Source organism: Adiantum capillus-veneris, chromosome 8 (assembly GCF_014529385.1).
Source record: "Adiantum capillus-veneris isolate H3 chromosome 8, ASM1452938v2, whole genome shotgun sequence".
In the NCBI taxonomy this organism is placed as follows: Eukaryota; Viridiplantae; Streptophyta; class Polypodiopsida; order Polypodiales; family Pteridaceae; genus Adiantum; species Adiantum capillus-veneris.
The window spans coordinates 51,299,053-51,443,231 of record NC_140938.1 but is presented as its reverse complement, the minus strand read 5'-3'; the positions used below and the strand labels follow the sequence as shown (position 1 = coordinate 51,443,231).

Here is a 144,179-nt window from a genome sequence, read left to right as displayed (position 1 = left end):
TAGAAATCTTTAGCTTAAAATAGTTGCAAGATGGATCTCAAGCTATATTGAGTCAACCCATGCACGACGGTAGGAGGCTCAAGCTCAAGTTTGATCCTAGATGTACATCTAAGTTCTATAAATACATAGATAAAAAGAGTTTCACAAAGCCAAAGTTTCATAGAGGCAAGCATGGAATTTTGTAGGTGGCTCGATCTCAAGTTTGAGCCTAAATGTACATCCAAGTGTTAGAAATCTATCCTTGTCACACGGGTTGCAAGATGTAGCCCAAGTTACATGGAGGCACACATGGAATTTGGTAGAAGGCGCAAACTCAAGTTTGAGCATAGATGCACATTCAAGTGTTAGAAATCTACGAGCAACAAGAGGTGTGAGAAAAAACCCAAGCTATGTTGAAGTGACCTTGAATTTGGAAGGAGACTCAAATTGAAGTTTGAGCTACATTATACATTTAAAGAGTTGTAAGGTGGAGCCAACGTAATGATGAGCTTTACATCAAACCTAAGTTTCCTTGAATGACCTATCAAAAGAGTCGGAGCTTACAAGAAGGTGAGGCTTCACAGTAGTTGCATGAGTGGCTCAAACTTAAGTTCGAGCCTAGTTAGTCATATAGTTTTCTTTTAGGATAGGACATTAGTTCGAGTATAAGTGGCCCTGGAGATTATGCTATGACAATTGAGCCTTGATGGACATTCAAAATACAATGAGGTTTTCTTCTCAGTTGTTTATGTGTAAATCGATTCTTGGTGATTATAGTCCTAGTGTTTTACGTGTTGTAGCAGGACAATTTTACATGCAAAAAGGTGACATGAAATTAGTTAAGCAATAGGGTTGGTGGAGGCAGGTCCCTCACTCATTGATCCTAAGAGGTTTTAGCCAAGGGAAGTCAAAACTATGTCCAACTTGTGAGTATTATTTTCCCAAAACTCTCAAAAAACTAGTTCTAGACACCCCTAACTTCGTCGAATTTTTTGACCCCTTAAACGAAAATTTTTCATAAAACCTGTTGTGTAGTTTTTTGAACAAGGTTTGTTCACAAAAGCGTAGAGCCGCTCTCAAGCTATAGGCTCGTGAAAAAAGTTTTGCAATCGGACTCCGTATGTGAAAGTTATGCTGATTTTCGTGAAAAAAAATTTTTCCACTTCTTTTAACCATCATGAAAACCATTAGTTTTGGTCCACGCATGTGAGTTTGCTAATCTAACCTTGGTAGGGTTGGTGGGAAAAGCTATTAAAGACTTTTTAATGCTTTTGAAACCTTCTATATTATAATAGGTTTGGATTTTTCTACAGACTGTGACGAATTCGACGATGGCGTGACAGGTGAGATTCTTTACTCCCGCATCTCCTTGCCCTCTGCGAATCTGCTCACGGCCCCACAAGGCTCTTTTTCACAACTCTATATTAATTCTCTATCTCTCTCTCTACCTCTCTCTCTGTCTCTCTCTTCTACATTAAAACAGGGTTTGGATTTTTGTGCAGACTGTGAAAAAACCGACGACGACCTGACAGGTATGGCTCTTTACTTTCCCATCTCCCTCTCCTCTATGAATCTATTTGCAGTCCCAAAACGCTCTACATTAACTCTCTCTCTCTCTCTCTCTCTCTCTCTCTCTCTCTCTCTCCCCCTCAGTGCATGTCTTTGTCTTTTTGATTGCAGGTGAAATTCTGATATAGCAGTGGAGTCTAGATTTGAAAATTTTCAAATTCGAAAGGCTTATCTAGGTGCACTTCTTTGTCTCTCTCTCGTGTGTGTGTGTGTGTGTGTGTGTGTGGTATCTTCTTCTAATCTTTCTTTGTAATTACTCTTAGCTCCTCTTAATCACTCCATAATCTCTCTGTGTAATCTCCCTTGCCTCCTCTTAATCACTCCCTCCCTTTCTCTTAATCTCTTATAAACCTGCATCTCAAAATTCAGTCTTCAATCTCATTCTATTAGTTTCTAGTGTCTATTTAATCTACTTCTAATGACTACATATACTCATTATTGTTTGCTACCGTCTCCTTGATACACCTTTTAAACTCTATCATTAAGTTAATCAAACTACAACTACGTCTAAAATCACGCTCTATAAATTGAAAGTAAGTGGCTATTCTCTAATTAGAGTACTTAATCAATAAGTACTTTAATTAATTTTTTTAAATTGTAATTAAGTAATTAATCTACTTTAAAAAAAAGATAGATAACAACACTTACTTGTTTGGGTACTGAGTGTGACATTTCCACTTGACGTATATTCTTTGCTTTTGATATTTAGCTCGTTTTTGGTGCCTTGTTTCCTTGTTGAGAAACTAGAACAATGAACTGATGTAGCTTAAACCTCACCTTCTAATGCTCTCAAAGCACTAGCATATTCCACTCTAGTGTGGTCTCATGAGCTTATTGTGGATATTTTAGCATGATAGCATTGCCTCATGCAAGTGCTTGAGACTTAACTAGGGCCAGAGCATAATAGCTCTAGGGAAAGCGGATCAAATTTAAGTTCGAACCTCGTCTACATATGCTATTGTAGCAAGTCTGGCTTAATGGCATCCCTGTGGCTACTTAGGGAAAGAGGCTCAAGCTTAAGTTCGAACCTTGCCTACATATGCTAATATAGCAAGTCTGCCTTGAACTTAAGTTTGAGCCTCAACTATATATGTTACTTTAGCACTAGGGTGTACGGTTAGACTCATGACATCTGTGTGGCTACCAATGCCAGTAGGCTCAAACTTAAGTTCGATCCTCACTTGCATATAGTAGAGTAGCACCATTATGTAGGGCTTGTTTCTACCAAGGGAATAGAAGAACACCTTTAGGCTCGATCTTAAGGTCAAGCCTCAAGTGCATATTCTTTAGAACTAGGATGCAACGCTTTCCTCCTAACATCCTTGTAGCTACCAATGGAAAGAGCCTTGCTTGCTGTGTAGCCCTACTATGCAAGGGCACAACCTTATGACATCCTTGTGGCTATCAAGGACATGGAAAAATATCTTTAGACTCAAGCTAAAGTTTGAGTATTTCATACTATAGCACTAGGGGAAAAGGTTAGCCTTGTGAAATCCTTATAGCTACTAAGGTCATAGAATAGCATCCTTGTGGAAAACAATGGGAAAAAGCTTTCACGTAAGTGTAGACCTTGCCTACAAATGTCAATATAGCACTACGATGCATGTATAGCTTGATGAAATCCATGTGGATACCAAAGGAAAAGAAAAACACTTTGAGGCTTGAGCTTAAGTTCGAGCCTCAACTGTATAAGCTATTGTAGCACTAGGGAGTATGTCTAGACTCATCCTTTAGAGATACTAATTCCGAGAGGCTCGAACTTAAGTTTGATCCTCACTTGCATAGGCTAGTGTAGCACTAGAATGCAAGCCTAATGCCATCCTTGTGGCTACCATGGGTATAGAATAGCACCTTTAGTTCAAGCCTCATTTTCATATGATAGTGTAGCACTAGGATGCAAGGCTTTCCTCATGAAATCCTTGTGTCTACTAAGGGCAAGAGGCTCGAACTTAAGTTTGAGCCTTGCCTACATATGCTAGTATAGCACTAGCATGAAAGTCTAGCTTCATGACATCCTTGTGGATACCAAGGGAACAAAACAACACCTTTAGGTTCAAAGTTAAGTTTAATCCTCAACTGCATATGATTTTGTAGCACCAATGTGTAAAGCTAGCCGAGGGATATCCTTGTGGCTACTTAGGGAAAGAGGATCGAACTTAAGTTCGAACCTCGCCTACATATGCTACTATAGCAAGTCTAACCTAATGACATCCTTGTGGATACTTAGGGAAAGCGGCTCAAATTTAAGTTCGAACCTTGCCTACATATGCTCTTGTAGGCTACCTTAATGACATCCTTGTGGCTACTTAGGGAAAGAGACTCAAACTTAAGTTTGAACCTTGCCTACTTATGCTAGTATAGCAAGTCTAATTAAATGACATCCTTGTGTCTACTTAGAGAAAGTGGCTCAAATTTAAGCTCAAACCTTGCCTACATATGCTATTGTAGCAAGTCTGGCTTAATGACATCCTTGTGGCTACTTAGGGAAAGAGGCTCGAGCTTAAGTTCGAACCTTGCCTACATATGCTAATATAGCAAGTCTGCCTTGAACTTAAGTTTGAGCATCAACTGTATATGTTACTTTAGCACTAGGATGTAAGGTTAGCCTCATGACATCTGTGTGGCTACCAATGCCAGTAGGCTCAAACTTAATTTCGATCCTCACTTGCATATACTAGATTAGCACCAGCATGTAGGGCTTGTTGCTACCAAGGGCATAGAAGAACACCTTTAGGCTCGATTTTAAGTTCGAGCCTCAAGTGCATATTCTTTAGCACTAGGATGCAAGGCTTGCCTCATGAAATCCTTGTGGCTAGCCTTATTTGCATATGCTATTGTAGCACTAGGGTGTAAGGCTAGCCTTGCATCCTAGTGCTAAAGGGACATCCTTGTGGCTACCAAAGACAAGAGGCTCGAGCTTAAGCTCGAGCCTCACCTAGATATGTTAGTATAGCACTATCATGAAAATCTAGATTCACTAAGTCCTTTTAGGATTCATGCAAGAATGGAAAAACACTTAGGATTGAACTTAAGTCTAGCCTCATGGCATCCTTCTAGTTACCAATGACAAGAGGCTCAAACTTAAGTTTGATCCCCACTTGCATATTTGAGTGTAGCACTAGCATAAAAGGCTAGCTTGATGACATATTTGTGGCTATCATTGGCATAGAATAGCACCTTTAGGCTCCATCTTAAGTTCGAGCCTCAAGTGCATCAGGGAATAAAAATTCACTTTTAGGCTCAAACTTAAGTTTTAGCTTCCTCTCCATATACTAATGTAGCACTAGGGTGCATGCCTAGCCTGATGACATCCTTCTAGCTAGAAAATCATAGAGCTTCACTTTTAGGATCAAATTTAATGTAGCACTAACTTGCAAGACTACTCTCATGACATCCCTGTGGCTAGCAAGGGTACAAAACAACATCTTTTGGCTCAAACTTAAGTTCGAGCCTTGCCAACACATGCTAGTTTTTTTTTTTAAATGTACTATTTAACTTAAACATATGCTCCTTGTTTAGGTTCTAATATTGTTCTTTTTGGTTGTTTTAGGAATGGAGGCTTCCAATGTACCAAATATACTAGAGAAGGGTGCACAAGTCTTCACACTCGATGTTCTTGGAATTCCACTCACGCCAAAACTACTGCTCCAAGAATAAAGGTTGACAAGAACTTTGAGTTAACAAAAGAAGAAGGAGTGAAGCGATTTGTGGATACCTACGATAGAGATGCAAACTACAAAGGTGACATCCATCTATATTTGTCACAAGGTGATATGAAATATGGAGACATGGGGATTGTTGTGGGTGTCAAAGATGATGTGGATGCAACAGCAATGCCATGCTTTGCATGTAATGTGCTACCTATTGGAGAGACCACAAAGGCAAACAAGTTTTACTTATCATTGGGCACTTTTCATGTAGCAGACATGAATGGTAGCAAACTAGGAAAAGAAAACTCTATTGTAAAATTAGGATTGAAGATCTTTAGCTTCACTAATCAAGAAGACTCAGGTGTGGACTGTGACCTAGTGAAGGCAGTGAAACATGCAAAGCGAGTCTTGAGCTTACCAAAGAAGATTGTACCTGCAAAGAAACCAATAGGGGCACTACCTAAGAAAGTTGTGGAGAAGACAGGGAAAGCCATAGTTAGGAGTGCACTTGCAGCATCAAGAGGTCCTCGTGCAAGAGCTTCAACACATGTAGAGAAGATCATTGCCACCATTAATTTAGAGGAGCAAGAAGGTTCACAAGGGCAAGATGCACAAGGACTCAGAAGAAAAAGAAAGGCAAAGGATGATTCTACTCTTGAGGAAGATCGACAAAAACTAGCAAAGAGGAAGATGAAAAAGTGTGCAGAAGAAAAAGAGGTTTGTGAAGAGGAGTTGATGGACATGGAAACTCCATCCGAAGATAACAAGGCATTGACCTCTTTAGAAATCAAGAAGGGATTCTATCCTTTTGGGATTAATGCATTCTTTAGCATTGACGTGACAAGGTTTTTTCCTACTCCATCAAACTATGTGTACAGAAGATTAAATCTAGATTGGGTCAGGATTTTGAATTTAGACTTCATTCAAGAACCAAAGCAGGAGGAGATACTAGCAATTTTGAAGCTGATCCTTCCAAAAAACATCCTCTTGACAAACTTGCCAAAGAGGATATTCACAATGTTGATTACTGGATCATCTCTGGACAACACTCCACTAGTGCTGCAAAACATTTGCAGGGTGCAAACGTTTACCCCTCAATTGCGTCAACAATTCAAATATAGACGATCAAAGATTATTCTCAATTGCCCACCAAAGATCTCTCGTGAAATCTCCAAAGATGCGAATCTATCTGATGCAATGTCAATGCAAAAGGAACCATTTCTTGACCAACTTATGCAAGCACGAGCACAATGGCATGCAAATGGTTGTCCTTCTAAGACACCACCTGGTGTCAACCAAACCAAGAAGGACTTTGAGGGTTGGAAGGTACTTTTTTGATTCTTTGAAAACATGGATGTCAACCTTTTTAATCAATATCTATTTGTAAACTAGAGTCTATCATAGGCTCAAGCAAGACCTCCATGTGCTCATTTAGAACTTAAATTGAGGTTTTAACTTAAGATTTAGTGTCACTTGCATATGAGGCTACAGCGCACAAAAAAGTGAGGCTCGAACTTAACTTTGAGCCCCACTTACATATACCCATGTATTTTGGACTTTGCATAGATGTATGTGAGCATATAAAGAAACAATTCAATCTAGCTAGGCTTGAACTTATTAAGTATGCGTCTAAATCCCACAAGTTAGAGCCTTGTCAATATTGATGTTGGAAGTTTCAATTTTGCAGACCTTTGTTGAGACAACAGAGCACACACTTCAAAAGGGATTTGTCAAGAACGACTTGCATTTGCTTCTATGCAATGAGAAGATATGGAAGAATTGGGTCAAGATCATGAGACAATATGCTCGAGGCTTGCTACCAAATACAAAGGGAGAAACAATTGACGAAGGTTCCAACGAAAATCCTAAATTTCTAACTATTGAGTGGCATAAAATGGTAACCATCTTTTTGCAACATTTTTCAGCCTACTCAACGTCCTCTTCCTCATATGTGTATATATTTTTCTACGCTATTAAGTTATCTAGAGTAAATTCCCCCTCTTCGTTTAACCTTTGTGGCGACACATACATTGTACTCTTCCCAAAAATGTCATCTTACTCATATATTTATATTACCACCCTTTTCTTTTTTGCTTTGTAAATAAAAGTAAGCATACAATAACCAACTATCTACCCCCAAACTTTCTTACCTCTTGTGAATTAGTAGTAGAAAAATAATATATCCATATTCCATCCCATATAGATAAATTACCATGGAAAATCAACTCTCCACTTGTCTTTACCAAAGATTATGGTCCATCTCTACAAGTCTTCTATGCCCCCTACATAGGTGGCCCAATATCTCTTAAGAATATACATATAGTTTTTCTCCTTTCAAAAAGACTCAAATTGTATATTCTTTTCATAAGCAAATAATATTGGGCCCTCCTCTATTTTTTTAAGCATCATACCCTTTTGAAAAAGCATGATTCCCCTTGGATGCATACAAGCAAAGGGCCCATACAAAAAGACTTGGAAGCAAAAGGTTCCCTAGCCTAGTGTGGACCTTCCAAACCGAATTCCTTGGTGCATGGGCATGAAGAATAGTCTAAATTCATATCAAACATATTGAGAAGGTCAAATTTTCCTTTTGAAGCATGTCATTCCGAGCTACAGGTAAAAAGTTATGGTCAAAATAGTGTAAATCTGTCAGATTCGCAGCAAAAGGGAACTGTAAATCAAGTAAATCAAGAGGGTGAGATCTTATTTTTCCCCTACTCATCGTCTAGAAGAGCAATGAGTGTTCAAGGTCACTTGCATGTGATGGGACCAACCTAAAGATGCTTTCTAAATGCCAAGACAGACAAGTTGAGATACCCCGCAAGAGCCACCCGTAGGGCCTCATGGTGGGGCCCACCTACATTGGAGTTCCCATCTATCCATTTCATTTTGCACAACACATTAGAGTAAATGTTCACATAGATAGAAAAGTCTTTTTTCAGCAACGCATTGTTTTTATATTTGGTGCAGAAAGACTTAAAGAAATACTGGCATCACCCAATCCAATTATACTTCCAATCATCAATTATGAAACTTCTTTTGATGTTCACATTTTCATTTTGTTTTAAAGGCAAGAACAAGGAGTGGTGAAGGGGTTATCAAGGGCCATATGAAGAAACGAGGTCTTCAAACCAACAACGAGGAGTAGCACATGAATCACGATAAAAACAATGAACCTTTTAGGCCTATTGCTCGGCAATCCATTCATATAATCATTGCAACTAAGTTTAGGTTTCAATCTATCATAAGGAGGATATTTGGATCCACTCGCCTCAATGAAATAAATGCTTCAATTAATCCATTTATTCTACCTATGATAAAATACGAATTAACAATGGATGTGTACATCTTCATTTTAATGTAATCAGATTTATAGTGTCAAAAATCTTGTGCGGCCCGTAAGAGAAAAGTTTCTTTAAAAAAAGTAAATTTCAAAAAGTCTAAACAAAATGTCAAGTTCTTTTCCCATGTTCTATGCAAGAAGTGGGAAAGATGCGCAAGAGAAAATGACAACTTGGAGATGGCACATCTCATATCCGGGAGAGATGAAGAGGAAGTAAAGCTACGAGCCTTCCCGTTGGTTCTAAAAGCAGAAGCTAAAGCATGGTATGAGGCCTTGCAACCCCAAATCAAGTCCAACTAGGAGAGACTGCGAGCAAGCTTCCTCTCCAAGTTCGGGCAAGGTGATACTTCTGAAGGACTATGGAAATGTCTTATTGGACATAAGCAGGTATCACTTGAAGACTATCCCTCTTATGAAGCAACCTTTGTCAATCTATGGGGTAGGTGGGAGGCTACATTAGAAAATCATGGTGATGCACCTAACTTAAAAAAAGAGAGATTCATGGTTGGCTTGTATCCACTTTTAAAGGCTAAAGTAGAGCTAAAATTCCCATCCACCTTTGAAGAAGCACGTGAGGTAGCCATCATCAAGTTTAGAAAACTACACTTCCAAGCACATAGAGCAAGGGGTTTGAATGAAGTGAGTGAGAGGGAATCTTCACAAACCATGGAAGCACCAATTAGGGCCCCTCTTGCACAATCTTCACAAATAGGAGATAAATCTCAACAAGAGGTTTTACAAAGGCTAACTCAACAGCTTGAGAACCTCACTCTGAATCTAGTACAGGGTCTACCTCAACAACGACAACCAAGATAAGGGAATCGCAATCAATGAAGACAAGCTCAAGAGTTGCGATGTTGGAATTTCAATGAAATGGGCCATGGCATGTACAATTGTCCACATCCAAGGCGACTTCCGGGAGACATATATCCCCCTAGACTGCCTCCTCTCACTGTGCAGCAAGAACTAGCTCAAGGCCCACAAATCTTTCGTCGACCACTATCACCAGCAAATATACCTCCCGTCCCACATGAGGAGGAAGAAAGAGGAGTCAACATAATCAAGCTAGAAGAGGTAATAGATGAACATACTCTAAACTTTGATGTTATGTCGGCAGAAAAACGCACAAGAGCACATGATAAGGATGAAGATATGAGAAGTGAAGGAACAAATTCAGCCAGAAGGGACAAGAAGAAGAAGTCAAAGATGGAAGAAGCTGAAAGTAGCAGGAAAAAAAGATCAAGGCGAAGGGAAATTGGTATCAACGACTTACCATTGGGAAAGGAGCTAGAGCCCTACAACATCTTGGAGGATTTACAAACCCAAAAGCCAAACATTTCATGGCCTCAACTTCTACACCTATCAGCCAAAGTAAGAAGGCAATGGCCAAAGTTGGTAAGTACAAGAATTCCAAAAAAGAAAGCAAATCTTTCCATTAAGGTTGTGGCCTCAAAGCTACAAAAAGATGTGGAACCCATTGTGGATGCTTACATAAGGGGTAAAAAGGTGTCTAATGTATATGTTGATGGTGGAGCTCAAATGTGTGTGATCACGGAAAAATCAATGAGCAGGTTAGGGCTTGAAATTACAAAGTCCTCTAATTGTCAAGCTAGGCTAGCCAACAACTCAAGTGTGAAGTGTTTGGGGATCATTGAAAATGTAAAAGTCTCTGTATGTAACATAGATGCACGAGTGGATATGTATGTCATGTCAGCTAAGGGGGAGGGCTATCCCATCATCCTAGGGAGGCCTTGGCTCATTGCTGTGAATGCAGATCAAAAAAGGGAAAGTGGTCGTTTGATTCTTAAGAAGGGTCAACCGGTGGTGTATGATTGGCGAGAAGGAAAGCAACTAGATATCAACTATGAAACCACGGCAGATGAAGAGAGCGAGGAGGAGAGTCCTTACTCAAGTAATGAGGAAGCATCAACCAATGCATCAACCAGTGAAGAGGATTCTTCTTTGGAGGTAATGGGAATTCTATTCAACGCCAACACCCAAGATGTTTCTGTAGAAGAAAAGCCAACATACAATCACACACGAGGGGATGAAAGATGCCACCACCTTGAAGAAGGATTTGAGAAGATGCTTGCAAAAGATCTTAGTTGTGAGGAGAAGAGGTCCTACATCAATATGTTAAGGAGGTATCCCAATTTGCTTATCACTGACTACTCACAAATAAGAGGTGTATATGTAATAGAGCATCGAATTGAATTGAAACCAGGGACCAAACCCGTGGCTCAAAATTTAAGGCAACTAGGATCTCTGCAACAAAAGGCTCTCCTACAAGAAGTGAATCGACTCTTGAAGGCTAGCTTCATCTATCGAGTATCCAACTCCGAATGGGTATCACCTATTGTAGTCACTCCCAAGAAGAATGGTAAGTGGAGGGTCTGCGTGGATTACAAACCCCTAAACGCTGCGACAAAGAGGGACCACTTCCCTCTCCCTTTCCAAGATGAAATTTTGAATGAAGTAGCAGGTCACAAATGCTACACTGTGTGTGATGGGTATTCAGGATATTTTCAAATTAGAATAGCAGAAGAGGACCAACCAAAAACCACCTTCATCACACCTTGGGGATGTTTTGCATTCAGAGTAATGCCTTTTGGGCTCACCAATGCTCCTAGCACCTTCATGAGATTCACAATATTTGTATTTCAGCCATTCTTTGGAAAATCTATAAGAGTCTTTATGGATGATTTCTGTATTTATAGTTGTAGATCACTTCACTTACAAAAGGTTGAAGAGGGGCTTAAGAGGCTCCATCAATTTGGGGGACAACCCAGAGAAGTGTCATATCAGTGAATCTCAGGTGGTTTTGCTAGGCCATGTGGTTTCTTCACAAGGAATTCAAGTGGATCCCTCTAAAGTAGAGGCCCTTTTGTCATTATCTCCACCAACAACAACTAGGGAGCTAATGACCTTCAACCACAAAGTGAGGTACATGTCTCGCTTCATCCATCTCCTAGCAGAATCCATCGCCCCTTTGCATAGGTTGGCAAGCCAATCTACATTTGAATGGGGGAGGGAACATGCAAAATGTTTTGAGGAAGTGAAGGGCATTCTTAGCTCTCTCCCAATCCTAATGCCACCAGATCCAAAGGAGACCTACTATGTCACTCCAAGTATAGGTTTCGAAGCAATTGGTTTTGTTTTGATGCAAAAAGATCCTAAAACATCATACATGAGGCTGATCTATTTTGCAAGCAAGCTGATGACTCCGGCCGAGAAGGGATACACTGAAATGGAGAAAGTGGTCTTTGCAATCTTGTTTGCGGTAAGGAAGTTTCGATCGTATCTTCTCCCTGTGCCATTTTTTTTTCTCACCTTAGAGCACAATCTACCATATGTAGTACAACACATGAGCCTCTCATCTAGAATAGCAAAGTGGGTGCTTGAACGCCAAGAATTTGAATACACTTTCCTTGTGGAAGATAGCACAAGAGCAGGACTTGCAGACATTCTCACCTACAAAGTGAGAGAAAGGGAAGGATCACGACTACAAAGAGAGGAAGGCTCAAAACAGTTCAAAGTGAAGGAGATTGATAATGCCCATACTTTATGCTTTGACGGAGCTTATCAACGCCAACAATACAAAGCAGCAGGGGGGATCATCATTTTGAACCCACAAAAGGAGGTAATGGTTAGAAAAGGTATCACTCTACCCAACGTTCGCTCTAACAATGAGGCTGAGTATGCTGATCTAACCCTTGGGTTAGAAGAATGCAAAGAATTAGGCATACAAAGACTTATTATAAAAGGTGATTCTTTTCTAGTGGTCAGGCAAATCGAAGGGACTTGGAGGTGCAAGAATCGTACATTGTTTGAGTGGATTAGTAGTGTAAGAGCTTTGATGAAGGGTTTTAAAGCAACACAGGTACAACACATTGTGAGAACTCATAACAAGGAAGCAGACTTACTCGCAAATGAAAAGCTTCAAATGGCGGTAGGAGGTGTGAAACCATATGAACCCAAATATCAAGGTCAAGAGGAGTTAAAAGACATTATCTTCTTTCTACAAGCAGGTGAGTGTCCCAAACACTTAGACAAGGTGCAAAGACATAGACTAGTTAAGAAGGCCACACCTTACCAGTTGATCGGGGATGATTTATATCACAAAGGGAAAGATTTGGTCTTGAGGAGAGTACCAGGTGTGCAAGAGATAGAGAAAATTCTTCTTTCATGTCATGATGATGTCTGTGGTGGTCACTTTTCTCAAGATATTACAAGTAGGAATATTTTACAAGCAGGGTTTATTTGGCCGAGCTTACATCGTGATGTCCAATATTGGTGTAAGGCATGTAAGCCATGCCAAATTGTTGGGGATAAACGATTAACATATGAGCCTCAAGTACCAATAATATCTTATGGCCCTTTTGAAAAGTGGGGTGTGGATGGAATACGTCCCCTACCTCGTACTTCTACAGGGAAGGTTTTCATCATCATGGATGTTGACTACATGACACGATGGGCAGAAGCAACAAGCACAATCCGAATCACAGCTGAAGAGGTATCAAAGTTTATTTTTGACCATATTTGTAGTAGGTTTGGAACATCCCTAGAAATCTTATCAGATTGAGGCCCGGGTTTTAGGGCTGACCTTCTGAATGATCTCTTGAGGAGGTTAAAAGTGAAACACCTGCATTCCACACCCTACTATCCTCAATGCAATGGATTGGTGGAAAAAGTGAATGGAATGATATGTAAGATCATTTCTAAGCAGGTTGTGGACCGGCCTAATGATTGGGATCGCCATTTGACGGCTGCTCTTTGGCCGTATAGGACATCTTTCAAGGTATCTACCCAATTCACCCCTTTTCATCTAGTTTATGGACAGGAGGCACTTCTCCCCATTGAGGTAGATCTCTCAAGCTTGCGCGTTCTTGCAAGAGTGGCAAAAAAACCAAAAGAGGTTCTACATGAAAGGATCTTAGATCTCCACGACTTGAGCTAGATAGAGAAGAGTCCATTGATCACTACATCACCAAAGCGACAAGCCAAAGGGACAAAATCAAGAAGAAGCTCAAGGGGAAAGGATTGAGGAAGGTATGTTGGTTCTTCGCTATGATAACCGACTTGATACTCGACTTGACAAAAAGTTTTTGCAAAGATGGGAGGGACCTTTCATGATAAAAAAAAGTTTGGGAATGGTAGTTACAGATTAGCAGATTTATCAAGAAAACTCCACAAGACCAGAGTCAATGGATGGAGTTTAAAGCCCTACTTTCAACGTATCAATCCGTTGATAGGAAGTCATCTACCTACATCGTCTAAGCTCCAAATTGGCATGGCTCCCTTCGGCTTGGCAAATGCTCCACCTATTTTTAAAGCTTTGATGTGCAAAGAAGAACCAGCTTTGGAATCTGAACATACCCAAGGCAACCCTCCCATCTTCGATTTATGGGATTGAGGTAATGAAAAGCAGGTCTAATAGAGTAAAAGAGTGCATGACACTCCTCCTATTGAAAAAAAAGAAAAAAAAAAGTGGAAAAGGAAAAATGGCAAAAAAAAGAGAAACAAAAAGAAGAAGAAAAAGAAGCAACACCGTCCTCCTAAAGATATGAATATCTCTAGGCTTGGGGGAGGGCTAATATAAGTGGCATAAAATGGTAACCATCTTTTTGCAACATTTTTCAGCCTACTCAACGTCCTCTTCCTCATATGTGTATATATTTTTCTACACTATTAAGTTATCTAAAGTAAATCCCCCCTCTTCGTTTAACCTTTGTGGCAACACATACATTCTACTCTTCCCAAAAATGTCACCTTAGTCATATATTTATATTACCACCCTTTTCTTTTTTGCTTTGTAAATAAAAGTAAGCATACAATAACCAACTATCTACCCCCAAACTTTCTTACCTCTTGTGAATTAGTAGTAGAAAAATAATATCTCCATCTTCCATCCCATATAGATAAATTACCATGGAAAATCAACTCTCCACTTGTCTTTACCAAAGATTATGGTCCATCTCTACAAGTCTTCTATGCCCCCTACATAGGTGGCCCAATATCTCTTAAGAATATACATGTAGTTTTTCTCCTTTCAAAAAGACTCAAATTGTATATTCTTTTCACAAGCAAATAATATTGGGCCCTCCTCTATTTGTTTAAGCATCATATCCTTTTGAAAAAGCATGATTCCCCTTGGATGCATACAAGCAAAGGGCCCATACAAAAAGACTTGGAAGCAAAAGGTTCCCTAGCCTAGTGTGGACCTTACAAAACGAATTCCTTGGTGCATGGGCATGAATAATAGTCCAAATTCATATCAAACATGTTGAGAAGGTCAAATTTGCCTTTTGAAGCATGTCATTCCGAGCTACAGGTAAAAAGTTATGGTCAAAATAGTGTAAATCTGTCAGATTCGCAGCAAAAGGGAACTGTAAATCAAGTAAATCAAGAGGGTTGGATCTTATTTTTCCCCTACTCATCTTATAGAAGAGCAATGAGTGTTCAAGGTCACTTGCATGTGATGGGACCAACCTAAAGATGCTTTCTAAATGCCAAGACAGACAAGTTGAGATACCCCGCAGGAGCCACCCGTAGGGCCTCATGGTGGGGCCTACCTACATTACGCACCCCTATGGAGCCTTCACGGTCTAAAATGATATTTTTGGTGAATAAATAGTCCCTTTTATGTCCAATATTCAATGAGTGGTCAAAGGACACTTAATTAGGGCTAATCACTCACCCTAATTAAGTGTAGCATAATCCCACTCCTACACAACTATAAATAGCCCCCCTTGGAGAGACTCAAGGACACACACCTATATTTTCAACTTCATGTTGTTTCTTGATCAATAGTAGAGAAAACCCCAACTCTCCCTCTTTCACATCCTCCCTCCTAACCCTCCTCTTTGGAGGAAGTGCAACTCTATCCTCCACTCTTTCTATTCTACAATCTCTTACTCCATCAACCCAATAAATCATTTGTAGCACCTTAATAACTTGTAAATACATCATGATCTCTCTCATGGTTATGTTAATGATCATTAAATCATGTTCAAAACTTTCAAGTGTCGCAATTTGTGATGGTTAGCCAGCGTCTGTCCTCCCCTTAAAAGGTGTGCGAGAAATCAAGTAAGTGTTCTATTCTCAATTTACCATTGGTTTGTTTTCTCCACACTTATTCAATTGGTCTAAAGAAATTTCTCACTCCAACTCTCTTTTGCTTCATTACATATGCATGTGGCTACCTCTCATGGTGATTTTATTTGTGTCACGGCATTGCATAGATGGATATGAGCTCTCTATGCAAAGTGTGTTAGTTTGATGTAAGTGATTCTCTTGTGTGTTTGAGAGGCAAGTCTTGCGCGCATGATTTTTTTTATGAGTGCTTGAGAGAGGAGGAGTTTGGATGTATTATGGGTATTCTTATGGGGAGAAGGTGAATGCTATTCCACAAATTGCATATTTCATTTGATGCACGGCATTGGGTTGCATAATCGTTGATGGTGTTCAAGTGTCCAAAGTGCATATAGAGTAAGGGGGTTTTCAAAGTGTGTTGCTTGAGTGGGTGAGTGCAAGTGTTATTTTGATTGGTTTCCTTCTCCACTCCCAAAAGAAGGTGGTGCCCCAAGTAGTGTGCGTACCTCTTTACGAATATTTTTTGAGGGTAGGACCATTGGTTTAGGTTTAGAGGCCCCATTTCAAAAAGCTCGCCCTCACTATGAAGGGTGGTCAGATTCGACAAGCACCTGGCACAACAACACTAGCACCTACCTTGTTCAGGTGCATTTTAGGCCTCGAGAATAAAGAAGTTCTTGAACTACAAAATACAATCCTCGACAAAACCATCTTGCTAAAGAAGAGCAAGCATACCCCTCATACAATGGACATGGATGAGATGGCTTGGAAGCTAAAAACAAATCGAGTGTTGAAAGAAGCAATAATATCATTCTTCTTTGATTTGACAAGGGAAAATTTATCTTGGGAGCAAGTTTGTGAGAAGTACAAGCTAGGAGAGCATGAGTACAATCAAATGAGGAGCTATAGCCAGTACTATGTCAAGGACTCCCTCAACAGAGCAAAGAAGACTCCACCGTCACTTCCAAAAAGTGTAATAACTCTCCTCAATCATCTTTATAGAGCTAATATGGGCATAATATCTCAAGATGAGTCTATTCCATGGAGAATGAAGGGGGTGGGCTTTGACTATATGGGGAAGATCAAAGACTTTTGCAATACAGAGCACGTACCATTTCAATTGGTCGTCTTGGATCTTCATGGTACTAAAGAAAATCTCTCTATAGATTTTTTTTCAAATTTGGCACTCAATCTTAACACATTGAATGCACAATACGAATATGTGCTAGTGTGTTTCATTGATTTCATCAATATCGGAATGCTTGTTGAAGGGGTTTCTAGCTAGTCAACTAAGGTCCATATTGAATATGGAAATATCCAAGCAACAAGAGATGACTCATGGATAGATGGAACTGTGGCCTCTGCAATGGTTGCTCTTTTTGTTAGCAAGGTTGATAGATTTGAGGCTATTGGCAAAGCTCATACAAAAAGAGTCTTTTTCTCAAGCTCTTGTGGCAAGGATCATGAATTTATTGATAAAAACTTCATTGATGGCCTTATCACAGGGTTTTGTCCTGAGCAAAGCTATGTTTTGTGTCATAAAATCTAATATCTAACTAACCCAAATGATTTTCTCATATTAAATTGATCACTTAATGTGGGAGAATAAACGGGAACAAGTGTTAAGATATAGGTATGTGCTTATAGATCTATCTCAACACGGGGCCAATGGTAAAGGGGCCCAAAAGGGATATGGTCTATCAAAGAGCAAGGCTAACCAATGGAGCATAAGACCTTAGGGTTAGCTTCATTGAAGACCTCCAATAAATGTGTGTAAAAGTCCTTTGACCTTAAGTAAGCTAGGGCTGAAGCTAGGGCTGAGCTTGAGGTGTTTTTCATGCTTGAGGGCTCGATTAAGGCAAACGACGGGCAAAAATCCTATGGGCCATCAAAAGTATTATGCTAAACTAGCAAAAAGATACTATGGTCCTTTCCAAATCTTGAAGCCTATCAATGAGACGGCTTATCAACTCAAGTTGCCCAACCATTGGCTTATACACAATGCCTTTCATGTAAGCTTACTTAAGCCCTACAAAGGAGAGCCACCAATTGAACCAATTATTGAAGACCCTCCCGAAGTTGAAGACCAAGAAGAGGTGCTACAACCCGAAGCTATCCTTCGGCATGAAGACAAGGTACTACGACATGGTAAGATTATCCGACGGTATCTTATTAAGTTCAAAAATTATCCTTTTGAAGATGCTAAATGGATGCAAGGAGTACAACTTAAGGATAGTATGAACCTTGTCAATGCTTACAATGCTACATTAGAGTAAGCAAATGTACAAATTTCTTCTAAATAACTCATGTTTTTGTCTTATATGACTAGTCCTCTTTTTAATTGTGCACAGAATTTAACTAGTATGCATGCTTAGAATCATGTTTGTGATGACGACGTCTCTCAAACACCAAGTAGAATTTGTCACTCTACTTTGGGAGAATAAAATGGACTAAAGAGCAGACATGCTTGCGGCAGCTATGTCTCCCAAGCACCAAATGGATTAGTCATCCATCTTGGAAAGATGTCATAGGGTAAAAAGGGATCCTTTACCCGCTAAGTACGATTGACTAATGACTAAGACTTTATCTTTTCTACCTCATAGTCGAGGACGACTATGATTTCAAGAGAGAGGTAATGTCATAAAATCTAATATCTAACTAACCCAAATGATTTTCTCATATTAAATTGATCACTTAATGTGGGAGAATAAACGGGAACAAGTGTTAAGATATAGGTATGTGCTTATAGATCTATCTCAACACGGGGCCAATGGTAAAGGGGCCCAAAAGGGAGATGGTCTATCAAAGAGCAAGGCTAACCAATGGAGCATAAGACCTTAGGGTTAGCTTCATTGAAGACCTCCAATAAATGTGTGTAAAAGTCCTTTGACCTTAAGTAAGCTAGGGCTGAGCTTGAGGTGTTTTTCATGCTTGAGGTGCTTGATTAAGATGCTTGAGGTGCTTGACTGGCTCCATGCTTGAGGTGCTTGACTTGCTGCATGATTAAAGTACTTGAGGTGCCTTGAGAAGCTTGCCTGAGATGCTTGTGGGAACACCCCCTAGTTCAAGTGCTTTGTCATGCTTGGTGAGTAAGGTGCTTGATCACCTAAAAGTCAAAAGAATTCCTACAAGAGGGGGGGCGAGCCCTTTTCCTAGGGGCTAGAGAGAGAACACCCACTCACACACACAAGGGAAGCCCAACTTGAAGAGGCAGCAAGGACACATGTCAGGCCCCTACCCATGTTACCTTCATGTGTTGCTTGAAGCCTATTGGCTAGGCTTCAAAGGGGTCCAATGATAAATTACATTTTGGAATTTTTTTTGCGGTGGAGTTGTGTTTGAGCAAAGCTTGTCGAAGAAGAGAAGGGAAATTGCTCTATGTAAATATGATTTTGAAGCAATGGAGTTAGAATCTCAATGCTCTAGTCTTTTGGAGAGCGATCCGTCCTTGCGGGAGTGGTGTGGTGCAAGTCAAGCATCACTTGCGAGACAAACAATGGAGCTGGATGATAAAGAAAAAGAAGACCTTAACAATCTTGACATTGATGAGCAACAAAGTAGTGGAGAGGATGTTGATGGAAATGAAGACAATGATAACGTAGACAACATGGATGATAGTGAAGTTCAAGAAGCTACGAATTTTGATCATCAAGGGGGGGGAGACAATGTTGGAGAAATGAGTCCAGTTGTGGATGTTGAGTGTGCAAAAGAAAATGATGAAGATAATGAGGATGATGATGTAGGCAATGAGGATGCACAAGAGGATGATAGAGCCCCTCAAGACATTGTAGTAGCTGATGAAAAAGGTGTGAATGCTTCTTAGAGTATTTTTTATACTAGGTTTAATGATGCATGTCATTATCATGTACCAATAGACTCCTAAAGTGTAAAAAGGTAGGATAGTGTATTGAATTGATCAATTGTGATACTTTAGGTCCTTCAAACACTATTTTCTTAATACTATCTTGTGTCTTTATCTAAAAGTATGTCATTTTAATTGGATTTAATTGTTGTTGTTTTAAAAAATGAAAGCACATATTTAAAGTGTCAATTCACAAAGCATAGCTAACATACAAATGTGTATTAAGAGTAAGAAATTTTGGTTTTGGAGAGACAATAATGAAGCATTACCAAACACTAATGAGGCTCAAACTTAAGTTCATGCCTAACAAGGAGAGATAGTGAAGCACTTGTGTATGAACTTCAATCACAAAAGTCCTAGCTGATTTGTTCTAAGTGAGACTTGAAATTCCATATCGTAGTGTAGCACTTGCATATGTTACGTGAAACTCATAATGTCTTTGTACCTAACAAGGCATTGAAATTTAGTTTGTAGGCTCGAACTTAAGTTTGAACCTTGCCTCCACATGTTAGTGTAGCACTCCCATGTGAGGCCGAGCTCATGAGCACTACCATGTTAGGCCAATCTCAAGAGCATTGTAGTAATATAATCTTCCAAATAGCAATACTTACGGATCATAAAGTAAAAAGGATCGCACCTTGAAAAATTCATAGTTAAGAGGTTTTTTGAATAGGCCCTAGATATGCACAATATAATAATTTTATACATAGTGAATGCGTTGAGACTAGACATGGCTTGAGATTTAAGCCTTACACTTGAAACATGAGCTTAAGGTTAAGACTTAAGCCTTAGGCATGAACTTAAGTTTGAGCCTCATCTCCAAATGTGAAATAGGTAGCATGTTAGGTGAGCATCATGTGGTCATGTGTATGAGTTTCAACGACAAAAGTCCTTGTCATAGAATCCTACCTCAGTACTTCCAAGTGAAGCTCACAATTTCATATCCTATTGTAGCGATTACATATGTTAAGAAAGAGTCATAATCTATAACAAGAAACTGAAATTTATTTTGTAGGATCGAACTTAAGTTCGAGCCTTGCCTTTGTATGTTAGTGTAGCACTACCATATGAGTCCAATCTCATGAGCATTGTAGCAAAAAAATGTTACAAATAACAAAATATTTATAGATTATGAAGAAAATTGGATGATACTTTGAAAAATTCATAGATAAGGGGTTTTATAAATAGGTCTTCAGTGCACATAGTACAAAAAGTTTTCACATAGTGAATGATGAAGACTAAAAAGGGCTTAGGACTTACATTTTAAACTTCAAACATAAGCATAAATTTTGAGACTTAAGTTTTAGGCTTGAAACAAAAGCCTAAACTTTGAGACTTAAGCCTTAGGCTCGAGCTTAAGATTAAGCCTCACTTTCAAATGTGCTTTACATATCATTCTAGGTTAGCATTTTTGTGTTAATGTGCTAAATGGAGCCTTTCTAGCATAAAACGTCTGGGTTAGATGATGGAAATGAAATGGATTCTATGGTTATTGAAAATCCACTAGACTATTTTCTAAATAGGTAAAAATTTGGCTTTTTTTATCTTTCAGATGAAGACAACAAAATAGAAGACGAAGATAACATATCTCAAGCAGCACAAAGTGCTACCCACCATTGTTGGAGAGACCCGGTTTCATAAAGGTGATCTTGTAGAGCACAAAAGTGATCTTGTAGAACAAATCTCTCAAAAAACTTCAAATGACATGACTAAAGAGAGCGAGAACATGCTACCTACAATTGGAGAGACCCAAATTCATGAAAATGACATTAGGAATAGTGAAGAGGATATGGTGGTGGTAGAGCATCAAAGTAAGCACGACACTAACAACATGCCTCAAAGAGATGAGGATGCAGAGGGTAGTAAGAAGAAGGGTGAAGCCAATGAAGAGCTCCAAGCGACTCTTGCAACCAAGGACATACAAGAAAAAATTGACAGAGGGACAAGAAAAGCGACACCAAATACAAACAAAGTCCAAATCATTCAAGAAAGGGAGCAAGGGATTGAAGTTGGTGAGAAAAACAAAGGTACTTATTTGTCCAATGTGATTAGTATAGATATGGCCCTTTTTGGAAGATAATATAAAATTCTATTATGTTGTCTTTGCAGGTGAAATTGAGATTCCAAATCAAGGATCCAGTGTGCCACAAGTAGACATCAACGTTGAGGAGCTACGTCCTGATGCACGAAAACGTAGGCCACTTGGAAGCTTATATTCTTTTGAGAGATATGGAGATAAACTAGTCTTTCAATCTTCCCACATCAATAGAGAAATGCAATCACTTTTAGGAGACATCATTATAGATGAGTATGGGAGTATGAGACATAAATAAATGTGTGCAATTTACAATTGTGTGCTTCAAATATATGGTCCCTTGTTTTGAGATTTATAAGTGCAAAAACTTAAATAATTATCATTCTTTTGTATCGTATGTAGAAAATATTGCTCATGCAATCAGTATGAAGAAACATGCACTCATTCTTGATCTTAATGGAGTTTTACTCAGCAAAGAAGACAAGAGGCTTCTACCATACCTTTTAAATCTAAATAATACAGATGACATTCGATCTGTTATTTCACTCAATCAGCTAGGACAATCTCCAATCACAGAGGTTCATGACCTATTTACAAAGTTTCAAGACATTATGGAAGAATGGGGCATGTTCAATGTCCAAGTTCTAAGGGAAGAACTTGACAACAATTCAGTTGAAGTGGAAAGCTCATCTTGTGCATCTTCACAGCTACCATTGTGCAATAACAAGTTAAGTTATGTTCAAGAAAGTAGGGGCAAGAAAGTAGTAAACTCCTTAAGCAAGGATCTAGCTATGTTGGCATCCAAGTTTGGTGTGCCACTAATCTTTAAACCAGCTGAACTTGTTAAAATTGTCTCACAAAACAAAAAATTTGAGTGATCAACATGCTATTGCTTATGCTACTAGCTTGGGGTATGGTCGTGGTCATTTCATCAGCGGAGTCGTAGCAAAAGCATACATATCAAAGCTACAAAAGGCCTACTTAACATTATGGGTAGGACTCACTTTAGATTTATAAAAAAATATATATAAAAAAACAATTTTTTATCTAATCTAGCATATTTGTTATTGTAGGTGGAAAAAAACAACCAGTAAGGGCTTGGCGTGCACGTTGACTCAATCACCTAGAATGTTCCCATACATCTAGAGTGGTGAAAATGTGTTAAGAAGATTTTGACCAAAACAATGTCTTGGGCTCTAGTATTCCGGCCAAAACAATGTGTTGGGTTTGATTATTTGAACATAAACCAAATTTGTACACTTTTATATTTCATCAACTAGATGTTATTCAACCTTGGAAAAGAAGTCTCTCTTTTATCTTTGTGGTTGGAGCTCTTTGTACAAGATTTCTTCTGTGTATTGAAGAAAAATATTTTCTTTTGTTGTCTTCTCAAGGTTTAAGTCTATATATATCATGGATAAAATAAATAATGTTGGGCACAGAGTGTTAATTAAATATCATATCTCTTCCATTGACCATCATGCCTTTTTTTTGGAACAGGAGATTCTGAAGCATATAAATTTGATTTCAAATGTACAAAGCATTTACTATTGAGGTGGCACATGTCATTGAGGACTCATAGGCCTAGGAGGAAATTGATTCTACCACCCTCAGATACTATACGGAAACAAAGAAGAGTATTGATCCTTGAACTCAATGGTGTTTTACTTAAGACCATTGAAATGCAACATGGTGAAAACATATGCATCTTGTTGAAGAGAGTACAAATGTGTGGCATTTTATTCGCAAAGATGCATTCAATTTCCTTGATTTTTTCATGCAATGGTTTGAGGTGTGGATTTGGAGCACTAATAGATTGCAAAGGAATTGTAGTATTCTTGAGTTATGCTTTCCACAACACCATCAAAAATTTAATGTCATAGCAGGACAGGGAGCATGCCAAAAGACAGATCTTCTAATTGGATATCGATTTGTATACCACAAGAACTTGGATGTAGCATGGAGAATTTTTCATAATTCGGATGGAAATAATACCTTAATTTTTTATGAGGCCCTTTACAGTGTAATGTGGAATATGCCCGGAACCTACTTGATTTTTTCAAAAATGTGGAATCAATCAAAAGAAGAGCTTGAAAGTTGTTTGAAGAGAAAAATCATTGCATGGTTCCTTGGTTGGATCTATGCAAGGAACAAACGAGAGTATACTTGCAATATGTTGGTAAATGAAGTAGCTTGTGATAGAGAAACCTTGTACGTATTGGAGCAATACATGAGAAAACACAAAGTTTAATGATGCAGTTATAGTCATTGAGCCTCTTGACATAGTATCATTTCCTCGGATGAGTCGTACAATACTTGGATTCATGTAAATATGTGAATTGGATTTTATTTTTTATCTTGGTGTTTCTAAACACCATACTATTTTGAGGTCCATTCAATTCTAAAATTTGTTTTTTATTATTGTAGATTCTTTTTATGAGTGTTGATATAGCCAATTCTTTAACGTTAATGTCTCAAATATGAGCTACTGATTCGAAGAACTTTTTCTACATGAATAATGTTGTATAATACAAATTGAGTTTACTGCCATGCTTCCCTCATTATTTTGATGTCATTGTAGTTGATTCATATAAGTATGTATATAAATATACATATCCCTATAGATATGTGTTAAGGGGTATATGAAACATAGAGTGTAACCATGAATAGATGATAGCTCAAACTACACAAAAATACTAAGTTTTTTAATAGCGTTATAAGAAATGGGACTCAAGAATAATTCCCAAAATTCCTAAATAGTTCTTTTTAGGATTATGTTCACACTAGTCTTTAGGTAGTGATAGCCGTTTTTCGGCTCTCTGTGATTGCCATAGTGAGTTATTCCCCCCTATCAAATCACTCAAACACTGTGGTTACCCTCACCCTTTCACTGTATATAGGTGCGTGTGAGTTAGGGGACTTTTCCCATATCTCCTTACTGAAATAAAAAACCCTCAATTAGCTAGTCATTGGGCTAGTTGAGCCAAAAAAATAAAAAATATAAAAAATATAAGTATATTATGGCCCATGCGTATGTAAATATTTCTTTGTATATAGGGCCTAAATAAAAGATTTTTTCATAATTATTTTGGTATTTATTAAAATATTTCTACCTAGGTGTGTGTTATTTATGCTCTGTACATTGCCTCACCATTACCACAATTTTTCTTACCATTTTTCATACTCTTTACTCCATATAGAAATATTTTCATGTAAGCTTCTCTTATATTTGGTGTAACTCCACCCCAACAAAAATCCAAAAAAACTAGTTTTATTTATGTGTATATTTTTTCACTATTGTGATTTTTCCCTTCCTACATCTATTTTGTTTTTTTTCTAAAAAAATTAGAACACCAAAAATATTTATCTTTTTATGGTAGTCTCATAATGAGAGAGATTTCTTTTGACCCTTTTATATTTTTTCCACTTATATTATTTATATTTGACATGTACATATTTTTTAGACCCCTCAATATTTGATTTTCTTAGTTGTACTATTCACTTATATCATGATCTCAACAATATCTTCAATTATAGACCTACCAAATAAGGTCAAGGGTAGGTGGCATGCATACATGCACTATGGAGGGCTCACTCTTGGAGGTATTCAAAAGAATCATCCAAAGAAGGATCCCACAAGGACCTTGTGCAGTGGAAACAAACGGTCGGTTTTGCTGAATTTTTAAAGTTCACTTACTCTCCGAATTTGAAAAGGTGATACAAACAAAAGTTGTAGCTCGTGGGCTGAACTTTTGCCTCAAATTTTTTCATATTTTTTTGAGCTATGAGCTGTGAGCTATGATTTTATTAGTGGACCCCAATTTTCCCATGTTATGCAGCCACACTCTCTCTTCCACGTTATCATTTTCCTCTTTCACACACACTTCTCCACTCATCATCCCCACCTCTCTCACCCCTCCTCTCTGCACCCTACTCACCTTCTCCTCAACCTTGAAGAATAAGAGAAACCATGGTGAACTCATACCTCCCACACACAATTCCATTCCAAAATTGACCACCTAGTCTCATTTTTCCTCCTCCAATTTACCCATATCTATCAAAAAAATCACAAAATTCAGCCTCTTCTCTTAAAAGACAGCATCATGGTGGTTGATTACTCAGCTTCAATTACCTTGTCTCTCAAAGAAGGTCAAGAGTGGAGAAAAAATGTACCGTCAAAGCTAGTGGACCGTCAACAAGTGTCAAAATTGGCCCTACTCAAGACACTTGGAGCATCAACCTTGTAAGAAATCCACCTTTTCTTACCTCTTAAGATTTTTTTCTTCCTTATTTGTATCCTACATGGATACTCCCATTGTAAATATCCAATTCCATTTGTAAATTAATACTAACTCTACTAACACTAACCCACTATGAAAAGTCCTATCACCTCCATTTCTCTCCTCTCTCTTTCCCCACCAACTTCTTGATAATTCCAAGCAAAAGAAATTAGATAAATTGCTGAAAATCTAACCCAACCATGGTTAGAGGAGTAACCCTAGCCTTCAAAATTGCTATAAAAGGAGGGTGTAGCTAGCACAAAAAGGGGGGAGCCATAAGCAAGAGCACTATGCTATAGCTTGAGAAGCCAAGCTCAACCTCGCTAGAAGGAGATCTTGAGTGGAAGCTCATTGTCTTATGCATGTGCATGTGTTGTAATAGGGGATTAGCAAGGGAACTCTATGCAATTTGTAAGAGAGAGAGTGTTCATTCAATTGAGAGTAGGAAATCTATCATTTCTCCTACTAGTGTAAGCCCAACATTCGCTGAATCAAGGAGGGTGGATTTGGACTAAGCTTGGATACTTTGTCTCCCTTCCAACGTGAAGTAATGGACAACAATGATGCGTAAGTGTCTTGGTGTTTTTTGTTAAGTTCTTGATAGCTTGTCTCTGGTGTTGTCATCAATCTAGCCATAAATCCCACATACTGTAAGAGGGCGACAGGGTGGAGAGGACTCCCCTGGTCTTAAGACAGTGATTGGGGTGGCTTTTCTTGTGATGTGTTGTGGTGAAATTTACGCAAGCTATGTTGAACAAATACTAATCTCACTTTGATTTGTCATGACAGATTTGTAAGAAGGTATTAATGCAACAAGCGCCCCCTCCCCCTTTCTCTCTCTTTCTTAAATATATAGTTGTGTTTGCTTGATCATTGCCGATACGTTTCAAAGCATCTTGAGCACTATCTCTCTCTCTCTCTCTCTCTCTCTCTCTCTCTCTCTCTCTCTCTCTCTCTTTACGCGTCCTAGTTCGCATCCAAAACTAGGTGGTGCCCCAAATTTGTGTAGGGTTAGGTTGCGGGTTTGTGTGTGTGTTTGTTGTTTTTTTCCAACCCCAACCCAATTGAGCAGCACGGGAGCCTTGAAGGGTGTCTAGAGGTTGCTCTTCTTGTTGCCCGCCCCGGACCGCTTCAGTAGACACGGGTTTAGGGTCGTCTTTATGTTAGGATTTAGTCTAGGGTTCATGTAGAGATGGAGAGAAAGATGTATAGATAGAAAGAGTGAGAGAAAGAGAGGGAAATAGGGAGAGATACAAAGAGGGAGATAGAGGTGGATAGAAAGAGGAAAGAGGGAGAGGACAAAGGTAGAGGGAGATAGAGAAGAAGAGAAAGAGAGATAGAGGGAAAAAGGGAGAGATTTTAGGGTAGGCTTTAGGTAGAGAGAGAGAGAGAAAGAGAGATAGAGGAAAAGAGGAAGAGAAAGAAAGGGAAATAGGGAGAGGGTTTAGGGTTAGGCTATATGTTTAGCTTTAGTATAGGCTTTAGGTAGAAGTTTTAGGGTAGGGTTTAGGTAGAGAGGGAGAGAAAGAGAGATAGAGGGAAAGAGATGGAAATAGAGAGAGATATAAAGAGGGAGATAGAGGTAGAGATAAAGAGGAAATAGGGAGAGGGAGAGAGTAGAGAGAGCGAGAGAGAGAGAGAGAGAGAGAGAGAGAGAGAGAGAGAGAGAGAGAGAGGGAAAGAAAGAAAAAAGAGGGAGAGATAAAAAGAGGAAAAGAGATAGAGAGAAAAAGAGGGAGAGGGAAAGAGTGAGAAAGAGTTAGAGAGAGGAAAAGGGGTAGAGAAAGAGAGGGAGCGAGAAAGAGTTAGAGAGAGGAAAAGGGGTAGAGAAAGAGAGGGAGAGGGAAAGGGGGAGATATGGAGAGAGAAAAAGAGGGAAAGAGATAGAGAGTATAGAGATAGATAAAAAAGGAAAGAGAGAGGGAGGGAAAAGAGAGAGAGAGAGAGAGAGAGAGAGAGAGAGAGAGAGAGAGAGAGAGGGAGGGAAGAGAGAGAGAGAGAGAGAGAGAGAGAGAGAGAGAGAGGGAAAGATGTATAGAGGAAGAGGGTGAGAGATAGGTAGAGAGCGAATAGAGAGAGAGAAAGGGAGGTAGAGAAAGACAAGGAAAGAGGGAGAGAGGTAAAGGTAGAGATGTAGAGGTAGAGAGAGGGGAAGAGACAGAGAGGGGAAGAGGGAGAGAAAGAAAGTGTAATGATAGATAGTTATTGATTAGAGCTTAGGTTTCATTTGTCTCTACCTAAGAAGAGATGCACTCCTTTAATCTAAGAAAGGTTGGAGTTGTTCATTGCAATAAAGTAAATGGGATTGGGACTTATTATATCGATTGGCATGCCTGTTTACAGGGTTCGTGGGACACCATCAAGAAATATGGTCTTAATAATGGAGTCTTTTTACGCTTGCCTACTACTTAACCATTATTGAGCTATTAGCAAGCTTGATAGGAACCGGTGCCAACTTAGCACTGCTACACGAAATCCACTACTCTTTGCAATAAACAGTATTCGGCCATGGATGTAGTTACTTGAGTGCATTTTTTCAAAGGCTGAGAGAAGTAGTAACCGAAACTTTAGTCTCTCTCTATCTCTACCCTCTCTATATGTATGTTTAGGTGTAAAGAGAGGACTGGATGCTTGCATATAGCAGTACGCAGATTAGATATAGTGTTAGGTTCTGATAATTATCAACCTATAATGTAGATGTCACGCAAGAGATTACCTGGTGGGAATCAACCATCGCCTATGAAATTTCTTAGAAATCCATTCCATGGGGGAGCCAGGGGGAACTCCCTATGACCAAAGCCTCACACCAATAGTACCTCCTTCTACGGTCTTGTCTTACCGACCTACTCATCTTCCATTACAAATTCCCACTCCCCTTCCATCATAGGTTCCCCACCCCACTCCATTCCACTCCTGCTTTATCCAAACATTATCGACGCACTTATTCTGGCAATACACGTTGAATTTTTGTCTCAGGGGAGTAAGCGCCGATAGAGGCAAAGCTACGGGGGATCCTGTGGCTTCACTTGTTTTTGGGAGGGGAGGGGGGGATACAGAGTCCCCTATTTAGAGCCTATGGCCCTAGACATAGAGGATGAGGATATTGACACACCCGTGCCAAACACGCATGGGTGTTACTATAGAGTAAAATATGGTGGGGAAGTGGAATTTGGGATAGCACAGGGGAGGGCATTTTGACGCCATCTTCAGATTCTTATACACTCGACGTATAAGAATTGTTTTCTAAAGTTCAAAGATTAGCAACCCGATCATGCGTGCTACATCAAGAATGTGTTTCATGCTCAATTCCCAAATGCCACCCATGAGAATACATTAAAACATTTTTGAAAAACAAGTAGTAAAGTGTACGACGCTCAATGGTCAACCAATTAGAGATCCAAACAGGATCTATCAAGGAGGAAACATGGCAGATGCGGAGTGGGAGTGGGCCTTGCACAAAATGGGTGAACACGCTGCAATGTACTCATCCTATAGACAACAACGCGAAGATTGGGTGAGACAAACTCCCACACACTATGGATTGGGAGGCAAAGCATCATCGAAGGACAAATATGTAAGATTCATTAAATTATGTAGACCAATTCAAAAAATGGTTTTAGTTAATGAATTTACTTTTATATTGCTAACTTAGGACTCTTACGTCAACCAAAGAGAGAGATGGTCAAGTCTTGGGAGAGGGACACATAATATAAAACTTGGTGATGGTCATCACATCTCGAGAGAGAAATTTGACTCAGTGGTCGGATCTCTATAGGTTGTAAGTCTTAGCAAATCATATTAGTCTAATTGTTTTTTGTTGTTTATTTGCTTAATCCGGTTTTCAATCATTTAGAGTCAAGGTGATCAAATGTACATACCTGCAAACAAGGAGGAGGAGGATTGAGGGCTTGGACGAATAGAAACTTATTTGTAGTCCTCTTAAAAAGTGCCAATGTGGCACAAGAAAAACTTTATGATGAGCATACGTATATATACAACTGAATTAAAATACCATCTTATTTGTAACTCTTTTAAATAGTTGGTCTTTTGGACTATACATTGTCAAGGTAAGCTCTATTCAAATTAATTCTCTAGTATATTTTTTTCTTTACACTTTTCCAAAAAACAATTGACATTTCATATGTTTTATGCAGATCAAAGATAAAGGTGCCCATTTGGGCCACCCAAAATTGAGTGGCCCAAATGAGCACCTTTATTTTGGACCTGGGGGATTCACTCTATATACAAAATGGGACACCACCTCCGAGCGAACAACTTTGATAAAACCCCTATATCTGACTCATATTATGTAATATGACCCCCCTTTCTATACTTATATGATAATAAATGAAGAAAACTATCATACCCCTATCTTATATATAAAATTTAGCATAGTGACTCACAACGTACTAAAAGGAACAACTTCTGTTGATAACTAGATGTACGCTCAATATGTCTTAGTTTGACTTTCAAACTATGTGCCCGATCAGCTTGCACTCTGGCTTACTTGTCTAATTCTGAACCATCTAAATTACTCAAAAAACATGGTTATAAAGTTGTGTTAGGTTCTCCATGTAAATTTGCACCTATACAAACTCTTTGATAACTTTTATCCCTCAACAAATGAGCAATAATCACAAAACAAGCAATGGATATAAAGCAGTGTTAGTTCTTGCATGTATCTTTGTAGCTATTGACTCAAGTTCAAGGGCAAACTCAGACATGATTTTGAAACACAAAAACTTCCTCTCATTTTCCCCTTTTCTCACTTCTCCTCCCTCCCCCCCCCCCCCCCCCCCCCCCCCCACCATAAATATGATACCCCCTCCCTTATTTTTAAGCTTGGGAGATTAATTATTGGGGGACTACCCCTAACTTATACGCTTATGTAACTTGTAAAAAAACCCCCTCCCCCGTACTTATGTGGTGCGGTAAGTTTTTTCATGGTGAATCCCCCGGGATTTTTGAATCGCCATCTAGTGATAATAGGTGCGGCAATAGATGTGGTTATGTACATGATAATAGTCACAGATATATTTCCACATCTATTACCGCTAAAACTATGTACAAAACATTGCCACAAACATTAACGTCACTCTTTTTTTTCTCTCTCCTTTTCTGTTTGTTATTCCAGGATAATAGCAAAGGTTCATGTATTTTCCTCTCATAGTGTACCCCCATGTGCATGTCATAAACTTGGCTAGAGGAGTTGGAGAGGGTATCATGAACAATTGTACCAACATTCCCGCATGCTCATGGAAGCTAACCATCACTACCTCATGTGCACAATAGAAATGCATGGATAGATTTTAGTAGTAGAGTTGGGTGGACTCATGCATTTGACACAATGCCACCTAGAGTAGAAAGGCTACAAACACCCGATAATCACTAGTATCCATTTGATGGCATCTACGACTGTCCTATAGTGGAAGCAGACCCTCAACAAGGATTCCACTAACAATGACCAAGCTTGACATTAATGAAGTCAAATTACTTGTAATTTTTAACACTTCCAAATCTTTTGAAAGATATTTATGCATACTGAAAACTGGTAGGATGAGTCTCACTCCTATGTATTCCAAGAGAGTACTACATTGTTTACATACCTTTTATAGCTATGCATGAGTTTGCAAGGACTCCTAACCAATAAGTATTTTTTTAAATTATTTCTATTTACATAATTTTACTATCTCTTTGGTATTTTGAAAAGATATTTTCATGAACATTAACCAAACCATTAAATTATGCATAAAGTATCACTTTATAGAAAAAATTGGACACAATCTAATAAGTGTCAATGCAGCAATTTGGTGTTATATAATTTGTAACCTAGTGTCATTGACGAAGGAAATTTGGAATGGCGGCCTCTACACCAAAACAAACTCCATTGCGCCACAAGGGAAATGAGATGAGGGCACCACCTAGTCTTGGAAGCGTGGACTAGGACCGCTACACAAAGAGAGAGAGAGAGAGAGAGAGAGAGAGAGAGAGAGAGAGAGAGAGAGAGAGAGAGAACTATCACTATGAATGAAGCATTAACCTTAGTGTGTGTACAAGAAATGGACAACTTCAAGCACTCCCAACACAAATAGCATGTAGATTACTAAACAACAACTAAAGAATTAGCCAAAATCACATCAAGCACTCTCACACACACATAAAAGATCTCTCTTAATTAACATAAGTAAGAGGAGGGGAGGTTACTAGCATAAAACAATTTGCACTCTAGAATGTGCAAGAATAGAGTGAATGAATGAGCTTTATGGGCTCATGATGAGTGATAAAAAGACTCAATGGGCTTTATGGGCTCCTTATTTTAAAATGTAAAGAATCTACATAAAATCAATGCATATCTAGTAATAATAGAAAGGGGTTGAATGAGAAATTATGAATTACAACAAGATTAAGCATGATTTGAGAGGTGATTAGAAGAGGAATTTGTGATGGTTTTTTGAGCTTGAGAGAGAGGAGGAAGGAGAGGAGGGTGAGACGACTAATGGCTGATTTTTAGAGAAGGACTCAATGTGGAAAAGGAAGGGTGTGTGTGTAAAGGTAGAGGAGGTGGTCTCCACCACAGTTGAAAAAATTGGCATCCACCATTTTGGCCATATCTCCTAGATCGTAGATGCAAAAATTATAAAAAAAATATGGTCAGAATCTCCAGCTCATCAGCTACAACTTTTATGAAGACAACTTTTCTTGGATCGGAGTGGAAGTATTTTTTTTAAAATCCAGCAAAATCATGTGTCTGTTTCCTTCCTTTACCAAGTCTTCCACTTGGGTCCCATCTGTTTGAATCATCATATGGCTCCAAAGCCATGATAATATGAACCACTCATGACCCTTGAATCATGGGTGCATGGCTCCACAACCACATCATATCTTTTCTTTTCACATTTACATATTTTCCCTTCCCTTTACCACTAGGTTCTCCCTCTATCTTTCACCTCCGGTGAACTAGTCAAGGAAAAATTCCCATCAAATCATTTTTTGAATTTTTCCAAGAGGTTGTTCTCACTCTTTCTTTTATTGTAAACCTCTAGAAGCAAGGAAAACCAACAAAATATAGTAAACAAAAATTTGTGATAGGCTCGGATCATAGCCCCCCCAAACCTGGCTAGGGGTATTTATGCCTCTAGCCTACTTTCTTTGATCTTGGGTTGACCTTATCCTGATGTGATAAGGCTTTAGACGCCATCCATTTGTCCTGGTCTTGTGCACTTTACCATCAATGTCTTGAAGTCTATAAGAGCCATTTTTGAACTTTTTGGTGACCAAGAAGGGGCCTTCGCATCGAAAAAGAAACTTTCCATCCGTACGAGTGTCGAAGCGATTGTCATATCGAAGCACCAGAGATCCCTTTTTGATGTCTTTGGATGCTAGCTTTTTGGTGAACTTTTCTCTACGCTTCTCTACTTCTTGAGAATAGTGGTTGATGGCTTCTTCACGATCCAATTGCAGCCTCTCTAGATTTATGATCCTTTGATGTACTTTCTCCTTTTGAGAGCCTACCTGGCTACCCAATATTTGAAGACTTGTTAACTTCACTTCAATGGGCAAAAGCGCCTCCTTTCCATAAACCGAATGAAAGGGTGTGTACCCTAATGTGGTTTTGAAGGAGGTTCTATAGGCCCATAGAGCTCCATTCAGGTGTTTGTCCCAATCTTGGCGCCTGGCATGTACTTGTTTGGTGAGAATTTTGCAAATGATTCCATTTACCTTTTCTACCAAGCCATTGCGCTGAGGGTAGTAAGGAGTAGAGTGTTGATGCTGAATATTTAGCTTCTGCATGAGTTCTCCTACCAAGTCTGCTCTAAACCCTGGTCCTCTATCAGATAGTATTTCAAGAGGGGTGCCAAACCGGCAACAAATGTGGTCAAAGATGAACTGACTCACATCCTTATAAGTAATTCTACTGGTCAGCATAGCCTCAACCCATCTAGTCATGTAGTCTACTCCCATAATGATGTACTCTTTACCTGACTGAGTGCGTGGTAGAGGCCCTATGGCATCAATTCCCCACTTCTCAAAGGGCCCATATACCTTTATTGGGTTTTGAGGTTCAGCTATGAGCCGTCGTGGTCCTGCTTTCTGACATTCATCACATGTTTGACACCAGTATTTGACATCACGATGAAGACTTGGCCAAGTAAACCAAGCTTGTAGAACGTTTCTACTAGTGATGTCGTGTGCAAAGTGTCCTCCGCATATATCATCGTGACAAGCTTCTAAAATATCTTCAATTTCACTCTTCAAAGGCACTCTCCTAAGCACACCATCCTTACCAAGACAATACAAGTTATCATTTACTATGTGATACCTGGTAGCCTTCCTAGCTAACCATCGCCTTTCCCCTGCATTCAAGTGTTTAGGAGACTCTCCTTGCTCCAGAATGTGCATAATATCTTCTAAGTCCTCCTTGCCTTGCTGAAGTGGAAGTTTGATGGACACTACTCCCACTATTGACTCATTTAACTTCGATGATGCTAGGTGTTCTGCAGCCTTGTTCTGGTCTCTTGGCACATGATGTACTTGTGCCTCCCTAAAACTTCTCATAAGAGCTTTGGCTTCTCTCATTTTAGTAGAGAGACTGGCATTTTTGCAAGCCCATGTACCTTGCATTTGCCTTACCAAAAGCATGGAATCACCAAAAGCATTTAACCTCTCAATTGACTTATCCAGGCACCAACAAAGGCCATGAATTAGAGCTTGATATTCTGCTTCATTGTTGGAGTGGACATCTTCTAGAGTGATCCCTTCACCATGGATCCTCTCTCCCAATGGAGATAAGACCACGATGCCTGCAGCTGCCTTATGCTTGGCTCTCTTGTATGCTCCATCAAAGTAGAGGCTATAAGCATTGACGAGAGCCTCTAGAGCTGGAGGTGGTGGAAGTTCCTTTCTCTTCAAATGGAAAAGTTTTTCATAGCACTTGTTTGTTAAAATGTCGGCTAAGCATGCTCGAGTTGTTCTTTCAACCTGTATTGTATAATCAAACTCTTGAAGTCAGACCACCCACTTTGCTATTTTGTCAGAGATTTCCATATGTTGTAGTGCATAGGGAAACATATCCTCCACAGTGATAATTACAAACCTCTTTGGCAGCAAGTATGGCCGAAATTTGGTTACTGCAAACATGAGAGCTAACACTAGTTGTTCCATCAGGGTGTAGGCCTTCTCTGTGTTTTCCATGAGGCGGCTAGCAAAATACACAGGCCTCATAAAGGATGTTTTTGGATCTTTTTGTAGGAGGGCAGCACCAATGGCCTCTTCTCCCACACTAGGGTTTACAAAGAATGTTTCTTCCCAACAAGGTTTGAGGATTACAGGGAGTGACCCTAACATTTTTTTTATCTCTCTAAAATGCCCATCACTTTCTTCACTCCAAACAAGCGTCTCTTGACGAGTCAGCTGTTGTAGAGGAAATATCACTAATTGGGAGAGTAAGTGTATGAATCTACTCAAATATCTTAGCTTTTGCAAGAAAGAGATTAATTGTTTGATGGAAGTTGGGGAAGGTAGATTTAGAAATGTTTCTATCTTTTCAGGATCTACCTCGATTCCATCAATGGACACTACATGCCCCAATAGTGTAACCTTGCTTTCCCCAATGTGACATTTGTCCTTGTTTAGTTGTCCACCCAGCTTAGCTAAACGAGTAAGTCCTTCATCAATCTTGCCGAGATGCATACTTTTGGAGCTGTAAATACAAAAGTCATCTATGAAAACTCTTATGGACTTACCAAAGTAAGGTTGGAAGACCATGTTCATGAATCGTTGAAAGGTGGCTGGAGCATTGGTGAGACCAAAAGGCATGACTCGAAATGCAAAACAGCCCCATGGTGTGATGAAAGTAGTCTTTTTCTGGTCCTCCTCTGCAATGCGTATTTGAAAGTAGCCGGATTAGCCATCACACACTATGTATCGCTCATGGCCTACTACTTCATTTAGAATCTCATCTTGAAATGGAAGAGGGAAGTGGTCCCCCTTTGTTGCAGCATTTAGTGGCTTGTAATCCACGCACACTCGCCATTTACCATTCTTCTTTGGCCTCACCACTACTGGGGAGACCCATTCTGAATCTTATACTGGGTATATGAATCCTGATTCTAAGAGTCTCTTCACCTCGGACAACAGTGCATTTTGTTGCACAACTCCTAATCTTCTTAGTTTTTGTACTACTGGCTTGCTCCCTTCTTTTAGATGGATATGATGCTTCACTGCAGTGACACCTGTAATGTGAGTGTAATAAAAAATAAACAATGATGCATGCTTCTTGAGAACATTTATATAACCCTCCCTTTCTTCTTCCTTTATATCCTTGGATAACATCTTCTCTAGGCTGGCATCCCACACATTCTCCATTTGGATCCTTGGGTTGTCTTCTGATGAGGTAGTTTCCTTTATGATGACGCCCATGACTTCGAGAGTGCTATCACTCTCTTCACTTGAACTCTCTTCCTCGTCCATGGATAAGGAGCATCCACTTGAGCTCCACTCATCAGCTGACATCTCTAGTTCAAGGTTCTCTTGTCGCCCATTCTTCAAGTTATAAACCACCTTCCGACTATGGCCACCCACTCGAGGCCTCAACTCCAAGTCTCCTCTTGCCCAATCTTGCCTAGCTCCTATACCCATGAGCCAAGGTTGTCCTAAAATAAGGGGGTATCCTTCTCCCTTTACTGGCATCACATAAGCATCAACCTCTGTAGTGATTCCAAAAATAGAAACTCTCAAAGCTTTCACTACACCCACACAAGTGACAGAGACATTATTGGCCATTTTTGCCCTAAAGTTTGATGATTCCATTACCTCTAAACCCAATTGATGCATTAGCTTTTCTGTCATGACACAAACCTCTGCTCCACTGTCAATGTAAGTTTTTGGAATCCGTTGTCCCTTGATTTGAGCCTCCACCAAAGGCACTATATCTTTGAGACCATATTCTTTGATTACACTTACTAGCTTAATTCACTTTGCCCTCGTGCTCACCATTTTTGACCATTGTCGTCGCAGCTTTGGGGAGATATGAAGTATTTGTGGCCAAGTAATCTTTGGTCCTTGAGAACTCACATCAGCTGTCAAGTCATAAGGTTGTGTCCGAGATCCCATAGGGAAATCAGAGATGTCAATTTGAGACCTAGTACGGGTCTTTCTCTTCTTGGCTTCATCTTCAGTTGCCCGAGATGTACTTGCTTCATTGCTTGCATCCTTGCTTGTTTCTTTACTTACTTCATCTTGGACACGCACATGCTTGATAGGCATTGTAGCCACTTCATCTATCTTCATCTTCCCTTTAGCTATTTCTTCCTAGTTGCTTCTGCCCTTGATGACCTCCTCCATCCTTATGATGTTCACATTTGGTTGAGTAGCAGGGGCTTGAGCTTGAGCACGAGGTGGCTGCAAAATTTGAGGTTGCGGTTGCTCTTGTGCTTGAGCTCTAGCACGGGGAGGACTTACTTGTTGTCGAGGACCTCTGACAGGGTAGTCATATCTTTTGGGATGAGGGCAATTATACATGCCGTGGCCATTTTCCCCACAATTGTAACACAACATTTCCCTTGCTTGACGTCGCATTGGTGGACGATTCCCACCATTCCCCTCAATAGGCCTTCTTGCACCCTGCACAAGATTTACTCTCAAACCCTCTAGCTGGTTTGTGAGATTGTTTATTTGTTGTAGCATATCTTCTTGTTGACCTCTATTGAGGTCTGGTGCATTAGGCACATTTGGAGGTACGTGAGAAGCTTCCATAGTTGTGATATTGCCTCCCAAAGCTAGCTGGCCAGCTTGGGCTTGATAGAGAATCTTTCGATTCTTTTCCCTAGCAATTCTTAAGGCATCTTCAAAAGTATTTGGAAATTTTCTCTTTACCTTCTCCCTTAGCAAGGGGTACAAACCTGAGATAAATCGATCCTTTTGGAGGCAATTGGGAGCTCGCTCACCAGGGTTTAGTGAGTCTGACCATTGCCCCCAAAGTTTCAGAAAACCTTCCTCATAGGTTGCATAACCATGAGGGTCAACTTGATGAAGGGACAGAAGCCGTTGCCATAGTTCTTCTGCCGAATTGGCTTGTTGAAATATTCGTAGGAAAGCCGCCTTCAATCCCTCCCAATCAACTCTTTGGGTTGGATCTAGAGCCTGGAACCATACCCTAACTTCTTCTTTGAGCACCAAAGGAAAAGCTCTCAATTTCAATGCTTCGTCATCCCTCCCAGAGACAAGGAAAGCCATCTCCAAGTTATCCAAAAAATCCCCAGCATTTTCCCCACTACGCCCAAAAAAATTAGGGAAAGCCATCATAAAATGGGTTGCCTTCCTCTCAATACAGCACAAAGATGAAAACGTCTAGGCCCAAATCATATCTTATTAAGGGTAGAATAAATGGATTGATAGATGCATTAATCTCAACTAGACGACGAGGGCCTAGTAAGTTCCTTATAATGTTTTGGAACCTAAGCTTTGTGCTAGCTATTATATGCACAGTTTGTCTAGCAAGAGGTTGGAAAGGTCCATATAAATCCCTATGATTCATGGAGTATGCTTAAAGCAAGATGAAGATGTGAACATCAAAAGATACATTATACTCCAAAATAGGAAATATTATAGGGTCAAGGGACAACAATATCTCTCTCAACCTCTCAGCTCCAAAATAGAAGACCAATCTTTGTTGGAAAAAAATCTTTCTATCAATGCGCACATTCACCCTAATATTCTGAACTGATTGAAAGTGGTAGAAAATGGGATTATTCATTGGTGCATTAAATACAAACTTCCATGAAGCACTTCATTGAAGTTCAGCTCTCTTGGATCCCACCATTTGAGAGATGCAAAGAATTTTCTCACTAGTGATTAGCCTAGCTTTGGTGTGACCATCTTCAGCTTTGTAGAGTTCATAGGGTTCAATGGCTACCCTCTCAACCACCTTGAGCCTTCTTGCTAGTAGAAGTTGGAGTGCATCACCATATGTAGCCTCTTGCCAATACCGCACACCATTGATGTGTAGCTCCCCCTCCCAAAACTTGTTAATACTCGAGTTTGAGAGTGCTTTCACCACCTGAAGTCGAGGCTTCAAAGGAAGTGTCTTCATACTAGCCACGAAGCACTCAACACAATGCTTTGACCTAGGGACTTGATGACTACAAGATTTTCCTTGAAGCAAAGAAGGGTGTATGTAGTTAACTCTCTTTACCCGCATACGTGCCGTTTGTCGATAAAGACGCTTCTTTTCTCGAGCTTCTTGGGAAGACCATAGTGGAAGTCTTGGAGAATTTGATGGACCTTCCTTTATAGGATTGGCAGAGTGCTGCTTGAGAACTCCTCAGTGGGGGCACCAATTTATGACGAAGGAAATTTGGAATGGCGGCCTCTACACCAAAACAAACTCCATTGCGCCACAAGGTAAATGAGATGAGGGCACCACCTAGTCTTGGAAGCGTGGACTAGGACCGCTACACACACACACACACACACACACACACACAGAGAGAGAGAGAGAGAGAGAGAGACAGAGAGACAGAACTATCACTATGAATGAAGCATTAACCTTAGTGTGTGTACAAGGAATGGACAACTTCAAGCACTCCCAACACAAATAGCATGTAGATTACTAAACAAAAACTCAAGAATTAGCCAAAATCACATCAAGCACTCACACACACAGATAAAAGATCTCTCTTAATTAACATAAGTAAGAGGAGGGGAGGTTACTAGCATAAAACAATTTGCACTTTAGAATGTGCAAGAATAGAGTGAATGAATGAGCTTTATGGGCTCATGATAAGTGATACAAAGACTCAATGGGGCTGAGGGAGACTTGAAATTACAAGGGGGCCTCTTTATATTTCTATATGGAATAAAGAATATGAAAAATGGTAAGAAAAATTGTGGTAATGGTGAGGCAATGTACAGAGCATAAATAACACACACCTAGGTAGAAATATTTAAATAAATACCAAAATAATTACGAAAAAATATTTTCTTTAGGCCCTATATACAAAGAAATATTTACATATGCATGGGCCATAATATTATACTTATATTTTTTAATTTTTTAATTTTTTTGGCTCAACTAGCCCAATGACTAGCTAATTGAGGGTTTTTTAAGAAGATATGGGAAAAGTCCCGTGACTCACGCACGCTTATGTACAGTGAAATGGTAGGGATAGCCACAGTGTTTGGGTGATTTTGGTAGGGTGAGGTAACTCACTGTGGCAATTACAAAGAGCCGAAAAACGGCTATCATTAGCCCTCCCCTTGGATGATGGTATATTCATGTACCATCATAGAGCATCTTTTCCAAAGAGAGTGCTTCAGAGTCCTTGACGAGATTTTCATTGTTTGGCCCCTCAGAATTTTGGCTGGAGTTACACTTATGCTTCATGTAACAATACTTACATGAGACAGCGGCCTTTGGACAGATCTTTGGTAGATCCTTTGGTAGAAGGCGACTCAAATAGGGCTTCAAGCGATACCCGTTTACCTTCCTGGAGTGCTCTTTACCATTCAAGTCCATAAGCTGATAGTAACTAGAATTGAAAGCCTTCTTGACTATGTATGGCCCTTGCCATCTAGTTTCAAACTTGGCATCAAAACAATTATCGAGTCGATTGTCATACCTTAGCACAAGATCTCCTTCATTGATGCCTTTGTCCTTCAGTTTCTTGTCGTGCGTTTCTTTCGCTTGTGTGGCTTTCCTCTTGTAGCACTCATATGATGCTTCTCTTTTCCACTCAAGCTCCACTAACGTAAGAAGTCGATCCATTCATACCTCTTGATCATCTTGTGCTCCTTTGCCATGAAGTCGCATTGTTGGAATGTTGAGCTCGATAGGCTGCAAAGCCTCTTGACCATAGACCAAGTGAAATGGTGTGAACTCCGTGGCTTCCCTATATGTGGTTCGATACGCCCACAAGGCACCATCCAAGAAGTCATCCCACAACTTTGTCTTGTTTTTCACCATCTTTCTAATGATGCCTGCAATGACACCATTAGCTTTTTCTACCAAACCATTTGATTGGGGATAGTAGGGTGTACTGTGACGATGTAGAATGCGAAGTTCTTCACAGACTTCTGTGAGCAATCCTTTTCTAAACCCTGGACCATTATCAGAAACAATCTCCAAAGGTGTGCCAAATCTACAACAAATGTGAGTGTAGACGAATTTGCTCACTATCCTCTCATTTACCTTTGCCACACTTTGTGCTTCCACCCACCTAGTCATGTAGTCTACAGCCACTAGAATGTAGAGTTTACCATTCTTTGTCCTAGGCAGAGGACCCATAGCATCAATGCCCCACTTTTCAAAGGGTCCATTTGCAAGCACTATTTGCCTCGGGCCATGCACCAACCTTCTATTTCCATTCATCTGACAATTGTGACAACTTTTACACCAATGTTGGACATCCACATGTAGACTTGGCCAAACATACCCCGCAAGCAAAATCTTCTTCACAGTTAATTCTTGGGAAAAATGACCACCACATGCCTCTTCATGCAAACCTTTTAGAATGGCTGAAATCTCCGCGATAGTTGGTACTCTTCTGCACACTTGATCCTTCCCTCTTTGATAGAGGGAGCCTTCTAGGAAGAGATATGCGCTTGCCTTCTTCATGAGTCTCCTCTTCTGAGCCTTTGTGAAATCTTGTGGAAACTCGCCCTCCAAAATGTAGCTAATAATGGGAGTCAATGACTCCAATCCCTGGTATCTCGGTTTCTTGACAGTTGCTGCCACCATGATGACCTGCACTTCTTTCTCAACGCATGTAACTACTTGCTGTGCAAGTAAATCGGCATCTTCATTTTGTTTCCTAGGAATATGATATAGTTGCACTTCTTCAAATTCATTAAACAATCTACGAATGGCATGAACTTTTGTCCGTAAGCTTTCATTCTTGCATGCCCAAATGCCTAAAATCTGTTTAACAATGAGAAGTGCATTTCCCTTTACCATGAGGCGTTGTATCCCTTGGCCAATGCACATCTTCAAACCATGAATTAGTGTGTCGTATTCTGCTTCATTGTTGCTAGCTGAACTTGGTAGATTGAACTTCTCTTTCATGACCACCTCTCCACTTGGGTTGAGCAACACTAGCCCTCCCCCTGCTTTTCCTATGGCTCGACGAAAAGCTCCATCAAAGAACAAGGTAAAAGCATTGGGAATACTTTTTGGTGGTGGCAATGGTAGGGTCTTTACTTGAGGCACCTTAATTTCCTTCTCATGTACCCTATAAGTGAGAATCCCTGCCAATTGTGCACGCACACTATCTTCTACCTTGAAAGAATATTGGAACTCTTGCAACTCCATAATCCACTTTGAGATCCTAGTACTAAGATTCATTTGAGATGACACCCAAGGGAACAAATTTTCTGCAGTGAGAATTACAAAAGGTTTTGGTAGCAGGTAGGATCTAAACTTTCTCACTGCAAACATGAGAGAAAGCATCATAAGTTCTGCTTCTGTGTAGTCTCTCTCCAAAGAATTCATGACCCTACTAGCAAAGTAGATAGGTCGCATCCTTGTACTGCGGGGATCTTGTTGTAGCAACATAGCACCAATTGTTTCCCTTCCAACACTAGAGCTAACAAAGAATGTGTACTCCCAACAAGGAGGCATGAGTGTTGGTAGCTCTGACAAAATGACTTTAATGTTACAAAAATACTCTTCAAGCTCATCAGACCATGCAAATTCTACTTGTTGTGTCAACTTTTGCAAAGGATGAAGCAACTCCGAGGCTAAGTGAATGAAGTGTGACATATACTTCACCTTCTGAATGAAAGATATGACCTCCTTAAGACTCTTCGGTGATGGGAGCTCAATAAGAGCCTTTGCCTTTGAAGGATCCACCTCAATGCCTTTATAGGAAACCTTGTGACCAAGCAAGATCACTTCATCCTCAGCTATGTGACACTTGTCGGGGTTGAGTTGACCTCCCATGTCATAGAGCTTCTTTAAACCTTCTTCTACCCTTTGTAGATGCAATGATTTTGAGCTATAAATGCAAAAATCATCAATAAAAACCCTAATGGACTTTCCAAAGAATGCTTGAAACACCATGTTCATGAAGCGTTGGAAAGTTGCAGGAGCATTTGTCAGGCCAAATGGCATGACTCTAAAAGCATAACAACCCCAAGGAGTGATAAAGGTTGTTTTCAATTGATCCTCCAATGCGATACCTATTTGAAAGTAACCCGAGTAGCCATCACACACAGTGTAATTCTCATGACCAGCTACTTCATTTAGTATCTCATCTTGAAATGGGAGGGGAAAGTGATCTCTTTTTGTTGCCTCATTAAGTGGACGATAATCCACATACACCCTCCACTTGCCGTTTTTCTTAGGAGTGACAACAACGGGAGAGACCCACTCTGAATTCTCCACTGGATAAATGAAACCTGCTGCTAGAAGCTTTCTTACCTTCTTGAGTAGAGCCTGCTCCTTAATGACTCCTAGCCTTCGTAGCTTTTGAGCCTTAGGTGTGGCCTCTGGCTTCAACTCAATCTTGTGTTGAACAACATCTACTCCATGCACATTGGTGTAGTCTTTAGCAAAAAGCTTCGAAAATTTCCTTAGCACACATTTGAACTCCTCTTTTTCATTCTTTGTAAGTGTTGTAGACAACATACCTTCTAACATTCCTTCATCTTCCACCTTTTGGTTCTCTTGGGAACCTACCTCTTCCAAACCTCGAGAAGAGGTCTCCTGGTTGTTTGGCTTAAACCTTACCCCCATGACTTCAATGGAGGACTCCTCTTCAGTAATGCTGCCGCTACTTTCTTCTTTTGAAGTGTTTTCAGTCCAATCTTCTTCCGTCTCACTTCGAGATGATTCTTCATGGAGATCCTCTTGGCGTTGCTCCTTCATGTCAAAGACAACCTTCTTGTGATTGTCATTCCTGCAAATTAGCTTTCCACTCTCCCAATCCTGCAAATCTCGCATTTTCATTAGCCATGGTCTTCCTAGGATAAATGGATAACCACTTCCCTTGGTCGACATAACATAAAAATCCACCGCTTTCTTAATGCCAAAGGCCTCTACAAAGACATTTTTACAAATGCCTACACACCTAGCCTTGCTATTGTTTGCCATCTTGACCTTAATTTCAGGTGTCTCATGGATGTGCATGCCTAGTTTTTGCATGAGCCCTTCTGTCATGATGCAAATTTGTGCACCCCCATCCACTAGACCTTTCCTAACCAATCTTCCTTTTATGTAACAATCTAGCACAGGTGTAATATCCTCGTTCATTTCAGCATGTGCAATTTTTACAACAGGAAAACTCTCTTTCACCTTTCTCCTAGTGCTAACTGCCTTTGTTAAATCCCTCCTAACTTGTGGGCATAATGCAAGAAACTGAGGCCATGAGATATCAGGACCCTTACCTCGCATGTCTTCCAACAGGTTGTATGGAGCCATACCATGTCCAAGAGGGAAGTCTTGGAGATTGATACGACGTCGAGTCCTCTTAGCTTCCTTGGTCTCCTTTGCCTTCTTGCCTTGTCCATGGTCACTCTGTGATGGGACACCCTCTTTCTCTTTACCTTTTCCTCGGCCACGCTTAATGCCATTTGCTTCCATGTCAACCTCATTTGAGTTTGTCACCTCTACCACATGCACATTTGGATCTGGCAAAGGTGGAACTCCTTCTACCCCTTGTGGAGGTGGTCTTGGTCCATTTGGCCTTTGTAGAAGACTTGGTTGTTGACTAGCTCCTTCTCCTGCATTCATCACTGGGTAATTCAAGTTAGGTCTCCCTGGCTCCCCACGGGGCCAAGGAAAATTATACATCCCATGTCCAGACTCTCCGCAATTCCAACATTGCAAGACTCTCCTAGGTCGTGGATCTCGCTCTTCGGACTTCTTTGCTTGTCCCTTTGGACCTACAGCTTGTGCAAGGTGAATTGACAGGCTGCTTAAAGATTCGTTTAACTTCTCAATTACTTCCGCCTTTACCTCAGGAAGCTCCCGCGATGTTGATGCTTGTGACTTACCTTTGGGTCTAAGACCTTCTATTGGAACCTCTCCCCTTAAGCACTTAAGTTTCCTATATTTCTCAGCAGCCCAATATGTGTGAAGTTGAATTGAGATCAAGAGATAGCCACCCCTTTGAACAAAAGAACACACGGAACACATATTGGGATAGCACTACAAAAGAACACACGGAACTTCTCTATATCTCCGTGTGTTCTTTTGTAGTGCTATCCCAATATGTGTGAAGTTGAATTGAGATCAAGAGATAGCCACCCCTTTGGACAAGGTTCATGTAGGGTAGACACACTATTTGTTTTTATCAAAAATGTTTTTCAAAATTTGTCTTCAATACCTAAAACTAGGTTTCTTTTACAATCTTCTACTCACTTAAATCCACAACTCAAACAAAAAACTACAAGAAGAACGTCAGAAAACATGCCTTCTCATCAATCTTGATAGAAGCAACCAAAATTTACAAAAAGAAATAAAGAGTATCTTTACGTGGTACAAAAGCCTAGGGTCATGATGGATCTAAAGTGCAATGATGAATTTAAACGGCACAAATTCCTACTCTTCAAGGCATTTAATTAGCCTCTACCTCGGTTAAGAGTAATCCCACCCACAACTTTTCAAAGCTACGTCCAAACTTTGAATTAGAAGATGAGAAAACTTACAATGTATAGAAAAATTAAGTACAAAGTTGACCCTAAACCTTCGGCTTTAGTTAGCTCACTCTCGCGGAAGGCCGAGTGGTAGCTGAAGCGGCAACGCTGTACTGTAACAGGCGGAGCAGCTTCAATACCCTCCACACCAGTGCCAGTCAGGACGTCGAGCAGCTTTAGATCACCAGAAGTGGCATCGAGAAGTAGAGCGTAGCAACAGAAAGACGTGCAGTAGGTCGACGTTGATCCAAGAGCTAGTAGTTTTGTCTGCAGGAAATGATGCAAGGCGGGGGAATAAATTGGAGAGCTGTGCGATATTCAGCAAGTGTTAGCGACTTCAAAGAGTAGGCTAGAGGGCGAGGGCGTCATGGCTGAGTTTAGCAAGATGTTTCCCGCCTTGATTACAATTGGAGATAGGATAGAGACAGAAATGAAATAAAATTTTATATTAAACGACCTATGACATTCAATCCTTGTGGAATGAATCCAATGTTTGGGTACAAAAATAAAATGAAGGATAGTGAAAGACTAAAATTATCACACTAAAATCATCATCATCCTCGTCAATGTTCGAGGATGCCCCACATCGGGCGTCGTCCAAGGAAGAAGTATTGCATCGGTCATCGAAGAGCTTCGTGAATCTCAGCCTCTGTACATAGTCATACTAGGTGTCTCCCATATTGTGCTATAATAGTATTGATCCTCTAATGGAGCCTCCATGAGGCATGCTCATATGGCTATTGAGTCCTTGCTCTAAAGAAGTGAGTGATCTCCTTCTGTGAATGTCTCCCTCTGTCTGGTCTCCTCAAGCGACTCTCCCAAAGTCTACGCAAGTCTAGCAAAAACAACCCGAGGCATCTTTGATCCTGATATCTCATAACTCTAGCCAGCGCTCCAATTCCCTCTTTGAGTAGACAGTGAAAGCAGCCTCGTATCTCATAGTATATCGGACAATGACAAATGTTATGTAACTATATATACATCTAGGAAGCCTCCCTAGAACTTTGCTCCCAATCAAAGAGCACAAAATTCAGCATACAAAATTCAGCAATGCTCAAGAAACAAACCTTCCCCTCGAATCTCAAATCATGGATTTCTTCTCTTGCTCACAATTGGCTCTAATTGGATGTAGTGATGTATGTCAATTGCCTCACATTGGAGCTTCTCACACTATGTCCAAATTTATCACGTTCAATTGGCCCAAAATTATCATATTGAGTGCCATTGGACCCAACCTCCTTGGATATTAAAATCATTTGTATATATATATAAGCTTTTTGCTATCAGCCCATCACCACCCACCAATTGCACTATAGCCTCCCATCCATGTTCACATATGAGGAGATGAGGACTCTATCAAAATCATAGGATTTGCTCACAAGTTTTCTATCTAGAATGTCATCTTTTGGACAAGATGCATTGTAGGATATCCTCTAAAGGGGCTAGAAGGAAGGTGCACAATGTCTCTCATTTATGTAAATAAAATGATTTGTAGCAAGGCAATGGAATAAATCTAATCTTAAGAAGCAATCTCAGATGTGGTCTCTTCGAATGTCAGATGTGGTCTCTCTGAATATTTGATTACAAGATTTGACCAAAAGGGAAAATCATGTTGTTACATGGTCACATGCTAATTACCATATGCTGATTGGAATGCTAGCTAAACTAGAGATGGTACATACCAATGTGTTGTGACATAGGCCAAAGGCCACATATCCACCACATGTGACACCATACGTTAAACCTTTTCTTAATACCTTGGACTCAAAAAACACTAGCAAGATTTTGGCCCACAATTGATATTTGCTAGACAAGTCAAACATGGAGGAGAATAGAATGATGAGGTCTTGAAAGTCTATTCTAGTCCATTGCTAAAAGCCTCTGCTAAGAAGAAGGATTTGTACAAAGTTAGTAGGATACACTCATAAAATTAGTGGGTTACTAAAGCACGACCCGGGAGCACGACACATATTGAGCATCCTCGGGGTCAATATGTATGCAAAGTGACAGTTTCTTGCCAGAGTAGGACACGTATTTGACCATCATTGGTGAATTTGTACCCAATTAGATGATGTTGACTTATCAAAGCACAGAAGTTGTTGATTAGATTTTAGTCTCATTTTCCATGTTGTGTACTACATCTTGATTCGAGATGTCATCTCTTGGCAGCATTTTGAATGCATATGCACTATGTAAGAGGTTGACATAGCTAAAATATACATGGTGAGATGAATAATCAGCACACCAAGTGTTTGATGTGTGGTATGCCTTAAAGGGCATCTCTTGGATTGTCCATATACTTGAAAGTGTCTCAATTGCTGTCTCTTGGACTATGGTTACCTTTGAGAGCACAACAAGTTGTTGATGAAATTCTAATCCCAAATGTCATCTCTTGACATGTATGCAAGTGTGGTTTACTTTTGAGATTCCAAAAATTTGTTAATTGGTTGAGAAAGATGTATATTTCAAGCACTTATTGGTCAATATGTATGCCTAGTGCGGTTCCATTCTAAGAAGGACATGTCCAACATAGACAAAGAAGCTTTTGGTTGTTTTTGTTAGATACAAATCAGATTCAAGCATCTTGGCTTGCATATTCAAGGCTAGTGGCATTATGCAAAAAGATAATATGGTGAATATATACAATGTGAACTTATTAGTCGAGGATGATTAAAAAAAAATGATACGCTTGGCAATCTTCCTATTCAAACTTGACTACATAGTATGTCCAAGTGGCAAAGGACAAAGAAGGTCTAGGTTGTTTTTCTCGGATGCAAAGAGAGGACCTCTTAGTAGATTCAACATCTTGACTTGCATCTTCAAATTAGGGAAGTGGCATTATGTGAAAAGTTGATATGGTGGACATATGCAGGGTGAGATTATTAGTCGAGGATGAATCACGATCCAAAAAAGATAGAATGCTTGCCAATGTTCAATTGAAACATAAAGATTCGAGGAGAATCTTCATCAAAAATTAGTTGAGTTTTGTGGTTTCGACCTTAGTGCTACTCGGTATGAAAGGGATTTCAATATGGTTCGTAAATGGGTATGACATATATCCCTTGGACGTACAAAACATTATTGCTTTTGCACTTGTATTTTGTGCATGTTTATGGTTGATGCAGATTTCCACCATGGTAATAGTTATGTTACATGGGTTGGCCATGCAATATGTTTGTAAAATCATGATCAAAAGGGTGGAAAAATATTTTGCTAAAACATTTGGCCATACTATTGGTATGGGACAAGAATATGACCAAATCAGGTGATTCTTTGGTCCCCAAAAATTGTATTGGCCTAATGGCAGAAAGTGGACTTGTATTATGATTATTAACATAGGTCGTGTCGGCTTTCACACCTAGATGTTGTGTGGACAAAATCCCAGTACTTGAAATGGGCTCGGCAACAACAGCTTCCCCCAAAGCTTGTCGAGGATACCCGCAAGGTTGAGATGGACGCCTTGGTGGATGAGTTGTCCAGTTTGCTTGGCAAGAAATCTGGAAGAGATTATGCCAACCATGAGGTACCCTTCATACGGGAAGGGTGCTCTGGTAGGGGTCTAGAGTACATGAAGATCCTATTCGCCTAGAATTGGAAGAGATGGGTGTCCATGGGTTTGGACAAGAGGTGAAAGACTACAAGAAGTATTCTCTCCATTTTGGTGTCATTTCAACCTAAAATTCCTCAAGTTTTAAATATATAACATGTTCTAATTAAACGTTCATTGTCATGACAGGGGGTAACACCGCCACCATTACGCAAGGAACAATAGAGCAAAGATGCCTGGCACATTCCCCCCACTGTTGCAGTACATACGCGCACACACATACAAATATATATATATATATATATATATATATATATATATATATACACACACACACACACACACATATATGTATATGTATATATATATATACATACATACATATATATTACATATATGTATGTATGTGTATTTTTACACACATGCATACATATACATGTGTGTATAAATACACATACATACATATATGTAATATATATGTATGGTATGTATATATACACACACATATATATACATGTACATACATACACACACTATATACATATATGTGTGCGTGTATATATATATATATATATATATATATATATAGCAAAACTATGGCTCTCATACGATATGTAGCATCCCCAAACCTATAATTTGGGAAACATTTGATAGTCAGCCAAGGCTTAAGCTTTTGTACAAACACCTTCCCGACCCTTGTGGATGTAGTCAGGCTAATGCAAAGAAAATTCCTTGGCTCTATCTTGCAATGGAAGTGCAATAACGTAATAGCCTTCTCTTTGCCAATGAGATAATTATACAGATGGATGCAGGTTATTCTTTCCCAAAGTATATCAAGCCATACCAACGAAAAAAGAAATCACGCACAAGTTTTCAACCTTGTTTGTATATGAGAGATGCCCAGTTGCCATGCCAAGTTTAAATAGGTCAGCAAAAGGTTGCATGGGCTATTTTTGGTGAACAGGTCTTAGTTCACTATAGGGCAAGATGGACAAAAAGCTCAAGAATTGGAATGACTGCAATGAGAATGGTCAGCATGTGCCTCGGACCACACAATCCACTCCAAAGGCTCTCATTTACCATGGGGGAATAACTTCTATTTCTTGTAGTTTGGGCCCTCACTCATTTTTTAATTGCAACTCTGTTAATATCCAAATCGTGGCGGATGTGGAGCAGATGTTGGCTACAAGAAAGAGTACACTAGAGAGTGTGAAAAGCACACTAAATGCAGCCCAAGTGCAACTACAAGGGAAAAGTGAGAGCAAGTGGAAGATAGAGGGAACATCTTCAGCTCCATCATTGCTTCAAGAAAAACTGAGTGAGCTTCAAACACTGAAAGGCAAAATGGACGGAGGAGCATGTGGGGCATTTGATTCTAAGCTGATGGTAATTGATGCAAAGATCATTGATCTCTCAAGTGCATTGATAGCTCTAGGGGCTGATGCAAGCAACTCAAAGATTAGAGACGATGTTGATTGTATAGAGGTATGCAATGTAAAACTAAACCTTGCATTTAGGCTTTTAAGTGCAATGCAAGTACCGTGTGAACTTTGTAAGTGGTTCATAGAGTTTTGGGATATTACTTCACAAGTACAACTCTCAAGATTCAACACTTGACTCTGATTATGTTTTGCATGGTACTTTTCACAAGTCCCAATGGAGCCTTTTTTGTACTTAACAAGGCACAAGTAGATAGAACTACACAAACTCCACCATTTAACAAGGATTAAATATGTCATGGTACTTTATATAAGTACCAATGGATCCGTATGGATACTTCACAAAGCCTAGGGATGGTAGAGACGAGGTAAAACTCTCAGATTCCACCATGTGATTTTGATTATATACACCATGGTACTTTTTGTAGTTACCACAATGAGGCATTGTTGGTGCTTCGTAGAGCTTATAAATGGTAGCAAATAGGAAGAAATCTCAAAATACAATGTTTGACTGTGATTGAGTAGATCCTGGTACTTTTTGTAAGGACCAATGCAAGTTTATTGACCATTGGTTCACAAATCTTAGTGATGGTGGTGGAAATCACAAAGCCCTCCATTAGACTAGGATTAAAGGTACTTTGTGAAGATAAGTAATATGGTAGATTTTTATATGGTAGTTCAAATTCAAGGTACAACCAAGAGTATCCACATAGGCACTTTGTACATATTGTTGTATTACTTGGTAGAGTTTATAGTACCTATCGTAGGTACATTGACAAAATATCTACCTTTATCTTTCAAAGTACCTTTCATAGGTGGATACTTTGAAAGTACATATGCCCTATTTCCAAAGTAACATGCATGTGCTTGTACATTGTGAAAGTACATGTCTTTTTTCCCTAAGTACCATGCATGTGTTTGTACCATGGGAAAGTATATATGCCTTTGTTGAAAAGTGCCTTTCATATGTGCTTGATAAGTTCTTATGGTTGGTACTATGAGCTTGTCCATGGTACTCTCATAGGTACTTAAAGTATATCCTTGGTACTTTTTTGACATGGACTAATATTTACTTGTCAAGTGTGGTGCAGAAAGAACTACTTGACTGGCAGCATCAGAAGCTACATGTGCTGCTCAAGTCACATTTTGTGAGATCTTGCTGGATCAAGTGAAGAGAGGTGACTTAATGTTGCTACATCCGACAACTGGCAAGCATGGGAGTCAGCGCCGACAGGCCAAAGTGATTGTTCAAGGGGCATGTGTTGCATATAGTTTAGGTTTTGTGGCTTCCAAAATAGTGTGTGTATACACTTTCATGTGATGATGCATACCATGCGTTGTGTTTTGCTAGATGGGTTGGGTCAGAGAAAGAATGTGCCAACCCTTCCTGACAGCATAGTATTCCAGAATCGGTAAAGTCGATGCATGTGCATAATGGTTGGTTTTCTATTCTACATGTCTATCAATATTTATAGAGTTTGTTAAGAATGTAAGAAAATTTTTCTAATTATACAAGCTACAACTTTTGTGGTGTAGTTGTAGGTTCCAGTCATATGACATATGTGGCAACATTACCAGCTAAGGTGCCAAACTTGATTGTTGATCCAACTCTGGATGCCCACACCATAGACACAGACATGCAATTTGATGATTAATCAACTCCACGTGGCAGGGAAGGCTCATCCTTGGCAAGTGACAAAACTCTAGCTTACGAGGAAGGTTCGCATGTGGCAACTGACAAAACCCCAGCTGCTGAGGTGGAGACCAATCAACAGAGAGCAGGTGAACCAGAACTAGAGGAAACTGAACCAATGGAAGATGTTGATGTTAAGATGATAGATTTTGTAGCGTAAGAGGGGGTGGAAGTGGTGAAATGCATGGTTCACGGTGATGTAGATCTAGATCTCTTGTCCTCCTTAGTGATATGGTGAAGAAGTCAAGGAAGCAAAAGAAACATGCTCATGATAAGTTGTTTTGGCTATCCAGGACTTAGCTCCCTATAAGCATTGAATGATTTTTATTGATGTGTCTCTTTATGGTGCAGGTGGAAGGGCCAAAAATATGGGAGCATTAGAGACAAACCGCTCAAAGCAGCAAAGTAACAAGACTGAGGAAGAGAATGATGGTGAGACATGTTTTACTCACGGCTTGTTCTGAAAAAGCATCTCAGCACGTAGAGGAAGTTTGTAGGATCAACCTCATTGATAGTTTTATCTCTATAGCTCATGGTCATGCTCATTAGCATGTAAGTCGCTTGGGTTTTGGTTTTAGGCGGAGATGGAAAATTGATGAGCGAGGAAGTTTCGAAGTTACCACCTCCTTCAAAGAAGTCCCCCCAAAAAAGCACTCCCCTCCAACATCCCAGCATATTTTCCCACTCCCCAAAGCCTCGTGTTTGCAAGAAACTATGACATTGAAGACACTTCGTGTCTACACTCTCTTGTAATGATAGAATCTCTGATTCTTGCTTCTTGAATAGAAATGAGAATTTTATGTTGGCCTCCATTTCTCTATCTCTCAATTTATTGAAATTGTCACTCTTATTTTGGTTAAAAAGTGTTTAGTCTATCCCTTGAAGTATGTTAAACCCATGTCTTTAATAGAGAGACCAAAAGAAAAGCGGACTCTCAAATTTCCCATTGAAAAAATAATAATTATCATTCCAAAAACCATCACACATGGTTGCCATTTGATCTTGATGTGTGAATATTTCATTTGGAATCTCCTATAAAATTCAACATGTCCAATGAAAAGAAAATCTCATCAAAACTTTGAGGCTGTGAAGAGAAGGTTAAATTCATTGCAATTTGAACATTCTACCTAACATGGGACTTTTTAAACCTTTTGTTAGGTACTAAAGTACCTAAGCCACTATAAATGGTACTTTATGAAGTAGCACTTTTTGCAAAGTACCTAAGTCCTTGAAATTGGTAATCTAATAAGTACCACAGAGAGTACATTTAAAGTACCTATATACCTAGAGTTTGTTTTTTAAAAGTACATACTAGTGGTCGCATGCTAGCTTCTGCCTAATCTCAAGGTACTTTTGAAGCTTCCAAGTAGCCCAAGAGATCTATTAGTATGTATTGTCATAGTTGTAAAGGACCTATGAGTTTACAAAGGTGGTTTTAAACTACCATTAAATGTACATTCGTTGTCCAGGAGGACCCTAATAAAACTTATGAGTTTGCATTGGTGCTTTTGAGCACCAACCCCTTTGACATGGTAGTATTACTAGCATCTACATGTAGGTACTCTAGGTAATCTTCAATGTAATATATTTCTACAAGGTACATGTAGCAAAATTGGTAGTGTTGAAGTACCTAGTCTATGCACTTTGGCCCGATGCACTTTTCTTTTCCTTTATGTATACTTGAAGTACTTGTTTGACCTCATACTAGCTTCAACCCAGTGTGAAGGTATTCTTCATGGTTTTAAGTATTTCAGGGTATCCATGAGTATATATTGGTGGATGAAGAGTTTGTATATACTATACCTATGGTGCTTGCTATGGTGATATTAAAATATATTTGAGTTTTTATTGGTGCTCCATGAGTACAACAAGATTTTCTTTTGGAGCGTACACACCTCTGGGTTTTCACAGACTACATTATACATGATGTAATACTACCTAAATGCAACTACTAACTACACGCATGGTACCTATACTAGAGCATGCAAGAGAAAAAAATAATTCAAGCACTTATAAAGCATACCTGGTACTCGTCAAGCAAATGTGTTGAATGCTTTATGTAAGATTTTTGCCCTAGACGCTGATAGCCGTTTTTCGGCTCTCCATAATTACCATATTAAGTTACTCCACCCTACCAAATTCACCCAAACGCTATGGCTATCCCTACCATTTCACTGTACATAGGCGTGTGTGAGTTAGGGGGCTTTTCCCATATCTTCTTAAAAACCCTCAGCTAGCTAGTCATTGGGCTAGTTGAGCCAAAAAAATAAAAAAAATAAAAAAATAAAAGTATATTATGGCCTCTTTGTGTGTAAATATTTCATTGTATATATGGCCTAAATATAGGGATTTTTTATAATTATTTTGGTATTTTATTTAAATATTTCTACTTAGGTGTGTGTTTTATTAAACCTATGTACACCTTCTTTCATCCTCTTATACCATAATTATATTTTTTGCCAATATGTACATACTCTAACCTCATATTTTTCCTTTATACAAATCACTCCCACATTTTCACCCTCACCCTCGTGAAAACAAAAAAATGATTTCTACTCATTGGTCACGTTTATTATATTATTTACTTGCATACCTTTTCCTCTTTCACCCAAAATAATTCAAAGAGGGACCATATCATATGATTCCAATATCTTTCCATATCCATAACTCCTCCATATTTTTATTATTATTTTTACTCATTATTCTAACACCATGTGCTCGTTGAGCTAAAGTCCATGAATAGTCCATACACTAGTCCCACCATGTATATATTTCTTTATTCACCAATAATCCTCATCCATGCATGGGTCAAGGGCAACTTGGATACTTTGTATTATGATATGACAAAGGAGGGGCTCACTCTTGGATGCATTGTACAAATTCAACAAAGGAGGGGGCCACTAAAAGACTTTTGCAAGCATAAAAAAAGGCTTTTTGGTGAGAATTTTGGCACCTATCTCCACTCCGAATTTGGAGCGGTGGTCAAGAGAGAAAATGTAGCCCACGCTCTGAATAATCACCTCAAATATTTTCATGATTTTTGGAGCAACCTCCGGTGAGATATGATTTTTTAAGTGGACCCCAGTCTGCCCACTTTTCTCACAAGTAGCCTATAGTCTTCTCTCACCTCTTTCCACACTTCTACACACACACACACACATTCCTCTCAATCCCTCACTCAAACTTGCACCTTCAATGGTTTCTCTCACCTTCTTCACCATTAACCTCCCCACTTACTTCCATAGCTCTCATATGAGCTCCACATGTACATACACCATCTCTATGCCTCTCTCTATTATCTCCAAAGTACAATTCCATCTTAACCCTATATATATACATAAATTCAGCATGTGTACCATGCTTAACCTCTGCATATCAAGAGATCTCATCAACGGAATTACCATTTTCATCACGATAATCAACCTTGGCGGCGGTGGCGTAAAGAAGGGAAGACGAAGAAGAAGATCGATAGTCATTTTGAGAACCTACACAAGTAAGTCCAAAACTCCTTCAAGCTTCACCATCACAAGGATTTGCTCACTTCATTCAACCATCTTACTTCAACCAACCACCTCATTCTACCCATTGTAAATGTAACATTAACTTTCTAGTGATTACTAACACTAACCACTAACATACTAACACAAAATAGCATTGACCTAACCATAAAAGACACCTCACCTCAAAACATGTACAAAGTAACTCTCTCTCTCTCTCTCTCCCTTTCTCTCTCCTTTTCCTTAAAACTCTACTTTCACCGTATTCACCATCAATAATGCTCTCTTTTGAGCCCACACCCATGACTCAAGCAGACAAAGAAGGCCCGCAATGTTTTGATATTCAAAAAAATCATAATCCTGATTTGTTAGCTTGTAAATTAGGATTTCCAATAATCTTTATGAGGGGTCTCTAACCTATAAATAGGCCCCTCTCCTTCTTGTAAAACAACCTCCAACATCTCACATAACACCCCAACACTCTATGCGTGAGGAGAGACTTAGGTGTAGCAACCACTCGTGAGTTTCACTCATGGTGTGAGAGAAGCCTTCAAGCTACACATTGCAAGTGAGAGAGCGTGAGTTCCACAAATCTCAAAACCACTATTGTATATGCTCCTTCATCATCAATAAATTGAGGTTTGGTGCATCAAAGGCGTGATTCGATGTTCAAATATTCGTCCTTCCATTTGTGCAATACGGTTTGGTGAATTCAAGGTGACTTGTGTATTTTGAGTTTTTATCGGTTGATCTTGATTTTAGGAAGTGTTTTAGTGTGTTTTTCATTGCCAATTTTGTGTCCATTGTAAGAGGGTATTGTGTTGAGAGGTCTCCCACACCCTAAGACAGTGTGTGTGTGTGTGTTTTGGCAATGTTTAGCAATCACTAAGCATTGAGTGAGTTTTGTACAAGTTCTACGATAGCATCATAACAAAACATCTCCATTTGCAAGTCACAAATAAGGTATTACGCAAGATCCTTTCCTCTCTCTCTTCCCTTTGCTGTAGCTCTCTCTGGTCCATTTCATGTGTGTCTTGGTGTGAGGTTGCTTGTGTGTGTTTTGTGGTGCATCTTCTTGGTTGTGCCAAAATCTCTCTTGCGTCCTAGTTCGCATACCATAACTAGGTGGTGCCCCCATCTTGTTTGGGTTTGGCTGTGGGTTTGTTGTTTTGTTGCGCTTGTGGTTGCCCCAGCCCCAATTGAGCAGCACGAGAGCCTTGAGGGGTGTTTAGAGGCTGCCTCTCTTGTTGCCTGCCCCGGACCGCCTCAATTTTGGTGCCCCCACTGAGGAGTGATTGTGTGCTTAGTGTTGTTGTATTCCATGAATGCTTGAATTTCAGCATAATCAAGTAGATTTCATGAATCATGAAAACATGTATGACCGAGTTTAATTTCAAGGAAAAAAATCTAGAATATGGTTCGGATTATGCATAACATAAAAAAGGAAAAAAACATTTTCACATAAAAGTCTAGAATTCATGTTGAAAGACCTTTTGTAGTTAGTTGTTGATTGTCTGGAACTAATCTTTGTGTGATTCTAGCATTGAGAGACTATGACACGCTATACCTTTGATGATATCCCAATCTTCTTTGGAAATCCAGAAGAAGATGTTGATGATTTTCTTGTTGATTTTAATATGGTTTGTCATATCCTTGGTAAAAAGGATGACATTGAAAAAGAGGATTTTCTATTGCTATGCCTTAGAGGCAACGCTGAGCAATGGTTTTGGAGTATGTCTTCTCAGATTGAAGATGGATATACCCACATTTCCAAAGCTTTGAAGGCCAGATTCTCTAAAGTTCCAACAACGGAGAAAGCATGGGCTTCACTACGGAGACTTCAACAACATGGTGAAGACTACTACGCTTATGAGGATATTTTTTCTCGTCAATGGGAAGGATGTGGATTTAGTTCTACATTTCCAGATTATGTAAAAATGGATCAATTTATTTCGGGTTTGTCTCCTTTCCTAAAGACTAAGGTTACTTGTAGTGGACCCTCTACCTTTGAAGAAGCGGTCACTATTGCCCGAAGGAAGTTTCACAAGTACTTCTACATCAAAAATGGTTTCCATCATGCTGGAAGAACCAACCATCATGAAAGTGTTTCTATCAAGGAGTCATCTCCTTTGCCATACTTGTCTCCTTCTACTCCGACAAATGTTGAAGAAGTTACTTACATGCCAACTGATTATTCAAGTGCTAAAGTGTGTGGCCAAGATTCAAATGTGGAATCTCTTTCTTCTACCTTTATCACAAGCATGCAAAAATCGACACAAGATATCTCAAATGGCATTGATGATTCAATAATGGATACATCCAACCTTTTGGCGGAGGATCAATTTCTGGTCCGAACAGACGAAGCTTTTGTGCAACATGACTCTATGGAGAATGAAGACCTTGAAGGTAACCTTGATCTTATGGAATGTTCTAAGAGTGTATCTTGTCTAAAAGAAGAGAGTGAAGAAGAAGATGAAATCATAGGTGGAGAGATCATAGACCACATTGATCATAAAGAGATGATTGTGTACATGAAATGCCAACTCCAAAACAAAGTAGAAGAGTGTGAGTTGAATCCATGTGAGGATAATTTTGAAGAAGTGTTTGAGGATGTTGAAAAGCATTGGTATGACCCATGTATGTTAAGCATGGAGGAACCTATCATGCAAGAAGCCAAAGTTTTCACAAAATCAAACAGTAATCCATCAACCTTTGAGGTGGTACGATGTGAGGAGTTACAACCTTGCCAAAGGGGGGGCTTAGAAGGGGATGAAGAACATGGGAGAGTAGTAAAAGATAAAATCATAAAAGAAAACTATCAGAAGGGTATCATTCTCTCCAATGGTGTTTTAGTGGGTGGCTCTTCATTCATGGGACAATCTCTTAGCAAGAAAATCCAAGCTTCTAAAGCCCCAATCATCTTCATATTGGGTTTCACCTCTTCAAGGTCAACTTCTCCTCTCTTCACATATACCTTTCATCGGGGACACCATACCTTCTTAAGTGGAAGAGGACACGAATACTTGGTGATGAACGGATGTTTCCAAACCTTCTTCATTTGGTTCTTTGGTGTATGGAGGTCACACATTGTGATGCTTCTGGTCTTCATCATAGATGAAAAACTTGTTGATTGCTACATGTGGATATTTCATCAATCAGTAACAAAATCTATTCTCTTCCAATGTGTTGGAGGCAATAGAAACCTTCCTCTGTTATCTACCTATGTGGTAAACTATTTGCAATACCTTCCAATAGCAGCTGGAAGCATGGATCAAGCTTTCCTAAATCATGAAGGCCATATAATTTTTGACTTGGTGAGCCTACACAGGTTGAATGAATTTTATGAGCTACACTTCAGGAATTCGCTCATACAAGCTCTTGAAGATCGTAGCAGATACATCAACTTTATACAGGAGGAAGAGCAACCAATCTTTTATATCACATTCATAGTGATAGATGCAATGATGGACAACAGTAAAATCTACAAGTTTCTTCAACCGAAGTTAGTAAGTGATTCCATACCATACATCTCACTTTGGGAAAGATATTTCAAGATCTTTGATCCTGGGGGGTGCTTATGGAAACTTTCTCAATGGAGGAGGTTTACTTAGTCACTTGATTACATCGTGCTATTGGTTATGAGAGCCTTTCATATCACACAAGGTTTTCTAATCATACAACAAAGGTTCTTCAAAGATGAGAGCAGACAAAGACAGACGTTACACACTCTACATGTTGTATGATCGGATAAATGGTACATGAATGTACCATTATCTAAGGGTGGGGCTAATGATAGCCGTTTTTCGGCTCTCCATAATTACCATAGTAAGTTACTCCACCCTACCAAATTCACCCAAACGCTATGGCTATCCCTACCATTTCACTGTACATAGGCGTGTGTGAGTTAGGGGACTTTTCCCATATCTTCTTAAAAACCCTCAGCTAGCTAGTCACTGGGCTAGTTGAGCCAAAAAAATATAAAAAATAAAAAAATAAAAGTATATTGTGGCCTCTTTGTGTGTAAATATTTCATTGTATATATGGCCTAAATATAGGGATTTTTTATAATTATTTTGGTATTTTATTTAAATATTTCTACTTAGGTGTGTGTTTTATTAAACCTATGTACACCTTCTTTCATCCTCTTATACCATAATTATATTTTTTGCCAATATGTACATACTCTAACCTCATATTTTTCCTTTATACAAATCACTCCCACATTTTCACCCTCACCCTCGTGAAAACAAAAAAATGATTTCTACTCATTGGTCACGTTTATTATATTATTTACTTGCATACCTTTTCCTCTTTCACCCAAAATAATTCAAAGAGGGACCATATCATATGATTCCAATATCTTTCCATATCCATAACTCCTCCATATTTTTATTATTATTTTTACTCATTATTCTAACACCATGTGCTCGTTGAGCTAAAGTCCATGAATAGTCCATACACTAGTCCCACCATGTATATATTTCTTTATTCACCAATAATCCTCATCCATGCATGGGTCAAGGGCAACTTGGATGCTTTGTATTATGATATGACAAAGGAGGGGTTCACTCTTGGATGCATTGTACAAATTCAACAAAGGAGGGGGCCACTAAAAGACTTTTGCAAGCATAAAAAAAGGCTTTTTGATGAGAATTTTGGCACCTATCTCCACTCCGAATTTGGAGCGGTGGTCAAGAGAGAAAATATAGCCCACGCCCTGAATAATCACCTCAAATTTTTTCATGATTTTTGGAGCAACCTCCGGTGAGATATGATTTTTCAAGTGGACCCCAGTCTGCCCACTTTTCTCACAAGTAGCCTATAGTCTTCTCTCACCTCTTTCCACACTTCTACACACACACACACACATTCCTCTCAATCCCTCACTCAAACTTGCACCTTCAATGGTTTCTCTCACCTTCTTCACCATTAACCTCCCCACTTACTTCCATAGCTCTCATATGAGCTCCACATGTACATACACCACTTCTATGCCTCTCTCTATTATCTCCAAAGTACAATTCCATCTTAACCCTATATATATACATAAATTCAGCATGTTTACCATGCTTAACCTCTGCAAATCAAGAGATCTCATCAACGGAATTACCATTTTCATCATGATAATCAACCTTGGGGGCGGTGGCGTAAAGAAGGGAAGACGAAGAAGAAGATCGATAGTCATTTTGAGAACCTACACAAGTAAGTCCAAAACTCCTTCAAGCTTCACCATCACAAGGATTTTCTCACTTCATTCAACCATCTTACTTCAACCAACCACCTCATTCTACCCATTGTAAATGTAACATTAACTTTCTAGTGATTACTAACACTAACCACTAACATACTAACACAAAATAGCATTGACCTAACCATAAAAGACACCTCACCTCAAGACATGTACAAAGTAACTCTCTCTCTCTCTCTCCCTTTCTCTCTCCTTTTCCTTAAAACTCTACTTTCACCATATTCACCATCAATAATGCTCTCTTTTGAGCCCACACCCATGACTCAAGCAGACAAAGAAGGCCCGCAATGTTTTGATATTCAAAAAAATCATAATCCTGATTTCTTAGCTTGTAAATTAGGATTTCCAATAATCTTTATGAGGGGTCTCTAACCTATAAATAGGCCCCTCTCCTTCTTGTAAAACAACCTCCAACATCTCACATAACACCCCAACACTCTATGCGTGAGGAGAGACTTAGGTGTAGCAACCACTCGTGAGCTTCACTCATGGTGTGAGAGAAGCCTTCAAGCTACACATTGCAAGTGAGAGAGCGTGAGTTCCACAAATCTCAAAACCACTATTGTATATGCTCCTTCATCATCAATAAATTGAGGTTTGGTGCATCAAAGGCGTGATTCGATGTTCAAATATTCGTCCTTCCATTTGTGCAATACGGTTTGGTGAATTCAAGGTGACTTCTGTATTTTGAGTTTTTATCGGTTGATCTTGATTTTAGGAAGTGTTTTAGTGTGTTTTTCATTGCCAATTTTGTGTCCATTGTAAGAGGGTATTGTGGTGAGAGGTCTCCCACACCCTAAGACAGTGTGTGTGTGTGTGTTTTGGCAATGTTTAGCAATCACTAAGCATTGAGTGAGTTTTGTACAAGTTCTACGATAGCATCATAACAAAACATCTCCATTTGCAAGTCACAAATAAGGTATTACGCAAGATCCTTTCCTCTCTCTCTTCCCTTTGCTGTAGCTCTCTCTTGTCCATTTCATGTGTGTCTTGGTGTGAGGTTGCTTGTGTGTGTTGTGTGGTGCATCTTCTTGGTTGTGCCAAAATCTCTCTTGCGTCCTAGTTCGCATACCATAACTAGGTGGTACCCCCATCTTGTTTGGGTTTGGCTGTGGGTTTGTTGTTTTGTTGTGCTTGTGGTTGCCCCAGCCCCAATTGAGCAGCACGGGAGCCTTGAGGGGTGTTTAGAGGTCGCCTCTCTTGTTGCCTGCCCCGGACCGCCTCAATTTTGGTGCCCCCACTGAGGAGCGATTGTGTGCTTAGTGTTGTTGTATTCCATGAATGCTTGAATTTCAGCATAATCAAGTAGATTTCATGAATCATGAAAACATGTATGACCGAGTTTAATTTCAAGGAAACAAATCTAGAATATGGTTCGGATTATGCATAACATAAGAAAGGAAAAAAACATTTTCACATAAAAGTTTAGAATTCATGTTGAAAGACCTTTTGTAGTTAGTTGATGATTATCTGGAACTAATCTTTGTGTGGTTCTAGCATTGAGTGACTATGACACGCTATACCTTTGATGATATCCCAATCTTCTTTGGAAATCCAGAAGAAGATGTTGATGATTTTCTTGTTGATTTTAGAATGGTTTGTCATATCCTTGGTAAAAGGGATGACATTGAAAAAGGGGATTTTCTATTGCTATGCCTTAGAGGCAACGCTGAGCAATGGTTTTGGAGTATGTCTTCTCAGATTGAAGATGGATATACCCAAATTTCCAAATCTTTGAAGGCCAGATTCTCTAAAGTTCCAACAACGGAGAAAGCATGGGCTTCACTACGGAGACTTCAACAACATGGTGAAGACTACTACGCTTATGAGGATATTTTTTCTCGTCAATGGGAAGGATGTGGATTTAGTTCTACATTTCCAGATTATGTAAAAATGGATCAATTTATTTCGGGTTTGTCTCCTTTCCTAAAGACTAAGGTTACTTGTAGTGGACCCTCTACCTTTGAAGAAGCGGTCACTATTGCCCGAAGGAAGTTTCACAAGTACTTCTACATCAAAAATGGTTTCCATCATGCTGGAAGAACCAACCATCATGAAAGTGTTTCTATCAAGGAGTCATCTCCTTTGCCATACTTGTCTCCTTCTACTCCGACAAATGTTGAAGAAGTTACTTACATGCCAACTGATTATTCAAGTGCTAAAGTGTGTGGCCAAGATTCAAATGTGGAATCTCTTTCTTCTACCTTTATCACAAGCATGCAAAAATCGACACAAGATATCTCAAATGGCATTGATGATTCAATAATGGATACATCCAACCTTTTGGCGGAGGATCAATTTCTGGTCCGAGCAGACGAAGCTTTTGTGCAACATGACTCTATGGAGAATGAAGACCTTGAAGGTAACCTTGATCTTATGGAATGTTCTGAGAGTGTATCTTGTCTAAAAGAAGAGAGTGAATAAGAAGATGAAATCATAGGTGGAGAGATCATAGACCACATTGATCATAAAGAGATGATTGTGTACATGAAATGCCAACTCCAAAACAAAGTAGAAGAGTGTGAGTTGAATCGATGTGAGGATAATTTTGAAGAAGTGTTTGAGGATGTTGAAAAGCATTGGTATGACCCATGTATGTTAAGCATGGAGGAACCTATCATGCAAGAAGCCAAAGTTTTCACAAAATCAAACAGTAATCCATCAACCTTTGAGGTGGTACGATGTGAGGAGTTACAACCTTGCCAAAGGGGGGGTTTAGAAGGAGATGAAGAACATGGGAGAGTAGTAAAAGATAAAATCATAAAAGAAAACTATCAGAAGGGTATCATTCTCTCCAATGGTGTTTTAGTGGGTGGCTCTTCATTCATGGGACAATCTCTTAGCAAGGAAATCCAAGCTTCTGAAGCCCCAATCATCTTCATATTGGGTTTCACCTCTTCAAGGTCAACTTCTCCTCTCTTCACATATACCTTTCATCGGGGACACCATACCTTCTTAAGTGGAAGAGGACAGGAATACTTGGTGATGAACGGATGTTTCCAAACCTTCTTCATTTGGTTCTTTGGTGTATGGAGGTCACACATTGTGATGCTTCTGGTCTTCATCATAGATGAAAAACTTGTTGATTGCTACATGTGGATATTTCATCAATCAGTAACAAAATCTATTCTCTTCCAATGTGTTGGAGGCAATAGAAACCTTCCTCTGTTATCTACCTATGTGGTAAACTATTTGCAATACCTTCCAATAGCAGCTGGAAGCATGGATCAAGCTTTCCTAAATCATGAAGGCCATATAATTTTTGACTTGGTGAGCCTACACAGGTTGAATGAATTTTATGAGCTACAGTTCAGGAATTCGCTCATACAAGCTCTTGAAGATCGTAGCAGATACATCAACTTTATACAGAAGGAAGAGCAACCAATCTTTTATATCACATTCATAGTGATAGATGCAATGATGGACAACAGTAAAATCTACAAGTTTCTTCAACCGAAGTCAGTAAGTGATTCCATACCATACATCTCACTTTGGGAAAGATATTTCAAGATCTTTGATCCTGGGGGGTGCTTATGGAAACTTTCTCAATGGAGGAGGTTTACTTAGTCACTTGATTACATCGTGCTATTGGCTATGAGAGCCTTTCATATCACACAAGGTTTTCTAATCATACAACAAAGGTTCTTCAAAGATGAGAGCAGACAAAGACAGACGTTACACACTCTACATGTTGGATGATCGGATAAATGGTACATGAATGTACCATTATCTAAGGGTGGGGCTAATGATAGCCGTTTTTTGGCTCTCCATAATTACCATAGTAAGTTACTCCACCCTACCAAATTCACCCAAACGCTATGGCTATCCCTACCATTTCACTGTACATAGGCGTGTGTGAGTTAGGGGGCTTTTCCCATATCTTCTTAAAAACCCTCAGCTAGCTAGTCACTGGGCTAGTTGAGCCAAAAAAATAAAAAAAATAAAAAAATAAAAGTATATTATGGCCTCTTTGTGTGTAAATATTTCATTGTATATATGGCTTAAATATAGGGATTTTTTATAATTATTTTGGTATTTTATTTAAATATTTCTACTTAGGTGTGTGTTTTATTAAACCTATGTACACCTTCTTTCATCCTCTTATACCATAATTATATTTTTTGCCAATATGTACATACTCTAACCTCATATTTTTCCTTTATACAAATCACTCCCACATTTTCACCCTCACCCTCGTGAAAACAAAAAAATGATTTCTACTCATTGGTCACGTTTATTATATTATTTACTTGCATACCTTTTCCTCTTTCACCCAAAATAATTCAAAGAGGGACCATATCATATGATTCCAATATCTTTCCATATCCATAACTCCTCCATATTTTTATTATTATTTTTACTCATTATTCTAACACCATGTGCTCGTTGAGCTAAAGTCCATGAATAGTCCATACACTAGTCCCACCATGTATATATTTCTTTATTCACCAATAATCCTCATCCATGTATGGGTCAAGGGCAACTTGGATGCTTTGTATTATGATATGACAAAGGAGGGGTTCACTCTTGGATGCATTGTACAAATTCAACAAAGGAGGGGGCCACTAAAAGACTTTTGCAAGCATAAAAAAAGGCTTTTTGGTGAGAATTTTGGCACCTATCTCCACTCCGAATTTGGAGCGGTGGTCAAGAGAGAAAATATAGCCCACGCCCTGAATAATCACCTCAAATTTTTTCATGATTTTTGGAGCAACCTCCGGTGAGATATGATATTTTAAGTGGACCCCAGTCTGCCCACTTTTCTCACAAGTAGCCTATAGTCTTCTCTCACCTCTTTCCACACTTCTACACACACACACACACATTCCTCTCAATCCCTCACTCAAACTTGCACCTTCAATGGTTTCTCTCACCTTCTTCACCATTAACCTCCCCACTTACTTCCATAGCTCTCATATGAGCTCCACATGTACATACACCATCTCTATGCCTCTCTCTATTATCTCCAAAGTACAATTCCATCTTAACCCTATATATATACATAAATTCAGCATGTGTACCATGCTTAACCTCTGCAAATCAAGAGATCTCATCAACGGAATTACCATTTTCATCACGATAATCAACCTTGGCGGCGGTGGCGTAAAGAAGGGAAGACGAAGAAGAAGATCGATAGTCATTTTGAGAACCTACACAAGTAAGTCCAAAACTCCTTCAAGCTTCACCATCACAAGGATTTGCTCACTTCATTCAACCATCTTACTTCAACCAACCACCTCATTCTACCCATTGTAAATGTAACATTAACTTTCTAGTGATTACTAACACTAACCACTAACATACTAACACAAAATAGCATTGACCTAACCATAAAAGACACCTCACCTCAAGACATGTACAAAGTAACTCTCTCTCTCTCTCTCTCTCCCTTTCTCTCTCCTTTTCCTTAAAACTCTACTTTCACCTTATTCACCATCAATAATGCTCTCTTTTGAGCCCACACCCATGACTCAAGCAGACAAAGAAGGCCCGCAATGTTTTGATATTCAAAAAAATCATAATCCTGATTTGTTAGCTTGTAAATTAAGATTTTCAATAATCTTTATGAGGGGTCTCTAACCTATAAATAGGCCCCTCTCCTTCTTGTAAAACAACCTCCAAAATCTCGCATAACACCCCAACACTCTATGCATGAGGAGAGACTTAGGTGTAGCAACCACTTGTGAGCTTCACTCATGGTGTGAGAGAAGCCTTCAAGCTACACATTGCAAGTGAGAGAGCGTGAGTTCCACAAATCTCAAAACCACTATTGTATATGCTCCTTCATCATCAATAAATTGAGGTTTGGTGCATCAAAGGCGTGATTCGATGTTCAAATCTTCGTCCTTCCATTTATGCAATACGGTTTGGTGAATTCAAGGTGACTTGTGTATTTTGAAATTTTATCGGTTGATCTTGATTTTAGGAAGTGTTTTAGTGTGTTTTTCATTGCCAATTTTGTGTCCATTGTAAGAGGGTATTGTGGTGAGAGGTCTCCCACACCCTAAGACAGTGTGTATGTGTTTTGGCAATGTTTAGCAATCACTAAGCATTGAGTGAGTTTTGTACAAGTTCTACGATAGCAACCTAACGAACCATCTCCATTTGCAAGTCACAAATAAGGTATTATGCAAGATCCTTTTCTCTCTCTCTTACCTTTGCTCTAGCTCTCTCTGATCCATTTTGTGTGTGTCTTGGTGTGAGGTTGCTTGTGTGCGTTGTGTGGTGCATCTTCTTGGTTGTACCAAAAATCTCTCTTGCGTCCTAGTTCGCATACCATAACTAGGTGGTGCCCCTATCTTGTTTGGGTTTGGCTGTGGGTTTGTTGTTTTGTTGTGCTTGTGGTTGCCCCAGCCCCAATTGAGCAGCACGAGAGCCTTGAGGGGTGTTTAGAGGCTGCCTTTCTTGTTGCCCGCCCCGGACCGCCTCAACGCTTCCAACACACATCCTTTTTGTTTAAGGACACTCGCGTCTCCGTCTGCCAAAAAGAAAACACAATGTCTCTTATCTCCTGCGTGATGCAATGAATTTGAGGCTGTTGATGTCGGCATAATTGCAATGGAGATGCTCCTTCTTTAGCCTGCTATAATCGTGAATTAGCTGCTGCAAATTTTTACCGATGCAGCCCTGTGAACCTTGCCATCTGTAAATTGCTTATAGACCTTGATGGACCCCCTTCGCTATTCACCAACATCACCCAGAAAGCTCATTTTAGCTTCAACTCCTCCTCAGACAAGGATGCTTTGACTTTGGTGACTCTGCCTTGTATGTTGGAGAGTATAGACTTATCTAATCCATAGTGCAATCGTCAAAAAGCTGGCTTCTCTAGAAGCAATTGAAAGATGGCTTACTTAGCTTTGCAATTCATGCCTTTTGTAGCTTCTTGGCAGCAAAGCACCATTGTTTTGCAAACTGTACTCATATCTTCAGGCGTTGACAAGAATGATGCATCCCGTTCTCTTTTTCTTTGACAACTGTCTCGTTTCATCATGGCCCAATACTGTCGCATCCTATGTGTGTCTTTTTGAAAAATCATGGTTGAGTAATCAATGCGTCCATGAGGGAACATCCCATGATTTCTTGGATTGTCCTCGATATGATCTTGTAGGGTGGCATTGTAGTAACGACCTAATTGCAACCCACACATAATTACCAGTCCATGGATCGGAAACCCGGCTAGGGCATGGAAGCACAAGCATCCGATGAATAGAAATAGACGATTCAAGAGAATACCTCACAAATGCAAGTAGAGATTTTCAAGACTAACTCTAATCATACTCTAATCACTAATCAATCAACTCCTACACACATTAATTCCACTAGATCCGACTTGCCAATTTTATGGAGTCACAACAACACAGTCAACACAAGCATCCACAATCAAAGCACACAATAATTGCATTGAAATTGGCTTTCCCAATCATCACATGCCAACCAAGGTACTCTAATCACATCACACACAAGTGGCATTGAGCTCAAGGCTCTTAAACCTTCACACACTTAAGCACACAACTAGGCACAAAATCTAATGACATGACCAAGAGTGCACACTCACTACACTAATCAAGAGAGTTATAGAAGTAATCGACTAAATGAAATACTTATGGAAGAAGAGAGTTAAGATCAAAGCAAGAAGTACTTACCTCTCTCAACTCTAGAATAATGAGAGTGAAAAACTACTTCATGACATAATGAAATGTAGAGAAGATAAGATTAATGAGTAAAATAGAGATTATATCAATCAAGCTTCTCTAATTACAATGGATTAGTACTAGCCTCTTAAGGATGGGCATTAAGCTCAAGGCTAGGCCATCCATAGAGTGAACACTCAAGAGAGAAAGAGCTATCAAAAGTGGATCCTCAAGAGTGGATACTCAAGAATGAAGCCTCCTTGCATAAAGGATTCCTTTTAAAGGCTTTCACCACAATCTCTTCTACTATGGGTTTAAGTTTGAGCCCTCTAGCTAGCATATACAACTTTGGAACCCCAATGACCCCAACACCTATACAAAGTGAGCTGGAAATATTATGCACAACCATAGCATATCTCTCGCTTGATGCATAACCGATGTAGTCTGTGTGAGCCGCTACTAACATTCCCCCTTCATTATTTGGTGCATGTCCTCGTGTGCCGGTGAACCAAAACATGGTGACATGGTAGAAAGCAAGTCCATGGAAGAAATGTTGGGCTGCAAAACATAAGAACAAGTAATGAGCATCAAAGGCCATCAAGAATGAATAAAACATGAAGCACAATGAACAATCATGCAAAATGAATTTTTTGCTTCTAAACGATGGGTGAATCATAGTCAAAATTTAGACAACATAAAGAAAAAAATACACCTAAACTATCGTGAAGATTAAACCACTTGAAATTTTAGTTTTATGCATAAAACACAAGCAATCAATTATGTTTTGTGCAGAGTACCCTCTAGAAAGTCCTAGTCAACTCTATCAGAGGTCTTTTGAAAGTCAACAAGGAGTATCACCAAGTCCTCTCCTTAGAGACGTGCAAGGGCAAACGCCTCCCAAATAGTAAAGATGTTGTCAAGGATACTAAGCTCCTTGACAAAAAAAATCTGAGACCCATGTATAATGATCTCTAGCTAGTAGTGGCCAAATCCTCAAAGTTAGATCCTTTCCTAGTATTTTGTAGGATGAGTTAACGATGGTAATGGGTCTCCACTGCCGAATCTCATCCAAGGAGCCTGCCTCCTTGGTAATTAGGTAAATGAAGACCTCACTCATGCTATCAAGCATCTTGCCAGTTTGCAAAACATATTGGAATGCGATCCAAAGATCTAAACCAAGCAGGTCCTAGTACTCAAAGAAAAAGCTAGGAGTCAAACCATCCTCCCTTGAATAGCTACCACGGGGGAGTGCTCTCAAGGGCCTCATGGAGCTCCTCTAGTTGGAGGGGAAGCTCAAGTCTCTTTTGCATCTCCTTGGTAATAAGGCACGGCATCTGTGCCCAAACCTACTCTTTGCATGCATCATGGATATCCTCAGGCTCTAAAGAAAATGACCCATCAAGTCTCCTCAGCTAACTAACAATGGTGTGTGCATGGCATGGCCCCACTATCTCAGAGAACTCCCCAATAACTCTGCCACCTACCTCGGTCCATTGAGATGCATGTTGGTGGAAGAAAAACAGATGGCACCGCCCACAATGCTAGTCAATTCCTCCCTAGAATGCTACAACTTCTCCTCCAACCATGTACTATCTAGATGATGCTCGTGCATCCTTTTTAGGAAAGAAATGTCTCATCGAAGAAACTTCTCCTCCTCCTTGGTTGCAGCTATGCAAGCTGCAAACTCTTGAAGGAAGAAGAGACTAAGATCTACCAAGGCAGGCCACTCTACTAGCAGGGCTGTTTTGCATTTACAAACTCTGTGTCAAAAGTGCCTCCACTCACTCTCTAAGCTTTGGATCTAGAAAGATCCTCTTGGGTATGCATAACATCGCACCCCCCTCCTCTATCTGTCTGTCACCATGAGAACCACTATGCCTGATTCGGAAAAGTAGTCCCTACCAGGATGTAAATAGATCCCCCAATGCCAGAAATATGGTTACTGTCATAAAAGTGATACATCCTAGATAGAATCACTCCTTCTACCCTGCGGTCAGATCAAGAGAAAGATAAACTTTCCGCGGGTCTCACAAAACTTAAGTGCTTGCAAACATCAAAAACCCTCCTAGTCATACATAGCCTCTCCCAAGCTTCCAACTGGGCTTCATGCACCGTAGCATGGCCACCTCCAATCCTGTCAGAGGGGTCCTCAAACATGTTGAAGTTCCCCCCAACACACCACTATTGTGCATGCAATCTGCTCATGCACTTGCCACATAAGTGCATATATGTTTAGTAAACCCATAAGGCAACCTTGAACCTACATAGTAACCCACTGAGCTCTACCTGGCACAATAATACATCTATGCACAATGACTTCCTACCGAGAATTTGCAATAGTCATACAAACCCTTCCTTGGATACCTCCAGGTCCAAATGAAGCTGACCAAAATCTCTCATAGAGACCATGCAAAATATGACCACGTGATCTAATGCGGTTCTCCCAGAGGTGATGCTCTTGTAGCATAAGTATATCAATCTCACCACCCAAAAGGCATCAAAGAAGCTCTTGATACAATCAACCGCTCTAACGCTGAAAACAGGGCCCTCTCAATCCTTGCACATTCCATGAGACAATCCTCATGGAGTGAGTGAGAAAAAACAAATGCTTTAACAACAACCAACCTTGCTATCTTTGAGGCCGATTTGGATGGGGAGTAATCTGCATCCTAGTGACCTCTAGACAAGTGCATCTAAAGTGACTGTCCCACCCAAGACCAGGTCAAGCGTGCAACCCATAGGGCTACATCCTCTGTCTAGGAATCCTCATGTACAAATACATAGCAAGGGGGGCTTTGAGTGCTATCAAACAAATGCACCAGAATGTGCGTACAACCTGCAACATCCCGATGGCGTCACACTGAACGTGGCTTAAGGGCAAAGAGTCTGTACCAGATCTACCACCCGTAGGTTCCTCTATGTGGTATAAGAATTCAGTGTCCTGGACCTGGAGCTAGTCTAGACTGTGTGTAGGGTCCACTTTGTAGGATCCCTGTGGCACAATAGAAAGGAGAAGCCTACCACTGTGTCTAGAGCCTTAGTGCCTGAGCTGCTAGAAAGAGGATGTGGACTTGAAAGCAAGCCTCCTCTAGTTCGGGAGAAGGATCACCTAGAAAATTTGTAAAGCTATAATAAAAGAAGTTCCATTGTCTGTGAATGTCAAAGCTAGTCATGTTAGGGAATATCACGTAGCTAAGTAGATAATTGAGTAGTTTACTTAATGGAGAGAAGTAATTTTCACACATGAGAGATTATAGAGTAGAGAGAGAGAGAGAGCACATGATATACATGGTTCACTCTATGTGGGCTACATCCACTGGAAAGTAGCCACTGAATGGATTTAGTACTTCAAACAAAAAGTAGGTTATTAAGGGAATATACCCTTAATAGATCTCCTAGCTTGCTTTACTCTCACCACCTCACATCAACTTCACAATTCACTTCAATACTTCACCTCTTCAATCCGTTTTTGTGTGTAGAAAAGGCCTCCTTTTATAAGCCAAAAGCTCTCTCATGAGAGGCAGTCGTGTGAAGCCGCCCTTGTGTAGAGAAGTCCAAGTTGAATTCTCCCATGCACCCATGTGTGGCCACCCTTGAGAAGACAAGTTCAATTTGAAATCGTCCACCTACCATTGACTTTTGGCCACCGGCCAACTGGCCAACCACGATCGACCGTTTTTTGACCACTTTTCAACCGCCGTCACCTGGCCAAAATATTTTTGCAAAAAGAAATATTTTGGGGAGACTGGCCATGGAAATTTTGGTATTCTAGCAAGTGATTTTTCTTCATTGGAAAGTGATTTTTTTTAGTGAACAATGGCTTCTCCTCATAACAGGGGCCTTACAAATGTGCAAAAAATTACAAAAGGTGGATCAAGCTCCATACTTAACAAGTCAAACCCCGAGGGATTGCTGCAAAAGGAGAAGTCTGAACAAAAAGAGGTTCCCTCTAATGGGGTTGTTCCTCCCGAGCCATGCATCTCATAGAAAAAGCACCACCCAGAGATCACCTCACTATAGATGCATGTCCAGAATCCTATGTCTGAGGAAGAGTGTGGGATGGGTCGGGAGATGATGTTGAGGGCCCCATCGGGGAGAGAGGAGGAGAGAGAGTTGGGGGTAAATGTGGAGGAGAGGGAGGCAAAACGGTGGGATATGAGGGTGGAAGAGGGGGAGGCGGTGGAGGCTGCAAAGCTAAGGTGAAAGGAGCCTCCTCAGGGGGGTTCTGCTGAAGGAGGTCAAAACGGTTTCCTATTGGAGCCTAATGCTTCTAAGATGCATGGGGTTGGCCACTTGGGGGAGCAATGTGGCAAGAATATCCCTGTCAATGATGGCCAGGCATCTACTACCAATTGTCACCTATCTGATCTCTTGCCTCTGTCAAGGTACCAACACATGCTCAACCTTAGGAGGCTGCACATGCACTGTGGGTTGGGTTCTCCTGTGAGGACAGGCCTTTTCTAAGTGGCCCATTTTTTTGCAAATGAAGCACTAATTTGGGACAAATACTCCACACTCTATTTCATCTAGCCCCGCTCACCTGAGGCAACAATATCACCTTTGAGAGGGAGTGTGTATCTCAAAAAAGAACCCGCATAGTAGGTAGACCTGCAACCTTGGCAACAGCTAAAGCTGCAATGCACAAAGACTCCAAAATTGTCGTGATCATGGAACCAACCCTAGGGAGAAGAGGGAGATACTCTCGCCTCAGGCCTAGGAAGGAAACAGTGATAGACAATTCGGCCTCCTCCTCAAGCACATCTGTAGTAGGGTCAGAACCATGATGCCATCGTCTTTGAGCTGCTTAGATACCTAGATGGCTCAGAAAAGTCACTTTGGTCATCATCTATGGAGACTTGAACTCTATTTGGTAATAGCCTCTCCCAAGGATTTGGACATCGGTGATCTTTCCCACATGGGAGAGGAGTCGGGCCTAAAGAAAACCACAAACCTTGCCATGCCTGGGTCAAGTACCAACGATCTTGTAGATACCTGAGGTGGCTTGCAAGCATTCCACCTTGGCCATCAAGCTTGCTTGATCTTCTCGCAAAAGAGAAATTCAAAGAGTCAACTCTGTGGGGTTGAACAAGGGGGTCTATGAGGAGTCCCTCTGAGGTGGGGTAGGCGCCTCCATTCTGTGTCTCGTGGTGGTAAAGAAGAGGGAGAAGGCAAAGGAAAAGATGATGGCACAAATGCAAGTGCGCCAAGAACAACTTACAAGAATTGGGGGGGGGGGGGGGGGGGGGGGGGGGGGGGGGGGGGGGGGGGGGGGGGACATCATGCAGGGGATGTAGGCTAGGGCAACACGAAGGCAGGGGTACTGTGCAACAAAGAGATGTTGCATAGTGCAAGGGAGGAGGGGGAGAGGAGAGAAATGGTGAGGTGGGGAGGTAGGTGGAAGCAAGCGGGGGATGTGTGGGAGAAACAATGAGCTCCTTACCCCTGCAAAGTTTTATGGCCATTTGTTGTCGTTGCATTGGTGTGGCATAAACACCAATTGTTTTCCATTGCACTTGACAAGGGCCCAATGGCAAGAAATTGCAATTCATTCTGTCCTTGATCAATGAGACAATTAGCAATGGCCATCAAACTTTTTGTTCATGCCATCCTTGACCGTGAGACAGCAACAAAGGGCCACCAAGAGAAACAATGAGCTCCTTACCCCCTGCAAAGTTTTATGGCCATTTGTTGTCGTTGCATTGGTGTGGCATAAACACCAATTGTTTTCCATTGCACTTGACAAGGGCCCAATGGCAAGAAATTGCAATTCATTCTGTCCTTGATCAATGAGACAATTAGCAATGGCCATCAAACTTTTTGTTCATGCCATCCTTGACCGTGAGACAGCAACAAAGGGCCACCATGAAACTTTTCTAGAAAAAGGGCTGGGATGCTTTCCCACCCTTGAAAAATTTCATGGCCATCCGCTATCATCTCGAGAGTCAGTCACTTTGCACAATCGCCATTTTTTGCCATTGGGATCGCCAAGGGCCCAACTACAAAAAATTGGTGTTTGTGTCATCCCTCGCCATTGGGACGGCAACAAATGACGATGAAACTCTACAAGGGTGGGAATTAGGGATGTTTTCAACACTCTTTCAAAGTTTCATGGCCATGTATTTTTGTTTCATTGGTGAGGTACTGCACAAACACTAGTTTCTTGCAGCGGAGGGCCCAGCAGAAAACATTGGCTTTTGTGTCGTCTCTGACCATCAAAACAAAAAAATTTCTACGCAACTTTTCAAGGGTGGGAAGCAGGGTGCTCTCCATGCCCTACAAAGTTTCATGGCCACTCATTTTTGTCTTGATGGTGATGTGCTATACAATCGTAAGTTTTTTGCCATTGGGCTTGCCAAGAACCAACAAAAATTAAAAATGGCCATGAAACTTTGCAAGGGGTATGAGTAGGGTGATTTGCACCCTTATACAGTTTCATGGATATCCGTTGTCATCTCATGGGGATAGCGCTGCACAAATGCCAATGTTTTTGGCATTGATCTCCCAAAGGATTCAACATAAAAAAATTGGTATTCATGTCATCCATGACCATTGAGACAATTAGCGATGTCCTTGAAACTTTGCACGGGTAGAGAGTAGGGTGGATTAACTACCTTTGCAAAGTCTCATGGACATCGCTAATCGGCGCGATGGTCAAGTGTTACAGAAACACCATTTTCTTTCCATTGGGCTCGCGAAGGACCCAATGACAAAAAATTGGCGTTCGTGCCATCCTTGACCATTGCGATGATAACAAATGGCCATGAAACTTTGTAAGGGTAGGGTGTAGGGTGTGTTTTCCACCCCTTCAAATTTTCATGTCCATCCTTTGCCTTCTTGACGCTCAGGTGATGCACAATCATCAATGTTTTTCCATTGGGCTCGCTAAGGACCTAATGACAAAAAAATTGGCATGTATGTGCCCTGTGATCATCGAGATGGTTAACAAGGACCCACAAAACTTTGGAGGGGTGGGGAGTATGGTGCTTGTCCTATTAGCTCTAGCCATCACTTACCGTCTCATTGGCGTTACACAAACACCAATTTTCTTCCATTGGCTTGCCAAGGATTTGACGACCAAAAATTGGAGTTTATGCCACCCCTGACCATTGAGATGGTTAGAAATTTCCATAAAACTATTCAAGGGAATGATTAGGGTGCTTTTCCTATCAAACTTTATGTCCATTTTTTTCATCTAGTTGTTCAAGCGTTGTACAATCATCAAACTTTAACCATTGGGCTCGCCAACGACAAAACAATAGTGTTCGTGTTGCCCCTGATCGTCCTGATGATTAGCAACGGCCATGAAACTTTACAAGAGAAGGAGGTCGGGTGCTTTCACTACCCTCATTAAATTTCATGGAATCCATTTCCATCTCATCGGTGTGACATTGCATCAATGCCAATTTTTGGTATTTGGCTCTCCAAGGGCCCAACGATAAACAATTGGTATATTTGCCATCCCCTCTTGACAATCAATGATTGCTATGAAACTTTGCAGGAATGAAGAGTGGGATGCTAAATTTACCTGTGCAGTCACTACACAATCACCAATGCTTTCCAATTGGGCTTGTGACGATAAAAGAATGGCATTCGTGTCATCCTTGACCATTGAGACGGTTAGCAATGGAAAAGAAACTTTGCAAGGGTATGGAGTAGGATGATTTCCCCACCCTTGAAAATTTTCATGTACATGTATTTCCATCTCATTGGTCAAACACAACACAATCATAATTTTTTTTCCAACAGGGCTCACTTAGGGCCCAACAACAATTGATTGGCATTCATGCCATCCCTCACCATCGAGACGGCTAGCAATAGCCATGAAGATTTGTAAGGACCAACAATAGGATTCTTTTCCCACCCATGCAAAGTTTCATGGACATCCATTTTCGTCTCATTGGTGTGGTGTTGCACAAACACCAAATTTCTTCCACTAGGCTTATCAACGACAAAAAAATGGTGTTCGTGCCATTTGCAACCATTGAGATGGTTAGCAATGGCCATAAGACTTTTCAAGGATGGGAAATAGGTCACTTTCTCTACCCTTGCCAAGTTTCACAGCCATCTATTTCCCTCTCATCGGTGAGGTGCTACAAAAAATGCCATTTTCTTGCCATTGGGCATGGGAAAGAGCCAACGATAAGAAATTGGCCTTGGTTCCGTTCGTGACCATCGAGATGGTAACAAATAGCCATGCAACTTTGCAAGGATAAGAAATAGGGTGTTTTTACACCACTACAAAGTTTCATGGCCATCTTTTATTGTCTTGATGGTCAGGCGTTGCGCAATTTCTATTTTGTTGCTATTGGGCTTGTTGCCAAGAACCCAACAACTTGTTCATGCTGCTTTTGAATGTCGAGATGGTTAGCAATAGCGATGAAACTTCGTAGTGGCAAGGAGTAGGGTACTTTCATTTTCCCTTTAAACTTTCATGGCCATCCATTTCTATCTTGTTGGTCATGTGCTACACAACCACCAGTTGCCACTGGGCTCGCTAAGGGCCCAACGACAAAAAAATTAGAAATTTAGAAATGGCCATGAGACTTTGCAAGTCCAAGTATTAGGCTTCTTTTCTTAAACTTCCAAAGTTTCATGCTCATCCATTGCCATATTGTCGCCCAGACGTTGTATAATCACCAACTTTTTGCAATTGGACCAAGGGCCCAACAATAAGAAAATGGCATTCGTGCCATCCATAACTGTCAAGAGGACTAACAATGGCCATAAAACATTGCAACACTAGGGAGTAGGGTGCATTGTCTAGGTTGGAAAGTTTCATGGCCATACTTTGCCATCTCATCAGTGTTGCACTACACAAATGCCAATTCTTTGCCATTGGGCTCGCTAAGGACTCATCAATAAACAAATGTTGTCCGTGTTGTCCATGATCATTGAGATGACTAGACATGGCCATGAAACTTTGCAGGGTGAGCATTAGGGTGATCTCCCTATCCCTACAAAGTTTCATGACCATCTATTTCTATCTTGTTGTTCAAGTGCTACACAAACTCTAATTTTTTGCCATTGGGCAAGGGCCCAACGACAAAAAATTTGTGTTCATGTCATCCTTGACCGTCAAGATGGAAAAAATGGCCATAAATCTTTGTAGGGGTAGGGAATAGGATACTTTTTTCAAGTGTGCAATTTTCATGGCCATTTGTTGCTCTCTTGATGCTCAAGTGTTGCTCTTGGGCTCACCTAGTGCCATTGGCAAAAAGTTGGCATTCATGCCACTCGTGACCATTGATATGGTTAACAACAGCCATGAAACTTTGCAAGGGTCAGAAGTAGGGTGCTATTCCTACCCCTACAAAGTTTCATGGCCATTTTATTTTGTCTCTTTAGTTGGGCACTGCACAAACTCCAATTTTTTTCGATTGGGCTGGCCAACGGCCCAATGACAAGAAATTGGCATTGGTGCCATCCCTCACCATCAAGACGACAACAAATGGTCATGAAAATTTACAGGGGTAGGAAGTGAAAAGCTTCATGACCATTTGTTTTTGTCTTAATGGTCATGCGTTACAAAAACGCTAATGTTTTTGTGATTGGGCTCCCTAGGACCAATTGGCGTTTGTTCCGTCCATGACCATTGATACGACAACAAATGCCCATGAAAATTTGCAAGGATGGAGAGTAGAATACTTTCCTTTCCCTTGCAATGTTTCATGCCATCTCTTTTTTCCCTATAGAGTATCATGTTCATCCATTGCTATCCCATCCGCTAGGCATTGCAAAAATGCCATTTTTTTCCATTGGGCTTGCCCAGGGTCCAATGATAAAAAATGGCGTTTGTATCATCCTTGACCATTGAGATGACAACAAATGCCCATGAAAATTTACAGGGGCAAGGAGTAGGGTGCTTCCCCTCGTGAAAAGTTTCATGGCCATTCGTTTTTATCATGGTAGTCATGCCTTGCACAAGCACCAATTTTCTGCCATTGTGCTCGCCAAGGGTCCAACGAAAAAAGATAGCATTTGTGTTGTCCCTGACCATCAAGATGGGAACAAAACTTTGAAAGGGTAAGGAGAGTGGGGTGCTTTTCTTGCCTTTGCAAACTTCTATGGACATCTTGCTGTCTTGATGGTCAAGCGCTACACAAACCCCAATTTTTGGCATTACGCTCACCAAGGATCGAACAACAAAAAATTGGCATTTGTGCCGCCTCTCACCATTGAGAAGGAAACAAATGGCCATAAAACATTGCAAGAGTTGTGAGCAGGCTGCTTTCCCTACCCTTGCAAAGTTTCATGGCTATCTATTCTTGTCTAGTTGGTTAGATGATGCACAATTTCCCTTTTTTTGCCATTGGGCTCGCAAAGTGTCCAATGGAAAAAAAATAGCATCTGTGACACCTTTTACAGTCGAGATAGCTAGTGATGGCCATGAAACTTTTTAGGGCTAGGAAGTGTGATGCTTTTGCCTCCCTATAAAATTTTTTGTCCATTCATTTCCTTCTTCATAGTGAGATGTTGCACAAATGCCCATGTTTTTCTATTGGGCTCACTAAGGGCCCAACAACAAAAAAATTCAGATTCCTACTGCCCGTGATCATTGACACGGTTAGCAATGGCCATGCAACTTTTTAAGGGCATGCACTAGGGTGATTTTTTTTCCTCTAAAAATTTTCATGGCCATCGATTTCTCTCCCATTAGTCGGGCGCTTCCTGAATGACATTTGTTTGCCATTGGGCTTGCCAAGGGCCCAACTATAGAAAATAACATACCTGTCATCCTTAACCATTGTGACAACATCAATTGGCCATGAGACTTTGCAAGGATGCAAAATAAAATTCTCTTTCTACCCTTACAAAGTTTCATGGCTATTTGTTTCCATCTCGATGGTCATGCGCTACAAAATCATAATTTTGGCATTGGACTCACCATGGGTCCAATGACAAAAAAATATTTTTGTGACACCCATGACCATCAAGATGGAAACAAATGACCATGATACTTTGTAAGGGTAATGCATGGATTGCATTCCTCACCCCTACAAAGTTTCATGGCCATCCATTGCTGTCTTGACAATTTGGTGGTGCACAAAATCCAAAAATTTTCCATTGGGCTTGCTAAGGATCCAACGACAAAAAATTGGCATTCGTGTCCCCGTGACTATCGAGACAGTTAGAGATAGCCATAAAACTTTTCAAGCATAGGGAGTAGGATGCTTTTCTTGCCCCTATTAAGTTTAAGGTCCATCCATTGCTCTCTGATTGGTGTGGCATTACACAAACACCGTTTTCTTTCCATTGGGATTCCGAAGGGTCCAACGACAAAAAATTGGCATCCGTGTCATTCGTGACCATGAAACTTTGTAGCGGTGGGGCATAGGGTGCAATATCTACCCCTCCAAAGTTTCATATCAGTTTGTTTCTATGTCATCGTTCAAGCACTACACAATCCCCATTTTTTTCCAACTGGGCTCGCCAAGGGACCAACGCTAAAAAAATTGGCATTTGAGTTGTACTTATGGCCATGAGACTTTGTAAGAGCATGCAGTAGGGTGATTTTCCACCCATGCAAATTTTCATGGGAATCCGTTAATATCTAATTGGCATGCAAACGTGAAGTTTCTACCATTTGGCTTGCAAAGGGCCCAACCCCAAAAAATTGGCATTCGTGCTATCCATGACCATCGAGATGCGTAAAGATGGCCATGAAACTTTACAGGGGTGGGATGCTTTCCCCACCCCTACAAATTTTCTATCCGTCTATTTTTGCCTTGTCGGACAATCACCAATTTTTTTCCATTGTGTTGGTCGTCAAGGGCCCAATGGCAAGAAATTTGCATCCGTGTCACCCATGACCATTGAGATGGTTAGCAATGGCCATGAAAACTTCCAAGGCTAGAGAGTGGGGTAATTTCTCTACCCTCACAAATTTTCTTGGACTTCCGTTGCTGTCTCATTGGTCAGATGCTGCTTAATTGCCAATTTTTTCCATAGGGCTCACCAACACAGTAAATATTGGCCTTTGTGTCATCCTTGACCATCGAGATTGCTAGCAATGGCCATGAAACTTGTAGTGCTTGGGAGTAGGATGCTTTGCCCACCTCGCCAAAGTAGGGTTCTTGTCCCACCCCTCCAATGTTTCATGGCTATCCATTGCCGTCTCAACGGTGTGGGGCTGCAAATAAGCTTCCTTTTACCACCCCTGCAAAGTTTCATGGCCATCGGTTTCCATCTCCATATTCAAGTGCTGCAAAATTTCCATTATTTTACCATCGGGCTTGCCAAGGTTCTAATGGTACAAAATTGGAATTTGTTTTGTACCTGACCATCGACTTGGCTGGTGATGGCCGTGAAACTTTTGAGGGTGGGAAGCACGACACTTTTCCCACCCCTCAAAAGTTTTTAGGCTATCAATTGACGTCTCGATGGTGTGGCACTACACAAACGCCAATGCATTGGGCTCGCCAAGTGCCAAACAATAGAAAAATTCTTTTCCCACCCCTCCAATTCTTTTGGGCTATCAATTTCCATCTCGTTGGTGTGGCACTGCACAAATGCCAATGCATTGGGTCGCCAAGCGCCTGACGACAAAAAAATGGTGCTCATGACGTCCTTGACCGTTGAAATGGCTGTTGATGGCCATGAAACTTTGTAGGGGTGGGGAGAAAAGTTCTTTTTCAACCTATTCAAAGTTTCATGGCCATCTGTTACCATCTCAATGGTCAAGCGCTACACAAAAGCCAATTTTTTTCCATTGGGCTCATCAAGGGTCCAACGACAAAAAGGTGGTGTTTGTGTCATCCTTGACCATTGAGACTGTATTAAATGGCCATGAAAATTTTCATGTGCAAGGAGTGGGATAATTTCCAACCCTTGCAGAGTTTTATGGATTTCTATTGCCATCTCGTTGGTCAAGCACTACACAAACAATAATTTTTTGCCGTTGGGCTTACCAATGGCAAAAAATTGGCGTTCGTTCCACTCCTAACCTTGGAGAAAGTTAACGATTTCCATGAAACCTTTTGGGGACAAGTACACCCCTCTCATTGATGTGACTCTACACAAACACCAATGTTTTACCATTGGGCTCACTAAGAACCAAACAACAAAAAATTGGCATTTATGCCGTCTGCGACCATCAAGACTGTTAGCGATAGCCATGTAACTTTGCAGGGGAAGAGAGAAGGATGCTTTATCTAGCTTTGCAAAGTTTCATGGACATGTTTTTCTTTCTTGTTTGGTCAAGCACTACACAACTGTCAAATTTTTTTCCATTGGGCTCGCCAAAAATCCCAGTGACAAAAAATCTGTGTTTGTGCCGTCTTTGACCGTCAAGATGGCAATAAATGGCCACAAACTCTGTAAGGTTAGGGAGTAGGGTGTTTTTTCCACCCTTGCATAAAAACTAGGCGTTCATGCCTCCCATGATCATTGATGATTAGCAATGTCCATGAAACTTTGCAGGGTGGGGAGTAGGATGCCTTCTTAGCCCTACTAAGTTTCATGCCCAGCTATTTCCGTCTCATCAGTGTGGCATTACATGAATGCCAAATTTTGGCCATTGGGAAAAAATTGGAGTTCATGCCACCCGTGACTATTAAGACAATTAACGATGGCCGTAATAATTTGCAAGGGTGGGGACTAGGGTGCTTTCAATATCCCTACAAATTTTCATGCCCATCTACTTCCGTGTAGTTGGTTAAGCACTGCACAATCACCAATTTTTGCCCATTTGGCTTGCAAAGGGCCCAACAATAAAAAAATAGTGTTTGTGTCACCCCTGATCACCGTGATGGTTAGTGATGGCCAAGAAACTTTGTAGGGATAGGGAGTAGGATGCTTTTCCTATACATGGTAAGTTGCATGGCCATCAATTGTGATCTCATTGGTGCGGCATTACAAAAATGCTAATTTCTTGCCATTGGGCTCGCCAAGGACCCAACAACAAAAAAACTGCATAAGGGCCACTCGTGACCCTTGAGATAGTGAGCAATGACCATGAAAATTTGATGGGTTTGGGAAGAGGATGCTTTCTTCACCCCTGAAAAGTTTCTTGCCCATCTCATCTTGCTGGTCAGACATTGCACAATCGCCAAATCCCGACGACAAAAAATTATCATTTGTGTTGTCCTTGACTGTCAAGACCGTTAGCGATGGCCATGAAACTTTGCAAGGGTGGGGATTATGGTGTTTTCCCTACCCATCAAAAGTTTCATGCCCATATTTTTTTGCCTCATTGGTCAAGTGCTACACAATGCCCAATTTTTGGCCAATAGGACCCAATGGCAAACAATTGGTTGGTATTCATGGCATCCTTGATGATCGAGATATCTAGTGATGGAAATAAAATTTTCCATAGGGAGATTTACCTACCCATGCAAATTTTCATGGTCATCCTCTTCTATCTCATTGGTGTGACACTACAAAAATGCCAATTTTTTGCCATTAGGCTCGCCAACGACAAAAAAATTGGTGTTCCTGCCATCCGTGGCCAATGAGATAGTTAGTGATGTTCATGAATCTTTTCATGGTTGGGAAGTAGGGTTCTTTATCAATACAAAGTTTCATGTCAATATTTTTTCATCTCATTGGTGAGGTTTTGCACAAATGCCACTTTTTTTCCATTGGGCTCAGGAAGGCCCCAATGACAAAAAAAATTGGTGTTTGTGTCATCTATGACCATGAAGATTAAGAAAAATGGCCATGAAACTTTTTAAGGGTGGGAAGTAGGATTCTTCCCATGCCTTACAAAGTTTCACACCCATTTGTTATTGTCTTCACAATGAGGCGCTAAACAATCGCAAGTTTTTTCCATTGGGCTTACCAAGGGTCCGACAAAAAATTGGCATTCGTTCCGCCCTTGATCATCGAGATAACTCATGATGGCAATGAAAACTTGCAGGGGTAGGAATTAGGATGCTTTCCCTATCTTGTAAACCTTCATGGACATCTGTTTCCATCCTCTAAGTAAGGCGCTGCACAATCGCTATTTTTTTTCCATTGGGCTAACGCCAAGGGCCCAACGTTAAAATTGGCATCCATGCTGCTTGTCACCATCAAGACGGTTATCAATGGCCGTGAATCTTTGTAAGGAAAAAAAGTGGATGCTTTTCCTACCCTTGGAAAGTTTCTTGGCCATCCATTGACATCTCATTGTTCACACATTGCAGAATCACCATTTTTTTTCCATTGTCAAGACGGCTAGTAATGGCGAGAAAAATTTGCAAGTGTGGTGAGTAGGGTGTTGAGATGTCGAGCTCTACACCTTGAGCTGGCATCCACTACGGGTCTTGGCCGCTTACGGCATTTACTCACTGGCGCGTTAGGTGACCGACACGGAGGATCTCTGCCAGTGATTCTACAGCTGGACTACACTTATAGTGCCAACCTAGTACGCTTCTAGCGAGTTCACACTTAGTGACCGCATGTACATATGTGCTACTTTTCAGCTTTAGCACTTAGTCATTTTGTACTCTCTTTTCTGTGAAGAAGAAGAAGAAGCTTTCCATCTCTGTGTGCTTTGTGCTTGTCTTGTGTAGCTCTCTTGCATCCTCATTCTTTACATGGTATCAGAGCCTGGTGCAGGCAAGAGATTTGCAGGTTCAGCAGATTTGCAGGTTTTTGCAGATTGCAGCTATTTTGTCTTGGTGCTTCAAGATGTCTGACGGTTTCAGTCAGATTGTTACTAAGAAGCTTGAGAAAAATAACTACCCTGCATGGAAGTTCAGAATAACAAATTTCCTAAAAGGAAAAGGTTATTGGGACTATGTAGAAGGAGACAATGAAAAGGAACCAGAGATTCCCGAGGCAAATGCTACAGCAGAACAAAGGAAAGCTTTGAGGGACTGGCAACAAGGACAGAGCAAAGTGATGTATTGGCTTTCTATGAGCATCACAGATGGCATGATGGGCTATCTACAGGATGCTGAAACCCCCGCCATTGCATGGAAAAACTTAGGCAGAGTGTTCGAGGTGAACACCAAGGCCAGGAAGCTTCAACTAAAGTCGGAGCTAAATCAGGTTAAGAGGAACAACCTCTCCATCAATGATTATGCTTTGAAGATCAAGAGTATCATTGAGGCTCTTGGATCTATTAAAGTCTCAGTGGAAGACGATGACATTGTCCGTGCATGCTTGGATGGTCTAGGAGATGAGTATGTACATTTTAGGTCTTCCATGAATACAAGAGACGACATCCCCGTGTTCCAAGATTTGATTTCTATGCTTATTCTTGAGGAGAAGAACCTTGACACATCTTCTTCTCATGGCAGAAATAATTCTGAACAGGCCTTCTATTCTAACTCCAACAGAGGTAGAGGTAGAGGTCGTGGTCGAGGCCCAAGGGGTTGCAGGGGCCAATTTCTGGAAGGTCAATCAAATCAAAACAATACAGGTGGCAGGGGAAACCAGTCTCAAGGCAGGGGGAGTCAAAGAGGTCGTGGTGCAGGATCAAGCAGGCAGCAACATACTCCAGATAGTAGAGAATGTTGGACTTGTGGTGAAAGAGGTCACATGTCACGTGACTGTCCAAAGGGAAAAGCAAGTAGAAAGAGAGAACAGGGCAACTATGCATCTACTAGCAGAGATGCAGATGACAGCAAAAATGAGCGCATGTTTGTTATGCAGCATGTAATGAATACAATGACTGCAGAGAATTCCACCCAAAATGATGTTTGGTATGTGGATTCAGGTGCCTCTGCTTCATCTATGTATTCAGAGCACCAGGTTGACAAGAGTACAGAAATGAAAGAAGACAACAGTGTATGAAAAACTCTATTCACTTCCTTGACGCAGATAGAATCCGCCATACATCTGTTGCATCATCATATCTCTCTCCTTGCTATGCCCGAACACTCTTTTACATAAAAACATCACATCCCTTCACTAAGATCCCAAAAGACACATTATTCTATTAAGGTTCATTATGTAAGTTAAAACCCAAAAAGACTAATCTGCCATGGTGCAGCCTTAACGTTTGGCACAGCCCGGTGGCTTGAGCCATAGACTGACCTCGGACCCACTATCCCTTGATTCGCCTTCAGCCACTGTGCTTTTCTTCATTTACTCCCACCTTTTGCGCCGCTTCATCAACTGCAACATCTCTCACAAGTGACTCCCCAGCAATGGGTTTGACAGCAACATGCACAATGAGGACTAAACTCTTTGCAGCTACATCCATACCACCCTCAAGAATTTCCTGCAACTAGGCACCTTGTGCTCCCAACTAGACTTCAAACTGCTGCACTATCAATTGCTTCCGGATTGTCTCAAGCTGCAGCTCTAATTTAGCATTACGAGCTCGCAGCTTTGCATTCTCTTCTCAAACATTGTACTCCCCAGCAGCTTCAAACCATGATTTGTATTTGTCAATCGGTTTTGCCATATGCTCTTGTAAAAGCCCAGCTGCCTGATGCCATAACTCCTTGGTGTAGTCAAACACTTCCCTCTTCAAAGTATCCACATCAACATCAGAAATTAAAACTCCAATGACTCCTTGGCCATCCAAAGTGGCTTTCTCAAGATCCACTAATGGAGTCAATCGGTTCATCAAAAAAATATTATCAGCAATTATGTGTGCAATTCTATCTTCAACCTCCTGGAACTGTTTTTGAGTAGCATCCTTAAGTCCATCCACCCACATTTGAAATTCCTGCGCAGTTCCTACCATATCTGTAATCCTATTCCGCATGTCCACACTCACCCGAGCCAACTCATCTTGCAATGATGTCTTCTCCTTCAACACTTTATCCACTCTGCTCTGCAAATGACTGACTTTGCGTTCCAAACTATCTATTCTTTCCCCTTCAGTCCTCTGAGTCTCCAAAGTCAAAACCATGGCCTCTGGTTGCATATGAATTGATTTAAATCTGACAAACTTTGGATTGCATCCTGCACTAAAAACACACCCTGCGACTTTGCTCTTGGGGTCTGAGAAAAAGGAGTTGCCTTTAAAGCCTATGTAACCGGAGTCCGCTCCCCTGAGCTTTCTCGAGCCTTTCGCGGAAACAAAGTAATGGTACGACTCTTAGTGTCAATGTTAGACACGCCTGTCATCGAAGGAAAAAGTGGCACCTTCCCAACCGGCTGCAGTTTCTCATTAGTGTATACTGCAAATTTAATCCCTTGACCCATTGCATCTTTAGACTTATCCCCAAAAGGAATTTCCCAATCCAACCTCCTCGGTTTAGTTTCACTAATACTCTACACATCCGGACCTTTGACAAAATTGGGCGGTGGTGGAGTTAAGGGTACTTGCAACACATGGGAAAAGATAGCTTGCAGTTAGGGCGCAACCTTTGTAATAGAAGGTGACTTGCGCTTATCCCGTGGCTCTACCAACTGCAATCTGTCATATATGAATGACGCCCAATCCACCTTTTGGCCCCGCTCAGCATAGTAAATAGGAGCAAATGCTTCTTTGGACATGTAGGCTATTTTAGCCAACAAGCAAGCCTTATCCAGATACCAGAACAGGTGAATACTACGGATTTTCCTGCAATTCCGCACCATGTAATATGCCCTGCTACCTTCTGGCTGGCCGAACTCTAACCTCATCACCACATCTGTCACCTTCTTCATTTTATGCAAAGGATTATGAGAAACTTGGAAGATTTCCACCACCAACTTTGGGGAAATATCTTTGTCTTCAATGATGTACCCAATGTTTTCCTTAAGGTGGCAGAGCTGTTATTCTGCACAATCATTTTTCTCCCACAGCGTCCAAGGTAGGCATGCATACGCGTAAAGACCAACCCGGTGCAGCCAAACTTCAGTGTCTCGATCATGAACATCAAACTTTTCATCAGCTTCCATCCCCTCTAGTGCGTTGGAGAGCGGGAATAGGGAACACACCCAGCACACAACATATATGCCTGTCTATAGCCCAAGGATTCCACAGCACCCCTAACCTCTCAAATAACACCTTCAAATTGGCTAATTTGCAAAAACAACTCCACTTTAGCATACAAAACAACTATCTCACACCTTGCAAAAAACACTCCACAGCACAAATGCATCCACACTGCTCAACTCAACCTTTCTGACTCACAAAACACTCCTAATATTCCCTCTTGGTAGCACCTTTCGAGCTGCAGGCAAACCCTCTGCAAGCTATGGCCAATACACGAAGAGCGAGAGAAAAGGAGGGGAATGGGGAGAAGCAACACAAGAGATTGGGGCAAATGAGTGGTATTATTGCATAGGGAGTAGTACAATCAATGTATGCAGCTTCAATGGCAAGCTTAGCAACACACAAGCTCCAAGCTTCCCCTCACACACGCAGGCAAAAAAGCCACCTTGGTCCAAAGACCCTCAAAAATGAACATAAACCTCCTTTTATAAGGGTGCCTCTAGGAGGCCCAAAAAAAGAAAAACGATGAGCTTCCCCTCCCGTGGCCTTCACGTAGAGCTTCTTTTAGAATTTTGATTGCATTTCCAACACTTGGCATAGTTCACTTTTGGAAAGATTTACATGGTGTGCACATTGGGTTTTGGTCCCTTTTCTTTGGCCGGCCGGATCTCCCCTTGGGCATCTCTTGCCTTGACTTACTCTTCAACTGACCTTGTCGGCACCTCTTAGCAGCGAGACCCCTGAAAAAACTGTGAAAGAAAACCATTAGGTACTTCATCTGTACATATTTCTTGAAGGAGGTTCTAGGCCCAAAAGTGGAGTTTAGACACACTACACTGCTTGCAAACGTTTTAAGCCTTTGGATAGGCGGGATTCAGTATGATTGCATAATCCAAGAATCCCAATTGGCTAAACAGAATAATGCTCAACAGCAAAGAGATATGCTCGGTTTGGATCCAACGCATCTTTATTATTGATAACCATAGTGAGAGGAAAATGACCTGGTCCATGCTTGCAGATAACCTTGCCACACTTTTTGCAACAACACTCTTCTCGAAAGGAGGGATGACCATAAGCCCGAGTAACACCGCAAGGAAGGATGACCATAAGCCCGAAAAACTTGCTGAGGCTGAGGGGGTGGGGAGGGCTAGGGGCTGGCTAGGGACGAGTGGAAGGGAGAGGGTGGGTAGGGGCGAGGGGAAGGGAGAGGGTGGGTAGGGGTGAGGGGCGCTGGCTAGGGACGAGGGAAAGGGAGAGGGTGGGTAGGGGCGAGGGGGAGGGTAGGGGCGAGAGGATGGGGAGGGAGTGGGTAGGGGCAAGGGGTGGGTATGGGCGAGGTTGAGAGAGGGTAGGGGCGAGGGGGAGGTTAGGGGCGAGGGGTGAGGGGGTTGGTAGGGACGAGGGCAAGGTGAGGGGGAGGGTGTGGGTAGGGGCAAGGTTGAGAGAGGGTAGGGCCGAGGGGTGAGGGGGTGGGTCGGGACGAGGGTGAGTGGGGGTGGGTAGGGGCGAGAGGGTGGGGCGGGGGGGGGTTAGGTCGAGGGCGAGGGGAGAGGGGGAGGGACTAGGGCTAGGGTGAGGGCGAGGGCGAGGGCCCGGGGAGGTCACCTAATAAAAATGTAACCTATCATGTGATTTCAACAAAAGGGTATTTAAAGTTCTTGAAACTTACATAAATATATATACAAAAGGACATTATTTTTTCAAATTTGAAAAAAACTTACAGATTATAAAAGAAAAGGGTATATTATATTCCTTTAAAAATCCATAGATAAGGGGTTTTACAAACATGTCTTGAACGCATGTGATATGGTAGTTTTACACATAGTGAACCCCCCGAGGGCGAGGGGGTGAGGGGAGGGTAGGGGTAGGAGTAGGGGGCGAGGGAGTGAGGGGGAGAGGGGGAGGGTAGGGCGAGGGGGAGAGGGGGAGGGTAGGGCTAGGGGTAGGGGGCGAGGGGGTGAGGGGGACTAGGGCGAGGGCGAGGGGGGGGGAGGGACTAGGGCGAAGGGTGAGGGGAAGGGTAGGGCGAGTAGGCAGGGGCTAGGGGGGGAGAGTGTCGAGAACTGGGTAGGGGGCGAGGGTGAGTAGGGGGACGAGGAGTGGCGGGGATGATGGAGCTCACCTACAGCTGCTCCCGGCCTAGCTCCACCTCCACCAGCCGCTGAACAACTGAATGCAGGAGCCAGCACCAATGGAGGAGGCCCTGCTGCCAGGAGCCTACAACAGCAGAGGACAACATTAGTGTCTGCTCTATTTTTTTTTTATGACTCTCTTGTAGATGATGGGAACAACAATGTTCGGCGCTCTTGATGATCTCTTTGCCACAACTGTGAACCCTAAGGATGTGGGCATTCTGATTGTGTATAGGAACGAGGGGATAGGGGTAGATAGGTGCAAATAAGGAGCACACAGCTATCATGAGCAAGACAGCTATCATGATCTTGGGATTCATCTTGCAGGACTTGCTCTGTGAAGGGAGTTTGTTAGACACAAAGGAGAGATTTGTTCTGGTCGGAGAAGCAGTCACCAAAAGGGTTGATGTTTGAGGGGGGTGAACTCCTGTAGAGGAGATTTCTTACTGCTTCTATGCTTCTTCATAGGCTCAAGTGGCACCTTAGATTTAGTTATTGTGGAATCATTTGAAGAGGGTGTTCCTTCAAGCAAAGAGTGAATAGAGACTCCATAACAAGGTATAGATTTGGTTGCCTCCAACCACTCCAACAGATTTTCGTCTGACCCTTCAGGTGTAGTAGACTGTTCTTGTTCAGGGTTGGTTTCCATTGACAAAGAAACTTGCTGCACCACTAGATCCATACCTCCTTCTAAGAGGATGGGTTGCATCGGGGAGCCAGAAGTTTGTATCCACATTGCGTCGTTTCCCCAATCATGAAGTGCTTTAGTGTGTCACAGCCATGGTCTTCCAATGAGCAAAGGAAATCCGCCCTCAACCTAGGGAAGACGAACCACAACAAAATCCAAGTTAAAAGTAAAGTCTTGTACCTGCAGAGGCACATTGTCGACTATGCCCACTGGGTAGACTGTCCGCTAGTCGGCCAACGTAACTGTGAAGGGAGCAGGGTGAGTAGACTGTAGACCTAGAGCCAACATAGTGAACTCGGGCATCAGGTTGATTCCAGATCCACCATCCACTATCACTCTTGAGAATTTTTGACCCACTAAAACGGACACTGTCAGGCGAGGGCTTCTATAATCAGTGAGTGGAGCAACGGGATTGGATATCATATAGGGCTCTGATGGTCACATTGGGAGGTGCCCGCCACTAGGACCTGCTCCAGGGTAAAGTGATTGAATAACAGCAAGGGTGTCACTTCTAAAATTTTCATCTAGCCGCAACATGTCATAAAGGGACACTTGTTGGAAAGTGTTCTTCAAGACTGTCTCTGCTGTAAGCTTCTCTTTTTCTACCTGTTGTTCTTCTAGTATCTTGATCTTCTGCAGATCGGAAACTGATTCCAAGAAAGCTTCATCAATATCGGAGAACAAAGATTTGGATTCTTTCATGGCACTGGGAGATGGCTTGTTAACAGCTGGGCCCGGGTGAGGATGCCCAATGGCTCTTCTACCAACTGCGGCAGCTTATTTTGAGGGGTAACCACGTGGGTAGAAGGGGGTGGCTAAGAAACAGTGCTAACTGCTATCAAATTGAGCTTGGGAAAGGCAAACTCAGTCTGGCTTTGACTTGGGTTCGAAGCCGTGGATGCACGAATTTTAGGGCAATCCTTACTGTAGTGATCCTTCATACCAAGGCAATGACGGCAGGGAGGGGACCCTTCGGACAGAGGGCATTTGCTTTGGTAATGCCCATATTCCTTGCATCTGTAGCATAAAATGGGCCGATTCAAAGGGCGAGTCGAAGGGCGAGGTGGTCCTTGCTCCTGGTGCATTGAGTTGGAGGTGGAGGCATAGAAGCTTTGAGGTGATGAGGGAGCAAGGGTATGATAAAAGCTCTGAGACCGAAAGTACCTGGCATACCTTGCATAGGAGGGGTTGTCAGCAAAGGTGGCATATGGTGTGGATGGCCACAAGGCGAAACCATGTTGGATGCAGGTGTTGGCCCTTGTTGAAGAGTAGGACCAAGACTTTGTTGTATTTGTCGCAATCCCTTGAGGTAGTAATAGTCCTTGTCCTCATGTCGAGATTTTTCACGGAAGTGGCAGTAAACCCGAAGGGGGCATTCCTGTGGAAGGTGCCCTAGAGAGCGGCATGAGCTACACCAAACAGTAGCCTTAGTTTCTTGCTGACCCTTGAGCTCTTCTAGCTCACGCTTGAGCTGTTCCAATGCCTCGTGATGTGGAGGCTTCTCATGTCTAAGAGAGAAGGACCTCTCCTCTTGAAGAGCTCGCTGTAACTTTAGGGCTTCCAGTTCCCTGCGTAAAGAAGTTAAAGGATCAGAAGGACTTTCCAAAAACACAGAGGGGGTCTCTATGTGAGGGGGGTTGGTGAACAGCTTCCTAGCCCCCTCTATCCTCGTAGCAGCTGCGATGAACTCCTCCAAAGTGGCGTCGGGTCAGACACTCTCTCGGAGTTTTTGTTGAGAAGTTTTGGGAAGCGCCTTCTCCACCCACTTCTTAACCATGAATTTACCGGGTTGCTGAGGAAGCTTGGCAACCAGAGACTTGGTCTTAGTCATAAGCTCTGCAAAAGTCTCCTCTGGCTGGAGCACCATGTTGGCTAACTCATCCAACACCTTCTCCTGGTAGTCACCGGGCCTGAAAGCTGCACAAAATTGTTGCCTTAAGGCTGCCCAGGTTGCAAAATGGTTCTCTGCAAACTGGCTATACCACTTGTCTGCTAAGCCATCCAAGGTGGATGGAAAGAGTACCAAATAAGCATCTTCCCTGTTAAGACCACGACCCCTACAGAGAGATACAAACCTCCTTGCATGGTCGTCAGCATCTTCTGAAAAGAGTCCTTTGAATGTAGGGAACTTGATGTTTACCTTAGCCAAAACATTAGCCAACGGCTCCATGGCCCCTTGCTGAGCCTGTTGCTTAGTAGCCTGCTGTAGCAGAATAGGAGAGAGCTTATTGGAGAAGGTAATCTGGAAGATATGGAACCATATGAAGGAATGGGTGATATATGTGGAGGTATAGGTGATGAGGTTGATGGACTTCTACTAGGTACCAGAGGTTGTCTTCTGTTATAGTACTTCAGAGGGCTCAGTAGTGCGCTTTGACGCTCGACTGACTGCCTTGTATGTGTCATACAGTGACCACCAATCCAACCAACCCTTGGGCGAGAAAACCTTGAACTGGTTGAAGACTCGTCTAGACTCTACTAGACCAGGCGTGACTAGACCAGGCTAGACCAGAGACGAGGAGGACCAGGGACGAGGAGGTCTAGACCAGGGACGAGAACAAGTTGGACCAAGGCGAGAGAACAGTTGGACTAGGGCCAAGCTAGGCAAGGTAAGCGAAGCTAGATAGACCCAACTAGCTTCAAGATGCACCTGACAGAGTGAGATTTCAGTTGAGGTCCCACCGTGATTGCCAAAATGAGAGCACCTGTAGCGCGGATAATGTGTCGTACTCTCTACAGTGGGTGGTCCTCGGTGCAATGTGAGTGACAATCTCACTCAAACAGACTGAACAGAAAGAAAACAATAGATGTCAACAGAGCTCACAAAGACACAACACCATACCAAAACATATGACTTGACTATCTCAAAGACTGACATAGACTCTGGCGTGGCAACACACTCAACTCCAGCCCAGGACTCACACGTACAATGGGGGTTGTCGAGGCTCAGATGTGCCGGGATGGTGAAGACGTGCTATGTGTATAGACTCACTGCTCTCGAGGACGATGCTGGACCAAAGGTGAAGAAGATAATGACGATGACCAACCGCTACTACTCATATGTAACACCATAAAGGGCCACCAACGGCTCATAAATGCCAGCCATGTGGTAACCCGGCCACAATGCCCACTAGACCACCGTCGGTACCCTGCCACTGCCACGTGTCACTCCCAGCCCAGAGGGTCCGTCTAGTGTGAAACAGCCTAGACCAACTGTACTAACTGTGTCCTGTGAAAGTGACATTGTAGCCTGCTACAGCCTGCCACATGGCAGCTTCACAATGACTAGCACCCCAAGGCCTTGAAAATAAACACAACCACCCTTTTCAAAAAAACCCTTTGTCTTCCCCCAACTTTGCCTGCTTGCCAACCGGCCCCTGATGGTCCATTTGTGGAGCTTTCGAACCCGGCAAAAACATCATTGAACCCACTCCGTCTTCCTAAAACTTTTCCACACTTCATGACTCTCCTAGACCTCGGACCGAGGCCGTAAAAAACCTCAAAAACCATCTGCAAATACTTCACTCTTAACTGCTCGGACTTGGCCATACCATAACTCTGTGCTCGAGGCTCGGAATCACGTGCCGTGACTCTGTGCTAACTCCACATTGTGTATACTATCATCGAAAACTTCGGCGAGGTCCAAAAGATGCCAGATGGCACATTCTTCAATGCAGCCAAGTGGGCTCAGACACGGCCCTCGGAAAAACTTCAAATGATCATATCTTGCAAACCATGGCTCCGATCCGCAATCCGAAAAGACGGGTAGGCTCCATGAATTGAGCTCTACACATCTATACTTCAAGTCCCACTTGGATCACCTGTCCCCAACTGCCCTGTCCGGCAAGAATCTACAAACCCTTAAAGCTTCAACCTTCAATAACTTGGGCTCCGTAGCTCGGTTTGATGAACCGTCTAGACCTGATCCTTCAGCACTTCAAGCTCTTCATTCCTGGACCCAAAGGCTGCACTTTGCATCTCCTTCACCTGCTACCCCAATTAGCCCCTCATGGAGCCTTTCCTGGCCTATAAGCCACATCATGCATACACTTCCACTGCTACCTGCCATCCCATGATTTTCCTAGCTGCTCCAGTCCTTTGCCATGCCTCTGCTTGCATGCATACATCCACCCATGCCATCTTCTAGATTCGACAAACTTTGGTTTTACCATCATTGCCCACCCCCTTTTGAGCATTTATGCTCAACCACATAAAAGCTTTATTTCACTATAAACTGCAAAACCTGGCACACACTATGAGAAAACTAAAACCATATGTACATAGTTTTATTGCATCCTATTGCCAAACCTTCAAGTGGGTTGCCCCACCCCCTACATCACATAGCTTCCACCTGTATCAAACACCTGGATTTGTTCACTTTCATCCATATGCAAAAATCTGTAATAGTGCCCTACCCAAGCACCTAGACCACCATGTGTGTAGACTGCCCATAGCCTTTCTACACTCATGCATTCCTTTGCAACCTGTCTACTCCATACCAAGCAGCACCAAGCATATTATCATCAAAAAAACAAGTACCTAACGCCAAGCTACAACACATGTCTGACCCTCCCTCCCAAGCAAATAAAGTGGGGGCCTTGAGCGTATACCCCTGTACCTGCTGAACTAGCCTCCATAGAGCTGTACCTATCACCATATGCATCAACCATAATTCACATACCTTCACTAGAAGCAAAGCCACTGCTTGAGATTCTCCTTTCTCCACCATTGGACATGTCTGCCGCATCGGAATCTCCTCCGTCTTTGGCATCACAACCTCCTCTTTGGCCACACACTCAATTCCAGCATCATCGAGCCCTTCCTTGTCAACCGGTCCTTCAAGGTCGATCAACACCATCTGCTCATCAATTTCAACCAACTGCTCTTCAATCACCTCTTCTATTGCTGCATCATGCTCCTCCAAGGAAAAGAGAAACTTGTTCTCTACTGCATCCATCTCAAGTTCCTTCATAGACATGGCCTCTTTATCTCTCTTGGCAAAATTCTGCACATGTTGCACCACCACGGCACATTCCACCACTACTTTTATCAGCACAACCATTAGCATGGCACCACATACCACCTTCACCTGCATTTCACCATATGTAGGCCTAGACCGCACCATTTGGCTTTCATCAAGCATCTCGGCTTGCTTCTGCTCCCTGCTCTTCTTGGACATGTGCTATTACCATATCATCAAACATATAAGAGGGCAGCTTTACCTTACCAGTTCATGTTCATCAAATTCCGTCTCCTTGTCATAGGATGTGGACTCATCGACACTATTCTCCCCGCTTGTATCCCACCAAATCGATCTTGTATCATCATTGGCATCGGCATCATATACCAACTCCATATCAGCATATGCATCTACTTGCTGCTCCACAAAAGCTTGACCATCTTCACCGCTTTGCTCACTTTCTTCATTAGCTTTTGAACCCTCGATATCTGCAACCTGATTGCATTCTGCTATCTTTTCATGCAAATTTTCCACAAGCACAGGCTTTACCTCTTCAATCCGTATCGGAACCTCCACATCTGCTACCACTTTTGCATCTTGGTTCACCTCGACATGGAGCTTCTTCTCTAAGCTCTTCCACCCTCAACACATGCACATCACAAACTGGAAACCTCCAAGGAACATAACCAATAGTAGGTCTTACCTCCACATGTCTTGCATTTTGCACAATTGGAATCACCTTTGGTTGGACCCAAGAGCACTTTGCTACCTCCGCAACAACAGGCATATAATCTGTTGGCTTTAACATTCCCAACTCCAGCTTCCACTTCACCTTTCTTCTCTTTATCTTTGCCAGATAGACCATGTCTTCATAGGTATCTATGCCATCTTCGACCTTTTCTTTAATCCTCGGATGCAAGCACTCTAACAGCTTTGACAGCTTCAAAGATTGATTGCTTTTGACCCCAGTAGCAATCTCCAATTGTTTCCAACAAGCTTCAAACTGCTCAATGAAAATAGAAAAATCTTTACTTACATCCTGGTGTATCGCCTTCAGCCTTGCACCAGCCTTTTCCTCCGTAATCACCTCTCGAAACCGTCTGTAACTTTTTTGCATCCGTCGACATACGCATCGACAGCAACCATAATTCGAAATATGTTAACCAATCCTCGGGATCTTCGACGCCCGTAAATATGGGGCCAAAATTTGGCTCCACCATCTCTCTCAGCTTCAAACCCGAACATCAAATGTCTCGACTGTCAGCCAACCGCTTTGTTGGCAAAAAAAACCACTTCGAACCTCAAATTGGAGCATCAGATGGCTCCTCCGTGGGGGCATCAGAAGATGGAGAGGGGGAATAGGGAACACACCTAGCATACACAATATTTGCCTCTCTATAGCTCAAGGATTCCACAGCACCCCTAACCTCTCAAATAACACCTTTAAATTGGCTAATTTGCACTAACAACTCCACTTTAGCATACAAAACAAATATCTCACACCTTGCAAAAAACACTCCACAGCACAAATGCACCCACACTGCTCAACTCAAACTTTCCGACTCACAAAACACTCCTAATATGCTCTCTTGGTAGCACCTTTCGAGTTGCAGGCAAACCCTCTGCAAGCTATGGCCAATACACGAAGAGCGAGAGAAAAGGAGGGGAATGGGGAGAAGCAACACAAGAGATTGGGGCAAATGAGTGGTATTATTGCATAGGGAGTAGTACAACCAATGTATGCAGCTTCAATGGCAAGCTTAGCAACACACAAGCTCCAAGCTTCCCCTCACACACGCAGGCAAAAAATCCACCTTGGTCCAAAGACCCTCAAAAATGAACATAAACCTCCTTTTATAAGGGTGCCTCTAGGAGGCCCAAAAAAAGAAAAAAGATGAGCTTCCCCTCCCGTGGCCTTCATGTAGAGCTTCTTTTAGAATTTTGATTGCATTGCCAACACTTGGCATAGTTCACTTTTGGAAAGATTTACATGGTGTGCACATTGGGTTTTGGTCCTTTCCCTTTGGCCAGCTGGATCTCCCCTTGGGCATCTCCTACCTTGGCTTACTCTTCAACTGACCTTGTCGGCACCTCTTAGCAGCGGGACCCCTCCCCTGTCGAGGCAATAGCGATGTCGCTATTGGGGGGGGGGGGGGGGGGGGGGCGGGGGGGGTACAACCCTTTATCCTCAAAAAACTTTGGCCCTTTGCGGACGCAGGCACATCTCCTTACTTCCTCCCACGTCATCACTAAAACTCACCGCCACACGGGCGCCCTACGCCGGCCGCCACCAAAATCGCCACCAGGTCCGCCATGCCGCATCGTTGCACAGCGCCAGGCCCATGCCACAGCCATGGGAGGGAGACCTCCCCTCTCTCTCCCCTCTTGTGTGCTAATGAAGAGCTCACACTCCATAATATATACCGCGCCCCTGCTGTCCGAATCCGCGCATGTGGGAGAATAGGCCTGCCACGTGGCAGCTTCACAATGACTAGCACCCAAAGGCCTTGAAAATAAACACAACCACCCTTTTCAAAAAAACCCTTTGTCTTCCCCCAACTTTGCCTGCTTGCCAACCGGCCCCTGATGGTCCATTTGCAGAGCTGTCGAACCCGACAAAACCATCATTGAACCAACTCCATCTTCCTACAACTTTTCCACACTTCATGACTCTCCTAGCCCTCCGACCGAGGCCGTAAAAAACCTCAAAAACCATCTGCAAATACTTCACTCTTAACTGCTCAAGCTTCTCCATACCATAACTCCGTGCTCGAGGCTCGGAATCACGTGCCGTGACTTTGTGCTAACTCCACATTGTGTATACTATCATTGAAAACTTTGGCAAGGTCCAAAAGATGCCAGATGGCACATTCTCCAATGCGGCCAAGTGGCTCAGACCCGACCCCCGAAAAAACATCAATGATCATATCTTGCAAACCATGGCTCCGATCCGCAATCCGAAAAGACGGGTAAGCTCCATGAATTGAGCTCTACACATCTATACTTCAAGTCCCACTTGGATCACCTGTCCCCAGCTGCCCTGTCCGACAAGAATCTGCAAACCCTTAAAGCTTGAACATTCAATAACTTGGGCTCCGTAGCTCGGTTTGATGAACTGTCTGGACTTGATGCTTTAGCACTTCAAGCTCTTCATTCCTGGACCCAAAGGCTGCACTTTTCATCTCCTTCACCTGCTACCCCAATTAGCCCCTCATGGAGCCTTTCCTGGCCTATAAGCCGCATCATGCATACACTTACACTGCTACCTGCCATCCCATGATTTTCCTAGCTGCTCCAGTCCTTTGCCATGCCTATGCTTGCCTGCATACATCCGCCCATGCCATCTTCTAGAGTCGACACACTTTGGCTGCACCAGCGTCTTCACCTCCCGACGATGCACCCTCACTCTCCTCCACACTCTGTATGCTCTCCCTGCGGGTGCACAAGAGCTTTTCCATAGCCATCTTCATAGAACGCGTATGCGGCATCTCTTCACCACTAATCTCTTACTATTTAGCAGCCGTGGGATTCCTTAAGCTATCAAAGACATGGCTTTTGTGGTGATGGTGAACTAACGTGCAGTGTCAAAGCTACCTTTGGCTAAAAGCACGGGACGCTTACATGCAAAATATTAATAACCTTCTACTTCAAAATGTGCACTGCCTACCCCATGACGGCTCTTAATCTGAGATTGCATGTTAAGACAATGCGCACGTGCAGTGTTGAGACCCCTCACTTCAAGGGAATCTCCCTTTAAGATATTCCGCCCCGCAAACTGATGACACCTTGGATGACATACCCTTGGTAATATGTCACACAATACCTTTCCGCTGCGGTTTATTCTCAAAACAATACCCCTATCAAAACAAAATCCAATAACATTCCGCAGCACTGACTCACTGCCAGACGCTTCACATTCCCCAATATTCTCCAAAGATTCCTCCTTGAACTCTGGCACTGCTTGCACCCATTTCACTGCAATCTCCTCAGCTTTATTCACCATCCATCTTGGAACTTCAAGAATGTTTCCATAAAATTTCTTCAACCTAAAGCCATTGACTGGTTTCAAAACAGGAGTACCAAAAACATCTTTTAATCTGAACGTGCCTTGGCCCAACTCTTCCACAATTTGATAAGGCCCAAAATATCTTAGCTTCAATTTCCCTGGGTGTGGGCCCAATTTTGAATTGTACAACATCACCCAATCACCCTTCTAAAATTTTTTGAACTTAACATGCCTTATCATCCAAGCATGTCTCCTCTTTTGTCCTATATCCGTTGCATAGGCACTTTGAATCCGATCCTCATCCAACTTCAACAACTCTCTTTGCCTATGCAACACAGAATCCTCAAGGCTCAGCCTATGTTGCACTACCAACCTCAGACTTGGAATTACATACTCCATGGGAACAGCAGCCTCAATTCCATAAACCAATTTAAAAGGTGTCATCCCTGTGGCAACCTTGTATGCTGTATGAAATGACCATAAAGCTGAATCCAATTTGTCATCCCAATCCTTTCTATTTTTTGAGACAATCTTCTTCAAGATCCTCACTAGAATCTTGTTGGTACTCTCAGCTTGACCGTTTGCCTGTGGATGATATGGGGTTGACTTCTTGTGCAAAATCATATGTTTTGATGTCAACTATGCAATATCAAAATTCAAAAAATGCACACCCTGATTTTATACTAACTCAATGGGGCATCAAATCTTGTCATAATGTTTGTATACAAGAATCTAGCCACACTAGCTGCTTTATTATCCCTCAAAGATACTGCTTCCACCCATTTGGTAGCATAATATGTTGCAACCAAAATATACCTTGCTCCTGTTCTGCTAGCTTTTGGTGATATTGGCCCAACAAAATCCAATCCCCACTTCTGAAATGATTCAAGTGGAAACACTGGGTGATCTTGCATCTTATCCATTGAAGTGGGATGTCCAATCTCTTGGCATTGCAAACATTCTCTTACAAACTAATGTGAATCCTTGAGCAACAATGGCCACCAAAAACCAGCTTGCATGATTCCTCCCTGTTATCTCTCCTGAAAAATGTCCTCCTACTGTCCCATAATGGACCTCTTGTAACACTACCTTTTGTTCCTCATCAGGAACACATCTCCTGATGATCTGATATGCTCCTTTTCTATACAATGCTCCAACAATAATCATAAATGGCGTACTTCTCAATACAATGCTCCAGAAATAATCAGAAATGGCCTGCTTCTCAATGCAAACTTCTTCCTCTGATCGGATGACATACTAGAAGGCAACACTCCATCTGTCAGAAACTTGGTCATACCAATTGTCAAAATTATGTCCCTGCACATGAAACAAATCCACATCTGGCAACTGATCTGACACTCCTGGTGGCTCTTCAAAATGCTCCAATCTACTAAGATAATCCGCCACTGCATGTTGATTCCTTGATGTATGCAACACTGTATAGTCAAACTCCTGCAATAAAAGCATCCATCTGGTAAGTCTGTCCTCCATCTTGGGCTTCTTAACCAAGAAAATAAGTGCTTGATGGTCCACATGGAAAACTACTTTATTCTCCAGCAAGTAATGTCAAAATTTCTCCAAAACAAACATCATCCCTAAAGCCTCACGCTCTATAGTTGTATAATTATTTTCAGTTGGTTTCAACACCTGACTTGCATAATATACTGGTATGAGCCATCCTCGAATCTTCTCCTGCATCAACACTTCTCCTACTGCAATATCCGACGCATCCACAAAGACATGGAAAGGCAACTGCCAATTTGAAGGTTGAATAATAGGTGAAACCACTAACATCTTTTTCATACACTGAAAAGCTTTCTCTTGAGCATCTCCCCATACAAAATCAATATCCTTAGCTTCTTTTTCAAATGAGTCAAAGGAGCACTAACATCTACCAAATACCTCAAATTCTAAATATGCCATTTGATTTGCCCCATAAACCTGGAAATCTCCTTCACATTGGTAGGTGCTACTGCCTTCTGTATGGCACTGATCTTATCTGAATCAATGGAAATCCCTTCCTTTGAAATGATATTCCCCAAAGGTTTTCCTCTTTGGACTACTATTGCACACTTGTATGGGCTCAAAGACATCCGAAACAATCGGCATCTCCCCAAAAAAATTTCTAATATTCTAAATGGTTTTTCTTCTCACTAAACACAGAAAAATCATCCATAAAAATCCTCATGAACTTTGTCAAATAAGGTTCAAAAGTTTTAAATGCTGCTTTTGAATAAGAAGGGGGTCCATTCTTCAATCCAAAACTCATCACTGTATATGCAAAAGCTCCCCACTCAGTAATAAATGTTGTCTTGGCTACATCATCATCTGCCATCTGAATCTGATTATACCCTGAAAATCCATCAAGAAAACTATACATCTCATGGCCTGCTACATCATCCAAAACAAAATCCACAAAGGGCAATGGGAATGGATCTGCAATGGTTGGTGCATTCAATTTCCTGTAATCCACACAAACACGAATTTTTTCAGACTACTTGAGAACCATCACTATAGGTGACAACCATTCCGCTTGATCAATTGGAACAATAAATCCCAGTTGGAGAAGCTTATCCAATTCCTCTTTAACCTGTTGAGCATAATTGGGGTTCATTCTATATCTCTGCTGAATCATTGCATCCTCCTTCAAATTAATTTTGTGCTTGTACACCTCTGGGTCCATGCCCTTCAAATCGGAATAGTCCCAAGTTAAAACATCAATAAACTCTTGCAACAACTGCTGTAAATCCTCCTTAAATGCATCATCTAGGTGAACACTAATTTTAACAACTTTGGGACTCCCTTGAGATCCCAAATTCAAATCTTGCAAATCATCCTCCTTCACTCTAGAAACCTTCTCCATTAGCTTATCATACAGGAACTCTGTTCTAAGGATTGCCTCTTTTGGTGCAATATCTCCCTTTGAACTGTCTTGATCCTCTCTATCACCACTGTGACTAAATTTTGACTCCTGGTCTAACTTAAATTTTGACTACTTTGCACTTAACAAGTGACTTCTGCAAAACAGTCCGTGATTCCTATATTTCTCAACAATTTTCACAACATCCACTTCAAATACCAGAACCACCGTAGGATTAGCCACCAAAAAACATGCTTCCTCATCGTCTTCCACTTCCTCAACCAGATTTATAGTCTGAGCCAACATTGGTTTCATTGATGCCAAAAACCGCTTCTTTTAACTCATCGGAATCCTGATGGTATTGCTACCCTTCTTCAAAATAATCTCATTCTTTTCCCAATCTTGTTTCAGTTTTGATGCCTTAAACCATGGTCTACCCAACAACATAGAGTAAGCATTTCCAGCATCTTGAATCTTCAGCACAACAAAATTTGAAGTAAAAGACAATCCATGCACTTTTAGAGTCTGGCTTCTCAACATCCCAATAGGCTGCACTCTTATCTGATCTGCCATTCGCACTTGCAATGGTGCAGGCTCCAACTTCACATTTGTCATCTTCTGAAATTCAGTTTCCGACAGTATATTCACACCAGATCCACCGTCTAACACAAAATCTGGAAACCTACGACCATCAAACTCAAGCCGCACAGTTGGTATGGTGAAATCCACATCATCCGGATTCATTTGATAACTTCCAACTTGTTTCTCCAATGTATTTAAAGTCATTGGAGCTTTTGTCATCCTAGTTGCAAAGTAAAACCTATCTCGGAAAATCGATACCAATGAAAGGAACTAATCCAAGGTAAAGTGCATAGGAGTATTCACAAAAATTCCTCAAACAATGCTCCTGAGCCCAATTTAGAATTCACCACTTTCTTCATCTACTTTTGCATCTTCCTAGAAATCGTCTCATTAGGACCCAATTTTTGAACTTCCTCAACTGCTTCATCCCTTACTTCCTTTTGTTCCTCCCAATCTAGAGGTGGTTTAAGCCGCGCTTTAGGACGTGTCACAGCCAAAATATCTAGATCCTCCGACATGTCTTTTGAAGAATTGCATTCCGGAGAACAATCTACTAACACTGTATTTGCTCCATGATTCGGAAAAAATTCAACACCAATTAAATTACTCTGAGCCGCTTCCTTCGTGGTAGCCTGGTTCACTAGTGGTGCGACTGTGGTACCTGTCCATTCGGAAATGGTGATGCTAGGTTTTTTAAAGTGGTGATGAGGCTAAAATAATCATCTTCACTGATACTCTTGAGAAGTACCGCTATCTTAATGTCATCGTCTTCAATTATAGCTTGAATTCGTGTTTGCTGCTGTGAAAGTAAACTTTTGAAATTTCTTAGATGATTGTCCATTGAGGTTTGGGGTTGTTTAATCAGTAAAAAGAAATCAATAAGTATGCTGATTTTTTAGTGCTTACAGCCTGCTCCAAAATACCCATCTAACATATCCCAAGCATCCTTTGCCGTGGTGCAGGACCCAATATGGTGCACTAAGGTGTCATCAACATTCTCACGTATAATTCCCAAGGCCTTATCGTTTTTAATTTCCCATTGTGCACTATCATTTCTAATGTTTGTGTGTGTCTTTGTGCCTTTTACAATTTTCCAAAGTCTTTTCTTCATTAATTGAAACCTAATCTTCGTTTTCCATGTGTAAAAATTAGTACCGTCAAACTTTTTCTTTTTTCTAAACGTTTCATAACAGGATGTTACTCTTGCTAGAGTAGTGTCTGCTATCTTACAAGTGGCATTTTCAATAATTAAGCAAATGCGTTGAAGAAAGTAAGATTCTAATAAATAGATTTTTCATACATTTAATTTTTAATCGATTATTTAATGGATTGGCTTCTCAGTGATTCACCGTCGCTTGTTGGGTAAGATGTGCTTCCTTGTTGTCCTTTCGCAATGGACGCCTTAAGGAACCGAGAGAGACGTGACTTCAAGTTGTTGTTTTGTTCACTTGAGGATTTTTTGTCGATGTCACTGATCCGGTAGACAAATCCGAGGAGATTATTTGGGCCAAATGGTGGCTACTTACCTTTGAAGACATGAAAGATTTTCAAGTGCTTGTAGATAGCTACTTGGAAAGTGTGCGGACACTATGTGTGAGTACTCACACAATTTTACAAATGAAATAAATGCTCACATTGTGTGTGAACAATGGCTTAGCTAGATTTAATTCTAAAAACTCAACATGCTTCAAAAAACAAAAAATAAAGCCAGCGAAAACACCAGGTGTCGTCCAATATGGAAATCTTTGCTTCGAGCCTAGCGCTACAACAGAGGCACGGATTAGGGTCCCCCATGCACCAATATTAAATTCGTACGAACCGATTTGGATGAGGTTCACGCCCACAGGACATCTTCTTCAGTCATCGTTGCTCTCAAATGGTGTGTGTAGAGTTGCTTTGCATTGTTATTGCTTTTGACGAGTAGCGAGTTGAGAAGAGCTACTTCAATAGTGAGTATTTAAGCCTTGCTTGCTGCAGAAGTTGAAGAATGGCTCCAGGCTAAGACTTTGGCAAAGCTTACGAAGGATAATTCCATTTCTTATTTGTCAAGAGTTCTGAACTAAGCAGGCCACCTTGCTCTAGTACCATATTGGAAGAGAGATTGCTAAGAAAGATACACACACAAACACACACACACACACACACACACATACACTATGTAATCTCCATGAAAGATGTTGTACACATAACTTGAAACAAGGAAAAAACTAACGAAATACTTTATTGAAAACGAAAGAGCCCATTTATAGGCTTAATTACAAATGGGAATTATGGCCTCAATCAAGGATTTTGTCCGGCCTACAAAAGGCCGTCTAATTCCAGGTGAAAACCATTCAAACTTACTTCTACCTAAAACACCTTTGATATGCCCTAGAAGGAAAACAATCTAACACTAGGAATTCTAGATCGAACGCAATTTATTTCACAGCTACATTTGGAGCTGAAGGCACAAAACAGACAAGAAGACTCCTCCAAATTTTTAAGGATTGAAGAAGCCCAGTATACATTGCTCCTGAATCAAATGTTCAATTGTAGCGAGGATACGTGCCAAACCAAATATCACATTCTTATCTATAATTGTTTCACAAAGAGTTGGCTTAACCTACTACAATGTTGCAAAACGTAGTACACAATTGCAAACCGCGTCTCACAAAAGGTATGCAGATTCTTCTAGGGTGACTCGGTTCTAAATAGAGCAGAAATAAAAGCATGCTCTCTAATGAACTTTGACGACATGATTAGTGTCTTTAAGAGTCTGCTTCACTAAAGGCACTTTCTTGAAACCTTAAGAAGAAAATTCAAAGTGTTGATACCACATGGAACCATTGTAATCTCAGGATACTTGTCTTTGATTGCATGTCCTGCATCTTTGTAGCTAGATACATTATAAGTGACAATAGCCATAACATTTTTGGGCCCACCAATTTTACAATTTCACTCTCATATATACTTGCTAAAAAACCACTTATTTTTTCTTTCAAAGATGTATCGATTGCTTAAATAATAATGGATCCTCTCGAAAAAATCAATGCCACATTTATCAAGGGTTTTTTTTTACAATTTGTCCATCCCGTTAAGAGAAATTGTACATCCATACTATGGCACATACTCAAGAACTGTACACTTCAAAATACTCTTTGATGAAGCTTTCACTTCATCTAAATATTTTGCACACATCTTGTTGTAATCAGGTGCCACAAATCCTTTCTTCTTTGTGCTTATGAAAGCATCCTTGAAGATAGGATTACGGATGACATTAAAGGGTATTCCACATGCGATAAAATCTTGGGTCCACTTGAAATATAGCTCTAGAAACCATTGCTTATCAAATGCTTGGTGCAAAGTAGAACCACTATGTGTCTAATCGACCACCAACCGATGCTACATTGCATCCTTTTAAATAAAAAGTGGAAGGCGTGGGGTCAGAGCTACCGGACCCTTGATAGTATGCAATAGTAGCGGGGGATCATTTTTCATCTCCCTATGCACACATGAACTCGCTTACTGAATCTTTGAAAGCCATCTCCACGTCCCTCTCAATCGATGAATTCATCAGTTTCGGTCAGGTTTTTCTTTTTCTCTTCAGCAAGTGTCCATTCATGAAATTTTTCTTGGATACCTTTACGAGGGTTTTTCAAGTTAGCACATTTTTAAAAATTTTGAACGTATGTTCTTTTATCCTGTGTGCATTTTCACTAAATTTATGGACACAAAATATGCACCTCAACCTCAATGAGGTCTTTCTTTGTATCAATTCATCTACATACCTCCACTCATATCCTTCCACTTAGTGTAGTGATTGTTAGGTGTCACTTGCTTATCTACCTTATCAAATAAATAAACAAAATTTACTTTTAATTTTGCATCTTATACTTAATCTAGCTCTTGTATTTCTAAATTTTTTGGATAATAACAATATTTTTTTTTTGTTTTGAGTTTTAAAGTTCACCTTTGTAGTGAATTCAAGGCAAAGCTTTTAGAAAGATGCCTCACACTGGTAAAGACCCCCACAATCCCCCCACGCCCTCCAAAAAAAAAAAAAACTATACATGTTGATACACATAGCTTTATGTGTTTATTTGCCTTTGCTTTTTGAAGGGTTTGTCATTTTTGGTGTTGTTTCTTCTCTTTTATTTCCCCCATTTTTGGTTTCTAGTTTTTGGTTTTGTTGTTTTCCCCTCATTTGTGGAAGTTTGGCATGGTGATGGTGGTTTAGGCAGTTGGCACAAAAATGTCTCCTTCAACTTGTCCTTCCTCCAACATTTCTTCATCAATTCAAAGACTTTCCCTGGATTTTGATGTGAAATAATTTTTGGTGGAGATACCTTTCATATGCTAGATTGGTCTTCAGGCTTCGAATCTGATATTGGATATTTTTGTGTGGATATTCCACTTCTCGAGTGCAACTGTGAGTGGCCTATTTTTGCAACATCTCTCCTTTACCTTCTTACTTTACTCAACTTGGACATTCATCTCGTAAATTATATATCTATGTGTTGTACATTTTCATTCCTAATTGTTCCCACAAGGTTTTCAATACCAGCTCACCTGTAATGCCTACTAGCTCACCTGTAATGCCTATTGACTTCTTAAAATGCCTTCAAGCTTTTCAATAATTTTTGCTATGTGATGAAAGAGAGAGAGAGAGAGAGAGAGAGAGAGAGAGAGAGAGAGAGATGAGAAACATGGACCACCTCTAATGTGATAGAGTAGATATCATATTTCCCATTTGAGTTCAAGATTCATGGGTTAGAATCTCAAGAAATTAACTTGAGGATGTTTGATGTATCATGGAAGCTCTACATGTTTATGGGTTGGTTGAAGGTCTGCAAGTAAACATCCAAAAACATTAGGAAAAATATGAACCCCAAAAGGGCCTTGTAAGGATCCCTAATTTTAAGAAATTAAGATTGAAAATGTGTGTGATTTAAGAGACAATGCCATTGAATGAGAGTATTCTCATAGGATTTCTTTTAGGTTGTCATAGGCTTTTGTAGGTTGAGATAGAGGCTAGGGAGGGAGGATAGGTACATTCTCTCTCTACCCAAAAGAGTGGTGGTTCTTATGACAATAACTACCTCCTCCACTTTTTTGCCACATCATCAAAGGGCGTCCATAGCCTCAGCCCAAAAAAATATTTTTCCTATAATAATAAAAAAACCCTCACTTTTACTCAACTTCTCCCCACCCTATATGTATACCCAAAATCAATTTTCTCTCTCAAAATCTCACTGCTAGACCTACAAAATATCAAACTTTTCACCATTTTTTATTTCCCTCCAAAATTACTCTCCTCTCTCTCACTATTCTCTCTCTACTTTTCAACACACACTCTTCCTCCTTCCCTCTCCTTGTTGCAAGTCCTCTCCATAGCTTTTTTGCAGCTCTCCCTCCCATAGCTCTCCACTCCACTCCGTAGCTCTCCTGCAGCTCTCCATCCCATAGATCTCCTTTCCACTCCGTAGCTTTCATGCAGCTCTCCAACCCATAGCTCTTCACTCCATAGCTTACCTCTCCACTATGTGGCTCTATTGTAGCTCTGCACTCTTGCTTGAGGCCAGCTTTATTTCCCTTGCCATGGAGCTAGGCAAAATTACAAACCTCCCATCCATAGCAAGATTGTCAAGTTCGAAAATGGTTTCTCTACATGTTCGGTTGCCAAAGGACTTCGCACCCTCAAAGCGTTACTACTTGCAAACTGCACGACAACGTCGTGATGCAGGTCACACCAATGTGGACGTTTGGGTGCATTGTATCCAACATTCATTAACCTTGCTTCATTCTTACAATATGTAGGTAGAGGGGAGCAAGGACTTCTTGGATACTGCAAGTGATTGTCGACTATTGGAGATGATAGGGCACAATGGCCTTTGCATCAATGTCAACTTCTTTCCCATACCACTAGTGGATTGCACGAAAGGATCATTCATGAAGAGGAGGAAGAGGAAACTATTAAGCTACATGTGGAAGAGAAGGATCCTAAGATTGCGAAGCTTGAAGATAAGATCCCTCACCTTAAAAAGACGCCCTTAAGTGCAAGGGAACGTAAGAGGAGCTTCAATCCATAGAGACTTTAGTCCCCGAAGGCGGTGCTCAAAAAAGAAGGATAACAGCTACAAAGTACATTTTGCTACGCTCCATTCTATGCTTCTGTGGTAATGTTTTTGTCCATTCTTGTAGGAATTTTATGATAATGTTTTTGTTCATTCTTGTAAGAATTTTATCCAAGAGCTGTGTGGTGGCCACAAATTTTATGATAATGTTTTTGTTCATTCTTGTAAGAATTTTATCCAAGAGCTGTGTGGTGGCCACAGCCAGGACGATCGCATCCATTTGTTGAGTTTGTGCCTCAAGAAATTGGATGTCGTAGCCCTTTTACGAGCACCAAATGCAGAACATTTAAACAATGCTGTCACAAAGGAGGTGATGCGAAAGTTTTCAAATCTTGTGAGATATGTTGATGTACAGAAGGCCTGTGATGAAGCTATAATTAGTACTAAGAGATACATTGCCTTATATGGTCTCCTTAAGGATGCTTCAAGCTAAAGAGAAATTACTAAGAATGTTTTTCCTATACCACTTAAGGTCAATCTTGCTAAGAAGGGTTCGAACGAGGATTTTTACTTTCGAATAGGAGGCTACTTGCACATAGAGGAGATAATGCCTTCATCCATCTTTACCAAGCGGTGAAAAGGAGTTAAGAAATGTGTCAATGCAAATGTAGGTGCAGACAGGCTGGACAATGGATTTCCTTACTTAATGTCAAAATAATTTTTTCTTAATTTGAGAAGGCTTCAAATGGCAATGATACATTTTTATGGTGTACCATCTAATCGTGAGGCTACAGTAGTGGTCTTTTTTTTTTTCAAATTATGGTTTTTCTCGTGTTATTTTGGACATTTTACATAGCTAGGTTCAAATTTGGTGTTTGTGCTCAAGCTAGATGAGTATCAAATTGTGAAGAGACAAAGACTAGAAATGATGAGCATTACTCTCATAAACAAGGCATTATTGCATGCAAAACGTACAACTATGAACGAGGATTGTGAACTATCATTGAGTGTGCAGTTGGAGAAAGAAATTTGGTGGCTTGGTGCTATTGAAGTTCCCAAGGAGACCCAAGGAGTGCTTGCTTAGATTTTTGAATGCATTCCGTGGATAACAGATGTCATTAAGGTACAGCTAGCTGGGGAAAAACTCCAAGTAGATGGCACCGGGGAGTTTAAAGTTGACTGGCACTTAGGTGGCGATTTGAAAACAATCAAGTGCATTCTAGGGTGCAAACAAGGAACTGGAGCTCTGTATCCTTGTCCATCCTGCATTAAGGGCTATAAGGGGAATGCATGCAAAATCGCAATAGTCGACAAAACAGAGAAAGAGAAAAATTCACAAATTACATCTGTGTGGGATCATTCGATGCTACGATGTCCTATGCTAGAGGAGACCAATCGTGCCACAAAACACAGTGAATGGAACCCTATGAGTAACTTCCCTCTCAAAAATGTGTATTTAGTAGTGCGCACTTTCAAATAGCGTATCCCTATGCCTGAAGCCCCCACCTTACACTTGTATTTATCTCCTTGATGCACTCCCTCAACCATTCCCCAATTATCTCCAAACACTTGTTTTAGTGCTTCATACATAACATTCTTGCTACAAAACATAGTAGGTGTGACATTGAATGGCAATGTCTTGAACAAGTGTACAAAAACATGCACGGGGTAGCACCAACTGAGCCCTACTGATATAGAAGCCTTCCCAAATTTTAATGAGAAGAAAATATCAAAAAGCATCTTTTCCTTCACTGAGAAGAGTGACCACGCATCGGGTTGTGGCCATTCCAGGGTCAATAATGAAGTTTTGTCAACAGCAATGATCTTACCATATCCATCCTTCGAGGCCGACACTACAATACGTGTGTGAGTAGAAGAAGACTCTATGTTGCAATAGAATCGAAGGTGACAAGTTGGAAAGCATCATAACAACAATGTCGACATGAAGAACGTTGAAGGTTCCTATGAGACTCTTGATTGGTTGTTCCTCAACAAAGTCGGATAAAAATATATCTATGACAACACCAAAAACTATCAAGTCAAAATCAAATAACAAGCGTGTAGAATCTGCAACCAACAATGTTTTACCACTTACAATTTATTGAAAAATCTCTTGAGCTTCCATTCCTCAAGCGCATAGAACGCCAAGAGTACACGTGTTGAACAATGGCCACTATGCCATTGACTCTATGGTTCTTGAAACCAAGAAGTCTCCCCTTCCAATGTCTGTCAAGGTTGCCACGGTTTCAAACTCGATGAGATCCGATAACTGTAGGTTAAATGAAGACCCAAGATTCTCCTCCGCCCCCCCCCCCCCCCCCCCCCCCCCCCCCTTGCCACTTCTCTCTCTTTCTAGGGGACAAAGCTATAATGAGGGGAACTAATAAGCCCCCTACTACCCTACTTTTTAAGAGGATATAGTTGTGGCCACCACCCTCTTCATATTGGTCCATGCTTAATCACCCCTTAAGCTAAAGGGCCCTTTTGGGGTTCATATTTTTTCTAATGATCTGAATTGTTGTTGTTGCATCAGACGGATTGGCACTTTGTATTATTGCCAAGTGAGATAGTGAAACTTGATGAAATTGTAAGGCATCTCGAATATCTGCTAACTTGGTCAGTAAACAATGCCTACTTATTGGATTGGGTTGAAAACAAAGTGAGATCTAAATTGCACAATTGGAAATTTTCTACTTGGTTGTTGCATGTAAGACTCAGAATAGTGCAATCCATCTTGGTGACATATATGCAATTTTTCCTACCATTATTGCATTGACCGCCCCGTCGTGTTCAAGCCTTTATGTCTTGGATTTTAGAGCACTTTTAGTCCATTTCCTCTCAGAAAAAGAGATTGTGATTGCTCACGATGAATAAGTTGTGTACTCCAAAGCGATGTGTTGATCTAAACATTCTACATTTGTGTTCTCATGTTACAGTAAGGCCACCTTGTTATTGGTGCTGGTTGAGCAAAAACAATCCTAGACACAGATGTTTGCGTTTCTGTGCTCTCATGCGGTTTCTGCCAGCTTTTGGCCATTGGTAGCCTTCGTACTGGGATGCGGTTTTTGGTAAATTTGAAGCTACAATACCTGGATATCCCCTTGCTTCCAATCTTGTGGCTGACAGAAAATTAATCACGCAAGATTTGAAGTGGCATGGTAGAGATGATGCCTATGGAAATTCACTTCAATTGGAGAGTTTGCATTGGAGTCCAGTTTTTTTTCAGACTCTTGTTCAACGCTCTTCTAGACAAGCTTATTTTCTCCCAAAAAGGTATTGACAAGATAACAAATATAATAAACATTGATGAAGGGTGATTTCATTTAGACAGGCCACTCTTACTTTGGGACTTGGGATGCATTACAGACGCATGTGGAACACCATTAAGAATCTGGTTGATTCTGTATCTCCCATTCCGAAGCTGGTTACAAAGGATCAATCTATGATTGGCATTGCATTGGTTCTTCGATCCGCTCAATATTTGCGAAGAAGGTGTATTGTCATTTGCAGTCATCCTCTTGGATACAAGAACATTATAATGAAGTATGGAATACGAATAAAGGTGCTACATGGTGGTGGAGTAAAGTTATGAAGGTATGGCATGCTAAGCTACCTCTAAGGAGCGATTATTTATGTGGAGATGCATTGTTGGGGTTCTCCCGACTGGCAATTTTTTGTGCTCCAAAAGGTTGGCCTCTTAGCGATGTGTTCGTTGTGGAGTAGACACTGAGAATATTCCACATTTATTGTGGTCTTTTTCTCGTACGCAACAATTTGTGGCTTGCATCTCTAGAGCTCTTCAAACGCGTTTCCCTTGGATACATTTTGGTCGGGTTTTTTGGATTTTGGAGTGCTTCTACGATTGCTTCGGTCATATGCATACTTTTTCGGCTGGGGTAGATTATGGGTGCTATGGACAATGTGGAGAGCACGTAATCTCCTCATGTTTCACCAAAATTGCAAGTGGAGTATGTTTCCTTCTTCAAAACCTCTCTTCGACGGTCTCTTCAAGTTGCCTATGATTTGGAAGAGCTCTCCTATAGTCAACACAAGCTCTACTTTGATTGTCTCTGATTTACTCCTTGTAATATTTTCTATGGGCTTTCCTCATTTTGAGGTTTCCCATTGGTAATTCAATCTAACATTACTAGAAAAAAAAAAGTGAGTGAGAGAGAGAAAGAAGAAGAGAATTTTAACATCATAGGAAACTATCCTAAGAGACATTAAAGATCTATTCGATGAGGAGAGTGGACTGTTGTTCAAGAGGGAAATGGCATAACCAATCTACCACACTTGGGTGATAGAAGGTTTTGACCATTTTTCTCTTCTTATTAGCACCCACATACACCCGAGAAGAAGAGAATTTTAACGTCGTATAAAGGATTGTCATATGCCATGGATCTTGACTGGAGCAACGTCAACTCTGGAAATAGTAACGTCCACCAAGAACAGAGAAATTGTGATGCATAAAGTAGCAGCACAACTCATATTAAGATGGGACGTGAGCTCCATGAAAGCATTGCTGGCTTTGACACTATGTTTTGCAACAGTAGAGAGAGAGAGAGAGAGAGAGATGAAATGAAATGATATATTAACGTCTACAAAAGGCCAAAATGACCTATGAGACCAAACTGATTACAATGGTGAGTCTAGTACCAAGTCTGGGTACAAACAAAGAAAACTACAAAGTAGAAACTGGGATAGGAGTGCTACCGACTCCTATGTGTGGCTGGTAAGCTGAGCAATGGTATAATGCCACAAGGGTACAAAGTGGGGATAAGTGTCACCATGATACAATATAGCAGTAACATGAAGCCTATCTTGATCGACACTCTGGGTGTCGTGCTAGAATCCTATGGATCCTCTGCCGCAATCTCCGTCGGTGCTGCATGGCTCCCCTCCTCAGCCGTGGTCGTCTCGATCTCCCCAAATCTATAGCTCGGTCAATGAGAGTACCACTGGTGTGTAGAGAGAGATGCCCCTTGTCCCCCCCGCAGTCTGGTAGTCTAGATATCCCATTTCCCGTATGATTATCAGATCTTTTGACTTCAAGACTCGTTGGTTAGATGCTTGAGGTCTTCGGAACAACGCAAGATCATCCTTATGTTTTACTTCTTTCATTCGGCAGAAAATGAGCAGTAGAACTATTTACATAATTTTTCAGTAAACAGATATACACAGAAAATGAATAGTATGACTTCTATACACCTGGATGCATCAACTTGATAAGCAAAGGATATCATTGCATGCACATCTTAACGTGGAGAGACATCCTCCACAGCATCACTCGGGAGGCTTTCATTCACCATCGACGATGGAGTTGATAGCAGGGATCGACTAATTGAAGAAGACCGTGCGGGCTTCTTGTGAATGACTTCCATCTCAAATGATATCTGAGAGAACGACATGGATGAGTTTTTCAGTGTTGATTGCCATATGTCTGTCAGTCTCACCACAACCTCAGCCATGGAAGGTCGCAACTCCGTCTGGTTCTTTGAGCATAAAATGCCTAGCTCAATGAGTGGTATAATGCATTCAATTGGATGGTTGCCCATTCGAGAATCCACGATTTTGAGAATTTCATCCCTCTCATAGGCGAGTGTCACCTGTATGACATGCAAATTATGTACAACTCCTTGGATTGTAGCTTCACATCAATGATATTGAATTGATGCCCTTACAATCAAATCAAATGTAGCGAATGTCATTTGCTGTGCTGCGACATGCGAATTATGTACAACTCCTTGGATTGTAGCTTCACATCAATGACATTGAATTGATGCCCTTACTATCAAATCAAATGTAGCGAATGTCATTTGGTGTGCTGCCACATCTTCACTAGTTGTTTGTATAAGTGAATGCAAGATGTTTTAGAAGCCTCCGTGCAGCTTAGAGCTATAATTGACTAATATAACCAAATGTAAATGGTTTAGAAGCCTCATTGCAGCTTAGAGCTGAGCACTGTTCACCTGAAGCCATGTATGTGGGCTCCTAGAGGGTAAAAAAATTGGTAGCCCTAAGCATGAAGTGAATCAAAAAATGGTCTTTCTTGGTAAATAAAACATATGCTGCAATGCAAACATAGTTAATGTTTAACTGTCGGGTGCACCATACTCATGCCACATGGGGTTTGTGAGTGCTTAGAGCTATTTTCAATCTCTTCATAACATTGAAAATTTCATTCCAACCCACATTTCTCGAAAATTACTTTAGCACCATTCAACACCCCCCCCCCCCCCAACCCCGTTTGTGGAGCTACCAGCAGTGGCATCTTTTTGAGGTAATAACTTGAACTTGACGACTCGGATTTACGTGATGTAAATTCTACCCTCCAGCAGAACCACTCCAAAGGGCATATACCCATGCCCAATTTCTAGGTCTATTCCACTCTCCTCCCTGACAAGATTATCCATTGTGGATAGGTTGCATGCCTGTCACTATCGGCAGTGGCATCTTTTTTTTGTCATAATTTGAACTCTATGGCTCGGATTGAGGTGATGTGAATTGCTACCCTAACAAGGGCATATACCCAATTTCAAGGTCTATTCCACTCACCTCTTTGAGAAGATTTTTTCCCTTGTAGATAGGCGGCATGCCTGTCACTATCTCCAACAGAACTATTCCAAAGCTGTATACATCACTCTTGTCGGTTAGCTTGCATGTCAAAAAGTACTCCGGATCCAGATAACCCTGCAAGTGAATGCAGAATAAACTTGTAAGTAGCTTTTCATATTGCCCCATTGTGTTCAATCAAAGACGAGAAAGATAGGTAGCTTTCAAAGTGTGATTGTGACTGTAAACGCCAAAAGCCAAGCTTGCAGTCGACATGTATCCTACCGGAGTACCCTTGACCACAGTTGAAACATAACCAGCAGCAACACCCTCTAAATCAGCTACAGGAGCAAGCTTTGAAAGCCCAAAATCTGCAACCTTTGCTCTCCCCTTCTTATCAAGAAGGATGTTACTAGATTTTATATCACGATGATAGATGGGAGGATTGGCCTCAGTATGCAAATACAGTATTCCCTTTGCTGAATCCAAGGCTATTTGAAGACGAGCTTGAAAATTTAGAGGTGTCTTCCATCGAGCTGCAAGTTGCATAAGAAAACCAGTGTTAGGAATCGCCCCAGAAGTATGCAGGCACACATAAAGGAGAGCTTATGAGAGTGAAAGCAGAAAGATTTTGCATACAATACTCACAATAGAGATGATCCAGCAAAGTGCCATTTTCCATGTATTCATACACTAACATCTGCAACATTGCACACCCTTAGATTAAAATTGAGTCGTCACCAGTATAGAGAATGCCTTGAGTTGCAGCTCCAAAGTAAACTTACTTGTTCCCCTTCATCATCACAGTACCCAACCAGGGAAACAAGGTTACAATGGTGAATGCGAGACAACAGCTCTATCTCAGTGACAAATTCCTTTGAACCTTGCAGAGGTCCAGCTTCTGCCCTCTTTATGGCAACCACCAGTCCATCGGCCAAAAGTGCTCTATAGACTTTTCCATAACCCCCTTGCCCAATAAGCAAGCTATTGTCAAAGTTGTTGGTTGCTCTTTCCATATCCGCATACGAGAAGCTCTTTATACCAGAAATGTGCTGTCCTCTGATTACTGCATGGGTCACTCTCTGTTTGTCAGTTTTTAGCATCATCTTTTCAGCCTTTCAGTATGCCATCAGATATATGTACCTCCATACACAAATGCATGCAAGAGTGACAGCACGCGCACGCGCACACACATGCGCATGCAATTTTTTTACTAGAAACTGCTAAGATTGCTAGTGGGAAACCTTTCAATGAGAGTCAAACGGCTAGAAATAGTCAAAGAGTCACTCTTTTTTCTCATCAGGGCGATGGAGCGGAGACTCAAGCAGCTTGAAAACGTTCAACTCCAAGAGGTGGAGTGGGAGTAATCCCACTTTCACAGAAAGCTGTATGGCCTACTGTAGAGAAAGCTTAATTGCTGAAGTAGAGTCCATGGCCATTCCAATAAACTGCCCATGTGTGGCAGTCATTAGCCCAATGGCCAAAGCCAAAGGCTGCGGAAAGGCTCCACTCCAATCAATGCTCTGAGAGCACGATAAATTGCCAATGTGGGGCAACTGATAGACCAATGGAGACAGCACAGTATATGCTGCCATGCCAATATTTAAACAGGTGTCTTATGAGCAAACATATATACGACCTTCCATATATGAGATCACATGATCAAGTGTCCAATGACCATAAAAACAAACTCTCATGTATCCACACAAGGCTACTAACATGTTTGTCCTGGGTGGCAATCCTCAGCACTAAGCAACACAGGACATTCAATGGAGGAGGGTGAGGGGATCCACCGTCAGGAAGTCCTTGCACAAAAATCGAGCCAATCGCAACCACAGATGTCGTGGTAAAACTAAACCCGGACACAAATTAAACCCCCAAAACCCAAGCAACGCATGTTGGCTCACAATATAAGATCATAAACACAGGGAGGGTACATGATGTGCGCGCTGGTGAGATGGTTAGCCCATGTGACCTGACACGGGCTGGCCGTGAGGTTGTGGGATCAAAGCCTGGGTCTTAGGGGAGTGGCTGAGCCCTCCGTATTGCGTTAATTTTGCGCTGCCTGGGTTTAAGTTGCCTCGAGGTTCCACCCACGACCCCGGCCTAAATGCCAGGTGTTCCTTAGTGGTAAGGGGTGGAGGTTCTATACACATGCACATGCGCAACACACATAGGGAAAAAATATAAAAATCATTGCACTCAAAAGCAATTGCACTACCTGATTTGGCTGCACGAACATATTGATGCCTATGCTTTATCCAGACAAACAAAGCAGCAATTACTAAAATGGCAATGAACGCAACTGACGCAAGCACTACACCAGCCACCACACCAGCAGCTAGGCTTTTACCATCTGTTCCAGGAGTCAAAACATCTGCAAGCATGTACAGTTAGAACTACACAGAACAAACTATGAAATCAAAGCAACAAATGTTTTAGTGCAATAGATACCATTGTAGGGAAAGCCCATGGTAAACGAGAGCAGCTCATAAGGACCGAATGTGTTATTGGATGGAATACTCCAGCTTGAGAACATACCGTAGAGATATTCAACTTGATCTTCCTCAAACTCGTGGGTAGGGCTCTTAGGAAAGAATTTGATAGTCATCCCCAAGCGGGGCCCAGTCTCCCAGCGATACTGGGAAACATGAACTTGATAGTCCTCCATTTGCAAAGCGGATGACAAATATATGATAAAACCACTCATGTATGATGGAAATGCAGCAAAACTTGGGCTTTTCAGTCGATATCCTACGACTAATGGATATGCACAGTTGCACTTTCCTTGGGCTAGCAATCCAGGTACAAGCTCTTGGTCCCTAGCTCCATCACATGTATTTTCTGAGCATAGAATCGACTTAGGGGTAGCAACTGAAATATCTGAAAAATTAAGAAGTCCAGTGTTGTCTTGGTGACATGAATTTGAAAAAGGGTTGCCAGCCACATCATTGCAGGCAGGATTTCCGTATAATCTGCAAACACAATTTTGAAGCCCCTTTTGTGATACCATACCACTCTCTACATTTACAATTCTAGAGGCTACACAGATATATTCAGAGAAGGGTATCTACCGGAAGGTGACATTTGGCACAGAGGAGAAAACTCCAGGAATAAACTCGGAGAAATTGTTGTGCTGCAAATTGCTGCACAACTCTTAAAAATAAGTAGTGGGAAAAAGGACAAGCAATTCAAATGGTTTAGGATTTATCATTGCCATCGGAAGGCTTATGCATTTTACTGAATGTATCAGTTTGACAAAGTGCCTTACAATAGCAGAACAGATTGCGCTGTAGGGAAAGCATTGTGGATTAAAAGGTTTGCAGAAAAAGGTCCATCCAGAGAGTTATTCTCCAATATCCTGACAAGAACAACATTAAAAGAGCTGTCAAATGGTGGGTCTGATCAAACATTTCTTTCCTTTCTTTTTTTCTTATTGTGAACAATGTTGAAGTTCTGCATTCATTCAGAACTTCTGCCTAAAAAGATGAAACATGGGCAAGAGTTTCCAGACTTACATAAATTCCAGATTTTGAAATTGTAAATAGTATGATGGAACCTCATCTTCTAAACTGTTGAAAGAGAGATCGCTGAAATTTAAAAGAAAAGGAGAAAAACATGAGCAGGTAGTGAAAGACTAGAGAGGGCGCTCTCAAGCTTTGAATTGAAGCTTACATAGTTGTGAGGATATCAGACTGGTAGCGCAAAGATGGAAGAGTTCCACTTAGTTGATTTTGACTCAAATCCCTAGAATTAAATTAGTTTCTCGCGCAGTTAGTGCCTTTGACAACAGTAATACTAACTTTCATGCAGGCATGGATGATACACTTACAAATATGCCAAGTAGGGCAATGCAGAAAGATCGGGAATCGTTCCACTCAAGTTGCAATTTCTCAAGCTCCTAGATTTGCACATCATTGCGAGACTCTCTCTCTCTCTCTCTCTCTCTCTCTCTCTCTCTCTCTCTCTCTCTCTCTCTACCTAATTTCCAAGTTTAGTCAGAACTAGCTCTCTCTCTCTCTCTCTCTCTCTCTCTGCTGTCCCCGCTGCCCTGCTCGCTCGCTCTGCTCCCTCGCTGCCCCCTCGCCCTGCTCGCTGCTGTGCCCGCCTGCAGCCCCACGCGCAGTGGAACTCCTGCCGCCTCCCCCTCCTCGTGTTGCCTCTGCAAACCCGCCCCCCCTCTCAGTTGCGTAAAATAAAGCAGGTCCAAAAGCTACGTAGGTTTTCCGTACGATCTGCCAGCACTTTTTGCACCACAATTCGCGGGGGCTGCCGTACAGTCATGCCAGGTCAGCAGTGTGTGAAACCCAAAAATCTGCAGCAGCCAGTCGGGGCAGGTGTGTGTGTACCATGGGCAACCATGTCACCAGTTTGTGACATACCTCCCTCTTGAAAGCATTGTAATCGCCCTTGATTACCCCTGCAAAACAAACAGAGGCCATAAACTATCTTAGCAGACACTCACTGTTAGTACCGACGCACTACGAACACACATCTAGCACATGTACCAATCGACAGTCACATCACAGGACACACAAGACATCACATGACAAATCACATTCAAAATTCATTCGGATCTCAGACCCTGATTTATCGGCAACGTATTTAGCAATCGCATCTAGATCCATTCGGGACCTCATAGATGCCCGATTGACTAATATTATTGCAACCATGTCCATCGAGATCATTCATACCGAAATGTTGCAGTCATTCATCTATCAGTTCCTGCACTGAAACAAGTCAAGAACAAATCAATATCATATTATCGGGAATTCCAGTTCATAAAGTCATACAGAAGAATACTGTCAGCTCACAGTATCCCTGAAACTCAAAGAGACACCAGTGACTTTAGTATCAAAATCGAGGCAATTTGCTGACAAAGAAGTGGAGCGACTCCCCTCTTGTGCATACCCGTTGCACCAGATTCCGCCCAAGCTGCGTTCAGGGTTCCATTTAGAATAGACTATGCTAATCCAAATGCTTCAAGGTAAAGATTCACAATCTGAGGAGTATTTGCTAGGTCCTCTTCCTCCATCCACTGCGCATCCAATGCAGGATAGTTCTTGAATTTAACCAAGAACCGCCTTATCACTTTAGCCTTAATCTTTCTGTCTTTATGTGCCAATATCTGTTCTGGAACAAGGATCTCCTTGTTTTCTTTCACTTCGGGTTGCTCATCAGGCTCCCCATCTTCGGGCACATCGCCTTTAAAAGGCTTCAGGGGACTCACATGAAAAGCATTGTGAATCATCCAAGTATCGGGCAACTTCAGTCTAAAGGAGACATCATTTATCTTTTCGGAAATCTGGAAAGGTCCGTAGTATCGCATACTAAGCTTTGGAAAAAGCCTCTCCTTTCCCTTTTTCTTTCTCAGGCATGCCTTCTCAAAATGTAAGAGCGCACCCAATCATTCTTCAATTTCAAATCGCAACGATGGTGATCTGCTGCCTTTTTTTGTCCTTCTTGAGATTTCTGCAAAGCCTCGCGGACCTTGGCAAAAGCCGTGTGCAAGTCGGGCGTGTACTCATCGGCTTCAAAAATCTTATCTTTCGTGCTTAGGAAGGGTGGAACCTTCATAGCACCTTCAATAATCTCAAATGGTGCCCTCCCCGTCGAAGAGTGTATCGTGTTATTGTAGGCAAATTCCACCAAAGGTAAATACTTTTCCCATTGAGTCTTCTAATCCGAGATGTAAGACTTCAATAAATCTAGTACCACTCAATTAGCAATCTCAGACTGCCCGTCACTCTGCGGGTGGAACGATGACAAGAACTGCAACCACGTGCCAATGTTCTCCCAAATAGCCTTCCAAAACAAACTCGTGAATCTGGGGTCCCTGTCAGAGACAATCGTCTCAGTCATGCCATGTAATCTGAAGATTTGGGCCACAAACAATCTCGTTAAGTGATCCGGCTTGACTGTTTTCTTTACTGGAATGAAATGAGCTTGCTTGCTAAATCTGTCAATAACAATCCAGATCCCATCGTGACCACTCTATGTTCTCGGGAGATCAAAATTGAAATCCATTGCAATACTTTCCCAGGGGCAGGTGGGTATGGGTTAAGGCTGTAACAATCCCTGTGCTTTATGCCTGTCAAACTTGACCTTCTGGCATACCAAGCAACTGAGTACAAAATCGTCCACGTCCTTCTTGAGTCTCTGCCAAGAGAAGTATCTCTCCACACCTTTCAAGGTGGTAGCAATGCCGCGGTGACCCGTAAAAGGTTGACAGTGGCATTCGGTTAGAACCTTTTCCCTTAACGGCTATGTAACGCACAACATCTCTTTCCTCATCAAGTAGCCATCCCGAATGGAATATTCCGCTACTACCCCCATTCCGTATCCGAGTGAAAATATCTGCAAAATCTGTATTTGTGGCATACTGATCGACCATATCCTCGAAGCTCCTTGATGTATTGTGGAAATAGCCAAAACCAACGGCTTCCGAGACAAAGCATCTGCCACCAAGTTCTTTGTCCCTGCACATGGACAATCTAGAAGTGAAACTGTGACAAGATGTTCGCCCACCACATCTGCTTTTCCGATAGCTTCTTCTGTGCCAAGAAGTAGCGTAAATTCTGATGGTCTGTGAAGACAGTAAAATCCGCTCCGAGTAGATAATGTTGCCACTGAGTAAGAGCATGGATAGGCGCCAAAAGCTCTTTCTCATAAATCTGTGATGTCAATTCCAGCCTTGAAAACAATCGGCTTTTGTAGGCAATGACATGGCCTTCTTGCATTAAGACCGCACCTAGACTACGACCACAAGCATCCCAATATACTTCGAATGACTTCTGCAAATCCGGCAAAGTCAAAACTGGTCCTGTAGTCAATTTCTCTTTCAGTGTCTGAAAGGCAGTCACCTCTATGGGTCCCCACGAGAAAGGGACTCCTTTCTGTGTCAACATATGCAAAGGGGAAGCAACCTCTGCAAACTTTCTAATGAACCGCCTGTAGTGCGAACACAAGCCCAAGAAGCTTCTAACTTCATGGACATTCTTCGAATCGGGCCAATCACGGATACTCTATCTTGGTTGAGTCCATCTGCACTCCTGCTGTTGCTGAGATAATATGTCCCAAAAACTGTATCTCGGGTAGGAAAAATTCACTTTTCTTCGCCTTAATCACCAACTTGTGATCTGGTAATGCCTGAAAGACCTGTAGCAGATATTCTCTATGTTCTGTCTCATCCTTGGAGAAAACAATGATGTCGTCAAAGAAAGTGCCAACAAATAGTCTGTACTCTCGAAAAATCCTGTCCATCATCCGGTTAAATGTCGTAGGAGCATTGGTTAGGCCAAAAGCCATCACCAAAAACTCAAATAACCCAAAAGTCGTCCGAAAAGCTGTCTTGTAGATATCTCTCGGCGTGATTCGGATCTAATGATATCCGCTCTTCAAATCAATCCTGCTAAAGCACGAGGATCCTTGTAGTCGGTCAAGAATATCATCAATCCTAAGAATCAGAAATCTGTTCTTGATGGTGATTTTGTTGAGAGCTCTATAATCGATGCACATTCTCCAAGATCCGTCTTTCTGCAAAACCAACAACACTGAGAGCAGTACAATGAAGTACTAGGCTGAACAAGACCCTTTTCCAAGAGGTCTTTCACTTGGTTCATAATTTCTTCATTTTGGGCTCGGCTCACACGGTAAGGTGGCTAGTTCGGTGGTGTGCTTCCAGGTATCAGATCAATGGTATGATCCTCAGGACAAGCAGGTGGTAACTCGCCTGGCAAGCCCTCTGAAAAGCAATCGGCATTAGTGTAGAGAAAATCCTTGCGTTCTTTATCAAGTTCAGACATATCTGTCCTATTCTCATCATTCAACTCTTTCAAAAAGATCAAGTAAACAAACACACTGGATTTCATTAGTTTGGAAACGGCCGAAGCTGATACAATAGGGACAGACTCGCCCTTAAGTTTCACATCAAGTACAATAGTTCGGCCCTTCTCTGTAGTCAAAGTTGCTTCTCGCCCGATAGTCGACCACAGCGTTGTTCTTATGGTACCAGAGAATTCCTAGGAGGACATCCCAACCTTCCAAGGGAATTATGTAGAAGTCCTCGTGCCCCAAATACCCCTAACAATGCAACCGAAGTTTGCCAATGACAGATGTAATGGCTACGTCCCTGCCAGGTGCCGCTAGAACTGCCTCTGCTAGTGGTCCCATCCGATCGGGTGTGATCTCGAGCCGCACCACCAATTCAGGTGAAATGAAGTTGGCCTTGGCTCCTCCATCAAAGAAGATCGGGGCTTCTTGGTCGTTCACTTTACCCCAAGCTCGGCAAAGTTCTGTACTCTCGTCAATCGTGCTTGGGTCAGTACCCATGCAATCTGGAACCAATTTTGCTTTCATCTTGCCTTTTCGTCCACGTTCCTCGGCTGCATCTTTGTCGTTCTATTCTTTCGGTGCCTTTATAGGGCAGTTCGCGGAGATGGGCCCAGTTTCCCTGCATCCAAAGCACTTCCCCTCTTTGATGTAGAGAGCTCTCTCTCGAAGAGTGAGCTTGGGTCCTGCATCCTTTTCTTTCTTTTCTGGGTTGCTCTTCTTCTTTCTATTTTCATTGTTCGAAGTCTATTTCGGTCCTTTGCGTCATGATTTCATCTATGGGGTAGGTCAAATTGCCTGAATGAATGGCAAATCCCCGTTTTGCATGACTCATCAGTTCCTGAATGGAATCTAACTTTTGCTCTAAGCAGTGATCTCGGATCTTTGTAGGAAGTCCCAAGGTAAACCGCTCCTTTGAACGAGATCTTCTTAAATGAAGAGGCTGGTAGAAAAGAGCTCTTGAATCTCTCACAATATGCGTCCAATGAATCTTTCTTGGTCATCCGAAGATGGTTCCAAGCAGTTCGTATGCCGCGTTCGTACTCCCAAGTCAACCAAGAAGAAATAAAAAGCCTTTTAAATTTCAGCCATTTAATCGGCGCTTTCTTGCTCAACAAAAGAGTGAACCACCAAGTTTGAGCATTTCCCTTGAAGAGGTAGCCCTCCGAATCTTGGACTGCTCTGAGTAATGTCCTCCAGAAAAAGCTATGTCAAACTGCTATATGAAGGCCAAAGCCTTCGAAGCATCTCGAAATCCAGAAAACGTGTCAAATTTAATTGACTGTCCACCTTCTTTAAACTCTCGGACTTTCTTACTTTTATCCTCCAGAAAGTCATACTGGTTGGCTTTATAGAAATTCTTCTTCTTTGCATAGAATCTGTGATCATCGGAGTCCAAACTGTCTGAAGACGAGTCCTCTGTAGAACTATCAGAAATTAGGCGAAATCTAGGCTTCTTTGCCTTTTTCTTGCCCTTTCCGAAGCTTTGCTTTTTGCTTCTCTTTTTCCCTTTTTTGTCTTCTTTGCTCAAGTCAGAAGAGCTAGAAGAACTGTCAGAAGAAGAAGAAAAAGAATTGGATACTCTTTCAAATCTGACATGCTTTTTCTGCTTTCTTGCCAAGGCAAAAGCAGATGGACGACCCAAATAACCCGGGAAGTCAGTTCTTTTCTTCTCCTTTTTGTCGTGCTTTTCAGCTTTGTTCTGCGCGTCAAAAAGCTGAGAAATCCGTGTATCAACCACCTCTTCTAAGTCTTGCTCTGTAAACATCCTTGGAGTAGGAGGTTTCTTGAGTGCCGGTTTGAGGGGTGGTTCTGTGGTTTGCCGCCACTGTGAGTGCACCTCGTCGAAGGAGGTCTGAGTCATAAATTTTGCAAATTTCGGGTCCTTCGCAAAATTTATCATCATCTTTGTTGCATCGTCAATCAATCATCGACGCTCCATCTCTTCAATCTCGGCCTGAGTAGGCCGAGGCGGGCCATACTCCTCGTGAGAAACTTCTTCGTGATCTCTTCCCGCATCTCCAAATGCAAAGGAAGTCGACTGATCTTTGTCTGAATCCATAAGTGCCGCGTAAAAAAGGATCGGATTCCCCGGTAGAAGAGAAATCCGTCATGCGCTGATACCGCTGTAACAGACTTGGACACTCCAAGTCAAGATTCTACCGCGACATGACAGGAATTCACTTCAAAACAGTTCACGGTTCACAATTGATTCGACATGGCACGGCGGAGTTCCGTGCCTAGAAATGTTGGCCCCAGAAACTGACACCCCTTTCGGTATTTCTTTTTGTATTAATCTGCAACTCAAAGTACAAGGGAGTGGGAGGGTCTCACTCTGAGACTTTGCGTCCAGATGCTTTGAGAAGTGGGAACCCTGCCCACACTTATAAAGGTTACAAGGGTTGCTAAAATCAGAGCCCCAAAAGCATTCAAAAATAAAGCCCCTTTGACTCTCTCAAGCCTTGCTTGATAAAAATAAGCACACCAATTAAAGCTCTCTCTCTCTCTCTCTCTCTCTCTCTCTCTCTCTCTCTCTCTCTCTCTCTCTCTCTCTCTCTCTCTCTCTCTCTCTAAATTGCGTAAAATAAAGCAGGTCCAAAAGCTGCATAGGATTTCCGATACGATCTACCAGCGCTTTTTGCGCCGCAATTCGCGGGGGCTGCCGTATAGTCATGCCACGTCAGCAGTGCGTGAAACCCGGAAATCTGCAGCAGCCCCATCAACATAGCAGCCAGCCGGGGCAGGTGTGTGTGTACCATGGACAGCCACGTCACCAGTTTGTGACACTTTGCAAGTAGCATAATAGATATTCTTGTGCTTCAGGAGCACAACCTTTGTGAGAGCTGTATTCGGCTTTGTGGACAGATCTTGCATGGCCACTATGAGACTTTTTGGTCAACTGCTTTTGGGCTTGGTGGAATTCAGGGAGGTATACGTATGACTATGGAGGAAAAGAGATGAGCAAAACAAGAATCAAGCAATCGCAATCGGCACCAACACAAAATCAAAAGAGATCTATTCTATTTCAAATAAATTCCAAAAAGCATTGTCAAATAAACTTCAAAGTATCTACATACAAAGCAAAACTAAAATCATTATGGGTTTGTCTCGGTCAATCGAACTTTTTCGACGACTAGCTTGTCCTTCTGGAGCAAAGTGATGGTACGGTTCCGGAGCTAGGTAGTCGCATCGTTCTTGTTGTGCTAAGGCATGCCCAAAAGAGCGTCACAATTCCTGAACGTCTACCTTGCCATGGCAACCTTGGATGGTGACTGGAAGAGCACTAATGAGTGGTACAACCTTTTGAGTTTGCCATGTGGATAGCTGGGCTTTTCAAGTTCTTCAACAAACTGATAGTACTCAAAGTTATCTCTTTCAGGAATTCTAGATGGATGAAATTCTCTGTGGCTCCTGGGTAAAAGAAAATAATTGTCTTGAAGCCATTAATCTTCCCATAAGCTATGCAAAGGAGTAATGCCATAAATGTCATGAACAAGTCCCACTACAGTTTTAACTTTCTTAACAGGAGGTTGCTCTGAAGGCTTGTCCCCTTCGGTAGGACATGCGTAGGAGTTGTGCCCATCTCGAAACATTCAAAGCATTTGCCTTCTTGTGGTGGTCTCGTTGGTGAGGTGTCAAACAAGGCCTTGCTAGTTGACTCAAGTTGTTGCAAGAATCCGAGAATTTATGTGTTGTGGTCGAGAATTCTCAGAACTCATCAATTGATCTTCAAATTCCAATCTTTCTTTGATGAGCTTGTAACCCACTGCAACATGGTCCATAAGCTCTTGCATAGTAGTAACTTCTTTAGACAAAGGTATTCTTGTAAAGGTGATGGCAATCCAATGGTATAATGTCCGCATTCGTCATCCAAGGTCATCAATTTTAAGAAAGATATCGGCACATACACATCAAGGAATCTTTGGTTGTAATCTTCCATGGTCCCCATGGCAAGCATTTTCACGTTACCCCAGTCTGCTAGAAGCTGTACTTCAAATTGGGATTTCACGTGGCTTTGGACAAAAATATTCTTGAAAGCTTGCCAAGTCCATGGAGCGTGAGGCTTGGTAGCTATAGAACTCTAGTACTTCATGGCATTAGCTTTCAGAAAATCCGAGGTGCGAGAGATCTTAGATGTTTCAGTGTAGTTCCCCAGGGAATAGATATTTTCAAACTGCTTTAGGAACTATAAAGCTTTCTTTCTATCTTTCATGCCTCATATGGTGAAAATTTTTACTGTGGATCCCCCATCCTTGAAGTCCTTGGGCTGATGAGGTGAAAAGCCACGATATGGGTAGTAGGGGTAGGCATACGAACTCCAACTATTGTATCAAGGTGGCGGTGAGGGAGGTGGTGGCAATAGTGGTTGCACAGGGGACACATTAGATGGTTGCACCATGTTTCAGAAAACTCCCCCGATCGAAATAGAGGACTGAGTAGGTTGTCAGTTAGAAGCCCTTGTGCTTTCTCGTGCCGGAAATATGTAGAGAAGGCAACATGTACTTCAAAATCTGTGGAAATCTCTTGAGAATCAGGAGGTTCTGCTGAGGACGCCTCAAGAGTATGTCATGGAGTTCGTCGAGGAGGAACTACAGATACTCTATAGAATCCAAAAAGGCCATCTTGCTCTGTCTCTTTCAAAAAAGCACATGCCTAAAGCTCCAATACCACTGTAATGGGACGGCACCATGTGCCAACCAAAAGAACAGACTAAAACACATGTTTAGAACTTCAAACAACTGAACAAAAAGAGAGAGAATCCACACAAGACACAAAGTGGTGGAGTTCCACCGAAGACTATAATGGCCCTAAATTGTGACACCCCTTCCACTATTTCTTTATATAGCTTGAACAAGGTACATCTCTGTGACTCTGCTCTGCTTCTCCACACAGTAGAATGCCACAGAGAGAGCCCACAAGACTTATTTAAAGGCCCTTTGCCTCACCGAAAAGAAGTACATGAAAAGCATCAGTTCTAAAAGCTCGAGGTCCAAAAGCATGCAACTATAGGGCTGTCCGTACACTCTGTCATGTCTGGCAATTCGCCGAATAATCCGTACAATCCTGCCACATCATCATCTCTTTACGCAAAATCCTCTGCATGTACCTCAATTTGCTGAACAGTCCATACAATCTTGCCACATCACCAGCTCTATACGCAAAATCCTCTATGCGCGCGCAATTTGCTTTATTTAATGTTTAGCCCCCGCGGGCAAGCTTTTGTAAGTTGGTCTGCTTAGGATATTTAATCCTAGCCCATTTTATCTTTTAGGCCACTCGGCAGGCTTCACTAAGTTGAGAAAAACTTCATCTTCTTCTTCTCATAGGGTTTAGGCCCCTCGACCAGGGTCTGCAAGTTGGCTAGGGTTATTATCAGGGAGTCCTAACCCCCTTCGTCTTCAATGGTTGGCACGTTAACAGTTTGTGACAGTCAAGCCAACTAACCAAACCAACTAAACACAAAAAAAGAGGATAAAACAAGATCAAAGAAACAGCAAAAACAAACGAAAACGAGGAAGTTGTAGATCCATCCCATGAGTCTCTTGTGCATAAGCCCGCAAAAACATCTGGGTATAACTTTACACAAAGAAGCAAGAAGCAAGGGGTCACCTCTGCCCCATGAGTCACATGCCTCTTCAAAATCCGAGAGCGAATTGTGAGAGGCCATGTGAACAATTGTGCCCAAAAAGTGGCCTCACAAAAATATTTTTGCCCATGAATCATGATGCGACTATCATCAATAAAGCGAGTTTCATGGACCAAGTCAAGTGAGAAAGGCGTTAGTGTTGCCTAGCTATAGCAGCTACAGTGCTCAGGTCACCGTGACAGGCCACACGGAGATATGACTCACTTTTTGCTGCTCACTCGACTAGTGGGTCAGGATTACCACACTTGGATTACACTACTAAATGAGCGCTTTTGTGGGAGATGGACCATTGGTAGCCAGGCTGTTGGTATGGCCTTGTGCCTACCTGAAATACCACCTTCACATCATCTATGTGGTTCACCTTATCCGGAGAATTAATTTGGTAACTGTACATATGTCCCCTATTATCAGTTGTTGGGTCCATTCTTGGTGTTGGTGTTGTAATAGCCTCTTTAGTGCACGGTGTCCTCACACATTTATACTTAGCACATTTCCCTGCAATATTTAGACTCAGTACCCCCCCTCATATATGAGTGTCAAAGTCTTTGGTCCAGACATAGAGTGTGCGGCCAGCCAGTGTCTTGTACTTGAGTCCTTGCTGTGTATTGAGGTTGTACTCTCCATTTCTATCTGCTGCCTATGTTGTTTCAGTTCATGCCCATGTGGTTATTGTTCCAGTTATGCTATTTCTATTACCCACTTGTGAGTTCACTTCGGCGTGTGACCTTTGATCATACCCCTCTCTTAGGGTACCCACTTCACGCACATGGGTACAGATTTCTCTGCTACATTTAGACAGGCACTGACATATGAGCCAAAACTTATAGCTTGTCCAGAGAACGGGATCAGCTTCCACTGGCACAAATCTAAACAAGGGGAAGTCAGCATGTGGATATTCTAAAGAAGGAATAATTTAAATGCTTCAAGCATGAGGGACAAGGCCATTAAGTATCCCATTACCTAAAATAGATTTGTAAACCTTTCTCTTCTCCTCTTAAGGCCTGTTTTTGCATGCCACAAATGATAGTTCAAGACATGGACTCCAGCATATTACCAAAAATAAAAATGTGCAATTCTCTAAGAAGGGAACTTGAAACATATCCCCAAAGTCCAAGAAAAAAGCTGCTGGGAAATGTCATCCTTACTGGGGCAAGAGGATGCATCATATCAGGAGTAGACTTGTTTAACTACTCCTGCATGAATGATAGTAAGACAGAATGGAACATCTTTAAGGAAAAAATGATGCCCACAACATTGCCGAACTAATTGGTGGGCAGAAAGAATCTTACCTGTGCAAGCATCTGCAATATGCAAGCAACTGGAGGCATCTTGTAAAGCATGTTAAGAAGAACTAGGAGGCCTAAACAAAAAGCATCAACAAAAACTTCAGTCATCCCAGTCTTTTGTCCAATTCAATAAGACACCAAGGGATGATACGGCAACTCTGCTCTCTGCTCCTCAACCTATCTGAGCCGTGCTCTAGCATGATGCTCATCAGCCACATAAACACAAATCCTCTGGAAGTTGCTGCATAAGTCTCTGGATAGCCATGGGACTCTTGGAGATCCTTCCTCCTTTGACCTAAACGCATCTTTGGTCCAATTCATAAGTCCAGACAAAAATCTGAGGAAGCTCAAAGAGCAGAAGTGAGAAAGACCATCTCCAGAAACAGTGTGAGCAGCTGCAATGTATAGTCAAAGATATGACAACACTGTCTCCAGTTAGTGGCTGCTTGCATCTGGGTGCGCATGAAGACGAAGCATGATCAAAAGAGTGAAATCCCAAGTACAACACTTAATGATCCCATAAGAATCATTGTAAATTCTGCTGACTATCTCTAAGAAACGGTCCATTATCGCTGGAAATGCCAAGAAAAGGCCAGAGAGTCATGGGACCAACCAAAGGATTTTTATTTTATTTTCTATTATTTTTCTTTTTAAACAACACGAGAGGGCCTGCAAGGGGAGGTGCTTATCCCTTCCAAATATTAGCCATGAAACATGGTCGAGCAAGGGCCACGTACCATCAGGCAAGAGCCACACGTAGGCATCACCATGGCCACCTAATTGATGCACCATGTGTACTGGGAACTCGTATAGAGCAAATTGCAAAAACAAAGCTATCCCAGTCCCCCTCTCGACTTCTAGCAATGTACGTGATCTAAGAATTATCCTTTACTCCAACATCAGACAGATTTTCCACATTTGTACAATCCCCACCTATCGTTCATGAAACCCTAGAGGGCATAGCACCTACAAGAGACCTGAGTAGCAGTTCCTTGGTGTGTAAGGAAACATTTTTTGCATCTTCCCTGAATTTTTCAATCTTGAAGGGATCTTTACTGCAGATATCAAGATGACTTTCGTCATTTGTTTGATTCCCCTCTTCAAAGTTCGGAAAGGACATCTGGATGTCGGTCTTCTTTTCATGCTATTGCATGCAGTCTTCTTTTCTTGGGTTCGTTTGTGGACCATTCAAACCCCTTTTTCCCACTTTAGCCATCCCTTGTACTTTCTATGTGGCCTTCCTTTCATTCTGACGTAACTTTCCCAAAAATGTGTGTGGATTTGCGTTTGTGTGTGTGTGCGTGAGCCGCATATGTACGTGCGTGTCAGCTTGCATGTTCTTTTTTTGAATTTTTCAATCATGCCCTGCCATTGCAAACGAAAGATTGAATTCGACTTCACTTGTTGACCTTGACAACATTAACAAACAAGAAAAAAACTGTAATAACAAATTATAGCACTTACAATCTAGATATTTTTACAAGCTTTGAGTAGCTTGAGGGTATGGAACCACTAAAGTTATTATTGTCCAGTTGTCTGTGTAAAAACATTTAGCAAAAGACTCAAGCTGCAGACTTCACAAGAAGTACAATTGGAAGTGAAAAAAAATAGATTAAATGTCCTCACAAGATGATCAAGGTAGAAATATTCGAAAGCTCTTGTGGAAGTTCTCCAGTCATCTTGTTGTTATCTAGCAGCCTGCATCACCCATAACTTGATAATACACCACTTCCAATGTAAAATAGAGGGAAACTAACATACTCTACGACTCACAGATGAAGCAGTTGTGCAAGCTGTCCCAACTCTTTTGGGATGGTTCCAGTCAAGGAATTGTTATTGAGATGGCTGTGTGGTCAACATGGAAAATGTCAAAAAGCCTCTCTCTCTCTCTCTCTCTCTCTCTCTCTCTCTCTCTCTCTCTCTAAGAGGACATGGGTAGACCCTACACAAGAATTGGGCACAAAGATGGCCGACTACAAAGAAAACTTCCTACAGCTATCCGAAGATGGATTTGTGACTCGCCCGAGCTACATGGATACCCACCTGTCTCATGGTTTGAGATGTGCTATTGGTCAGATTCGTACATCCTCACACCAGCTGGAAATTGAATTTGGCAGATCTAGGGGAATCCCACCTGAGAGCAGAATTTGCAAGTTATGCGGAATGGAACCGGAGACAGAATTACACTACATATGCCATTGCACCGTATACTATGAGATACGTGGGCGTTTCCATTGCCTATTTAAAGAAGGCTTTGGACCTCTAGATAAATTCATGCAATACCAAGATCAAAGATGCTTAGGCTTGTACCTACTGGAAATACATCGGCACAAGGATAATCTAATGAGAAGACAAAGAGCACTACAGCCTCAGAGGCAGATCACAGATTTCTTCGGATCAAGAGAAGCAGGAGGGGAAGGAGAAGCAAGAGACCAGCAACCAGCACAAAGGAGTACCCACATCCATACCAAAGGCACCCTCATTGACAGGGCAATTGAGCTTAGGAAATCGAGACGACCACGACTGAGATGCAGAAGCACACTTCACCGGAGAAGACTACAACAAAGGATTAGAAGCATTCTAGCCAGACACCCAGAATGCTGCTAAGAAGTTTATTCAATACTTTGTATTTAGTTTTTCACATTTATTTTCACACTTTCACACTTTTCACACTTAGTACTTTAGTACTAAAGTACCCAGACTTTGTAACAGATTCACCACTTTTGTATCAGTTTGGTCTCATAGGTCATTCTGGCCTTTTTGAAGACGTTAATATAACATTTCATTTCATTTCATTTCTCTCTCTCTCTCTCTCTCTCTCTCTCTCTCTCTCTCTCTCTCTCTCTCACAGCTTTCACCCCACCCCTACCCACTATTTTCTTTCCAGTTCTTTGTACTTTTTGTACCCATACCTGGTATTAGATTCACCACATGTAACCTTTTGGTCTCATAGGTCATTTTGGCCTTTTGAAGACGGATGTGGGCAGCCGAGCCAGTTTATACTGTGGAGGAGATTACTACTCTATTGACGGAGATCTTACATGGGGCAGCAACAGAGGCATACCCACATACTCGACCAGATCAAAGAAGACGTTCTGGGAGCATACCTCAAAATAGTTGGTATGATGATGAGTGCAGAGAGATGATAGCTCAGATTCAGCGCGAGCTTGTACTTGGGGTGATCACATATAAACAGTCTCGGATTGCTCTTCGGCGTCTAGTATGACGGAAGAAGCGGGCCTTTTTAGCCCAGTTGGAACGTGATTTGTATCAGCTCTTTTTGAGTCGAGATTCAGGGGAGGCCTGGCGTTTCTTCCATGAGCACTCCCCCCCTCCAGTGATTACTTCTCCCGAAATTTGGGGTCAGTATGCAGCATCATTATATACAATACCGGGGCAACCACCTCTACCAGACCCCCCAGAGCCATGCCCAGACACCAGTACCTTCTTTACCACTGAGATGGTGAAGAAGGCCATTGACAGGATGAAGACTAGGAGAGCTTATGATCATGATGGTTTGGTGGCAGAGCACTTGATACATGCTAGAGATTTATTGTCAAAGGTTCTTGCGCGGTTGTTTAACCGGGTCATGTGTCAGGGACTGCCCAGGTCTTGGAGTTTATCTACTATTGTACCTCTCTTTAAAGCAGGGGATCCCAAGGTTCCAGGGAATTACCGTACTATTATGGTAGGGCACACATTAGCACGGTTGTATGCATCCATCCTGGAGCAGCAACTGAGTAAATGGGCAGAAAATGAGGGCATACGAGCAGCAGGACAGGCTGGATTCAGGAGGGATTTCTCCACCTTGGACCATATTCTTACACTCAGAGCCATTATTGAGGAGGGTAGGGCACATGGGAGACGGATGTATTGTTGCTTTGTGGATTTCCGCAAAGCATTCGACACAGTACCGAGAGCCAGATTGATGCGCGGGTTACAGGAGTTGAGAGTGCCCACAGAGATCATTTGGGGGATCATGGCTTTATACGGCTCAGTGATTGGCCACGTACGCACTCCTGAGGGGATTTCTGACATTGTGCATTCCACTATTGGTGTGAAGCAGGGGTGTCCTCTGTCCCCTACACTATTTGGTATGTATGTAGATGAGGTTTCTGACTACATTGACAGAGAAGGCGACAGAGGTGCTCAGCTAGAAGGGACATGGATCCCTTTGTTACTCTATGCTAATGATATTGTGTTGATATCAGAGTCACCAGAGGGCATGCAGAGACAATTGGATGCATTACACAGCTTTGCGGAGGATAGTAGATTGTCTGTGAACCTTGGTAAAACCAAGGTTCTGGTGTTTAACACTACTCCGCAGTGGGTCAGGAGATCGGCACCTACACTCATATATGGCCAGAACACTGTGGAATACACAGATGCATATACATATCTTGGGGTGGTATTCTCGGGACCGAGGTTTGCTCTGAGAGCAGCAGAGACTAGACTGTCTAGAGCATATGCAGCACTGGGAGGGCTAGAGAGGATGTGTTCGCAGGTTCAGTTTTAGGAACCACGAACAAAGCTATGGCTTTTTGATACTTTGGTTGCTTCAGCTATGCTTTATGGGGTACAGGTGTGGGGACCATCTATGGATCATGACAGGTGGAGGAACATGGAGAGGCCCTTGGTATCTATGATCTATTGGATGATTAGAGCCAAGTCCTTCGTACCACATGCGATTATTCGAGCGGAGCTAGCAGCCCCTCCTATAGAGATTGAGGCTATTACCAGATCAGTGTCCTTTTTGCACAGCCTATGGGATACACGTGGAGGCAGATACGCTAGATTGGCTCTGGAGTCTTCTAGACAGTTAGCGACGTAGGGAGACACATCATGTTGGTATGCACAGATGATCTCTTGGTTTCAAAGGCATGGTTTCAGCCTAGATAGACTGCCTCCATTTCAGTATTCCCTGGATGCACCTTCACTACCAGTCACACGCACGGAGATCACTAGACTTATTCGTCAGGATCTTATACAGTTGGACACCAGGAGGACATGGGTAGAGCCAGTGCAGGAGTTGGGCACGAAGATGGCTTTCTACAAGGAGCATCTTCTCCAACTCTCGGGAGATGGGTTTGTGATTCCTCCGAGCTACATGGACACTCATCTGTCTCATAGTTTGCGATGCGCTATAGGTCAGATCCGCACATCCTCGCACCATTTGGAGATTGAGACGGGCAGATTCAGAGGGATACCACCGGAGAGCAGGATATGTAAATTATGCGGTACAGAGCTAGAGACCGAATTACATTACATATGCCACTGCACTGTGTATTATGAGATACGAGGGCGCTTCCATTGCTTATTCAGGGAGGGCTTTGGACCCCTAGATAGAGTCATGAAGTATGAGGATCACAGATGCCTTGGCTTATATCTACTTGAGCTACAGCGGCATAGGGATAGTCTATTGAGGAAACATGGGACACGACAGTCACAGAGACCGATCACAGATTTCTTTGGATCGGGAAAGCCAGGAGAGCAGCCACCAGCGCAGAGTTGTGCGTGCGTGCATACCAGAGGCACCCTCGTTGACAGGGCGATTGAGCTTGGGAGATCGAGGCGACCACGACCGAGACACAAGAGCACACTCCATCGACGGCGACTTCAGCAGAGGATCAGGGACATCCTAGCACGACATCCAGAGTGTCATTGAGAACTTACTCTACACTTCATTTTCACTGTCACTACACACTTCTCATTTTTATTTTTATTTTGCATTCAGTACCTTTGTACTTTTGTGTTCAGACATTGTACTAGTTTCACCACTTTGTATCAGCTGGTCTCATAGGTCATTTTGGCCTTTTGAAGACGTTAATATATCATATCATATCATATCATATCTGTGTGTGTGTGTGTGTGTGTGTGTGTGTGTGTGTGTGTGTGTGTGTGCGCGCGCGCGCATTGCACAACTTTGCAGAGGATAGTGGACTGTCTGTGGACCTTGGTAAAACCAAGGTTATGGTGTTTAACACCACACCACAGTGGGTCAAGAGATCGGCACCTACACTCGTATATGGTCAGAACACTGTGGAGTACACAGATGAATATACATATCCTGGAGTGGTATTCACGGGACCGAGGTTTACTCTGAGGAGAGCAACAGAGACTAGACTGTCCAGAGCCTATGCGGCATTGGGAGGGCTAGAGAGGATGTGTTCGCAGGTTCAGTTTCAAGAACCACGAACAAAGCTATGGCTCTTTGATACTTTGGTTGCTTCAGCTATGCTTTATGGGGTCCAGGTTTGGGGACCATCTGTGAATCATGACAGTTGGAGGAACATGGAGAGACCCTTGGTATTTATGATATCCCGGATGATTAGAGCCAAGGCCTCCGTACCACATGCGATTATTCGAGCGGAGGTAGCCGCCCCTCCTATAGAGATTGAGGCTCTTACCAGGTCAGTGTCCTTTATGCATAGTCTATGGGATACACATAGAGGCAGATATACTAGATTGGCTCTTGAGTCCTCTAGACAATTAGCGATGCAGGGAGACGCATCATGTTGGTATGCGCAGATGACCTCATGGTTTCAGAGGCATGGTCTCAACATGGATAGATTGCCTCCTTTTCAGTATTCCCTGGATGCACCCTCCCTGCCAGTCACACGGACGGAGATCACTAGACTCATTCGTCAGGATCTTATACAGTTGGACACCAGGAGGACATGGGTAGAGCCAATGCAGGAGTTGGGCACGAAGATGGCTTTCTACAAAGAGCACCTTCTCCAACTTTCGGGAGATGGGTTTGTGACTCGTCCGAGCTACATGGACACTCATTTGTCTCATGGTCTGCGATGTGCTATTGGTCAGATTCGCACATCCTCACACCAGCTGGACATTGAGACGGGTAGATTCAGAGGGATACCACTGGAGTCTAGGATATGTCAACTATGAGGTAGAGAGCCAGAGACAGAGCTACACTACATATGCCACTGCACTTTGTATTATGAGATTTCCACTGCTTATTCAGGGAGGGTTTTGGACCCCTAGATAGAGTCATGAGGTATCAGGATCAGAGATGCCTTGGCTTATATCTACTTGAGCTACACCGACATAGAGATAGTCTGTTGAGGAGACATGGAGTACGACAGTCGCAGAGACAGATCACAGACTTCTTTGGATCGAGGGAGCCAAGAGACCAACCACCAGCACAGGGTTGTACCCGCATTCATACCAGAGGAACCCTAATTGACAGGGCGACTAAGCTCGGGAGATCGAGACGACCACGACCGAGACACAAGAGCACACTCCATCGACGGAGACTCCAACAGAGGATCAGAGGCATTCTAGCACGACACCCAGATTGTCATTGAGGACCTACTGTACATTTTCACATTTCACATTTCACACTTCATTTTCAGTTCTCATTTTTTACTTTCAGTACTTTTTGTACTTGTACTTCAGACATTGTATTAGATTCACCACTGTGTATCTAATGGTCTCATAGGTCATTTTGGGCTTTTGAAGACGTTAATATATCATTTCATTTCATTTCTCTCTCCCTCTCCAAGCACCCTTGATGTCTCTGACACGGGTGGAGATTACTAGACTCATTCGTCAGGATCTGATACAGCTGGACAGGAGGAGGACATGGATAGAGCCGGTACAGGAGTTGGGCACGAAGATGGCTTTCTATAAAGAGCATCTTTTCCACCTCACAAGGGATGGGTGTGTGATTCTACCGAGCTATATGGACACACATCTTTCTCATGATTTGCGTTGCGCCATTGGCCAGATACGCACATCCTCACATCAGCTCGAAATTGAGACTGGATGATTCAGAGGGATACCAGCAGATAGCAGGATATGCCACTTATGTCATCTAGAGCCAGAGACAAAGTTACAATACATATGTCATTGCACAGTGTACTATGAGATACAAGGCCGTTTTCATTGTCTATTCAGAGAGGGTTTTGGGCCTCTATCTAGGGTCACGAGTTATGACGATCAGAGATATCTTGGACTACATCTACTTGAGTTACACAGGCATAGAGACACTTTATTGAGGAGAGTTGGAGAGAGACAGTCCCAGAGGCAGATTACAGATTCCTTTACACTAGATATTGGAAACCCAGAGGAACAGCCACCATTGCAGAGCTCTGCCCGCACTCATACTACAACTACTGTCACGAGGACGTGGGAGCTGTTAACTATGTTACGAGGACGTGGCAACTGCTAACCTTAGTTGTTGATTTCTTTCCAATGATTTTTATTTTATTTTTGAGACCCTCTTTTTGAAGTTGCAAATGGTCGGACATTGTATGGCCAATGTGAACGGTAGTTTCACCCGCAGACGGGAAGTTGACCGGCACTGAAATTCGTATAGTAAGAGGATGTCTAGGCTCAGTGCAAGATCATGTAGGTCCCCCCGTCGCACTTAGCAAGTTGGTGGATACTAGGAAGTGAACTCAATAAAGGCATAAAGTCAAGGTGGGATCACCGACAGAAAGTATCCGACACTTGGGCCACATTGCACTTTTGGATGCGGTCCCAATGAGGATAGATGGTCAGATGATCAATGGAAGCCCAACGGAAGCATCTCCTAAAAATTAGGAAACTGCTATTTTGGGCCGTGAAATGTGTTCACGTCATTACCTCCGGTATGACAAGGGGAACATTCTACAACTCTGCCGCGAAGTCAATTGAGCAACCACTCGGGAGATTTTTAGGCGGCAACCCCGCGATTTCCAACGGCGGGGCAACAAAACGGGCAACCCCGCGATTTCCAACCACTCCGAAACGGGCAAATGCTTGTAAATGTGCCAAGTGGCACTTTCCTGTGTACTTGCCTCATTCAAAAAAATGGGCACTGAATTTTAAGCTGAGAGAGGCCTCATTTTGCATCTGTCACAGGTTAAGAGCTATGGAGTGCTTTCTTTCCACTCAATGTACAGTCTGGTGCTAGAAGTGATACCTTGCGCACTACACACTGCTCTCTCTCTCCCCTAAGTGCAGTTATGTGATGCCCCACAAGAGGGCTCTTCATTTGACTGATGTACAGCTGTGTGGTTTCATGCTTTTGTGCTGAGGCAAGAGCCTCCTTGAGCAGGAATAGGGGTAGCTAACTGCTACTCCAAAGAAGGCACCAATGAGGGTCATAACCTCACCGTACAGGTGCGTTTTCAGCACTATGTATGCACTGTAAATTGACTGTTTTTCAGCCATACGGACTCCAAAACCATTGGGAATCGTGCCCCACTGGCAGAGGACAGTTAGGGGACTGTTTGGGGCTGAAAACAAGGCAAAAACAAGTAAATACAGCGTGCTGAAATTATTTTGGAGACTCCTTGATAAATGTACCGCACAGTATTGTAATTAGGGAGAATCCCTCTCTTTTCCATCTGATCATTCACATAGGACAGTGTGGGTGACTGCATTCAGATCGCAACGGACACTATGCATCCTTTCCTAGAGCGATCCTGTTGGCTGCAACTTTCATGTCATGTGATTATATGACTCCTCTAGAGCGGGCCAGCTCTATTGATGCTTTGCAAGTTTCGTAGTTGTCCTAAGACCATTGCACATGGTTGCTTGATTGGTCGTTGGCCCATGTCTCGTGTTTTTTGTAATCAATAAAATTACACATCAAAGGAGAAAAACAGAGATAGAGGCAGACACTCCTACATGTGCACTTGTGGAGATGCATGATCATTTTCAGACACTGTACACATATAATAAGAACCTGCTGAAACATGACAGATGTATTTTCACAAATTACCATCAGCTTCTTACATGTGGCGTATATTGCTCAGGCGTTGGAAAGATGGTGGCAGTGGACCTGAGAGGTTGTTTGAATCGATTTGCAGCCTATCCAATTTTGAGAGGTTGCCTAACTCCGGTGGCAAAGTTCCACTTAGTTCATTACCATCAAAAAGCCTGAAAATTTTTGAGCATTAACAAGTTCATCTAAAAGCTACGGTAATCCCTGCATTCGAGGAAAACAAGTGGAGCCCTGATATATCAAAACTTAAAAGAGTCAAGTATGATGAGCTTACAGGAGAGAGAGATTTTTCAGTTTCCCAATTTCGGGAGGAATTGAGCCTTGGAGTTTGTTCCACATGAGATTACTGTACATGAAAAAGGGCATACAGTCAAAGGTAAACCTATAATCTGAGGCTCACATGAAAGCACAGCTAGATAAGTCAATTGAGCCATACTTACAGTATTGACAGATGTGTCAAATTTCCAATGTGTGCCACGAGAACACCCGTGAAATTCATGTTCATTAAGCGCCTGCTAGTGTCAATAATTTTAGACGTTCAGAACCATTTCATGCAAGCTCAAGCTCCGGTCTGCTGAATACATGACAAGGACGTCTATAGAAAGAGTGCAGAATTGTACAAACTTACAGCTCGCGAACAAACTGTGTGCCACCAATGGATGTACAATACACTCCCTTCCATCGTGGGGCCCCACATGGATCGTCTCCAACCCAATTAGCAAGCCTGTTGAGCCCATCGCCAAACCCATCTTTCATTGCTAGAAGAGAGCCAACTGAAGACATAGAACATGCAATCCACGTTCAGCATGAAAACTGTGTACACACAATAACACTACCACCGTTCTACCATCCTTAAAAAAGAAACGATTGCACCTTATGATACACACACCAATTCTATTGCTTGGTTGTTGAGGCATAAGGTGACTTTCTTTTTTTGCAAACAAAAACTCATTTTGTTGGTTAATCAAACACCCAAAAGAGCTACAGTCATGTCATTGTACAAGATAAGGGGGGCATTAGGGAACTCTTCCACAATGATTTACAACGATAAACAGAATATGCCCAGAATTTTCTTTTATGTTGACGCATAAGGTAAGAAGCAGAACTAAAGTAGCGAATTAAAAAGGAATCTCTGACCAAAAGGAAACAAAAAATTAAGCATTCCATAAATTATAAGCAACCTCATAGCATGTCTAAATAGGAAAAGAATGTCACCACCTTTGCGATGCATATTTTGCACAATACCTTGCCATGAGTAGGTGTAACCATGAGTAGGTGCCGTCCGGATAAATTTCAAGCGCTCAACGCAACGTGGCACAATTACTGAATGCCCTTCAATTCCTCTCATCAAATTTTTTGAAGGGTATTGGGCCCTAGCTAGTGCCACATAGGCACTGGCGCTGGAAAACTATCATCGGCCGAGTAGGTGCATGTTTGTATGGGCTCGGTTCCAAAATGAAGTTCATTTTATGACACCAATTATGGATGAGTCAAGTTTCTACCACATTTTGGGCAAGCTCACCAGGCTAGCATGCTCACAGTGTGAGCATATACTCATTTCTTATATGAAACAATGAAATAATCGGAGACATAAGTTTCTACCACACTCTGTAGATTAGTAGTGAGAGCAACTATTTCTTCAAATATTGATCAATTAATTCATTTGGTTTTCTATATTAAGGTGCTCCTGTGTCATTAATTACTATTTTTTACTGGGATGTACCAGCACACTCAAAGTCGATTGTAGAAAATGTCTCATTGATTACTGGTTTATGCCATTGGCCGAGCTGAGTGACCATACCTAAAGATTCAAGTGGACCTAAATGACGATCGCAAAAGTATGGGAGTTAAGTTAAGTTGGTGTATGAACGGCACTTCATGCAATTAGCCTTGTGCTTTGTAATCTTCATAAATGCGTTTCTTATATTCTCTGCTTGTGGGTAAGTTCCTTTGGATTATTCCGAATATTTGTTTTCTTATTACTAGTATTTGTGTTTTTGATATAAAAGGTTTCTGAGGATCCACAATTGCTAGCATATTATGGCTCGATTTCTATATTTGGCCTTTTTTTTCATTGATATTGCAGTGGTTAAGTTGGTCCAGTATATTTTTTCCTTCAATGCTGTGATGACCCATTTGCTAAAATGGTGAAAACAGCTGCAAGAGCTCACCTTCTGCAGGGTCCGAGACGCCATGGGAAGCTGTATGCACGGCAGCCAGGAAGAGACAACAGAAGATGAGGAACGCCTGCATGAAAACCATGTTTTCTGTTGATGCCGAGCGGCAATGCTAATCACACTCGATTGCTGGTATAAGGGACTGCGCGCGCGCGCGCGCGCGAGAGAGAGAGAGAGAGAGAGAGAGAGAGCATGCGTACATCGCCTGGAACTTGGGAGACAAGCGACGAGTCTTTTTCCTTGACTGGGCAGTGGATTCTATAAGCACCCCGGCCCGACATATCGCGACTCGCCAGAGTACGTACTATCTGAAGTCTCTCTCGAGCTCTACATTTTAAAATACACGTGAATTGTTTAACACTTCATTTTACAAGTCTACACTCTTTTGAGTCTATCATTAGAAGGAAAAAGAAAAACGGCCCATACGAGGCTCTTAAATGAATATTTCAATACTTCACATCCAAGAGTCAAATGTACGCCAAGCCCTAATTTTTTTAGCTTTGAGTGGGTCTGAGAGACCTTTAATATTTCAAGACAAGATTTTCATCGGGGATTACGTCTGTCTTTGTGGTTTTTTGACTGGGCTCTTGGAGAGGCTTGTGACACCGAAGTGTGCGCCCTCTTGTTGTCTTTCTGGACCTCCATGGGGGCTGGGCCTGTCTTGGTCAGGGGCGATGTTCTCTTTGTTGTGCTCACCAACTTTCCTGTAGAGGTCATTGGACTCCAGGAAATAAAGACCACAGGCGACGAGCTCTCTAATTAGAGACTCTCTCTAATCTCAAAGGAGCACCGTTGGCACTGCTCCTCTCACTATAGGGGATTAGGGGGTACAGCACTCGACATTCCTCAAGCTCGGAAGATGGATCTAGAGAGATCTGGCAGAGGAGCCTATTGGGTAGCCGTGGCCATCAAGTCCTAGGTACACTGCATGCTGGTGTCAATCTATGCAGGAGGTTCTGTCAGAGATAGAACTCAACTATGGAAGCAGCTTCTCGCTCTAAATGGGCCAACCATTCTCCTTGGGGACTTCTCCTTGCATAGGAAAGGGTACTACTTCTCTTACATTCATTATCAAATATGTCACCTAGTTACAAAAATTGACTTGTAATTTTGTGGCTTTTTAAAAGAAGCCTTAGAGAAGTGTTGGGTTAGGCATACTTTCAATGTTTTTAGTAGTGACTAGTATGTGACCCGCACCTTGCTGCGGCCAAGGAAACAATGCCTCTATTCTTGTAGGGCTATCTTCTCTTCCAAGTGGAACACTATCTGTATAGTCTACCGCATTTATAAAAGTGATGCATGACACGACCTCTTAATAGATGTTGCAAAGCATTCTTTGATACCAAGATTGGAAGCTTCTCATAGACATTATTTTTCATGAAGTGCTAGCCCTGTTCATGTATACTTTCATGTCATTTGCACCTTAAATTTGATAGAAATGAAAACAAAATAAGGTCACTCAATTGTTTTTTTTTTAACAAGAATTTTGGCATTATGTTAAACTGAAGGACGTGGTGCAAAATTGAAGTTGTGACGACCTAAAATCATGCATGTCATTGATCTGTATCTCCCTCTCTCCCCAAATTATAAAAGCATGTTCCTTGTCGAGAGAGCAGATTGTATTCAACCATTAACATACTTGAGCCTATTTCCTTACGCACAATCTATATCATACCAACCATTTGGCTTAGCTCTTGTTTCCTTAAATGTGAGACCATACATTGAGGCAATGTAGGATAGCCTCTTCTCGTATGCACATTATGTTTGAGGTCACTATGATTGTTTCTACAATATTAAAAATCCCGCTCCTTCTCCCTCCTTGAGAAATTATGTAATCGTATAAGCAAGTACTTGCATTCAAGAATCGAGACTCGTGAACTATATTTTTAGGCCTCTTGCCTTCTTCTTCTTCTTCTTCTCTCTCTACTCTCTCTCTCTCTCTCTCTCACACACACACACACACTCACACACACACACTCAAAACTCATTGGATAGTATTTGTCAGTCAGATATTTATTTTGGTGATGTTAAACATTTTGTGTGTGTGCGCGCGCGCGCACGTGTGTCTTATTTAAGCTATGCAACGCGATGACTCCTTTCCAGTAGTGTTTGGAGAAGGTTTGCCTAAGCTTAGTCATTGAGTTTAAATTAACGTTTCTCAAACCGCGTTAATCGGAAGTAAAGCGGGTAATTAAAATAGTCAAAAAAATGCTTAAAAATTACAAATTTTAGAGATTATTACGTTTGGTGTGCATCTTAATGGAAATGAGATGTGCACTGTAGATACATCAACAAAGTGAAGGCCATTTTGGCTACAAAAGGACAAGTGCCAAAAGGTTCTCGAGGGCTTGTGTGTGTGTGTGTGTGTGTG

At 41.8% G+C, this 144,179-nt stretch overlaps 1 protein-coding gene across 5 annotated transcripts; it reads right to left on the bottom strand.

The window, feature by feature from the left end:
* Positions 1-68,941: 68,941 nt before the first annotated feature.
* Positions 68,942-141,955, bottom strand: LOC147452126 (putative LRR receptor-like serine/threonine-protein kinase At1g06840). 5 transcript variants are annotated; one of them, XM_086517929.1, is made up of 20 exons: positions 141,803-141,955; positions 140,260-140,404; positions 140,072-140,143; positions 139,906-139,977; positions 139,643-139,786; positions 131,672-131,743; positions 131,525-131,596; positions 131,363-131,434; positions 118,968-119,036; positions 118,811-118,882; positions 118,654-118,725; positions 118,407-118,496; positions 118,210-118,281; positions 117,590-118,110; positions 117,357-117,512; positions 115,921-116,201; positions 115,784-115,835; positions 115,421-115,671; positions 115,139-115,273; positions 68,942-69,055 (listed from the first exon to the last, which is right to left on the bottom strand). In XM_086517929.1, the coding sequence occupies exons 1-20, from the start codon at positions 141,891-141,893 to the stop codon at positions 68,957-68,959; spliced, it is 2,610 nt and encodes an 869-aa protein (XP_086374055.1). In that variant the 5' UTR covers positions 141,894-141,955; the 3' UTR covers positions 68,942-68,956. The 5 variants fall into 5 exon arrangements, with proteins under 5 accessions (XP_086374055.1, XP_086374056.1, XP_086374053.1 ...); XM_086517930.1 differs by lacking the exon at positions 68,942-69,055 and adding an exon at positions 110,227-110,596 and having other exon boundaries at positions 141,803-141,954; XM_086517927.1 differs by lacking the exon at positions 68,942-69,055 and adding an exon at positions 113,154-114,189 and having other exon boundaries at positions 141,803-141,953.
* Positions 141,956-144,179: the final 2,224 nt, after the last annotated feature.

Bases quoted from the DNA above. Each gene is read 5' to 3' on its own strand.
- LOC147452126 (XM_086517927.1), bottom strand. From the start codon at position 141,893: ATGGTTTTCATGCAGGCGTTCCTCATCTTCTGTTGTCTCTTCCTGGCT. The intron at 131,597-131,671 runs GTGAGTCGTAGA...TGGGTGATGCAG, and splicing joins CTTGCACAACTGCTTCATCT to GCTGCTAGATAACAACAAGA. The intron at 117,513-117,589 runs GTATCTATTGCA...ACATGCTTGCAG, and splicing joins CATGGGCTTTCCCTACAATG to ATGTTTTGACTCCTGGAACA.